General features: G+C 35.4%; 19 protein-coding genes, 2 long non-coding RNA genes, 2 other non-coding genes and 4 pseudogenes across 44 annotated transcripts; 16 read left to right on the plus strand and 11 right to left on the minus strand.

Annotated features, from left to right (window-relative positions):
* The first annotated feature begins 3,647 nt into the window (after positions 1-3,647).
* On the plus strand, positions 3,648-7,708 carry LOC104716423 (uncharacterized). Of its 2 annotated transcripts, XM_010433796.3 has the most exons (11): positions 3,648-4,185; positions 4,355-4,467; positions 4,966-5,073; positions 5,158-5,274; positions 5,379-5,951; positions 6,042-6,343; positions 6,438-6,537; positions 6,642-6,701; positions 6,785-6,868; positions 6,964-7,080; positions 7,193-7,708. In XM_010433796.3, the coding sequence occupies exons 2-11, from the start codon at positions 4,402-4,404 to the stop codon at positions 7,493-7,495; spliced, it is 1,830 nt and encodes a 609-aa protein (XP_010432098.1). In that variant the 5' UTR covers positions 3,648-4,185; positions 4,355-4,401; the 3' UTR covers positions 7,496-7,708. The 2 variants fall into 2 exon arrangements, with proteins under 2 accessions (XP_010432098.1, XP_010432099.1); XM_010433797.3 differs by lacking the exon at positions 4,355-4,467 and having other exon boundaries at positions 3,698-4,185.
* Positions 7,709-7,923: 215 nt separating this feature from the next.
* TRNAN-GUU (transfer RNA asparagine (anticodon GUU)) lies at positions 7,924-7,997 on the minus strand. Its single transcript has one exon. It is a non-coding gene; the product is annotated as a tRNA-Asn (tRNA).
* Positions 7,998-8,097: 100 nt separating this feature from the next.
* LOC104716424 (uncharacterized) lies at positions 8,098-9,653 on the plus strand. The gene is made up of 5 exons (XM_010433799.3): positions 8,098-8,302; positions 8,457-8,509; positions 8,892-9,083; positions 9,177-9,254; positions 9,340-9,653. The coding sequence occupies exons 1-5, from the start codon at positions 8,237-8,239 to the stop codon at positions 9,518-9,520; spliced, it is 570 nt and encodes a 189-aa protein (XP_010432101.1). The 5' UTR covers positions 8,098-8,236; the 3' UTR covers positions 9,521-9,653.
* A 230-nt stretch (positions 9,654-9,883) lies between these two features.
* On the minus strand, positions 9,884-13,767 carry LOC104716425 (uncharacterized). Its single transcript, XM_010433800.3, has one exon. The coding sequence runs from the start codon at positions 12,966-12,968 to the stop codon at positions 10,266-10,268; it is 2,703 nt and encodes a 900-aa protein (XP_010432102.2). The 5' UTR covers positions 12,969-13,767; the 3' UTR covers positions 9,884-10,265.
* A 3,643-nt stretch (positions 13,768-17,410) lies between these two features.
* On the plus strand, positions 17,411-19,759 carry LOC104716426 (uncharacterized). 2 transcript variants are annotated; one of them, XR_015568936.1, is made up of 9 exons: positions 17,411-17,640; positions 18,002-18,057; positions 18,173-18,245; positions 18,430-18,498; positions 18,626-18,687; positions 18,841-19,070; positions 19,155-19,255; positions 19,378-19,518; positions 19,608-19,759. It is a non-coding gene; the product is annotated as an uncharacterized LOC104716426 (long non-coding RNA). The 2 variants fall into 2 exon arrangements; XR_015568937.1 differs by lacking the exon at positions 19,608-19,759 and having other exon boundaries at positions 19,004-19,070; positions 19,378-19,501.
* A 714-nt stretch (positions 19,760-20,473) lies between these two features.
* On the plus strand, positions 20,474-25,853 carry LOC104716428 (uncharacterized). Of its 9 annotated transcripts, none has more exons than XM_087470052.1 (24): positions 20,474-21,064; positions 21,171-21,337; positions 21,696-21,759; positions 21,877-21,945; positions 22,067-22,136; positions 22,223-22,298; positions 22,527-22,587; positions 22,712-22,756; positions 22,891-22,965; positions 23,052-23,118; positions 23,273-23,344; positions 23,423-23,552; positions 23,646-23,723; positions 23,853-23,999; positions 24,084-24,169; positions 24,251-24,317; positions 24,421-24,656; positions 24,744-24,835; positions 24,934-25,020; positions 25,104-25,185; positions 25,327-25,359; positions 25,446-25,527; positions 25,630-25,651; positions 25,747-25,853. In XM_087470052.1, the coding sequence occupies exons 19-22, from the start codon at positions 24,959-24,961 to the stop codon at positions 25,506-25,508; spliced, it is 240 nt and encodes a 79-aa protein (XP_087326178.1). In that variant the 5' UTR covers positions 20,474-21,064; positions 21,171-21,337; positions 21,696-21,759; positions 21,877-21,945; positions 22,067-22,136; positions 22,223-22,298; positions 22,527-22,587; positions 22,712-22,756; positions 22,891-22,965; positions 23,052-23,118; positions 23,273-23,344; positions 23,423-23,552; positions 23,646-23,723; positions 23,853-23,999; positions 24,084-24,169; positions 24,251-24,317; positions 24,421-24,656; positions 24,744-24,835; positions 24,934-24,958; the 3' UTR covers positions 25,509-25,527; positions 25,630-25,651; positions 25,747-25,853. The 9 variants fall into 9 exon arrangements, with proteins under 9 accessions (XP_087326178.1, XP_087326180.1, XP_087326177.1 ...); XM_087470054.1 differs by having other exon boundaries at positions 25,750-25,853; XM_087470051.1 differs by having other exon boundaries at positions 25,753-25,853.
* Positions 25,854-27,512: 1,659 nt separating this feature from the next.
* On the plus strand, positions 27,513-29,658 carry LOC104719949 (uncharacterized; annotated as a pseudogene). The gene is made up of 9 exons (XR_015569049.1): positions 27,513-27,540; positions 27,829-27,920; positions 28,077-28,148; positions 28,267-28,383; positions 28,471-28,551; positions 28,593-28,665; positions 28,955-29,010; positions 29,098-29,225; positions 29,327-29,658. The product of XR_015569049.1 is annotated as an uncharacterized LOC104719949 (transcript).
* Positions 29,659-29,714: 56 nt separating this feature from the next.
* LOC104716430 (uncharacterized) lies at positions 29,715-31,954 on the minus strand. The gene is made up of 5 exons (XM_010433805.3): positions 31,505-31,954; positions 30,980-31,222; positions 30,805-30,891; positions 30,536-30,665; positions 29,715-30,431 (listed from the first exon to the last, which is right to left on the minus strand). Exons 1-5 carry the CDS (start codon positions 31,783-31,785, stop codon positions 29,943-29,945), a joined length of 1,230 nt encoding a protein of 409 aa, XP_010432107.1. The 5' UTR covers positions 31,786-31,954; the 3' UTR covers positions 29,715-29,942.
* A 1,499-nt stretch (positions 31,955-33,453) lies between these two features.
* LOC104719951 (pre-mRNA-splicing factor SLU7-B-like) lies at positions 33,454-35,564 on the plus strand (annotated as a pseudogene). The gene is made up of 4 exons (XR_015569107.1): positions 33,454-33,795; positions 33,914-34,981; positions 35,075-35,178; positions 35,292-35,564. The product of XR_015569107.1 is annotated as a pre-mRNA-splicing factor SLU7-B-like (transcript).
* A 178-nt stretch (positions 35,565-35,742) lies between these two features.
* On the plus strand, positions 35,743-38,281 carry LOC104716432 (nuclear pore complex protein NUP58). The gene is made up of 6 exons (XM_087470057.1): positions 35,743-36,173; positions 36,303-36,417; positions 36,514-36,990; positions 37,078-37,585; positions 37,734-37,774; positions 37,931-38,281. The coding sequence occupies exons 1-6, from the start codon at positions 35,854-35,856 to the stop codon at positions 37,967-37,969; spliced, it is 1,500 nt and encodes a 499-aa protein (XP_087326183.1). The 5' UTR covers positions 35,743-35,853; the 3' UTR covers positions 37,970-38,281.
* LOC104716431 (methylesterase 9) lies at positions 37,863-39,719 on the minus strand. The gene is made up of 3 exons (XM_010433806.3): positions 38,989-39,719; positions 38,654-38,791; positions 37,863-38,565 (listed from the first exon to the last, which is right to left on the minus strand). The coding sequence occupies exons 1-3, from the start codon at positions 39,340-39,342 to the stop codon at positions 38,284-38,286; spliced, it is 774 nt and encodes a 257-aa protein (XP_010432108.2). The 5' UTR covers positions 39,343-39,719; the 3' UTR covers positions 37,863-38,283.
* Positions 39,720-39,904: 185 nt separating this feature from the next.
* On the minus strand, positions 39,905-41,263 carry LOC104716433 (methylesterase 9). The gene is made up of 3 exons (XM_010433809.3): positions 40,606-41,263; positions 40,383-40,517; positions 39,905-40,249 (listed from the first exon to the last, which is right to left on the minus strand). The coding sequence occupies exons 1-3, from the start codon at positions 40,960-40,962 to the stop codon at positions 39,968-39,970; spliced, it is 774 nt and encodes a 257-aa protein (XP_010432111.1). The 5' UTR covers positions 40,963-41,263; the 3' UTR covers positions 39,905-39,967.
* A 200-nt stretch (positions 41,264-41,463) lies between these two features.
* On the minus strand, positions 41,464-44,050 carry LOC104719952 (L-ascorbate oxidase homolog). The gene is made up of 8 exons (XM_087470058.1): positions 43,791-44,050; positions 43,576-43,685; positions 43,220-43,490; positions 43,020-43,119; positions 42,560-42,905; positions 42,117-42,482; positions 41,956-42,034; positions 41,464-41,844 (listed from the first exon to the last, which is right to left on the minus strand). Exons 1-8 carry the CDS (start codon positions 43,938-43,940, stop codon positions 41,644-41,646), a joined length of 1,623 nt encoding a protein of 540 aa, XP_087326184.1. The 5' UTR covers positions 43,941-44,050; the 3' UTR covers positions 41,464-41,643.
* A 1,457-nt stretch (positions 44,051-45,507) lies between these two features.
* LOC104716434 (pentatricopeptide repeat-containing protein At4g37170 pseudogene) lies at positions 45,508-47,871 on the minus strand (annotated as a pseudogene). Its single transcript, XR_015568938.1, has one exon. The product of XR_015568938.1 is annotated as a pentatricopeptide repeat-containing protein At4g37170 pseudogene (transcript).
* A 69-nt stretch (positions 47,872-47,940) lies between these two features.
* TRNAE-UUC (transfer RNA glutamic acid (anticodon UUC)) lies at positions 47,941-48,012 on the minus strand. The gene has a single exon. It is a non-coding gene; the product is annotated as a tRNA-Glu (tRNA).
* Positions 48,013-50,859: 2,847 nt separating this feature from the next.
* On the plus strand, positions 50,860-52,907 carry LOC104716435 (transcription factor HHO5). 2 transcript variants are annotated; one of them, XM_010433811.2, is made up of 5 exons: positions 50,860-51,357; positions 51,461-51,621; positions 51,731-52,052; positions 52,170-52,246; positions 52,343-52,907. In XM_010433811.2, the coding sequence occupies exons 1-5, from the start codon at positions 51,132-51,134 to the stop codon at positions 52,634-52,636; spliced, it is 1,080 nt and encodes a 359-aa protein (XP_010432113.1). In that variant the 5' UTR covers positions 50,860-51,131; the 3' UTR covers positions 52,637-52,907. The 2 variants fall into 2 exon arrangements, 1 of the variants encoding a protein (XP_010432113.1); XR_015568939.1 differs by having other exon boundaries at positions 50,869-51,357; positions 52,166-52,246.
* An 820-nt stretch (positions 52,908-53,727) lies between these two features.
* LOC104716436 (uncharacterized) lies at positions 53,728-56,419 on the plus strand. The gene is made up of 6 exons (XM_010433812.2): positions 53,728-53,904; positions 54,053-54,154; positions 54,252-54,297; positions 54,539-54,617; positions 54,794-55,359; positions 55,465-56,419. The coding sequence occupies exons 1-6, from the start codon at positions 53,833-53,835 to the stop codon at positions 56,274-56,276; spliced, it is 1,677 nt and encodes a 558-aa protein (XP_010432114.2). The 5' UTR covers positions 53,728-53,832; the 3' UTR covers positions 56,277-56,419.
* On the minus strand, positions 56,386-58,175 carry LOC104716437 (thioredoxin-like protein HCF164, chloroplastic). Its single transcript, XM_010433813.3, has 4 exons — positions 57,814-58,175; positions 57,509-57,724; positions 57,307-57,410; positions 56,386-56,875 (listed from the first exon to the last, which is right to left on the minus strand). Exons 1-4 carry the CDS (start codon positions 57,967-57,969, stop codon positions 56,593-56,595), a joined length of 759 nt encoding a protein of 252 aa, XP_010432115.1. The 5' UTR covers positions 57,970-58,175; the 3' UTR covers positions 56,386-56,592.
* A 299-nt stretch (positions 58,176-58,474) lies between these two features.
* LOC104716438 (uncharacterized) lies at positions 58,475-61,117 on the plus strand. The gene is made up of 6 exons (XM_010433814.3): positions 58,475-59,072; positions 59,289-59,542; positions 59,716-59,922; positions 60,029-60,119; positions 60,212-60,491; positions 60,580-61,117. The coding sequence occupies exons 1-6, from the start codon at positions 58,738-58,740 to the stop codon at positions 60,937-60,939; spliced, it is 1,527 nt and encodes a 508-aa protein (XP_010432116.1). The 5' UTR covers positions 58,475-58,737; the 3' UTR covers positions 60,940-61,117.
* Positions 61,118-61,227: 110 nt separating this feature from the next.
* Positions 61,228-62,770, plus strand: LOC104716440 (cold-regulated 413 plasma membrane protein 4). The gene is made up of 4 exons (XM_010433815.3): positions 61,228-61,893; positions 61,981-62,088; positions 62,171-62,241; positions 62,333-62,770. The coding sequence occupies exons 1-4, from the start codon at positions 61,634-61,636 to the stop codon at positions 62,584-62,586; spliced, it is 693 nt and encodes a 230-aa protein (XP_010432117.2). The 5' UTR covers positions 61,228-61,633; the 3' UTR covers positions 62,587-62,770.
* A 1,667-nt stretch (positions 62,771-64,437) lies between these two features.
* LOC104716442 (oxygen-evolving enhancer protein 1, chloroplastic) lies at positions 64,438-66,103 on the plus strand. Its single transcript, XM_010433817.2, has 3 exons — positions 64,438-64,799; positions 65,097-65,390; positions 65,482-66,103. Exons 1-3 carry the CDS (start codon positions 64,557-64,559, stop codon positions 65,938-65,940), a joined length of 996 nt encoding a protein of 331 aa, XP_010432119.1. The 5' UTR covers positions 64,438-64,556; the 3' UTR covers positions 65,941-66,103.
* LOC104716441 (CASP-like protein 5C1) lies at positions 65,782-68,185 on the plus strand. The gene is made up of 4 exons (XM_010433816.3): positions 65,782-65,918; positions 66,360-66,561; positions 66,639-66,771; positions 67,820-68,185. The coding sequence occupies exons 2-4, from the start codon at positions 66,422-66,424 to the stop codon at positions 68,006-68,008; spliced, it is 462 nt and encodes a 153-aa protein (XP_010432118.1). The 5' UTR covers positions 65,782-65,918; positions 66,360-66,421; the 3' UTR covers positions 68,009-68,185.
* A 5,134-nt stretch (positions 68,186-73,319) lies between these two features.
* LOC104716443 (uncharacterized) lies at positions 73,320-74,028 on the plus strand. Its single transcript, XM_010433820.2, has one exon. It carries the CDS (start codon positions 73,431-73,433, stop codon positions 73,932-73,934), a length of 504 nt encoding a protein of 167 aa, XP_010432122.1. The 5' UTR covers positions 73,320-73,430; the 3' UTR covers positions 73,935-74,028.
* A 4,362-nt stretch (positions 74,029-78,390) lies between these two features.
* On the plus strand, positions 78,391-80,440 carry LOC147935716 (uncharacterized). Its single transcript, XR_015568940.1, has 2 exons — positions 78,391-78,921; positions 79,520-80,440. It is a non-coding gene; the product is annotated as an uncharacterized LOC147935716 (long non-coding RNA).
* On the minus strand, positions 80,438-82,534 carry LOC147935717 (uncharacterized; annotated as a pseudogene).
* Positions 82,535-85,081: 2,547 nt separating this feature from the next.
* LOC104716446 (BEL1-like homeodomain protein 2) lies at positions 85,082-90,340 on the minus strand. Of its 3 annotated transcripts, none has more exons than XM_087470059.1 (5): positions 90,044-90,340; positions 88,560-89,832; positions 87,333-87,724; positions 86,771-86,831; positions 85,082-85,914 (listed from the first exon to the last, which is right to left on the minus strand). In XM_087470059.1, exons 2-5 carry the CDS (start codon positions 89,757-89,759, stop codon positions 85,321-85,323), a joined length of 2,247 nt encoding a protein of 748 aa, XP_087326185.1. In that variant the 5' UTR covers positions 89,760-89,832; positions 90,044-90,340; the 3' UTR covers positions 85,082-85,320. The 3 variants fall into 3 exon arrangements, with proteins under 3 accessions (XP_087326185.1, XP_087326186.1, XP_087326187.1); XM_087470060.1 differs by having other exon boundaries at positions 89,973-90,337; XM_087470061.1 differs by lacking the exon at positions 90,044-90,340 and having other exon boundaries at positions 88,560-89,958.
* Positions 90,341-97,301: 6,961 nt separating this feature from the next.
* Positions 97,302-101,413, plus strand: LOC104716447 (protein DA1-related 1). Of its 6 annotated transcripts, none has more exons than XM_010433822.3 (13): positions 97,302-97,782; positions 97,879-97,982; positions 98,522-98,652; positions 98,747-98,852; positions 98,971-99,316; positions 99,436-99,556; positions 99,640-99,723; positions 99,834-99,953; positions 100,045-100,257; positions 100,355-100,417; positions 100,513-100,631; positions 100,721-100,779; positions 100,878-101,413. In XM_010433822.3, the coding sequence occupies exons 3-13, from the start codon at positions 98,542-98,544 to the stop codon at positions 101,201-101,203; spliced, it is 1,668 nt and encodes a 555-aa protein (XP_010432124.2). In that variant the 5' UTR covers positions 97,302-97,782; positions 97,879-97,982; positions 98,522-98,541; the 3' UTR covers positions 101,204-101,413. The 6 variants fall into 6 exon arrangements, 4 of the variants coding, with proteins under 4 accessions (XP_010432124.2, XP_087326190.1, XP_087326189.1 ...); XR_015568941.1 differs by having other exon boundaries at positions 97,626-97,782; positions 99,850-99,953; XR_015568942.1 differs by having other exon boundaries at positions 97,628-97,782; positions 98,507-98,652; positions 99,850-99,953.
* Positions 101,414-103,715: the final 2,302 nt, after the last annotated feature.

A 103,715-nucleotide genomic window follows, 5' to 3' on the forward strand; every position in this document is an offset into this window, starting at 1 on the left:
AATACAAAGAAAATACTTTTTTTTAAATACAAAATATGTGATAAAAAGAAAAACGATTTGTTTTGAATAGTAATATTGACAAATATACTAGACTACTAGTGTATATATAATATGGCGAAAGGTTTTGATATGTAATTTCACTTGCATGCGCTCATAAGTGATAGTGAACATGCGATGTACCACGTACGCTAGCCCTAAATGGACCCTATTCACTTGTCTTATTGGACCACGTTGGTTATCATCATAAGGAAGAAAAAATTGACTTATCATTGAAAAATTGGGGACCGATCGATGGATATGAGCTGATTTTATGTGCATAAATGTGGCAAATATATATACAGGGAAATGAAAGAAGGACGTAATGTATATTGCTCAAAAAAAAAATTATTTATTACTTTATATGAAATTACAAATTCACAAGTGCAAGTTTATGTTTTAATTGTTTTAGAGTAATATCTTCTCAGACGTCGTCATGGTTGTACGTTACTATCAGCACCACATAGGTCCATTAATGGCATGTGAAGGGGAAGTGGCTAGATGATCAGAGGCGACAATTATGTGTCATCTAATATATTTATTACATCTATCTATAGATAGAATATATGATCGTACAAGATTTTTTGAGAAATTATGAGATGATTTGGTATATTTAGAAATATATCTATACTACTATAATGTATAAAAGATGTTGATCAATCTATTGGTTTGAAGTGAAACTTGTGTTTTAGAAAAACGCACATTTTTGTTTTATAAAGTAAAACCAAAACATATTTGCGATAAATAATTTAAAATAATATTTGTGTTTGGTTCGTAAAAACAATTATGTAAAGACAAATAGATTTGTTTTTTTGGCTCTTTATGAGGTAATAGAAATACACTTGAAGCCGAGAAGTGAGAATGGTCCAACGTAGAAGGAAATTGACAAGAATCCTTTTTGTAAATGTTTATAAAAAGTTCCCAAAATTTTCTGATTGATATACATATTGGGAAATAAACGACGTCGACCTTTTGTGGTGTACTGGTTACATAATTTTTGAATGATTATTTAGGGAAAAATACATATACAAACAAAGTTGTGTCGCATATATCGTTTATTAGTTGATAATTGCTATTTTAAAAATTCGATTCGACTATAATTCGTGTTTTAACTCTTTAATCACCGGGTTAAGTCCAGGCCCAATACGGGCCTTTATGCGGGACCACAGTATCCGGGTCCAGCCCAAAAGTAGAGGAAAGTAAAAAACAAAAGCAAAAGGGAATTAATTAACTAAGTTGAGATTTGGACCATTTATTTATTTACTCTGTAATAAGTGAGTGAATGAAGTATATCTTCGTTTCTGTTTGTAGAAGAATTGAGAGATCCCATTATCTTGATTCTGCTATTAATTATTTGCACTTATATACGTACTGTACTCTATTTTGGATGGTAAGTTCAAATTTATGATTGACGCAATAAGATCATAGACTTTATTGTTATAAATGTTATAGTACAATAAATGTATCCTAAGTTTTCTGTAATACGATATTCTAATAATCGTGACGCAATTAAAAAATATATATATATATATAAAGAGGAAATAATGATTTGGATTCAGGATTCGCTTGCCTTACATTGTATTATTACTTTTAGGATTTAATTTGGTCCACGTTCGAAGTTTTTTTTTTTTTTTCTTAGTTATATGCGTATCTGCTAGCTACAAATATCTCAATTTGTTAGATTATGTAAATAGCAAATCCTATTTGTGATTATTGATTTGCATCATAAGTTATTACTTAAACGCGATTCATGGCTACCAAAAGAATGATATGTATAATTAAGTTTATTGTTATATTTAATGACGACCTCATTGTTAAGTTGACATAGGGATAAAATATTAGTAACATAGATTAACAGATTAAAGTACAGTTAAAATTACATATGCATGTCATACAAATTACTCATGTTTTCGTTTTGTTCTCATTTATATATAGTTTTATAAATAAGATATTTCATAATAATAAACAAAAAAAGTGGAATCACTAGAATGTAATGACATGGAAGAAAGGTGTATTCCGTAACTAAGTACTAAAAAAAATACTCCATATCATGAATACAAAAGAAAGAAGCATGATGGTCCACTAGAGAGAAATGGAAAGCATGAGTTAAAAAGCAAAGTTTTGTTAATAAAGGCAAAGCTTTGTCACGTGCTAATGCTTATTAGAATCTGCCAAAGTATCATTTTTTTCCCCATTAATTATTTATACCTAATCCACCATTTATTTAATTTATAATTTTATACTACTACTACTACTATTACTATATCCAGCCATGTTAGTTGATTAACTATGTGATCGTATAATATTACCACGCTTAGCCTCGGAAAATGGAAATCTCTATATATCAAAAATGGGGAGTCTATTGTTGAAATAATAATTGCAAATCACTTTTTTTTTCATAATACTTCCTTTTTCCGTGGTATGTCATTTCCACTTTTAATGAGTTTCCCTTTTTAATCTCAGGACCCAACATGTTCCATATAATTCTGGTTTATGATGATTTTGTTTTATGAGTTTTGTCTACACGGTTTATAAAAACTTAAATGTCATTAACTCTTCCATTGACAAAAAAACAAAACCAAAACCAAAAACAGAAATTCATCAAGTTGTTTATTTTTTTCAACACAAAAAGTTTTATCGATAATTTCAAGTAAATAGGAAAAACAGATCAATATTATTACCCTGATCGTCTTCAAATTTGCTTAATTACTTTCTATACTGTGTGAGTGTGTGGTGTGGTGGATCGTCCGATTTGACAGCAAAAAAGGAGAAATGAAATCAAATGTTAAAAAGGTTATAGAGAGACTAGTGAAATGTCAGCATCTTACAAGTTTCTTGCTTTTTTTTTTTTGGTTAGCATCATAATTAAGGAGCACGTTACCTTTGCTTTATCTAAAAGGTATCAGAATTTTAACTCTGCAAAAACAAACGCTTGTGTTTAAGTACAGCCTGCATAATTGATTACACAACAATTACTAAATACTATAAATCCCTAATCAGTTTGGTTATTAATTTATAAGCTCCTTTTAAACTAATCAATCAAACACGACGTAAGATTTACTTGATCCCTTTACCCAAAAAAAAAAAGGAAAAAAAAATATTTACTTGATTTGAGGTATCCTTCATGCAATTTTTTTTATAAGATTAAGAATTGCAATTGGAAAGTATTTATATAGAATAGTTGAATGACAGCTTTTAAACTGCTATTATTAGAGTAGACTAAACAGTAGTGATCATTGACAAAAATTAAAATAGCAGTGACCAATAATTTTTGGATTTTCCATCTAAATTATACGACAAATTATCACACACACTATGAGAAAAACTCGAAACAAAAAAGCTGTAAACCACAAAACTCCACTATCTTTTATATATTTCATATATATAAAACACGTTCAATTTTACTAACCATTCGAATGTTTTTTTTTATAATATAATCCTTTGATCAAAAAAAAAAAACCAGATCACATTGTCTTATAATTCGGTTTACATAGTTTTCATTATTTTAAAATTTAGAAATTTTGTTTTCTAATATTCAGAAAATGATAAATATAATTTAAAATTTGTTATTTTTTAACTATAAAAAAAATATGTAATATGAAGTGAAAGATAGAGATAGAAAACGAAAGCACTAAAGCCACTAAATACCAAAATTACAATTAATAAAAATGGGAGATAAAGTAAGATCTCTCTAGTTGCCCTCATCTCTCCACAATTCTCTCCACCAGCTCGAGCGCTCTCGTCACTCAGATCTCCCATCTTCTCCGATATATACACACCATTTACACAGTTTTCAGAAACCTCTAAACTATTTTTAAAAATCATTCTTTTTTTTTTTTGGTTTAAAAACAAAAATTGGCGATTATAAAAAAACATTGATCTGTCGTCATTTTCTGATACTTGTTCACATCCAATAAGAGGGATTCTGCTCTAGTCTTCTTTCTTCCATTGCTCTGTTCGAGATTATATAACTGACGAAATTAACTAGTAAATTGTAAAATAAATAAAAAAAGTGTGGATCTTTGGGAAACATAAGCTTGAGAATTATTAATACACATGCCAGCCTTTTTCTGCTTCTTCTTCTTGGTCGCTTTATCTTCAAGTTTTCCCGCTCTGTCTTGATAATAAAACTCTCAACTAAGCCTTAAGGTACTTCTTACTTCTTTAATTTGTCCTTTACCCTTTATACATTTTAACTCTTGTTTCTTTCTTTTTACTTCTGTTTTGTTTTCTCTGTCTCTTATTATGTTTTTTTTTTAATTATCTTGATGGGTCTTTCTCTCTCTGTCTCTCTCTCTTGGGTTTTTTATATCATCAGTTAAGAGTGGAGAGAAAGCAAAAGTTGAATAGAAAGAGAGAGAAGCGATGAACACTAGTGTTCGAGCTGCTCTTTCCTCCATGAAAGCTCCTTCAAAGCATGACACCAATCAAGTATCTTTCTTTTTCTTTTTTCTCTCTCTCTCTCTCTCTCTCTCTCTCTCTCTCTCTTATCACTTTTTGTTTGTGAACTCAATTTTGATTGCTTTTTCTCTTTTGGGTAATCTTTTTTTGGTGGATATGTTTTAGTCTCTGCGCAAAAAGTTTGTTCCTTTAGATGATAAAATCTTGATAATTTGGATTTCCAGATATTTTTCTCTTTAAGATTCTTGCCTTCTACATTGGACTATTTACCAATCGAACCTTTGCTTTTTTTTTTTTGTTCTTTCTAAAAAAAAATAGTTATTCGTAGTGATTTTACTGGTCACAGTGAAAGTGATCGATACTCTCAATTGCTTATCCTCCCATCTGGAAGTGTGTGTTGTTTCCCACTATCAAAGGCTCTCAGAGCAATAGTTTCTTCTTCTTTTTTTTTCTCTATTAGCTCCAGTGTGTTTCTTTTTTTGGTTCATATGAGTAATGATGTTTCGTGGTATTATGAAATCTGCGAAGGAGGACAAGAAGAAGATGGATAGTAATGGAGCTGTTGCTAATTCAGGCAAATCTCTGGTTAATAGGCGCCGAGCTAACAAAGAAAAGAAAATGGATTTGCTTCAAGATGTATGATGGAACTATTCTTTACAAAATTCACTTTCTTTGAGTTGATGAATTGTGAGTCTAAAGCATGTTCTTGTTTGTATTAAGGTTGATAAGCTAAAGAGGAAGCTGAGGCAGGAGGAGAATGTGCATAGAGCATTGGAGAGGGCTTTCACTAGACCTTTAGGAGCTTTACCTCGTCTTCCTTCTTACCTTCCTCGACATGTAAGAGAGACACCGAATGCTGGATTTTTGAATTATGTATCAAACTTGTTGTTCTTTGTGTTTGATTTTTGTATCTTTTTTCCCCCGGGGGGTTTTGATATAAGACATTGGAGCTTCTTGCTGAAGTAGCTGTTCTTGAAGAGGAAGTGGTTCGGTTAGAAGAGCAAGTTGTAAGCTTTAGACAAGGCTTATACCAAGAAGCTGTTTACATATCTTCAAAGAGGAATCTGGAGAGTCCTAATAATAACAACAATGGTTTGAACGAGAATTCGCCTGTTAGAAGCAGTAGTAGTAAACACCAGCGATCAAAATCCATGTCGCAACACGAGTTCAATTCTATGATCACTCCCCCTAAAAAGCATCAACAGGGTCATCATAGTCTTAGCAGAAGCATCTCAAGTAGGAAACTCTTCTCCTCTGATCAAACAGTTAATGACCGAAGTGGTGGTCAGAGAATGGTTAATGGCAAACAAGCGTCGCCTAAACCAAATATAAGCAGTGTTACTAAGCCAGTAGATGTGAGGGGGAAAGAGAACCAGACCTCTAGTAATGCTTCAAAAGACAAGAAGAATAAAGAATCACCTGAGAAGAAGATTGGCAGGTTCTTGACATCTGTGAAGAAGAAGAAACCTTTGATCAAACCGGAGGCAGCAGCTGATAAACACTCAGAATTGCAGGTAAGTAAAACGTTTACGCTTTCATTAATGTATGAATCTGTAGATTTCTTCTAAAAGTTTTCTCCTTTTTGTGTGTTTTCGGTTGTTCAGGTAGATGATAGATTTGCAGATCAAGACAAAGCACAGGAGAGTGTTTCAGGTTCATCTTCGGAAGACAAAACACTACAAAGTGGAAATGTAGCAAACAGAGTTTCAGAGGATTTACTGAAATGTCTGGTGACTATTATCTTGAGGATCAGCTCGTCGAAGGACATTGTCTTGGATCCATATAGTAACTGTTCGGAATGGAGAACAAGAGAACTTGGTGCATACAAGCATCTTTGCTCTGTTGATGCATCTTCAATTGATCTTGGAAGAAGAATCAATGCTTCATTTCTGATCCATCGTCTCAAGTAAGTTTCTTCTTTTTTACAAAAATGATATGAAAACTTCTACAATGATTGAATACTCTAGACTCATGTTTTGTGTAACTATATATTTCTACAGGTTCCTGCTTAATAAGCTTTCCATTGTAAATCTAGACGGACTTAGCCACCAGCAGAAGCTTGCATTCTGGATAAATACTTATAACTCATGTGTGATGAATGTGAGACTTCTATGCTTTCTTTGTATGATAGAGATAGAGAAATGTATGTAAAATATGGAATTAGCTGATGTCTTTTTTTTTTTTTTTCCAATTTACCTTGATAGGCATTCTTGGAGCATGGAATTCCGGGGACACCTGAAATGGTCGTAGCACTGATGCAGAAGGTTTTAGATTCAAACTCAAAATTGACATCATTGCGCGTTAACATTTTTATCACTTTATATTCATCTTCTCGTTGTTGTGTCAGGCAACCATAATTGTAGGAGGACACTCTCTCAATGCTATCACAATTGAACATTTTATCTTGAGACTTCCATACCACTTGAAATTTGTAAGTGTCCCTTTCTTTTCTTAAAACTGTGTACCATTGAATCAAAGCTTGGTTCTTATTTTTGTTTCATTTCTCTGCTTCTTCTTTTGGAAAAGACTTGTCCCAAAACTGCAACACATGAAGAGATGAGAGCTCATAGCACATTTGGATTGGAATGGTCAGAGCCTCTGGTCACATTTGCCTTGTCCTGTGGAAGCTGGTCCTCTCCTGCTGTAAGTTGTGCTTAAAATCATGAAGATTCAATTTGGCAAATATGAAACCTTTTCAAGTAATTTCAGACATGAGAGTTAACCTTTTTTTCTTACCTTTTTTAAAAAACTGAAGGTAAGGGTGTACACAGCAGCTAATGTAGAGGAAGAGCTAGAAACGGCAAAGAAAGATTATCTTCAAGCATCAGTTGGGATATCAAAGAACAACAAACTAATGCTTCCAAAGGTATTAGATTGGTATTTACTGGACTTTGCCAAGGATTTGGAATCATTGCTCGATTGGATATGCCTTCAGTTGCCTGACAAACTAAGAGAAGAAGCAAATAAGTGTATGGAGAGAAAGAACAAAGAATCACTAATGGAGTTGGTTCAAGTAGTACCATATGACTTCAGTTTCAGGTTGCTTTTGCATCAATGAAAAATGTGATATAAATATTTGTATAGATTTGGATTGAGAGGAGGGTAAAAGTAGAGCGCAAGAGTTAAAAATTTGATATTGGTTTTTGGTTGGCTGAGAGTATATATAGATATGGTTGTCTTCTTTACTTATTAAAATTAAACTATAAAAGTGATGTGATAATTGATTTAATTGATTTTTATCTGTAATGCAATAAATATTATGTGTACACCATTTTTTCTGTTTTGTTTTGTCTTATTTGTTTTTTCTTGTCTGTTACTATATTTATGGTCAGCATCCTTGTCTCGTACTCGTACCATACTCATTTTGGTCGGCTTCTTGATTTAGTATAGTATTTATTCCTTTGTCAACAATTTGTTTAGCTTTTGTTAAGATTTTATAATTGTTAAAAAAAAACTGAAAAGAAGCAAAAGTTACAAAAGAAAAAGCGCTAGAAGGAGGGTTCGAACCTCCGACCTTGTGGTTAACAGCCACACGCTCTAACCAGCTGAGCTATTCCAGCTTTTGTTAGATGTATAAAATATTAGATATAGATAGAAATGTTTTAGTTCCTTAGTTGATGGGCTTGGATAGAAAGGCGAACAAGAGCCCGAAAGAAGCCCATCAATAAAAGACAGAACACTGATTAGAAGAGTGCTGTAATCGTGGTGGTGGTGAGAATTGGGAATTTTGCAGAGCCGTTAAACCCTAAGAACGGAGAAGAAAACCCTAGACCGGCGAAGAAGATTCAATCAGATTCTCATGTCGGATAATAGTAAAGACCACGATTCCGATTCCGATGCACCTGAAGAATTCACCCAGGAGCAGGTAAATTTTACTCGTCTTCTACCTCCTTTCTAATCCTCTTCGTTGTTGTTCTTCTTCTTCCGTACCTTTACTCTTACTTGGATTTAGCTGAAACACCTCGATTCAAAATATTGCATTTTTCTTAGGCGTCTGTGGTGTTTTTGACCTGTTTCAGGCGAAGCTTGAGGATGCAGCGTTGAGGAAGATACAGAGAGAGAACAAGGCTAGGTTTGTTTTCTCACACATTGCTTCTCCCTCTTTCGCAAGCTCAGCTTTTTTTATGGTTTAGTTCATTAGTGATTCGTTTTCATTGTTTCAGAAGACTTGAAAAGTTGCTTTGATTGTGTTAGTTCTTAGCAAAAACTATGCAAGGGTTGCTAGTTATGTGTTGTGTAATCCTTCTTTGGCCTTGTAGAGAGTGGTGTTTTATTATTAGTCGATAGTTTATATATGTCACCAAGCTTAAATCTGTTTTGGGAATTAGTTGCCATTCTTTGGTCCTAAGCTTTGTTTGTGAACTTGTTAATCTCTAAAGGTTTTTTTTAGAGGGATATGACTATGAGTTGGGAATGTGTGGATTCTTTAATGAGGTTGCTTTCTCTATTGCTAGGATTTCTCGTGAAAAGAAAGAGAGGCGCAAGCATATGGCAGAGCAGATAACGCCTCGAAAATCTAAAAATATTGAAGCAGTAGAAGATGTTGTAGAAGAAGAGGCAGAAGAACCCGAGGATAACTCTGAAGCTCTTGCAAAGAAGGGATTCCTTTCCAAAGACATCATAGACTTTCTTGCAGAACGAGAGAAGTATATTTAAAACTTCATATCCTTGTTTCTTCATGATTAAACACGTTAAGCTAGAAAGAATGTCTAACATTGGCAGGTTCTTTCATTTCACAGACAAAAAGCCGGATCAGATTCTGAAGAAGAGGAAATCATAGACGAAGTCCCAAGAAAGAAAAAGCAAAAGAGCTCAGGGTATGATCATCTATTCTTGGCTTTAAATTTTGTTTAACATCACTCTCTGATTTGCTTTGATTAAGCGTCTTTCTGGTGTCTGCAGGGTCGAAACGGTTATTTACAAAGATATTCCACCTCCGGAATGCTTGAAAAGTGGGCTAGATTTCTTGAAAATGAGGAGAGCGCAAGTCCCAAGATCGTCTTCTGTTATCAAGAACTCTGGCCAAGCTCTCCGGCTTGCCACTGGTGCTGCTTCCGCCAAGAAGCAACGACAGAGGAAATGAAACTTAAGATGTAAAATTCCATAACATTTTTGTTTTAGTTAGCCTTTTTGGCTACTTCTACTACTGCTACATGTATCAGATGTTTTATTTGTTACTAATATTTGCTCAAACACTCCCAATACAATTCGCTTTATTCGTGTTTGTCCAAGCAAAGTCAAAAGTGAACCTCGTTCGTGTTAAATCGATTGAGATCCGGTTCGGTTTCTCCACGTTTTCCTGGTTCGATATAGATTGATTTAACCGTAAGGAAATAGACTAAAGAAAAGAATAGTTAAAGAACTGGAGGAACAGGTGACATAAGCAATCAACGTGAAGGCCAATAACATAAAGACTCTGAGATTATTTCTTGCTACAAGGACAATATAGAAGAATCTAAGTGTATATATTTGATCTAAATCAGTTTTGTAGCAACTTACAATAAATTCTACAAGTTTCTGAAAATTTTCAGAAACTGTATGTTCTCTCACAACATCACAAAAAAAAACAGAAACAGAAAGCCAAATTTACCAAAAGGTGGGAATCTTTGGGTCGATAAGTGCTGCCTTCATTCAGGTTACAAGCCATACCAAAAATCTCTCAAATTCACAGTTCTGTACCCTCATTCGATCTTCAGGGGAGCGATCAAACCGTGTAATGGTTCAGGCGTGTGAACCACATCGACTCCTTGATGATACAATCATTGGTTATGTCAGCCTCTCCGAGTCACCCTCTAAAAGTTGTGGCTTTGTGCTTTTCTACTACAAACTCACGTCTCTGAATCCTCTGCTTCTTCTTCTTCAACAGTAGGAAGCGAACCTTCTCTGCTGAAACCAGGGTTTAGGAACTTGGCCACAAAAGCCCACAACTTGTAAACATCTTCAAAGTTTGTCAAGAAGCTAAGAGAAGCTGTAACAACCTCAAATCTTATAAACCCGTTTTTCCCGGCTTCATTCTGCAAGTGCAAAGCACTATCTTCTTTAGTCCGAGCTCTATAGTTCCTCGGTTTATCATCCACTATGCGTATGTGACTCAATATACCAATGCCAAGAGATATACCTTCTCTTTCACCGAGTCTCTGAACAGTCTCGGGACTAACAAAACCTTTGCTTTTATCTCTCACATTGAATGCAACCGCTGCTCCTCTTTCGTATTTGATCTTTGGCCCATATATCTGCACAAGATTCATGTTTCTGCCTCCTGATTCAGGCACTTGTAGTTGCAGTAAAGATATCACAAGCCAGTTTATCAGAAACCTGAGTCTCGTTGTGGTTCTGTTAAGACCTAACATATTCACATGATCGATATGCCTGCAAACAATCTCGGTTTCAGTTTCTCTCCTATCCCATTCATCATCCGCACCCTCATCGTCTTCATTGTCAACATCACTCGTGTTATGGTGGTATTCTTCGTCATAGACACTAGCTAGAGAAGCTTCACCGGGCTCTACTATGCTATGACTAACACGTTCCATGTTAAACGAAACCCGTCTTCCTTTGCTCGGATGTTCATCTTCCACACCCAGTAGCCTGCTTCTACCACCATCTCTTCCTCCCAGTAACCTGAATTCTCCTTCTGTTTCTCGTCTAATAGCACTATCTTTGATTTCTGATGAAATGTTGGAAGATTTTGAGCCATTAGCCAAGCTATGGCCGTACTTTTCTTCTTGTATCTCTTGAACATGGAGATTACTACTAGAGCTTCTCCTATTCCGTGAAGGAGTCGAGTTTGTCCCGGGCTCTGTGACTGACATAACAGCAGCATCAAAGGAAAGGACGTCATTACCATCATACATTGGACTGCTGTAACTCTTCGGTATTAGTTTAGGTGAGTGTCGTTGTTTGTGGTTTCTCTTGTTGGTAAACCATATTGGTGGCAATGGAGAAGCAATTTTGTTATGCTGATCAGATCCAAGAGGACTTTGACCCAAATCAATCCAAAACGAATTGTCTGATGACTCATCTTCACTAAAAACAGGGCTTTTCATCAGTTCTCCAACTGAAACACTTTCGGTTTCTTCAAAAATTGTGGTGCTAGTAGTTCCATCTCTATCAGAGGAGATGTTATCTTCAAGGAGCTCTGTTTCAAACACATCCCTCACTTGTGCTGAAGTGTATGCACCAGAGAAAGCCGGCATTTGAGTTGCAGGACGATGAGCTTCTTTGATTATATCTTCATCATGATCTTCAAAACCAACCAATCCGTCAAGACCATCTACTGAATCGCTGAGATATAACGGATACTGAGGCGTGATCTTCACTATTCCTGACCCTGTTTTACCAGATTGACTCTGAAGGCTCCCCATAACTGATTTTTTAATCAACAGGCAACCAAATCCTGTCGGATCATGCCCAAACACCCGGTAAAACGAGGTAATGATAAACTCAGGCCGGAACAATGACAAACCAAGCGAATCCATATCTTTGGGACCTAAAGAACCAGCATCAAGCAACACATGCCAATGGTTCTGCTGAGCTAAAGCCATCCACTGGTAAGAATACTTAGCACCCGTAACACGAGACTGAGCAGGAAACACAAACAACCCAACCGCAGAATCCTTCTTCTTCCTCTTCTTATAAGACAAACGTTTCTTTAAATCAGTCGAACAAAGCTTCAAAGTAGGCCATTTGAACCAAGCGTTGTAAGCCTTTGCGCCTTTCTCTCTAGCGGTCTGTGCCATCCAATTCACAGACTGGCTCTCGTGATCGAACATTGTCAAAAGCCGCTTATTGGACTGGAAAGGATAAGATTCAGCTAACAATCTGAAAGCAGAGCCTCTGCTTACTGTGAAAACAAGACCATACTCATTCTCAGGGATGTTCAAATAGTCCATGATCCTAGTTTTGATATCATGTTCCACAGTTCCACTCTCAGCTCCACCGTAGAGCGCGTGGTTACTCAAATTCGCAGTAATCTCAGAGAGACTAAAGGTACAAGTATCCCAATAGTGGAGAGTCTGAACATAAGAGAAGAGACCAAATCCACAGTAATCAAGACATACCTTAGAACCCGATGATGATGATGATGATAAGTGACTGTACTCATCAGATCTTAACTGATCAATCTTCTCAGAAGCTTGATACTTTGGGTACATTTGAAGGAACTTGGTCAAAGCTTCACGGAGCTCAGGAAGAGAGTCTTCGGATTCTATAATCCGTTCAGCTGCTAAAGCAGTGGCGCGTAGGAACTCACGCTGGGCGTGGAGCCTAGCTAAGGATCTGGAACGACCCAAGCTTCCATCTCCGTTATCTTGGTCGTCAATGTCTTGGGATTTGAAGAGTGAGCCGTTCTCAGAAGCTTCCTCCAAAGCTTCCCTGAGCTTATCCTCATATAATTTCCGAAGCATTGCAGCTTTTTTCTTGACATTGACTGAGGAATCAGAACCATCTCTTCTTCTTCTTCTGCTCTTCTTACTCTTGTCTAAGATGAGAGACGCACAGTGATGAATTTGCTTCCACAGAGAGAAATGCATAGTTTCAAAAAGAGGAGATTTCAGCAAAAAGGGTTTGTCTTGTAGCTCATTATAAAACCCTAGAAGTAACGGAATTAGGAGGAGCAAACAAAAAAAAAAGATAAGAACTTTGAAACAGATCAAAGAAGAGAGACCTCAAAAATGGAAACTTTTTAGAAATTAGAGCGGTTTAGGCATTTCAAAGAGTGAGGAAACGAAATTGACGGAAGGAAGGAAGAAGAAGAAAGTGAAAAGGGAACACAAGTTGAACGAACAAAAGTACGAGAAAGAAGAAAACAACACATAAGGAGGAATCCAAGAAAGAGAGAAGAGAAGAGTCAAAAGCAGCTCAAACCCTAGGACCAGTCTAGTCTCTCTCAGGAGGAGAGAAAGGATGATTGGGTTATAAAAGCAAAAGAAAAAAAAAAAAGAAAAAAACAGATCCCAAAATTTTTGTATAGAAATTCAGAAACCCACTCTTCTTCTTCTTCTGAGCAATCAATTTTTTTTTTAAAGGAAGAATTTGTGGAGAAATCAATCTTTTCAACAGTAATTGAACTTAAAGGAACTGTCTTTGAAAACAAAAGCAAAGGTGACCCCTTTCACCACTAATCTCTCATTTCATTTACTACTGCAATGGCCTCTCTCTTCTCTCTCTATCTTCTTTACACACTGTTGAAGAAAAAGGCATTGACTTTCACAATACCCAGAAACAAAAGTGGGTGGTTCATGGAGTTTCTTAATACAATAATGTATGGTGGTGGTAATGTGTCTAGTGTTATTCAATTCCTCTAATCATATAATTCTTAATAAATGAATTTGATTTAAGGTTTTTTTCCAAGTCAAATAACACAGAAAGAAAAAGAAAAAAAAAAGACCTAGCAGAAATAATAATACTAATTCACAACTTTTTACTACTAATATACTTTTTTTTTTTTTGACAAACAACTACTAATATGCTTTTGTACAACATGTACTATATGAAATTGCATTGTGTAAGATGTTGGTTGAAACAGACGAAATATGTATCCGCCTATGATAAATGTAAGGTTGGGGTGTGGGGATGTTTTTGCCTACTTTGACTCCATACCATTTTTCAAAAAGACAATTAACATTATTTCTTGTCAAATATTATATATCATATGCTTTTGCCTTCTTTTGCTAGCAATTCTAATAAAGATACACTGGATCTCTTACTAATTAAGGCTTACATCTTTAACTAAGATGGTAATGGCCAATTAATATATCATGTTCCTATACCATCATAATATATATATATATATATATAGAAGTTTTTAACCATCTAGTATAATAAATCAATAAATAAAAAAGTAACAATTTTGCAGCAGAGCGGTAAGAGGTAAAACAACCTTCTTACTATAAATATAAAGAATATGTTGTGAAATTTAAAACAATAAAAACAGGTTTGGTAGTTGGTACACACCATTAGACTTATTGACCAACCACAACTTTTTTTTTTTTTGTCAAACAACTTGCATTTCATTACTCAACTGAGATAAAATTCATACAAACATAACTTAAAGTACAAGAAAAGAAGGCATTCCCCAATGCCAATACAACAACAAGAAAAGTAGATAAGGGTAGGATTAATCGACAAGAGGTTCTTGAGAGCTTTGAGCCAAATCCTTGAAGAAACTTGGTACATGTGAGGTCAAGATTGCCGACAAGCTCTTCCATGATTAAATCAATGGATGAGACAATAGCCACAGTCATAGGACGAGTTGGCGTTTTAAAAGGAGTCACAGCTGAAATTAAATCCGGTTGGAGAACACGGACCAGCAGCTTGACAATAGGTTTAGCAAGGTTGAAGGTGCTCAGAGGCTTGAAGATAGTTGCTATAGATATCGCAGGATGGAAGTTGGTTTTGATCATAACAGAGCCGTACTCAGAAAGGTCATTTGGATTCAGGATCCATATGCCAAAAAACTTCCCGCAAGAGGGTTCAAAAGACAATGCCAAAGGGGATACTAAAACCATGATTCGCAGGGAATTAATGTAAAGCCATAGCAACAATGATGCATTACTTCTCAAATGGAATCCATAGAATAAGTAATCTTGATCACACCATTGGCTAAAACATGGCTTCAACACATGGAACAAAGGATCATGTATGGCCTTACATGGGTTTGGAGATAGATCAGCCATTGCGTGGAAGTTTTCCCCGATGTTACAATATTGGACATGACGAGGTGCATTGGTCACGGGGCCTAGAAGCAGGGGATTGAAGGAGTATCGGTATCCACCGTTCAAAGAACACGAGTTCAAGATGCCGTTCCTCAATAGTACCCTGGAGTGGCTGGGCTCAAGAACTGTGGGCTTTACAATTGATACGCTTAATGGGCCAGTAGAAAGATCAAAGCCCACTCGAATAAACCCTAGTTTCACTATCGAAAACCAAAGAGGAGAAAGGTTATGGCGGCTGACCGGAAAAAACTGAGAGCGTTGCAGAGCAGTGAGCAACTCCGTTGAGTGATAGATCGGCAAGACTAGCAGGTGGTCATGGCTTGATTCGGGGTTGGAGACTAGGTCCACTGGGGAAAACCCTAAAGTCACAACCGTTTGCCTAATTGAGGACTGAAGAAGATGTCTGTCCGATCTTGGCAGAGGGATTAGCGGAGCAAGAATCCTCTTTGGTGCATGAAGGATCAGCGGAAGCAGACATTAGCCGTGAATTGAATCAATTTTGGAAGCTAGGTCCGCTGGGGAAAACCCTAGTTCTACATTAAATTGCCAAGTTGGAGGGGAGTTGTAGTAGCTACCCGAAATTTGCAGAGAGTTTTGCCGAGAAAGAACCCTCTCCGGTGAAAGGGAGACCAGCGGGAGCATATAGGGATTGAGTTTTTGTTCAGAGGTGAAGGGCAAAAGGGTTCTAAAGGGGTTAAATAAAGAGAAAAAATGGGGAAAAGAAAAACAAAAGCGAATACTAAACGAAACATATCGAAGACGAGTAGATGGTGAGGCAGGTAGATCTCGACGCCGGCGAGCAACAGCTCCGCCGGCGTCGGAAAACTTGGTTAAAAGGAGTTCTTTGGAATCGTGCCTGAGAGAGTTTATTTATCCCGCAATTATTAACCAACCACTATGGTTGAGAAGTTCTGCATAGAAGAAGAGTTGATGTACTAAATTGATTAATTTGCTTTTTTTTTTCCTTGAGTGCAGCAACTGAAATATTTATCCAATACGATAAAAGGTCTTTGTTAATTTAGTTCTAACACGGAATTAAGGTCCTTGCTAATATAGTGTTATAACATGGTTCATCGACAGAGTCAACCAAAAAAAAAAAAAAAAAAAAAAAGAAAAAAGGACAGAGACATTATTTAGTACTAGTGTACTACTATTGTTTATTATGCATGGAACACAATGTGTTATTGATGAAATAAAATGCCCTCTGTCTTTTCCTATTTCTTATAAAAGATTAAAAACTCGAATAATATATTTTTCCTTTTATTTTGTTACTGTTTTAGCTTAGTTTAGTTGTTTGCTTGGTTTCAAAATATTTGTACTTATCCATGAGACAAAATATGTGTAATGCTTTCATTCTCCATTTTTGTGTTTATTTGAATGATAAATTAGATATTTTATATTATGTTGTATTAATTCAAAGGTACTCTTAACTCCGAACGAATAATTTACTTTAAAATTTTAAAATAGAGAAAAATCTCAAAATTTGAGAACTCGAGAGTTACATCAATGTGGGAACGGTGGTACCGTACTACGGTACTAGTAATAAAGTTGTAGTTCCGAAAATTTCAAATTTAAATGGTGTAGTTTTAGTTAGACAATGATCACACTGACTGCTTTAGAATAATCCGAATGCAAAATTTAGTTTGCAAACGAAGCATTTGTGATTCCAGAAAGTGTAAAAGAGGAATCTTTGAAGCATTAATTACTTTGTCGTACTTGTACCTGAAGATTGATGGGGGGTTAATGATTAGTAACACAAAATTTGTAAAAACAAGTTTCTTTTTGGATTAGGCTAAAATAGTTTCTTTCTGGATTAGGCTAAGATAGGCCTTTTGGATATTAAAAAGATAAATAAACCCAAGTAACTGTTTGGGCTTTGCTCTGGTTTAAAATAATCTTACACACTGGACTGTCATCAGTTTTATTAAGGAAACAAACAAAATATAAGGCCAACAACAAAGGCCAATCTGAGTCCAATAAAGTTAATCGACGAGGAAGATATAAAACGTGTCAGCCTAAAGAACAGATAAATTTTGGTAAAAAGGAATTTTTGATGTCTTCTTCGATAACAAAAACAAATATAAAAAAAAGAAAATCTAGTCAGAAAATAAAATTAAAAAGGAAAAACTATAAGATATTTTTTTTTTTCATTATAAATGCAAAAGGAAATTTGGTCAAACAAAAATATTAGAAACGGGAAAATTTCCTTTTCCTATTTTTGTTTTCGTATAAAGAGAGACTCTCACTTGTCTTCTCACAAACAAAACGAAACAAAATACAAAAAAAAAAAAAAAATTACATCTCTCTTCTTCTCCTTCTTCGAATATGATAATGAGAGCAAACGATGATCGAGACGATGAAGTAAGCCAATCTCTCTCACTCAGAGCCTTGCTTGGTGAAACCCTAAAATCCGCAAGATTCTAAGATTTGATCGTCGGGAAGGAAGCGTAATTCTCGAACATGGTGGCTTCTCCGCCGTACTTCTCTGGTTAGTCCCCCTTCTTCTTCGGGTTCGATTTCCTCTCTCTCTCGTAGTCTCCTCTGTTTCTCTAACGTCAAGTATCCTCTGTTTCTCTCTCACACTCCACTATAGTCTTAGGCTTGTATTGTATCTGAATTTAGAAGAACACCACACTACAAGGTTTTTTGTTGTTGTTTCCCGGTCATCTGAGTTACATAGTTTACGTCTTGTCTTGGCCAGAGAAGTAAGCCGGAGATATGAAGCAAAGTCGAGTCATAGTAATAAGTCTCCGCCTGACTCTGTTTGGTATATATAAGTAAAGTAGCTTTTTATAGTATTGGCTTTGTATCTGATATGTTCTTCTTCGATTGTTTCATGTTTGTTGCAGATGTGTAACGCGGCGGATCCCCCTACAAGTTCCAACGGCCGAAGAACCCCCTTGAGGTATTGTTTCAATCATCTTGATAATCACCTACAAGAGGTCTGAATTTATAATCCATAATTATATATTTTGGTTTTGGTTCCCACTAAGTAATTAAGTTTATTGTTCGTCTTGCAGGTGGTGTGTTGGAAGTGAATCATGGAGGCTCCTCCCGCTTCTGAATTGTCACACCTCCTCCGCTCTTCCTACGGTTTGATTTTACTTACTTTGTCCTTGTGTTGTTGTTTGTAGATTCTGGTTGATGATGATGATCTCTCTCACTGATTTGTTCTCGCTTCTGAATTTTTACTTTTTTTTTTTTTTTTTTTTCTTTTCTTTCTAGTTACTTACTAATTACTTGGTTGTTTTTGTATTGCTTTGTTGTTTTGATGCAGATCGTCGTCACAGTACAGGCACTAGTATTGCTCTGTTGAATTGAACTTTATCTTCTCGTCTAGAATCAGGTAAGGTGCGGTGGTGTGTGACATTCTTCTACGGTATCTTTGTGTTGTTGTAGATTCTATTCTATGATGATGGATGATGCTATGGTCGATATCGCTGATTTGCTTCTTCTTTTCTAATGTCTATTAGGGTCTCTGCTACTAAGTATGGGCTCCTCTGATGCACAAGGCTGGACATGTGGTTTATTTCAGGTACTTCCTCCTCTTTCCCTTTGGTAAATTTCAGCTATCTTAACCGATTATTTTGTGTCTTTGTATATTAGTGAAAAATATACTTTGATGCAGACTGTTGAGTTTTTGCCATGTTATTGTATTGGTTTCTCATGGTTATATCTATTTTTGTAGTGTTTAATCATACTCTCGTATGCTTTGTGATGGTGGACTGTGCCACTGGGGAGTTTCTCTACTTAATTTTGCCATGTTATTGAAAGTTGTTTCAGGTTCAAAGTAAGAGTTGCTGATCTTCCTAGTGAGGCTAACTAATTGGTGTCTTCTTTTTTCCTTGTAGAGGTTCTATAAGAGAAAAGCTGCTAGCTAGCTCTACCAATATGATTCACACAAGTCATAGAAGAGAGGTACATGCTTCTAAATCTATGATTCGCTTTAAATCTACTGAGTTGTGGTGTGTGATCGGAAATTTCTTCTCTTCTAATTCTCAGAACGTTGAGCCATTATAATGGCGACAAGAGAGCAAACAAGTCAGAGAGCGAGAGGTATCCCAACAAGTTCGTGTTCTTCTATATCCTCTGCTTCATCATTTGTAAGTAAAAAGTCCGTGTTAGATTATTTCATTATAGGTAAAGAATTATCTTGTCTTCTAACACTCAGAATCTTTTGACTGATTTTTTTTTTTTTTGATACCATTGATGGTTTTGATTGCAGGTCTGAGTGATGAGTTAAGATATGAGTACTAAAGAATCATTTTTTGTTCCATTTGAGGTTGATTAAAAGTCGTCTGATACAGCTATGGCAAGAAAACTAGTCACACAGTTATCTCAAGCCAAAGGCAATCATCAAAAAAAGGTAGGTGACATTCTTAATAATACTACTTGATTTCATGCCTTCTTATATAAAACTAAAACGAAACCAATGCTTTCTGTTATTTACTGCAGCTGTTTGGCTGCTCCAGCTTTGCCTGCAGTGCACGGCGCCATCAAAGAAATTAAAAAGTAAAGTCTGCTTCTTAGAATTGAATATCAAAATTCTTCTGAAATTATAAATCAAACGAAATTAAATGGTTCGTAATAAGATACATTAATTTTTCGAAGAGTATAGGATAAAAAAGGCAGTCACTATTTTAGTCCAACAAAAATAAAATGAAGAAATTGAACGAAAATATTACACACGCACACGTCCGGGAAGAAACAACACACGGCAGTATAGAGAACTCACTCGTGTTCGTGTACACTAACTATATAGCAAGAAAAGTGAAACAGAGCAAAAGATACAACTGAGTATCACAAACGAAAACAAAACTACATACATTCAGATCACTATTAAAGTCAAGTACCAGCTGCGCTTGTCTAACGAACTGAACTGGATGACTCCATCACCGTATACAGATATTTTACAGTGCTGACGTGCTGCATTTTTTTTTTGGGTTTTCCCATTCTCTAACCTCTCTAGTCATACTTAGAGGTCCGTTAGTTCACTCTTCTCTTTATTTTGTGTTCTTTGGTAAACAACAAAACAGTTTCGTAACTTAAGCGAGAATAATACAAAAAGACTAGATTGTTCTTTTCGGATCCCTTGTTTGCTTTCTTATAAATAAAATGCACACACACGCATACAAATAGTGTGTTAATAATTCTCCACTTGCTTCCTCTAGAAGACCATAGATTAACTCTACTCTACACCCTAAGACTTACTTACATCAACCACTTGCTAGTAGCCACCCTACACTGCTTGCTACACACACATATTCAACAACTCTAACTAAAGGACTTATTAGTTTACTTTAGTTATCACAACCTCTTGTTGGACCTTAACGAAACAAACACAAAACACTACTTATTCATATGGACCTTATCAAAACCGATGGCTCTCAAGTTGACTCACAAAAAAAAACACAAACCCATATGGTTTGTTCTCCTCCTTTTGACTCCTCTCTTCTCCGACACTGACAACGTCTTCTTCTTCCTTTCTTCATCTTCTGATTCTTCACTGTTCCGTATTTTCTTTGTTGCCCGGATGATCTTGGTTCGTCCTCCGAATGCAGTGATTTTAAAGCATCGTCTCCTTCCTCCCCCCAGCTCCCCCTTGTCTGAAATCAAAACTGAACAGATGTTGTTGGTCAATGCGGTCGGGCTTTCTCTGATTGATTAGTGATTAATGATGAGTTGACGAAGATGATCGGTGTTAGCTTCAAACGACGTCGTCTAAAACAATTCTGGGAATTGGGCTTTTGGTGTTAGTTGGCCCACAACATTATTATGTAGGGTCCATTGGCATTAGTTGATGAGACGTCGTCGTTTTATAGAGCCCCTTTTGTCTGAAATCAAAACGGAAGAGAGGAGACTGAGATCATCTGAGGCAGCTGCTTTGGTGGTATTTGATAAATAAATTAGAGGTAACTCCTTCTTGGTCTAATTCTATGATATATAGTTTTGTATCTTTGATGGAATAAAACAGGTAATGTATGAGTTTGTATTTTGATTTTATGATTATGCCAATAGATTTATAAAGTTTGAGTTTTGGGGGAGAGTATGCTGAGAAGCAGGAGGCAGCTTTAGAGAGAGTGAGTGATGCAACAGATTATTGAGGAACACCACTCTCTCACCGTAGTTGAGAAGCTGGCACTGGCTTTTTGGGGGGTTTTGGAACAGTCGACCTTCGAAATCAGGTTAATAACATTTAACCCCTTTAAACAAATCCAATGCAGAAAGAGCCCTTATTCTTTTTCAATTGTGAAATCGACACCCTCAATTTGATTTGGGCCTCATGGGGCAAAATAATGTTTAAGTGTAGTTTCTTTAAATCATGGGCTTTTTATATTTTTCGAGCCTTATTAGATGATCCAAGAAGGAATAGCATAGCTATAAAAAAACGAAATAGGAAAAAAAAAAAGAAAATAGGAAAATAAAAATAAGAAAAGGAAATAGCTAAACCGACAACAATAGTTTTCATCTATAAAATAGTCACTCTCTCTCTCTTTATATCACATCGCATGGATCTTTCCTTATTTTTATTTTTCTCTGTAGAGTCTCTCCGAGAGCGTTACGGTGCTGGTGGTGTTCTAATCACATCACATTCCTCTAAATCTCGGTCTCTGGTTTTTCTTTTCTGACCCGATCATTGGAATGCTTTTTGTTTTTTTCTTTCTAGGGTTTGGTTTATGAATCGCTTCGGTTGCTTTATATATTGTTTGTTATGTTGTTTCAGGTTTTTGTTATCGATCAATGATGGCTTTGATGGAAGCGCTTCGTCTCCTCTGTTCTAACGTCTTCAGGGGTTTCGTTCTCACTCCTAACACTTCTTCTTAACCGATCATTGGGTTTTCACTTGTTTCTTTCTTTTCTAGGGTTTGGTTTCTAAACTCATACTATATTAACTTGTTGTTATGTTGTTTCAGGTTTTTGGATGCTTCTCTTAGTGATGGCTTTGATGGACACGCTTCTTCTTCTTTGCTAACGTCTTCTAGGGTTTTGTTCTTCCTCTTAACACCCCGTCTTTTTACTTGTTTTCTTGTTTTGTTTTGTTCCTTATGTTTCTGTCTTCTTGTTTGCAGGTCTTTTGGAAGCAACCCATGATCCAATCATCACGTATTCTCTAATCCATGCTATTGTCTTCAAGCCTTCTCACAGGTTCCTTGCTCTAAACTCATCTCTATTTGCTTCTGTATTTTGGTTCGGTGTTTTCTTTTTTTGATCGGTGGTTTGCTCGTTTGATTGTGTCGTTGTCTAGCGTGCGTCTTCTCTTTTTGTTTGGTAGGTTTTATCTTTGGATTTTTTTAATTCCCACAGTTCTTAAATTCCTATTTTTTGTTGTTGTATTATATAAGCTAACAAAAATATCTTCTCTCTTTGATGCAGATCGTGGTGGTGGTCCATGCACTGTGGGATTGCTCTTGTTGAATCTTATCTCCTCGTCTTGGTACGTTTCTTCTAATTGCTACATCTTCTAATGACTTTCTGAGATTTGCTATTGTGAGGTATGATTTGTTCGGTTTCCACATTCATATGATCATTCAATGTCTTTTTTTTAAAAAAAAAAATAGGTATGCTAAAGTCTGAGCTCCTCTCATGTGGTATAATCATTTCAGGTTTTGGGTTCCTCTTTCCCTTTCCCCTTTTTTCTTTGTATCTTTCATCGTGCACATATTTCTAGCGTTTGATGATCCTTGTTTGATCTTATTATGTTCAAGTCAAATTACATATCTCTATTTCTTTGATGCAGACCATCGAGACACCGAGATTAATGTATTGGAGGTTTTGAAGAGAATAAAAAACATAGTGGAAGTGAATGGTTTACGTATGATTTCTCGCGTTTCTTATTATGGTTTTTTAGATTCTCTTAATGTATTCACATTCAGATGATCATTCGATGACTTTTTATAGGTGGTATGCTTAAGTTTGTGCTCCTCTGATGCACATGGCTGGCTGGACATGTGGTTTAAATATTCAGGTTTGCGTTCCTCTTTCCCTTTAGTAATCCTTTCGTAACCTGATGCACAATGCCCGTCTCTCTCCCCTTTTTTCTCTGAATCTTTCATGCTGCACATATTTCTAGTGTTTGATCTTGTTCATCTGATTTTTACCTCTTCGATCTGTTATTTTAGATTGTGGAGGATGCTTTGCTCTGTGGGTGATGGTTCTAATGGATCGTTGTCTTCTCTGAGCTACATCTTCAGGTAGTCTTCTGCCTCTTAATCGTTTTTTTTTTTCTTTCTATATAAGTGACATTACATATCTCTGTTTCTTTGATGCAGACCATCGAGATTAATGTGTGTGAGGGTATGAAGAGAAGAAACAAACATTATGAAAGTGAATGGTTTGCGTATGAAGCTAGAACCATACAAGGAGATTGTGTCTGCTGCTTTGTTTGACATTATAGCTCAGGTTACAGTTTCAAACACTTGTCTTACCAGTTTGTGTTTCTCTATGTTCTGTAATTGTGGATTTACTTCAGATTTTTGTGTCCTTTGTCTTCAGGATGCAAGCAAGGTTATTGGTGGGATGAGAGGTATGACTGGATTGCTATGAGAAACCTCATTGCTTGATCCATATGAGGTACTGATAACTGATCTTTCTTTATAGTTATAATTTACTTGGTTAGATCCTATATTTTGAATATATCAAGTCCTCATTCCTCCGGTAAGTGTGTTGACTTGATACAACTATTTTTTTTCATGATTTCAGGGTATGCACTTTAAGGGGCTTGTCTCGTGTTTGATGCTAATAGATTGGTTATCTGATCTATGTAACCAGGGACAACAATCTTGCTCAGCAATTCAGATAGGCTTCAGATGCAGAGCTCTACCGACCTGGTATGCAGCAGTTCTCAAGGTTAGTCATTCCATCACTTATCGATTGGTGCTGATGATTTTCATATAATTTTGGTGAATTGGTTTTTCTTTTGTTGCCTTATAGTTCAATAAATGCCCTGAAACGAAGTGGAATTGATAATGGTGCTGATTGTTCCTGTTCTCCTAGTTTCACCCACCACATTTCTATAGGTATGTCTTATTTTATGATGTCAAACTATCTTCATAAAGTTGGTACCTTTATGTGTGTTTTTTGATTGCATACATTTACAGGCTGACATCATTGTTCGTGGTTATGTTGGTTGGAATTCTAGGTTTGCCTTGAAGGTCTTTCCCAAAGGTACACTCTGATATGATAAATCTTTCTTCTTGTCTGTCATCTTTTTATTATCTTCTTTATTACAATCATATAAGTTGTTAACCTTTGTTCTGTTATGTCTCAGTTTCTTGAAGGATGCCTTTGATCTGTCGTTGCTCCCTGTTGCCTCTTTGACAGTCTCCTCTTTACCTTTCTTATATTTATACTGTTCACAGATCAGCCAAGTCTTTATTTGCTTGTGTTAGATCGTGGAGGTTCAAGGCCTTGTTGGAGGGAAGAATGGTTTGCGTATAATTTCGAGTCTTCACATTTATACTACCTATTGTTTTTTTTGATTAACTAATGGCTATTGTTGGTGAGGTATGATTTGACCTTTTTGTTTGTCTTCCAAACAAGTTTGTTCTTCTAATGGCTAATGTTTTTCTTTGCTTGTGTTTGATCGTGGAGGTTTAAGGCCTTTTTGGAGGGAAGGATGGTTTTTGTGTAACTTCGAGACTTTTCTTTCGTGTGCTCTCAGTCTCAGGTGGTGCATTAAATGGGTAATTCCCTGTTTTAGACTCTCTATTTGTCTTTTTTAATATATATATATATATATATATATATATCTCAATGCTCGTTTTATCTTTTGCAATTGCAGCTTCAAGCTTATTTTCTCATGCTTGATGACATTATGGACAACTCTGTCACACAGTGTGCTCAGCCTTGCTGGTTCGGACCGCCAAAGGTTGGTATGATTGCTATTAATTAACGATGGGAGATTTAGAGAAAAGCCTTACTATGTTGACCTCATTGTTCGTGGTTATGCAGGTTTTCGAGGACACGTTTGGAAGACTCGATTTACAAGAATACCTCACAGCCTCCGTATCTTTTCCTGCCTGCCTTAGCTCAGGTTCTTTCTTACTTTGGTACTTCTTCAGATTTTAAGTGCAAGAATTAGTAGTTTGAAACGATTAGGATGAATATGATTGTGATGATGCAAACCTAATCCGTAAGAGGGATGATGCAAAGCCATGGTTCCTTATCTATCCAGAGTAATCTATCTATGGTCTCATTACTCGGCAAGGTTTGTTCTCAGACCTCTATTTTTACTATGCCAAATCCTCTTCTCTTCTCCATTGCCTATCCCCTGATGATTTTCTTCTCTCTCAGGTTCCGAGCCAGCCAAGCAATGGCCAAGGAGACGGCCTTGTTAGCCTTCAATCAGGTTCTTAAGCTCTCTAAACATGCAGAGGTTTGCTTTTTACATCTTCACATATCGTGTGTTTTAAAGGTCTTTCCGGTTCTTGGTGTGGGTTTAACGGGATCTTTGTTTGCCAACTTCTCTCGTCCAAAGCGTGGGTGGGGATCACAGACAGGTTATGCAACTTTTGCTTTTTAAGTTTTGTTTACAATTACAGTTTAGGGTTAATTATTTGTTAACCATGTTTCTTTTCATTTTTATATTGTGTAGCAGCAGATCCGAGATGGTTTTGAAGAATGGACAAGTTTCATTACCTTCAACAGACCATTAATCACAGGAGGAGGTGGTCTTATTTGCGCATTGCCAGACAGTTGCAGGTGAGTTCTCTTATTCGATTTCCACTACTCATTAATCAGGTAAGAAGAAGAACCCTTTGAGGTATTGTTTCAATCATCCTTCACTAATCACTAATTATATGAGTTCAACTACTTTGATTTTAACCGATTCTTGTTATTGCAGAATAAAAAGCAAGCCTCATGATATATCAAGTTACTCCTACCAAATCAACCACAGAGGTCAACTATTACAGTTTTTGGTTTAATTACAATTACTGTTTTCTAGTTTCACCTGATGTGATGTTGGTGGCTAACAGACTTTTCATGCGACTCTTTTATTCTATAATTTTTGTTTTGCAGACTCAAGGACATGAATCTATTGCAACCAAGCTTGTGGCAAATTTGATAACAACACAGTATTGTTCAGACCGTGTCCTTGCTTGTCATCTTTAACCCGGACACAGTCTATGGGCTACTTTGACATTTCATTCGATCATGTTTATGGCCAGGTATAAGTTTCTATCTTAAATTATTGAGTTCCCCTTTTTTCACAATGGATTTTCTTATGGCTAATTGTTTTTCTGCTTGATATTCATGAACAGCCTCTGATACTTGATTACCTAGCAAGTAAGGCCATATCCTCTGATGAATTGGTGGTAGTTTCATCTTATGTTGGTGGCGTTGCAAGGGCTCCTGCCCTAATCTTTCACCATGCTTCAGGTTTGCAACGTATTTTCTTATCGCTACTTCTTTTGGTTCACTTGTTAAATTTGTTTGGTTGATAAAAGGTCAGAGCTGGCTTGTGTACCCCTAGGCCAGTTGCATTAAAGCGTGCTGCTGATATGCCTCCTCTACTTACTGATCAGGTAATTACTCAATTTTTTTTTTTTTTTGACAACAGTAATAGTCAATTGAAGATGTGTGTTGTTGATTGCTTACTTTTCCTGTTGTCAGCGTGTCCTTGATGCCCTTTCCCCTTCTGTTCATGGCGGAACCTGTGCCATTCCTGGTGCTTCTGGCTGTGGGAAAATTGTGATCAGTTAGGCACTTTCCAAGGTAGGTTGTTACACTCTGGGTTTGTGCCACTTAATAACTGGATATTTTGAATTTCTAAAACTAATTTGTTCTTGAAATTTCATGTTAATTGTCACATATAGTTTCATATTCTCTTTTCGTTTTCAGGCTGTTGCGGTTGAAGGAATCATGCCAGCTAATGCAATGTTTTTCTAGCGAGATCCCGTACAAGTTCGACGGCCCAAACTCCTTCAGTTTCCATCTGCTTACAGGAGACACCATTCCCGCAAGTTTGTAAGAACACCACACCATTTGTACTTACTGGCATTGCTAATCCTGCCTTAGCTCAGGTTCTTTCTTACCTTCGTACTTCTTCCGTAGTTTGAAACGATTAGGAAAAAACTGATTTGTGATCTTGTCCTTGTTTATTCCATTGGATGTTTTTACTCTTGCTGTTTGGGAGAATCAAAGATTAAACGTTTTGCTGATGGTGACATCTATGTTCAGCTGCCAGAGAGTGTAAGGTGATGTGATTTGAGTTTGTCACTTGTTTCATTTCGGTGGCCCTATTTACTTTCTCGTTGATGGCTAACAGACTTTTCAATTTTTTTGCAGACTCAAGGACATGAATCTATTGCAGCCAAGCTTGTGGCATATTTGACTTAGCAGGTGAGTTAGAAGTCTGTAATGGTGGACGACATGATTGACACAGCAGGTGAGTTATAAGTATGTGCACATATTATATTTCCGTGTCCATGCATGTGATCATGTAGTTTTCAGCTTTTATTCATTTATGTCTCAAGCTAGATCAAAGTGCTTACTAAACTTGATATTTTGAATTTGATGTATGCATAGTAAAATTATTCTTGAAAGAATTTTTTTATTGTATTTTTTTTTCTTGAATTTGATGGTTTTGAAGAAGGGACAAGTTTTATTGCTTCACTGAATTTGTTAAGGCATTAATTGTATACTAAAATCGTCTTTTTGATCCTTATATATGTAGGGAACCCGGAGCATCTCCATCTTCAGCTTCAGTTTCCTCTACAACGTCAAGGTATAGAAGAAGTCCATCACATAAGACTCCAGCTCCAAGAGGTGGTGGCGTTGCAATGGCAAAGAACACTAAAATGCTGCTACAATCCCAAAACCTGTGAAATAATCTGGAAATGTCCACGGTCATAAACACAAACAATGGTGATGTAGGTGAGTGTTATTGTTATGCTTGTCATCTTGTTTCCCTTTTTGGTGCAGTATGTGGAAACACACTTATGCTTAATTATTGCAGCTGGACTTGATGGAGCTAAACAAGCTTTACTGGAGATGGTTATATTACCACCGGCAAAACGAAGAGATTGGGAGACCAGTGAAAGGTAAAATTTGTAAGTTTGGTTTTTTATTGATCTTCTCCAGTGTCATCTTTTGTAAAATTTCTTCATTTCAGGTCTGCTTCTCTTTAGGGCCACCTGGAAATGCAAAAACAATGCTTGCCAAGGCAGTAGCTGTTGAGTCAAATGCCACGTTTTTCAATGTCTCAGCATCTTCTTTGACTTCAAAATGGGTGTGTACTTCTCTCACTGTCTAAGGCTTGTTGAAATATTTTTTTACAATTCAAACTGACTAACTGATTTTGCTGTACTGATTCCAGGTGGGTGAGGCTGAAATGCTAGTTAAAAAGCTGTTTCAAATTGCAATATCCAGGCAACCTTCTGTGATATTTACGGATCAAGTATGTACTTTTTCCCCTTTCCTGTCTTCTAAGTTAATTAGGCAGGGAGGCCCTTCTTACCTGAGCTCTGGACAATAATACCATATAAGTTATATTTGACCGAAGTGTCACTTGGTGGGTAGAATATGTTTTACTCTGGTTCACAGAGAGAGAGTATAATGTTAACAAGGTCGATCAGTTAGAATGAAGCAAGCAGAAGGTTGAAATCAGAATTCCTTATCCAGTTTGATGGCGTGACTTCTAATCATGATGATTTGGTTATTGTCATTGATATGATTCCAACTAATTTAGTCTTTATCGAACCAAATGTTCACTCTATGTGCATCTCTGAGTATCAGTTGGGCTTATATATTCTGTTTTTCCTTGCCCTAATCATTTACTTGGATGTAATGTTTATTTGCAGGAGCTACTACTAACAAGCCACTGGAGTTGTTGGATGATGCAGTGCTTAGGAGTTTGGTAAGAACATTATCGTCACCAGGATTTTCATACCCACCAGTTGCTAAGGAAAGTATCTGATTATATCCATTTTTATCACTTTGTTAGGTGAAGAGAATGTATGTACCATTGCCGGATTCGAACGCGAGAAATTTGACTTTCTAAAACTAAACTGAAGAGGCAGCCTCACTCTTTATCCGGTAGCGACATTGATAAAATCGTCAGAGAAACCGAAGGCAAGTTCTGTATAAGAAACACAGATTAGTTATTACCAGTAGAAGTGTTACAGTTTCGAGTCAAGTAACTAATAAGCTTAGTAAACTTCCTTATTTTACAGGTTACTCAGGAAGTGATCTCCAAAGTCCAAGCATTGTGTGAAGAAGCTGCAATGATGCCTATCAGAGACTCAGTGCAGATATTCTTACCATCCAAGCAAATTTAGTATGAAACCACTAAGATATGATGGTTTTTGGAAATCGATGGCAGTGATTGAGGCTCAGCTTGAGTAAAAAGCAAACGGGAAGAGCTTGAACGTTGGAACTTAGAGTTTGGCTCTAATTAAGTTCGTTATTGGATTGTTTGTTTCTATATAAATGGTGGAAAGCTAAGAAACAGAACAAAATCAAATGTTTCGACTCTTCATCAAATAAGAAGACTGGTAGATATTAAGATGGGTCGGTAAGGGGATTCTCTAGTAGCACACGGGACACGGCCCTGTGGTACTGTGAGTGAAGCTTGTCTTTATAAACCATGCTACTTAACATCCATTACATGAGATCATCACCAACAGCAACAAAACACAAAATTTGACAAGCCGTCAAGTGCTTACATGATCCATGTTTACTCCGATAGAAAGTTAAAAAAAGAGCTTCAATTGTGATGAGCCTGATCATACAAAGACAGGTAAAAGCAGAGTTCCATCCATATAGTCTTCTCAAACTTCTCTCTTCCTTTCAAACTTGACTCTTACGACGCTGTCTCAGTCTTCCACCGATACTGTTCGGGTTTGGTTCAACAGCCAGTTTCCTCTTGCTTATGTTTTCTCGGTTCCCTTTACATTGAGCCTCAAGGTTGATGATCACAGGAGTTCCTGGATCCATCTCGTTCACATCCAATGCCTTGACACCACCGCCTAGCACTTGAACATCATTCACTGAAGTTTGATTGTCCCCAGAAGACAAGAAGCCCAATGACTTTCTAGCTGAATCCGGATTCTTGTTTGTGCCATCCTCATCATTATCAACGTCTCGAAGCCCATCAGTAATCGACAGAAGGAGATGATCGTCTTCCGCAGGTTCCTTTGCTTCTTTGAAAGAAAGCGATCTCTTTGCAGAAGCTTGATTATCTTCAGCGGCATCAGTTTCATCATCCTCACTTGTTTCAGACTGCTTGTTGGTTTGAATCAGATAATGTGCAACAGACTTGTACCCGAGTTTAAGTATCTGACAACAAAAAGAAGTCATGGGAAAAGCCATTAACTTTTGAATGTATCCAAGGAATCAAAATCAGATGTTGCACAATGGATAGAATCATCAAAATTTGCTACCTTCCTGTAAGCTGCACCAGTTGGGAGCCACCCTTTTTGTGTACGACATAAACTGCAGTTGCAGATCCCGCGACAGACTGGACAAATCCAATTCACGTTTTCCAGAGCTTCAAGAACATGTTCTCCATATCTGTTCAAACACCAAAACAGAAATTGCAAACATTCAGGACAAATCCTCGTTTTACTGAACAAAGCACGATACTCTCAATTGCTAACTAAATTCTCAACAAAAAAAACAGACAAGGTTGGTGCCATGAAGGCTACTGTACCTCATGTATAAACAATCTCCACAGAATTGACCTCGGACGGATGGATTACATTCGCTGCATTTGGTATGATAACCGAGGGTCTTCTGCCTGCAAAATCCGCAGGAACACAATTGCCTCAAATCTAACAGAATGAAGCTACATTTTTTTCAGAGTTAAAATAGCCAATTGCACAAACCTGCACTGGTGGCAAGTCTTTCCTCTAACAGGATCATAAATGCGTTTCCCATCTTTGTCGTAACCATCGACAAAAAGCTCCCAAGTTCGTTCAGTGTTACCTAGCAGTTTCTCATGTTCGTCAGTGTAGATCTCTGGCCTTACTCCTTCTCCTACCCACATAACAATCTCATCTTTAGAAGCTTTTTTACCCCTCTTCACTTCAGGTTCCTCAGCATAGGTAACTGACGTAGCATTCTTCAATCTGTGAAGACCACAAACAGTATATAAGTGGGATAAAAATCCCTAATTTCTACTGAAAAAAACCCTACTTTACTGTTGAACAATGAAAACAGAACACAGAGATTGAAAAACGAAGATATTAACTCGGGGACCTCAGAGTATGCTTCAATCTGACGAAACAATGACAAAATAACGAAATGATAAAGCCTGAATTCTACTCAAAAACCCTAAATTTCTCCAAAAAAAAACCCCAATTTCTGCAATGTGAATAAAGAAAAATCGAGAGAATTCATGAGATGATTACCTTGAGGATCGTCTGGTGGAGACTGAAGAAAGCTGAAGAGGAGGAGTGTCTCGGGGGGATTTACAACCGTAACGCCTTTTGGCTGGTCGGGTATCGGATTTGAGTTTGAGGGAGAGATCTACGATTCCGAGACTCTTCATCCTCTGAAGATTCTCCTTGATCCTGTCTTCTCTGCATTTCTCGTAGACGGAGGAGACATTTGGGTCTCCTCCTCCTCCGACGGTTGGATTAGGGTTTGTGGTGGGAATCGAACATTTAGCTCTCGTTCTCAACGTAGGCATTATGACCTGATTTGAACTGATTTTAGTTTCAAAGTTCTCTTCTTTCCTTCTCTGTATCTCTTTGGATCTCTAGAGAAGAAGAAGAAGAAGAAGAAGAAGAAATGGTTTTCCCAAGGTGAGATTTTTTTTTTTTTTTTATTTATTTACTTTAGTGAGTGACTGACTGACTGAAGAGGAACAGCAACGGTCGGGTTTATTTACTCTTTTCAAATTCAAATTTTTTTTTTTTACCTTTTTACTATTATATAGGTAATTGGAATATGGTAAATCAATTACCATAAATATTTATCATGCATAATTTCATACAGGCATACAGCTGTAAAATAGAACTAGGTATTAACCCGTACTATTTGCGGGAAAAATCGATTTAAATAAAATTTTATGAGTAAATTATTATTTGAGATTTAAGATTCGTTTGTATAAAATAAAATATGTAAGTAAAGTTATTTTCGTTTATTTAAATTTGTGTTTATTTTCTATAAAATACGTTTCACCCATGAAATAATTAAACTTGGAAAAGAATTTTGAGGTGGTGTAGAAAGTTTTGATGTCTTTTTCTATTTCTAAATATCAATTTCACGTACTTTTTGTTTCACATTATTATCTATATCACTATACCATTAAATAGATAAAACAATATTTTTAAACTAATTAATTTAATTTAAACTAATCCTAAGTTTAAAAATGCAATGAGAAAAACGATAAAAGTGATAAATAAATAAATAGTTTTTTCTCTTGTTTGTGAAATGTAATTTACTTTGAATAAGTAAATAAGTTATGAAAATAATAATTAAATATATTTTCGGATTTAATAGTTGATTAAATCTTTCATATTTAAAAACTAATAGAAAAAATATTGGCTCATAATATTCTAGTGACATGTTTATGTAAATAACAATGAAAAGTAAGGATATTTATTAAAAAGATTACATGAGTTCTGTGAGCGCTACACATCAGCTTTTTTTGTGAGAGTGTTTCTTTTTTAATATATAGGGGATTAGAATATGGTAAATTAATTAATTACCATATTTATCATCCAGCTGTAAATAGAATTGAAATATGGTAATTAATTACCTATAAATATTGTTTAATTATTACTAATATCATTATTTTTTAACCATGCATAAATGTGATTTTTGCCTAATTATCTTATAAATATGTATTTTGGTATTTTACATAATTTTGTTCTGTTGTAAAAAATAATAATTTACCCTTTTTCAAAAAAAAAAGTAAAATTAATAACTTTTTACACAAGATGATAGCAAGAGGTGTTATTTGGGGTCTTTGGGCTTTCAAAAAAAATGATGAGTTTTCTAAATAAATGGGCCTGTAAGAAACCAATAACGGCCCATAGTGATCAAATCCAAATTTGTGTAACGAAGGATTAGCCGCCATTCTTTTTTTTTTTTTTTTTCCACAGATTTCGCTTTTATATATAACGATCGCTGCTTCTTTCTTTCGTATTCTCTTCTTTTGATTGAGTCGAAGCTTGACGATCGTAATCACCATGGCTACAGCTTCAGGTACACCACGATTCCTTCAATTTTTTGTTCTACAAACCTAGTTCTTGATTTGGCTGTTAATATACGTTGGTGATCAAGAATCTGGATTCTATGAGCAAGTTAGGGTTTTGTTTTTACTGCTCTGGTGTTGATTAGATCCAGTTTTATGTCTCAATTAAACTTATGTTGGTGCTTTTGCTGGTTTTCGTCTATGTTTACAATTACAAGTTCCTTCGTTATTTCTTTTCAAGTAGTATTAGGGTTTTGTTATTGTTCTGTACTTAATTGTATTTTGTTCAGTTTTTGAATGTTTGCTGATGTATATGTTTCTATGGGATCTGCAGTTGCTTTCAAGTCTAGGGAAGATCATAGGAAGCAAATAGAATTAGAGGAAGCTCGTAAAGCCGGGCTTGCTCCCGCTGAGGTTGACGAGGATGGAAAAGAAATCAACCCTCACATTCCTCAGTATATGTCATCTGCTCCATGGTATCTCAAGTCTGAAAAACCCGTAAGTTCAGATTCTTCCATGTTTCTTTCATCACTTGCTTTCTCTCTGCATTGTCTCATGTTGTTGTGTTAGAACATGCATACTGAATACTCTGTTTTTCTCTCTGTTGTGTTTACAGAGTTTGAAGCATCAAAAGAATTGGAAAGTTGATTCCGTCGGTCGCAAAAAGATATGGTATGATAGAGGTGCAAAGATCCATCAAGCCGAGAAATACCGTAAGGGAGGGTGTAAAAACTGTGGCGCAATGACGCACGATGTAAAAGCATGTATGGATAGGCCTCGCAAGATTGGAGCAAAATACACAAACATGTACATTGCACCTGATGAGAAAATCGAGAGCTTTGAATTGGACTACGATGGGAAGAGGGACCGGTGGAATGGTTATGACCCTTCATCTTACCGTCATGTGGTGGCTAGTTATGAAGCAAAAGATGAGGCACGAAAGAAGTATCTCAAGGAGCAGAAACTTAAGAAACTAGAGGAAAAGCTTAACAAAAACGGTGGTGATGGTGCAACCAGTGATGGCGAGGAAGAAGATGACGAGTTAAGGCCAAGAGCTTGGCCACTATTTCATCAAAGTATGTATAAGGCCAAGAGCTTGGCCACTGTTTCTATAGTGATTATCTCCCTGAATCTTGTATAGTTGTGCCTTATCATGTATCCAGGGAGATAATCACTATAGAAACAGTGGCCAAGCTCTAGATTTCAAACAGCTAAACGTTCATTCATGGGAAGCATTTGACAAGGGACAGGACATGCATATGCAAGTGGCTCCATCCCAAGCTGAATTGCTCTACAGGAACTTTAAGGCTGGAAAGGACAAACTCAAGTCTCAGACAAAGCAAACAATCATGGAAAAGTATGGGGATGCAGCTACAAGAGATGAAATTCCTATGGAGCTTTTTCTTGGCCAAAGCGAAAGACAAGTTGAGTATGACAGAGCAGGGAGGGTTATAAAAGGCCAAGAGGTGGTAATAATTCCCAAAAGTAAATATGAAGAAGATGTTCATACTAACAATCACACAAGTGTTTGGGGTTCTTGGTGGAAAGATCACCAATGGGGGATACAAGTGTTGCCAGCAAACCATTCGCAACAGCTATTGCACTGGTTCTGCTGGAATCGAAGCTGCAGAGGCGTCCCTTGATCTGATGAAGGCTAACATTGCTCGCAAAGAAGCTTCTGAAGGTTTGTGTTGTTGACTTTGCATTTTTTCCTTCTATTCTCTTACTCTGTTATTGCTTTTTGTTTTGTAACGCCATTGACATTTTTGGTTATCAGAGAGCCCAAAGAAGGTTGAAGAGAAGAGAATGGCCACATGGGGAACCGATACTTCTGAAGATTTGGAATTGAACGAGGAGGCACTAGCTAATGCTCTTAGAAAGGTGAAAATAGATGCCATAGTTTCAGTTCATATTTTTCTCTCTTTACCCAAGACGTATACGGCAATCTTGGCCCTGCAAGATTTATATCTGACGTATTGTTTGTTTGTGTGCAGGAGGATTTGAGTAGGAAGGAAGAGAAAAACGAGAGGAAGCGCAAATACAATGTGGAATACACCAACGATGTGACTCCAGAAGAGATGGAAGCTTACAGGATGAAGAGAGTTCACCACGAGGATCCAAGGAAAGATTTCCTCGGCTGATCCCTTTTTCACCATATAACCTGAAGAAACCTTTGTTACGTTTTCATTGTTAACAACAATTACTATTCCTCTCTGGCCACACAAAGATTCATCAGTATACAAACATAGGACAAATTATGATTTAACAACACGTATAAAAGAAACTACAGATAAAATTAAACTTTTTTTTTTTTTCATCAAGTTGTGTTTATAAACTAATCTGCATAAACTAGTAAATGTTTCCTTTTTTACAAAAGAACCCTCCAAGTTTGTTAAAAAGTGGAATTAAGACTATTAATTTATCAATTTTCTATCCCGTCACCACTTAAGTTTTTAACGAGAGAGGGGGGGGGGTTTTGAATCTTTTGCGCAACTCCAAATCGTCGCCGGCGAATAGAAACCCTAGATTTGATTCGCCGTCGGTTTTATCAAAGCAATGTCGTTCGGTAATATGTTCTCTACCCCACAGCAACAGCAGACGCCTCAGCCGCTGTTTCAAACTCCGCAACAGACGTTTCAGCCGCAGCAGAGCGGTTCCTTCTTCTCGCAACCCCAGCAGCAGCAACAACCGCAGCAAACGTCGTTGATTCAGCCGCAACAGTTCCAGCAGCAGCAACAACAACAACTACAGAATCAGCAACAGCAGCAGCAAGTGCAGCAGCTGTATCTCTTCACCAACGATAAAGCTCCGGCCAATTACAGTACCAAGTGGGCCGATCTTCATCCCGATTCTCAGAAACTCCTGCTTCAGATTGAGTACGCTTCTCTCTTTTTCTTATTAGGATTTGCTTTAGAGCTTAATTGTTACAGTTCTTGTTCAAATCTTGAAGAACATGATGTTGTTAGAGTCTTTTGATGCCATGGCTATTGAATCTTTATCTGTAGAGAGAAGATATTGGAGCATAGAAGTGAAAGTCAGAGATTAGATCAGTGTAGTCGACTTTATGATTCTTCTGTATCCAGTGAAGGGTTCGAGTTTGATGCTAGCCGCATTGTTCAGGTTTGTGGATTATTCAAGTTTTTATTGCTTGCTTCCCATGTTCTTCTAGTTAGCTCAAGGTTTGTATTAGAGCTTTTGTGTGTTTAACTTTTGTAGGAGCTTGGTGGGATTAATACTGCCATGGACAGACAAAAAGCTGTTCTTCATGAGCTTATGATTGTTGCCAAAGATATGTTGCGTAATGCAGAGATTGCAGTTCGTTCTTTTATGATGCAACAGCCAAGATTCCCTCATTGGAAGCAAGGAGGAGGAGTTGTTACTGTTGGTTCTCAAACATCTCAGGCGCAGGGAACAAATCCAGCTCCTGCTTCCGCTGGTCAACAACAAGCAGTTACTACAACGGTTCAAGTTTCTGATTTTTACCGTGGGATTCCGAAGAAACCAACTGTTTTCCTACAGCAAACTGTTGTTAGGTTTGAGAAGTATCTAAACGAGTGCCGGCAGTGGGTTGAAGAGCTGGAGCAATTGCTCGCCTTGGATTCTGACAAGTATAGTAGACATGCTTCCCTTTTAGAATCTCTTCCAAAAGTCATGTCTAATGTTCATGACTTCTTTGTTCATGTCGCTGCTAAGGTAAACTGCTAAACCAAACCTCTAGTGTAGAAACCCTTTTTGAAATCTGTTTAACCTTTTTATTGGTTTGAAATTTGTTTTGTTCAGGTAGAGAGTTTTCACCAATATATTGAATCAATGAGAACATCGTATCTTGCTGACCAGCGCCGAAGAGGAGAATGCCATGATCCGTTTCTTGAGGCTGATCGAAGGGAAACAGCAAAACAGGAAGCTGCTGCCAAAAGGGTCCACCCAACTCTGCATCTACCTGCTTCTACTGCAAGTATACAACCCTCAACACAGGTTGCTGGGTTGATTACGAGTTCAGCAACTCCTGGGGCTTCAAATGCTCCACAGCCATCTGCAGCTGTTACAACATCAAACCCTTCTTCAGGAGCTGGTTTTTCGTTTCCCAACACACCTGCTTCTGCACCTTCGTCTTCTCTCTTTGCTACACCATCTTCTGCTGCTCCTGTCTCGTCTTTGTTTGGACCATCCCCTACTCCCGCACAGACGCCAGTATTTGGCTCTTCCCCAGCTTCTACATTTGGTTCCGCTCCATCTTTGTTTAGCCAGACAACTCCATCACTTGGTGCTATGCCTTCACAATTTGCAGGTACATATGCAGTGTCTATTTCCCTAATTCTCATTTGATATAGGTAGAGTTGGTATCAGGATTTGTTCTTGTCAGAATATTATCGAGTCTTGTTATTTGTTGATTTGTTCTTGTCGTAATTTCAAGTTCTGTTATTTGGTCCCCGTAGGTACTACAACAGGATCAGGAGCCAGCTTTAATTCTATGACAGTAAGTACAATTTTCGGTTTTAAAACTCTCAGTTTCATCTGATATATTTTGCTATATCATTATGCCTCGATTTAACAACTGCATTCATTGTGCTTCGTTCAGTCACGTCCTTGGAATATTGTCTAAAACTGAACTTCTTTTTCTCTCCCATTGCAGAAATCTTCAAGGCCAAAATCTCGAACTACACGTCGTTAGACATGGGATGTCTCAAAGTTCCATCCCTCAGCCTGTGACAACAAATCCTTTACATGGCTTGAATTCATCATCTTCACTTGGTGAAGTCGAGCTTGGTGCAAGTCGAAGCAGATCCGCATTCTCTTATGCACCAGTTTGTATTTGTGGCGTTATTCATTGGATTGATGATTGAATGCTCTCAAAAGCACTATCTTAATACATCATCTTGACAATGCTATTGTTGTAGAAATGAGTTTTTTTGTTTTCAGGAATCTTATTCATATAAATAGTCATACACATAAGTTTGCTACTAATATTTCACTGATGACCTCATATTACGCGTATTTATCAGCAATCTTTAGCAGACGATCACACAGTTCGAGTGGCTTGGAGAACATTGGCATATGATCTGCATCTTTGATCTCTATCACTTCTTCAACAGGGAAGTTATCGATTATCCATCGCTGGAGCTCTTCGGTTAATCCCTTGCCCTCTTGGCATACAATGTACACACGAGTAACTGAACCATATCCTTCCTCCGTGAAGCTTCCTGTACCCGTCAGGTTTCTGGTAACCGCCGGTCCAACTCTCACCAATGTTTTGGCCAATTCAAAATCCTAACTTAATCAACAAAAGATTCATCAAAAACGTCCCTTGTAGGATTTTGAACCGGAAAAAAAAAACAGAGTATTTTTTGAGTCTTACTTCGACTGGAGAAAGTTGATACATCTTCTTGGCTAAGTACTTAGTTCCAAGAAGAATAGTGGTTAGAGGACGATCATTTGTCCTATATGTCCCAAACTCCATATTCATCCGGTCTTCTTCCAAAACACTTCCGAGATACTGCCATAGTATAGTTGCACCAGGTTAATTATTAGTTCAATCCTCCTTTATATTATGGCTAGTATTTACTAAACCATATTATAAACAAAATACAGAGAGAATAATATTGTTCTGTTCCAATAAAGTGATGACAATACATAAGCAATTCCCAAGTTAACCATTTCGAAATCAATATAATTAATCGGTTTCTGATGTACCTTTTCGAAAACGTAAGAAGGTGGATTCGTTGTGTCGGGCATGAAAGAGGTAATGAAGACAGCAACAGAGATCTTACTAGGAAACATGTCCGCTGCAAGAGCAACCGATATCCCTCCAAGGCTATGCGCGACCAGGACAACCTTTTCATCCGAATCAAGCGAATCAAGAACCTCAAGCAATGGTTTAGTGTAATCCTCCAAAGTCTGAATTTCTTCCAGTTTGCTCATGTTCAAACCAGAAGCCGTTAGATCAACAAGGGTCACACAGTGGCCTGAATCTTCCAGCACCGGCTTGACCTTGTACCAGCACCACGCGCCGTGGCAACCGCCGTGAACAAGAATATAGTGCTTCATGTTCTCTTCCTTACTGATTGCTTCTTTGTTTGCTTTCTTCTATTATTGTGGTTGTGTTTGTGGTTCTGCATTTATGGTTGGGGACAACAATTTCAAATGTCACTTTCCAATAATGGTTGGAATAGTTAATTTTTTGGACTCGTTAGATATAAATATAACAACCTCGTGCCTAAATTCAAAGTTTTTTTTCACTAGGAGCAAAAAGAAGTCGTTGTGTCCTTTTTACATTACAACGACTAGGAGCTGATATAGTGTTAAACCAGCACAGGGTTATGTTTGTTTAGTGTAGGTGTTGTGTTCTTGAGTTCCACCAAAGATAAAAAGCCAAATCCTATTTACAATTATTTTGTTTTGGTTGAACTTGAATGATGGAATGTGATAGTATCGTAATGGAATTGTGTTACTATTTTCTTCAGTTACGTGTTGAATTGGTTTGATTAAATTTTCAATGCTTCGTCTACTCATCTGGACATTAGGTGTTATTCTTATAAAATCTTCTTTTTTTTTTTTTAATTCTCAAAAATCTTATTTCATATTCCATATAGGATATACATACTGTATATTCTTTAAAAGACGATCAGTCCATTTCATAGTCCATACAGGATATACATATAGATTCTTTGTTTTAGGCATATTTATCAGCAATCTTAAGAAGACAATCACACAGTTCAAGTGGCTTGGAGAACATTGGCATATGATCTGCATCTTTGATTTCCATCACTTCCTTAACCGGAAAGTTTTCGATAATCCACCGTTGATAATCCACACTTAAACCCTTATCTTCTCCGCAGACAATATACACACGATTGATCGATCCATATCCTTGCTCCGTTAAGCTCTTTGTCCCCGTCAGATTACTGGTTATAGCCGGTGTAACTCTCACCAACGCTTTGGCCAATTCGAAATCCTAACAATCAACACAAAAACAAAAAAAAGATTCTTCAAGAAAAAGTAAGGTCACCAATTGGGTCAATACAAAATCGGATAAATTCTTTTGTTTTTTGTTTTAGTAAGAAACAGAGCATTTTCTTGAGTCTTACTTCGATAGGAGAGAGCAAATACATTTTCTCCAAGTACTTAGGTCCAAGAAGAACAGTCATTAGAGGACGATCATTTGTTCCGTAGCTCCCAAACTCCAAATTCATCCGTTCTTTTTCTGAAATGGTCCCAACATGCTGCGTTTCCAACCACATCTTAAAGTTTAAACGTGACAAATAAAAAAAAAAAAAAATCGTTTCTATGTGAATATTGTATCCTATGTACCTTTTCGAACACGTATGAAGGTGGATTCTTAGTGTCGGGCATAAAAGAAGTTACGAAGACAGCCGCAGAGATTTTACTAGCAAACATGTCGGCTGCAAGAGCAGCTGGTATACCTCCGAGGCTATGCGCGACGAGGATTACTTTATCATCGGAGCCAAACGAGTCAAGAACATTGAGCAAAGGCTTAGCGAGATCCTCCAAAGTCTGAATCTCTTCTACTCTGCTCACGTTCACACCAGAAGCCGTCAGATCAACAACCGTGACACGGTGGCCCGAACGTTCCAGCAAAGGCTTCACCTTGTACCAGCACCAAGCGCCGTGGCAGCCTCCGTGAACAAGCACATACTGCTTCATCATCTTTTTTCCTTCTTTAGTGAGTGTCTCTTTTTTTTCACTTTTTGGAGTGTGTGTGTGTGGCTGAAGTGATGATTTATCCTATTTATAAATAGTAAGACTTGTCGACATTATCGATGTCTTTGTATTACAAATCAACCACTCTTGTGTTTTGTGGTGTATAAAATTAAACGTCGTTTCCAACCACATCTTAGCTATACGAAACGTCTTTGTCAGGTGTCAAAATAAGGAAAAGAAAACTTTTTTTTTTCTTTTTTGTCAAATAGGAAAAGAAAACTCAAATCCATATATTGTTCAGTGAGATAAAGTGGAATTCTCATTGAACCACAGAGTGAAATGTTAAGTAACAAATCCAAAGAGTGCATTTTTAAGTAACAAACCCAAAGAGTGCATTTTTTAAGTAACAAACCCAAAGAGTGCATTATTAAGAAACAAACCCAATGACTGCATTTTTAAGTAACAAATCCAAAGACTAGAGATGAGAGTTTGGAAGAAACAAATCACTAGACAAAATAAATTAACTTTTTCCTTAATTTCTTATTTGGTCTGTTTACTGGAAATGTCAATGAGCTTTTTTTTTCCGTTTGGACTACGTTTTGTATATTCCACTCCACTTAATCGTAGTTGTGACCTAATTCAATAGTAGAAAAGATAACAATAACAAATGTGAAAATTTTAAAAAATCTAAATGGGGCGTTTCGCTTTGCCGCAATAAAGAACGTTAAGAGGCGGTTCAGCTTCAGTGTAGAGAGACTTCTCATCGTTCCAAACACGAACGTACAGCTCTTGTCCTAAATACCTCCTTGACCATATCTGTGACCTTAGATTCCACATCCCTTTGTTATCCAATGACACCAATATGCTCGTCCACGATAACGGATACACCTACACACACCCAACCGCATGATCAACCAAGTTGTAACGCTTCTACTCCAAGTTATTTAATAAGATTTTAATCATTCAACTTGTTACTGACAAAGACTATATATTACGTACCTGGAAAGTGTGTCTTGGAACAGCATCAACCAAGTTATAACGCTTCCTCATGGTCACGTTCCATGTCCCTGACCCGTATCTGACAAATAACGTTCGAATTATAATTATGAATAACCGGAACCGGTTTAGATAACAGAGGGCAAGGTAAGGTGCTTGCTTACCCAACCGGATATGCGCTAGTGCCGTCCATGTGCCAAGACTGAATTGATCTTTCGTCGTTTTGGAAAACGATTTCAACGAACTCATGAAGCTCAACGTCGATAACCGATGTACCAAAGTGAGCTGGTCCGATCGTAGGAGTGCTAAGGATTGTCTTGAAATCGAACACGCCCGAGATGTTGTACCAATCGGCAAGTTTCAACGGTGTTGTTGGGTTGATGTACGATATCCGGTTTACTGTGTACCGAAGCTTCCCATTGATCATCGTGGCCGCATTGGCTAGGACTAGAGTTCGGTTTATTGGTATCGTACCGTAATGAAATGATCCTTGTGGGTTTGGCCTTGCAGCATTTGCCGTCAAATTCATCCTAATAATATTCAGCAAATTAAAATTAGAGAAAATCCACAAAAGATTATCCGGTTCGGTTATGTCCGGTTTAAATACCTGATGGTTCTTGCTTGTTTCATGGACCAATGGATATGGTAAGTAGGACCAATGGGGAGGGGACCATATGCAGCGTTTTGGGAGCCTAGGTAACGGAGACTCGCGGTTGTGGTTAGTACTGGTTTTGTAAACCGGGTTGATGCCACCATGAAATAGTCCCTCACAGAAGCTTTTAAAGTGACCAAAACGGTCAAGGACTGGCCAACGTGGACGTCAAGCGACTCATAGCTCTCCTGAAGAGTGTGAGCACCTTCTACTTCAATGAGGCTCATTGTGTGATTTTGAATCCTAAAATTTATCGATGTCGCTATACCGACATTCGATATTCGGAACTTGTATGTTTTACCTGAAGATATACAAATGAAAAAATATACAAATAAATACATATCAGAGACTAATGCAAGACCATATGGAGAATGTAAAAAAAAAACATCTTGATGGATTTATTTGATGACGTTACCTTGTTGTCCGGTAAATACTAGACCTTTAGAAGCACCATTGATGAGAAGAGCATCAGGAAGAGGAAGAGCATAGCCTGCATCAAGACGCTTTCGCAAGTCCTAGTGATCACAATAATTAATAGTTAAATGGTATATAAATCAAAACTTTACGTTGACCTTCAAGTAGTCTGAAATGTTTTTGTGTGGGTATATATATTACCTTGTGGCTCATTTTAAACCAGTCAGAGACGAGGAGGGTGAAATCGCCATCTGGTGTAGCGTAAGGAGTGGTAATGACGGCTCTCTGGTTAACGTTGAGAGCACCAAAAGCACCCCTGGCTCGGTGCATCGACGTGGAAGCGAAGTAAGTGTAAGTTCCGATCTGATCTTTAAGTTGAAACTGGTAAGTCCAGTTCGAGTTTGGTTGGATAGGACAGTTTGTTCCCAATACTCCATCTTGCCACGATGTCCTCCTCTGCTTCACTCCGTTCCTACACTTATTACAAACCGGTGTTAAAGATTTCATATTCGTCTAAACCGCAATTAGCTCAATCGGTTATATAGTAACATGTATACCAAGTGATGAGGAATGGCTCGTCAAGCTTGTTGATGAGGTTAACAACAACATTGTTGTTTGTAACAGCTTCAATCGGAGGACCAGGGAACTGTCCATTGATAAGAATGACCTACACGTACATCATACCAAAATATAGAAAAATTACACTAATGAATATTAGTTTCTCATATATGTATAAATTTAACTTATGCAAAATAATGGTTTATATTGATACCTGTTGAGGAACACCAAGAGGAGATCTTGTTCCATAAGTGACAGTCCAAGTGTAGAACATATATGGGTCTTCCCCATTAACCAAAACAGAGCCCAACAAAAACAAGGCTCCTATGAATAATTTACATAGCAAGAGATTGGTCTGTTTCATTTTTGTAAGAAGAATAGAATGTGGTCCTGATCTCTCTCTCCCTCTGCGAGATTCAAGATCAAGAATTGGTTTTTCGTTTGTTTGTGAGTATATGCTTTGGGGTTCCACCAAAGGACAATCTTATATACACGAGGGAGTAAGTAAATGTTTGTATTTTATTAAGTTTTGTCAACGAGGACGACGTGAATCCCCATGCATCACACAAAAGCCTCAATTGCTCTTTTGCGGCGTACTTCATGCAAAATATGCTTGCCCTTGACAACTTTTTTATTTAAAATTTACGCGATATAGATATGAGATTTGTAACTATCATAGATATGTGTACTACTAGAATTACTTCAATCACCAAGTTTTCTTTGTCGGCAAGAGAAGTATAACCATTTTTAGATTGAGTAAAAAGAAGAAATTGAACCAAAAAAGTGTTCTATATTGGCCCCGTTAATTTCGAGTGAGCTGGTTCAGTGACCAAATATTAGTCTAAGATCTGAAAGATCTATAACTTGAAAAATGGTTTGCATTTGGAACTATTGACTATTGTATCTTAAACCGGTAAGGATATTACGGAGTACAAACAAATATAGTTTGATGTCAAAAAAAGTTGTGAGAATTTCAACGTGAAAGTCTTATAAGCTGCTTTAGCCTTATATTATCAAAGACAAAAAAATGATGAAGAACCTACACTAGTGAGTGTCGGTCACAATTGTATAAACAAAACGTTAAGTCAAAATGAAGAAAGAATACACCAATGCAACCCAAAATGCATTCACCAAATAAACACAATAATGTTCGTTGTATACAATAGTTGATATTATACACTAATACTTAATGCAGTTCAAGTTTTATAAAACTTTTAATTAAAATTACGGGGTGCCTTTCTAAAGTAGCCAATGACTTGGTACGAGTGCATACAAATTTTCATGGAAACTTTTTAGGAAATACAATTTTTTTGGAGTAAGAAAAGCGTGTTTTGAGACGAGATTTGACTTAGGAAGTTATGAATTATACAAATAGAATACATTAGATAACAGAGTCTGGGAAAGTAGATCTTGATCTATAATTAAAAATTTTGTTCCCTCATACGTAAATTAGTTTAAATAAGTAGGTTGACTTTTTGATTTAGATGTATGGACAATAGAATCTATAATTAAGAAAACCAACGAATCACAGAACACATAATTAATTTCTCAAAGTAATCGAAACATAAAGAGTGTGCGTCTATCTCACGAGATTCCAGTTAGCACATTACTTTACTAAAACTAAAATGATGAAGTCAAACCAAATGCTAAGGTAAAAGACTTGGTGATGTATCCCTAGAAGAGATCACATATTGGGAAAGAGAAAGAAACTCTAATTAATCACACATGAATTCCTTACCACTAAGCTCGCTTGTACCATGTGAGTACACTATATCCTTATGTATTTATACCACATAATATGTATATATATATGCAATGTGTACTTCACATTAATAAATGCATGTCTATATGCATGCTTCCTCTCTTCCTCATCTTACGAAACTTGTCTTGAGACTAGCAAATCGATTATAGAGCCATTAGTGGATTCATCCTTTTATTTGGGAATTTAGGAAGTTTCATGCCTTTGTTCCTTAATCCCTGCATTGTTGATCGTATGTACATTGTACATTAAGGTTGTACTTACCATTAACCTTTAAACAATGTAAAATTTCTATGACTCACTGACTAATTTGCCATTGTAGTACAAATCAATCATAGTGGCTTAAAATGGATGTGTCAAAATTTGTTTTTTTTTTCGTTACCAATAATCTCGACATGAACATTGTCCATTCTCAAAGCAATGAAACCGAGTCGAGTCCCTTACGGTTATCTTCCTCTTTGTGATCTTCGATATGAACTTAATAGCACTGTGACAATCCACACAAGACCTCAAATTCTTAAACACCTTAATCGCTGTCCCTTCTTGTGTCGATAAAATTGCAAACGCAACTGCAAGTTTCTCGCTATGATGCACAAGATTATCTTCTTTCTGTTCATCTTCTACATCGTGCAATACAAGACTAGTAGCAGGAACATATCCTTCTTCTTTCATCTTCTTCCTCAATTCACACAAGAACTCAATTATTTGGTTATACATTGGATGCGAAGTATCTGCTGCTATGAATACATGACGCTTCCGTTTTATCTCAGTCCAGCTTGAACCGGGTCTTTTGGTGACTCCGTTTTCTTGCATTCTCTTTCTCATTTTCCCTTCTTCCTCCCATTTTCCTGCTGCAGCATAGATATTAGCCATTGTAACATAAGTAACAGGATTTTCCGGTTCTATTTTGAACAGTTCTTGAGCCGCTTCCTCTGCTAGGTCAATGTTCCCGTAAGTGCTACACCCACCAAGCACCGAAGCCCATAGAAACCTACTCGGTTTCATCGGCATTTCCCTAATAATGCTCTTTAACTGTTCGAATCTTCCAGACCGAGCTAATAGATCAACAAGACAAGTGTAATGATCAGAAGTATGCGATAACCCGTGTTTCTCTGTTATCGAGTGAAAGTATTCAAGTCCTTTTTCGACCAACCCGGCATGAGTACAAGCAGAGAGGACGTTTACAAAGGTAACATGATCAGGCTTCGTGCCAGATTTGAGGAGCAAATCGAAATACTTCAAAGCTTCATCAGGCTGCCCATTCTGAGCATAGCCACCAATCAAAGAAGTCCAAGAAACCAAATCAGGTTTAGGACATCCATCAACAACATGTTTTGCACTTTCAATGTTTCCACATTTCGTGTACATATCTACAAGAGAGCTTGACGCAAAAGAGTAAGGATCAAACCCAATTCTTGTCATGTATCCATGAACTTGCTTCCCTAGCTCTTCTTTCGTGAGATCAGCACAAGCGTTCAAAACTCCAGCAAAAGTGTACTCATTGGGTCGTTCACAAGAAGAACCTACCAACTCAGAAAACAGAGAAAACCCTTGTCGCCATCTACGGGACTTGAAATATCTATCTATCATTGATGACCACGAGACAACATCTTTGTCAACAATCTTATCAAAGATGTTTCCTGCTTCATCAATGCAGCCACATTTTCCATACATATCCATCAACGAACTCCAGAGCACCTCATCTGAATCCAATCCAGCTCGAAAGATATGCCCATGAAGTTCTTTCCCTCTACGTATACATGGAATCGCCGCAGCAGCAGCCACCGCACTAGAAACTGTAAAAATATTAGGTCTTGAATCCAGTACCTTTTGCATCAAACTATACAACACCAATGCCTCTTCAGGCTGATCCTTCTTAACATATCCCGTAACCATACCCGTCCATGAATAACTATCTCTCTCAGGCATTTCATCAAACAACTTCCTCGCTTCATCAACCAACCCAACTTCCGCATACCCATTAACCATTAGATTCCAGGAACACACATCTCTCTTAGGCATATCGTCGAACACCTTACGTGCATCAACCAAACTACCACATTTCGCATACATACCCAAAAGACGGTTCCATATAACGATCCCAGGTACAAACCCAGAAGTCCTAATGTGTTCATGAACCTTCTTACCTTCTTCAAGAGCGCGTGTCTGGCTACAGACTTGGATGAGATTACAATAAGTAGAAGCAGGTTGCTTCTTTGCTCGACCCAGAAGCTGAACAGCTTCTCGTAATAGCTTCTGTCCGCATAAAACATCAATGGCTTCACCAAATCTGTTAGCTTTACATAATCGCTCCACAACACCAACATCGTCATTGTTCGAATTAAAGAACTTTTTATCTGAAAACCTCTTCAGTGATGCGAAAGCAGAGGAGGATTGGTTTCTTTTGAATATTAATCCATGAAAAGTACTTAACTTTCTCACATTTGAATGATTCATCTTTACCAAATCAAAAAGTTTTCAAATTCAAAGATCTCGTCGCCGGCAACATTTAAGTGATCCTTCCTCCGATTGTTTTTATTTCAAGAATTAAGAAACCTTCTGACTTAGAAGGTTTCATTATCTTATTCAAAATTAAAACAAAAAGCTCCCATGCCGGGAATCGAACCCGGGTCTCCTGGGTGAAAGCCAGATATCCTAACCGCTGGACGACATCGGATTTATTGTTGTAAGTATTTAAAATAATCCCATAAATCCTAATTATGTTTTATTTTCCCGAATCAATTTGCTTTTTTTTTTTTTTTTTTTTTTTTTTTTGGTTGATTGATAAAATGGGGGAATCAGTCTTTGTTCCTTGTTTGTCACAAAGAAAACAGCATCTTATTGGATGGATTATTCATCTTTACAAGGTAGAACTAAGACCATCCAAAACATTCAGCTTTTTAGTTGTAGAGAATGAAAGAATCTTTGAAACTAATATTAAGCATCCATTGTTGTTTTGCCCATTACCAATAAATATCTTAAAGAAGAATTTATTGGATTATAGTATAAGGATAATAATTCACAAAATTCTGATTGGATGTTTTCTATAAAGTTAATGAAAAGAGTTTTGATTAGGTCGAAACCCATACCCATACATCTACCATTGGACACTAAGTGTGTTTCTTCTTCAAGTAAAAGTCGAGTTATGGGATTCAAAGTTGCATGTAAATGTCTGATTTCTTTGCCACTACATTTGGTTAAGTTTGGATGTTAGTGTCATAGTGTGTATATATTGTGTTCAACAATTGACGAAAACTATTTGAAATACGAAAATTCTGAAAGATTGTTGACTTGATTGCCAAACAAGCCATGGGATTCTTACTTATAAACCAAAGATATCTCATTGGATTCTCGCAGATAGAAACGATGAACCTTATCCTCAAAATTTAGATTAGACAGAGCAAAAGCTATCGTTTGTTAGAACTTTTGTAAGAGGAAAAATAATAATACAAAAAGGTTAGCGTTACGTGTCGTGAACCCACTACAAGAGAATCTAATCAATCAATCAACGGTATCAAAAATCTCGACGTCGTTATTACAAGCTCGAGACGTTTCAGTTCTTCTCCTTCATAAAAAGGAAATAAAAACGATTCCAGTGAAAGTAAAAAATCAAGATTAGTTGGATACGTGTCATGGTCTTGTTGGCTTATAGTTAGCCGTTTCTTTTTGTCCGTCTGTTTAGATTCCCTTGTGGTCTTTATTGTTTATAGGTCTTCGACATTTTTTTATATGCTAGGGTGTTTCGGAAAGTTTTTGTTGTTTTTTTCACAAAAGGAATCAAATGTTATTTCGAAAAGGTTTTTAGTTTTTTTTTTGTATTTGGCTACAAGGAAAAAAAAAAGCGACGAATAAAGTTGCTTTGCGTCGTGGGATCTTTTACATTGGATTATGCGAAAGATCCTTTTTGCTCATTACTAGTGTTCTAGATTTTTAAATTATTTCATGGGGTTTTTATTTTTTATTTTTTTAAACCACGAAGAATATTAAAATAGAATGAATTTACCATCTTATAATTGATCTGATTGGTAACTATCTAAAACTGTAAAGAACAACTAAAGCTAGAGCTAAAAACTGTTACAGAAAAGTATAACTTCGTAAGAAAAAGTTGTACATAAAAATTATACAAAAAACTAAAAGTAGAGTTTTGAATAAAGCTTTTGTGATTAGTAAAAATTTAAAGCTATACCACTTTTACCATTTTATTTTTGTTCACCAATCACACCCAATGTAAGTTTGATTACTAGCAAAATTGATATCAATGCTTAGCGAAAAAACTCCCAAGAAATAATGGCTGTTAGCTATATAATTCAACCTAGTTTTTTTGGTAAATAATTAAATATCCACGTTGAAATGAATAGGTATTTCATAATACATACGAATTACATTAACAAAAAAAACAAAAAAAAAACATGAAAAAGGGAACTATAGTTAAACACAATGGTTCCGTGGTTCTTTAAACTAATGCTCAATGTGAGTGTAAATGGACGTACCCGAGTTCTTTTGACCACTTCACTCTTTTACATACAACCAATATGTTGTTGATATATGTCGATGGCTACTAATACAGTTGTGTTAGCAAAAGCTAATGTAATTCCCTGTTCAACTAAAGAAACTAACGACTTCATATAAAGTAAAGCGAACGTGTCGTAGTCCTAGACTAGAAAAGATGAGTTTCTAATTCTGTGTACTAATTTAGTCTAGTTATATGATAGTAGTACAAACTAAAAAAGTACGAATTTATGTGTTGTACGTCTTATATACACTTACAAGTACTGATTATTAATCGAGTGGTTCCGCTGGAACTTGGATTGTTTTGTTTTCATATCTTTTTTTTTTAATTTAAATATTGTCAATGTTTAATCTCGTATGGTGTTGACTATAATTTTATAACCTTAAAGTTCATAACATTTCGATTAATTATAAAAAGTCAATATTAGTTGTAATGTAGATTTTCATTATTTAAAAGTATATTTTCACATTCCTTAAAACAACAACGAAAATATCTTTGTTGAATTGTAGAATATGTGTTTGCAATTTGTGATTGACTAAAGCCAAAATAAAGAAATGTTATATTTCCATTTAGCTTTTACACTACTTACCAAGCAAAATCAAAGAGATTTAACAAATGATATTGTAAATGTTAAAGTAAGGAAAGAAAAGTTTCATGTATTGTATGATCATGGAAGCAAATATTAAATATGATTTCCTTTATTTCAAAAGTTAGAAAAATGTTAATTTTGGGGGATTATCTAAAAATGAAAACAGGATATATTTAGTGGGATTTAATTTGCACAGTCTGAACCACTTTGGTTATGCATAAAATCAAGTGTTGGAAACTATTAAAACACAGGAGGATAACAAGAAAATACGAGAATCTTGAATGGGGGAAGCACTATTTAGAAAACAAAATAAATGACAAGTTTCCCAAAACTGAAAATAGTGAATTAATTGTTATTAGCCTAATAAATAGGAGGAGGAAAATAAAAAATCCGAATAAATATTTTACAAGTGAGTGTAACGATTCGCCGCGTGTGTACGGGGCATCACAAAAAGATTCTTTGTTTCCCATTTAAAGATAAAATCTAATTTATCAATTTACAAAAACACCCTCGACTCTCCACTTATTTACAGCGGCTACGGTTCACCGCGTCCTTCATCTTCTTTCCCCTCTAATCCCTTTCTTTTTTGTTTCTCATTTCTTCTTCTTTGTAACCTTCTTCTTGTTCGTCTATATATACGTACGTGTGTCTTGAAGCTTCTCTTTGTCTTTTATCTTTGTCCGTTTTTGTTTTCTCGATGGTTCAAACAGAAACAGATCAAAGGATGGGTCTTAATCTGAATTTGTCTATCTACTCTTTACCAAAACCCTTATCTCAATTCCTCGACGAAGTGTCGAGGATCGATGACAATAAATCGAAACTGTCTGAAATCGATGGTTATGTCGGGAGATTAGAGGAAGAGAGGAAAAAAATCGATGTTTTTAAACGAGAACTACCTTTGTGCATGCTCTTATTGAACGAAGGTATCTTTAAAAAGTCTCTCCTTTTTTTTTTTTTTTTTTTTCATAAATCGAATTGTGTTTTGTGATTTGATGAGATTGTTTTTGTTTCTGTATCTCTGTTTAGCGATTGGGGCGTTGCAGGCAGAGGCTAGAAAAGGGTCATCAGTGATGGCATCAAATGGGAAATTCAAAGATGGTGAAGGGGCAAAACTGGAAACTGATAAGAAGAGCTGGATGAGCTCTGCCCAGTTATGGATCTCTAACCCTAATTCACAATTCCAATCGGTAATTAATATATGATGAATCCACAATTCAATACAAAGATCAATCCTTTTTATGTTGTGTTGTGTGATGGATTCCCCAGTTTGGTCTGATGATGTTTTGTTTTTAACAGACAAACGAAAAAGATGATCGGTGTGTGACTCAGAACCCATTTCAGACGTGTAATTACCCTAATCAAGGAGGGGCATTTCTGCCATTTAACCGTCCTCCTCCTCCACCACCACCGGCTCCTCTGTCTCTCATGACTCCAACATCAGACATGATGATGGATTGTAGCAGAATTGAGCAGAATCATCATCATCATCATCATCAGTTCAACAAACCTTCACAGTTGCAGAGTCATCACATTCAGAAGAAAGAGCAGAGACGTAGGTGGTCACAGGATCTTCACCGTAAATTTGTTGATGCTCTTCATAGGCTTGGAGGGCCACAAGGTTAGTCCTTAACCACAGAAACTAATTAAAGGAACCAACTTTGCATAAAAAAATTTGATTGATGAGTTGATTATACTGAGATTGTGTTATGTTGTTGTTGTTTTTGTTGTGAGACAGTGGCTACACCAAAGCAGATTAGAGATTTGATGAAAGTTGATGGTTTAACCAATGATGAAGTGAAGAGCCATTTACAAGTAAGACTTCTCATCTTTTTAGAATAGCATAAACTTTTGATGTTTGAATGAACGAATGATTGTGACAGTGTGGGTGAAATGAATTATGTATTGCAGAAATATAGAATGCATATCCGTAAGCACCCGCTACATCCGTCAAAGACTTTGTCATCCTCGGATCAACCTGGTGTGTTAGAGAGAGAATCACAGAGCTTAATAAGTTTGTCGAGGTCGGATTCTCCACAAAGCCCACTTGTTGCGAGAGGGTTGTTTAGTAGTAATAATGGTGGTCATAGCTCAGAGGAAGCAGAGGTAGACGATGATGAGGAGGAGGAGGAGGAGAAATCTGATGGACGTAGCTGTAGAAATGAAACAAAGAAGAAGAGACAAGTGTTGGATCTTGAGCTTTGAAACTATACATAGTGATGATGAGATCATCTTTACCAGCTTATGTTACTTATATATATGCTCAAAAAAAACTTTGAGTTTGTTCCGGAGTTTTTGTAGATGTAAACATGAGAGGGGAAGAAATAAGCTAAGGATTTTGAGCAAAAAGATAGGTTTTTTTTTTGCCAGAGGATATAGATTAGCAAAGAGAGTGAGTGATCAAAATCCTCAGGTTTGTGGTTCTTTTATTTTGTTTTGTTTTACTTCAATAGAAAGGTAAAACTCAGATATCAAAGATTTTGTTTTTTTTTGCTTGTTGAAAGAGTCATCATATGATTAGTTTTTTTACCAACTCGGTAAATCGAATTCGAGACTCGTACTAAATTAGTTTTACCTTCGAAAACAGAGGATGAAGAAAGTCACAATCTTTGTCTGTCTCTGTAAGACATCGTTGTCTTCAATCTACCTACTCTGAAAATAAAATAAAAATCTTTTATTGCATAAAATCGTACGAAAAGATAAGATTTTTTTTTTATCGTCTTAAATACGACAAGATAACGAATTTAAGATTTTCACTATTGAGATATTGAAAACTTGACTAATCACTGATTTGATGTAGTTTAATTCCACGAGATTCGCATGTTTGGTACATAGAGCTAATAGTGATGGTATTTTGTCGGTACATAGAGCTAATAGTGATGGTATTTTGTCTTCGAAATAATAATCTTTTCAATTTGATAATTTTCATTGAAATTTAAATATTCCTTGGGATTTTCACCATTAGCCTAGGCCCCCCTATGTTACAAACACGTTTAGCGGATGTTTTTTTACTTTTTAACGCTAGATTTTGTTTTTTAATTAATAACAATACGTTTGTTGACACAACCATAACACTTTCTTGTTAAAAGCACTAAACCAATCGAATATTATAGTTCAAATTTGATTCAGTCGGTTCAATTTCTAACCACAACCGGTTTAGCTACCCGGTTTCCGCCATTCGGGTCTGGGCCTCACGGGACACGGGCCACATCTCCACACCCCTTCATCATAATTCACTTTTTTTTTTTTTTTTTTTTTTTTACAAACGCTTTTCGAATCAAAAGGGTCGGCGACATTGAAGTGAAGGGTTTAAGCAATCGCCGGAGCTCTTACGCCGGCCCTGAGCTAAGAATCGACCTTTTTTGTTAGTTTCTTTCGAAGTCTTCCCAATTTAAAAAACCATGAGAGAAATCGTTACGATTCAAGTTGGTGAATTCGCAAACTTCGTCGGCTCCCACTTTTGGAATTCCCAGGTTAGAAGCAAACACCGAACAATGATTCTCTCTCTGCTCGGATTTAGTTTAAATGGGTTTCTGGGTTTTGTTTTTTTCTCTGATTTTCATTACAAAAGTCTTGGGTCTTTTTCTGCTAAAGTTGAGGACTTTATGCTTGAAAATGTAGGATGAACTGCTCGGATTGGCGAGTGACCCAGAAAGCGATCCAATCTTTCGGAACCATAATCTCAACATGGACGTTCTCTACCGCTCCGGTGAGACCCATCAGGTCAGAGAGATTTGAGATTTCGTTTTGACTTTGGTCAAACTCACTTGTTTTCTGTAAATCTCAACCATTTCATTTGTGTGGTGGAATTTTTATACAGGGGGTTGCTACATACACTCCTCGTCTGGTTTCAGTCAACTTAAAAGGTATTAGTCTTAGCTTTATCTTTCCAATTAGAAGATTTTGCTTTGGCAAAGACTTTAATGTGTTTCCAGTTTCAGACTAGCTTGAGATAAGATAAGATAATAAAGTATAACTTAAAGATATAGAATTTGGTTTTCTCTTGGTTATTGTACTCCAATGAACTTAGAACAAGCAAGATTCTGGTTTTGAAATATACATAATGGTGGTTATATGTTTACATCTGAATTTTTTTCGTCTTTTTAGGGTCACTTGGCACCATGAGCTCACGTGGTACCCTCTACAACGAAGGTTCATCATCAAGATCAGTTTCTTCAACAACCTGGTCAGAATTGCTAAAATGTTTCTGCATTGGTAGATATTTCCTGAACAGGATGTTTAGGGAAATTGAATCTTAGTGCTGTTTAATTGAGTTAGAGTAAAAGGCTTGTTCTCTCACTTGGGTGATATGATCGAATCTCCAAGTTTGCATAAGTTGAATATCCATTGTGTATCTTGTAGGTTTGGAGATGTTGATACTCAGAGATCAGAACCTCGAAAGAGGAACTTGTTCCTGCAAAGTTTGTATGAGGAAGAACAGAAAGTAGGGAAAGAGATTGAGGACAAAGATATTGTTGGATCCTTAGATGAGGACGTTGAATGTTGGACTGACTTCTCCAAATCCCATTATCATCCTCAAAGTCTATACGAGTTGAACGGTTTATGGATGGACTCTAAGGATTTCAACAACTATGGAATTGGTAAAGACGTTTTCTCTGAGGCTTCACGAGGAGAGGAAATATGCGACAGGCTCCGTTTTTTCGTTGAAGAGTGTGATCATATTCAGGGTATTAAGTTCCTTGTGGATGATTCAGGAGGATTTTCAGCTGTAGCAGCAGATTTCCTCGAAAACATGGCTGATGAGTACACGAACGTACCTGTATTGTTATATTCCGTAAGGAGTCCAATGTCACAGATGAGCCCCAAAAAGACAGTTTCAAACAAGCTTCACGATGCGATATCGTTATCTCGACTCTCATCCTTATGTAAACTCTTCACTCCAATCGGATTACCATCCTTGACAGGAAGTACGCAACATCCTAACTCTCATTGAAACATAAATCTTTTGATTTTCTCCCAATGCAACTACTGATTTGGTTTGTCTTGTTTATCTTTTGTGTTGATTTTTAAAGGTAAAGCATCAAAATATCTTAATCTCGGTGATGAGAAACCTTATCGAAGCAGTGCAGTGTACGCCGCTGCTCTACATGCAAGCACAATCCCTTTCCGAATGCAACCCACTAGCTCAGATTCAAGTGAAGTGTCAACTTCTATGGATGTTAATACACTTGTACAGCTTTTAACGGGACGTGGTAGACAAAACATAGTGACGATTTTAGATTCTGCAATGCCAGCTCCTACATTAGCAGGGAAGCAATTAGAGAATACTCTTTTAACGAACTTGCAGTCGTTAACACCGGAAGTAAATGAAGATGTAGAAGACAATCAAGCAGTTGAGTCAATGTGTATACTTGGAGCTCTTAGATCAGAGGATAAAGAAGCATTGGTTTCAGAAGTGAAGAATGCGGTTGATGCATCTTACGAGCAGGCAATAACCAAAACAAAGCCGTTGTTTTGCAATCTATCTGTCTCACGTTGTCCTCTTCCAGTACCATTACCGTTTCCTTCTATATTTGGAAACCTTGTTGGGATAAAAGGTGAGATATTGAGCAGTCCGGTGTCGGATTCTCTGTACAGAGGCTCACTGGATGTTCACTCCATACCAGTAGCAACAAGGTGGAGATCCTCGAGTGCGATATTGCCCTTTTTGGAGAGTAGAATGGGGAATTTAGAGAAACTTGGGATCCAATGGGGAGCCATGGGATCAGATGTGGTTAGGTCATGGGGATTTGGGAGAGAAGAGTTGCAGGAAATGAGGGAGAATCTGTCAAAAATGGTGTCTGAGCTCAATCCTCAGTTTTTCGAATCTTCGGATTCAGATTAGATATTGAAGGAACTGTGTGTCTTCAAAACGAATCTGTTGTATTATCTCTAAAGATTTATTCATGTTGTTTGAACTTTTAATTTATGTACTTCGTGTGAGCAGCTTGAGGTGAGAGAGAAATTGAAACAATAGAATTGAGTTGATATAGGTGGCATAAGAGACAAGCAATGTCAAACCAGGATAAACCGATATCAACATTTATAGTTCCAGTGGGATTCTTCTGATCAATCTGAAACATTGCTACTTTTCCAATTTCCCCATCCTGTCTACTTCTTTTGTGCACTACAGAGTTAGAAACAACAACTATCACGCTTCTCTATCCATGGCTTAAGGGATCAGTAACCTGATGAACCTTACGAGCCTCAGCGCTTGAGTACTGTCCCACGGCTCTGGCATGAGGAATGGATTGCTTGCCAGCTGCAAGCGCATTCACATTCTCAACTAAATACTGTCTTGGGAGCCTCCCGACCACATTACCTTCCTCGTTCCCTTTTCTATCGAGAAAGGCGAAATGAGGAATACCCTCAACACCAAACTCATCCAACTCTTGCTCCCATTTCGTATTGTCCACATTAAGCATCACAAAGTTAACTTTGTCCCTTCAAACCACAACACCACAAGTAAAGTTGACATTAACACACAAAAGAAAAAACTTAGTGGGGAAATATCCCTATATTCCATTAATGATTGAACAAACATGAGATTAATGGTTTGCTTCTGTAACTAGAATCTTGAAAGCTCTAGTTTGTTCATTACCATCTATCTACATAGCCAATCCAATCCTTAAGAAGTTCCTTAATCCATTAAACCAACACAAGATTAGGTTTCTTCCACAACAACTAGCTTGTTCATTAGCTTCTACATATATCAAAGATCTAGCTTGCTCATCTTAAGTTCTCCAACTAATAAACTAACACAAGATTAATGGATCCATTCTGCAACTAGAAATCTCTAGCTTGTCTTTCAGCTATATGTAAAACCTTCAATATAAAAGAAATTGCGATGAAAAACAGACATAAAAGACCAATACTTGTATTGCTGCTCGATTTTGTAAACATCAGGGGCTAGTTCTCGACAAACCTCACACCAATCTGCATAGAACTCTACTACAGTCGGCTTCCCATTCGACAAAGCCTACCAATATCCATTTCACAAAAACCATATAAGCATGCTTATAAAGTCATTCTATGAGATGAAAAACATAGATGAAGAATCCAAAACGAAAAAAGAACCTCCTCGTAAGGCAACGCTGAAGCGGTTAAATCCTTCAAAGAAATCCCAAAATCGAGCCTTGTGGATACAAATAAAGACAAAGCCGCGATAACAGTAACAGCCGCGACTCTTCTATTGATATCCTTATTGGGTGTTTCAGGGAACCCCGAAGAAGAAGATGGTTCTACTTCTTTCGACGCAGCAGAGTTTTCACCATTATCCACTACCAATTTCTCCTGAATCAGGAAAAAAAAGCTAAGACCTTTAGATAATTCGTGGTCGACCCATTTGAAAAAGGATAAAACAAAAAAATCGACAATTGAACCTGGGTTTCGGAAGAATCTGGGTTTGGTTGGCATCGAAGAGCACGAAATCGTGGAGGTCGTGTTTGGGTAAGGAATAAAGATGGATGATTTCGAGGACTGAGATTGAATCCACCATGACTAGATGGAAGGTTTAATGAAAAGGCTAAGCGAGCCATCGTCGCACGAGAGAGAGAGAGATCAAAGCTGTTCAATATCAGAATACAAAAGTAATCATCAGATCGTTATTAACTTTTTTTTTTTTTTTTTTTTTTGACGATCCAGATCGTTATTAACTTATTGTCGCAGTAGTTGTAGCTTCTTCGTCTAGCTAAGCTACTAGAACCACACGTTTTTATTGATTCAAGTTATTTATTTCGCGGACAAAATCAAAGATCTTAAGATTTGAAATTAAATACGACCAATGGTTACAATTTAAATTTATTAACCTTATAATTAACATAGGGAAATCAAAATTATTAACAAAACAAAAAAAAAGAAAAAAAGAAAAAGGAAATTAAGAAAGCAACAAACCTCGTGTGATTGGGAGACTTTGCTTATGGACCGTTGTTTACTAACAGCCCATTGGTTGTTTTCGGAAGCCCATATATTCTTCTTTTACTTGGGCTTAAACGCCAGAAAACACCAGATAATATTTAGTTATTTACGATTTAGGCTGAAAATATGGAAATTGATATCACAACCTGGCCGGTGCAGGTTAGCTAGACTTCACGTTGTTAAGATAATATACGCCTTTTTAACCAAACATAATAAAAATTAATTTTGTATTGGCAAAGTAATTTTGTGTTTTTGTTTTTGAGGTTTACCATTTTGCTCAAGTCCGCCAAAAAGCGAAGAGAGGGTTCTTGCGATACAACAAATTTGGGCGTTTTTTTTTTTTTTTTTTTTTTTTTGTTTCTTCCAATTCGAATCTTATAATTCTAGCCATGGTTGAAGAAGCAGCTTCAGCATCGGAAGCTTCGGTGACGGAGGTTGTACAAACAACCCTAACCGAGCCTCCGATCCAACAAACCCTAGAACGTAACCAAGCCTCAATCGAAGCCACTCTTGAATCTTCTGTTCAGGGAGGCGGCACTGATTCTACCTGCAACAACAACAACAACAATAACGCCGCCGATAGTGCTGCTACTGATGTTTGCGATGAGGACCGTGAGAAGACGCTTGAGTTCGCCGACGAATTGACGGAGCAAGCCTCTGCGTTTTTGAAAGACCAAGATTTCGGAGAAGCCGTCGATTGCTTCAGCCGCGCCCTCGAGATCAGGTTTGCATTTTCACGAAACTCAATCGAGGGTTTAGGGTTTCATATGTTTCCGATTCACACATCTGGGATTTACAGAACGATCTAATCATGGTTCTGGGGTTTTTGGTAGAGATTTCAATTGTGTATCTCCTCCTGGACTGAGTTTTCTAAGATTTGTTGCTCTTCTTTGGATTTAGGATCTAATGAAAACTTTGTTGCAATTGTTGGTTTGTTTAGGGTTGCACACTATGGTGAACTTGATGCTGAGTGTATAAACGCATACTATCGATATGGATCAGCTCTCCTGGAAAAGGCTCAAGCTGAAGCTGATCCACTTGGTAACATGCCTAAGAAAGAAGGTGAAGCTCAGCAAGAGTCCAGCAACAAAGATGATTCTGTGAAGAACACCACTGCGAATGGTGAATCTTTGGCTGCTGCATCTGTTGTTTCGAGTGACCCAGAGAGACAAGGGAGTTCAAGTGGGCAAGAAGGTAATGGATAAATTTGGGGATTGTCCTCATTTAACCTTATGGGGTGTAGATGCTACTGCTTATTCGTTTCTTAGTGCTCCGTTTAATCGTATTTTCTTGTGTCTTTCAAAAACCTGTATACAAAATGATTGTGGATGTGCAAGTTTCTGACCTTTGCTCCCCCTCATGCATAGGTTCTGGTGGGAAAGACCAAGTAGAGGATGGTGAAGATTGTCATGATGATGACCTATCTGATGCAGATGGTGATGAGGATGACTCTGATTTGGATATGGCCTGGAAAATGTTGGATATTGCAAGGGCTATTACTGACAAACAGTCTACTGAGACAATGGTAAAAGTGGATATACTCTGTGCGCTTGCTGAAATTTCCTTGGAGAGAGGTATACCGTATATCTTTCTTGTATCAACTTTATTATGCTCTATTTCCCCATATTCAGTTTTCTCTATTACGAGTGGTCAATTTTGAGTTGTTGATTTATTATGCAGAGGACATCGAGTCTTCCCTGAGTGACTATAAGAAAGCGTTGTCCATTGTAGAGCGTTTGGTTGAACCTGACAGTCGACACACAGCCGAATTGTATCCTTTTGATTTCTTAATTTGTATTTCATTTTTTCGTTTCTGTCAATGGAAGTGTTGGTTTATATATAAACTTAACTTGAACGTTTCAGAAACTTCCGTATATGCATCTGTCTAGAGACTGGATGTCAGCCTAAGGAAGCAATGCCATATTGTCAGAAGGCTATATTAATTTGCAAAGCACGGATGGAGAGGCTCAGTAATGAGATCAAATCTGCTTCTGGATCAGCAACTTCCTCAACCGTCTCTGAAATAGATGAAGGCATCCAACAATCATCTAATGTTCCCTACATTGATAAATCAGCTTCAGACAAAGACAAAGAAGCTGAGATCGAAGTCATGGCTGGTCTCGCTGAAGATTTAGAAAAGAAGGCAAGTTCACTAAGTCTTCATTCATTAGAAAAAAAAAAAAAAAAAGAACTCCAAACCCATACTAATGTCCAACATTTGTTTTATGCAGCTTGAGGATTTGAAACAACAAGCAGAGAACCCAAAGCAAGTTCTTGCTGAGCTAATGGGCATGTCATCGGCAAAGGCAAATGCTAGTGAAAAGGTTGTTCCTGCTGCTGCTGAAATGAGCTCTTCTAGGATGGGAACTGCGAATACCAATTTCGGGAAAGATTTAGAATCGCCTACAGTCTCAACCGCTCATACCGGTGCAGCAGCAGCAGGAGTAGGAGCATCGTCAGGTGTAACTCATTTGGGTGTAGTTGGAAGAGGAGTGAAGAGAGTCTTGATGAATGCAACCTCCATAGAATCAAGTGCATCAAAGAGACCAGCTACTGAGCCTTCAGACAAAGCCGATGGCAACTCTTCTTGAAGGTGAAAAGGAAAGAGGTATAGAAATTTCTAGTACTGCTGAAGTTGTTAACCGAGGAAAACTGAGAAAAACATTTTGGTATCTTATGAATCTTCCAAGACTAGTTTCAAGTTCTTGTATTGTAATGGGGTCCGTCGTACTTGCCACTTTTTAATCGCTGAGAGCTTCGATTTTCGTACTTCTTGTCTAGCTTCTTGTTAACCGGTATTACTTTTATGTGCTTTCTAGTTTACTGACAACATCTTATTAGCACAATATATCTGGTAATCATCGCTCAGGTGTCTTTATAACTTCACTGGATTAGTTTATTTCTAACTAAGAAGAGATAAGAGGATAATCTTTCCTACCAAATGTGGGGGTTACTTGTAGAATCAAAATCTGAGATTTTATATGATTAGTAGAAAGTTTCGTTATATATTAGGGAGATACGATGAGCTGTATACGAAAAGAGAGACCTCTTTCGGGGAGCCACGTGTTAACTCTGTCAGTGTCACCCCAGCAAAGCCTACGTGGCGAGCAGCTCTATATATATCAAAACTCGAGAACAGTTGTCACAAATTGAAATATAACTAAAAATACATACACTCGAAGTCGACGATTAAGTATCATTATATTAATTTCATTAATTAACTAACAGTCACATTTTGATTCTTTTATTATTCATATTTGAAAGTTTCAAAGGTTAGCAGCGAAGATGTTATGTGATTGGTTTATAAATACTCTGCTATGTGAGAGAGAGAGTTTACTTGCTACATTCACAAATAAAACTTGCAAAATGGGAAGGGTTGAGTATTTGGCCATGAAGACTTCGGAGGAGACGACTGCGAACCTGATCAATTCCGATCTGAATGAGTTCGTCGCCGCCACAAAGAAGCTCGTGAAAGACGTAAGGCTGCTCGGCGGGTTAGGCTTCGGCACGTCTTTCCTCCAATGGGCTGCTTCAATTTCCGCCATGTGAGCAAAAAAGATGAAACCAAATAACTTTTTTTTGTGTGCTTTTGTTTGGATCATTGTGATGATTCTTATTGTTTGTTTTGACAGCTATCTATTGATATTGGATCGGACCAACTGGAGAACCAAAATGTTGACTAGCCTTTTAGTGCCATACATCTTTTTCACACTTCCTACGGTTATCTTCCACTTCTTTAGGTAATCAAGAACAAGTCCTCTTTAAAATGGTCACTTGGAGTTCTTTCTGTAAATGTAACTAATATTAGATTTAATTTCACAGCGGAGATTTTGGGAAATGGATTGCTCTCATCGCGATCACAATAAGGCTTTTCTTCCCTAAAGAGTTTCCAGGTCAGATTACTAGACATTTGTTTGAATTTCGAACCTAATAATCACGAAACTTTTATCTTAAAACTTTGTTTGTTTTCATATTTTCATTTAGAGTGGCTAGAGATCCCGGCAGCATTGATTCTTCTTCTGGTGGTTGCGCCGAGACTCATTGCTGAGACACTAAGAGAAAATTGGGTTGGAGCAGTAATATGTCTTGCAATAGCATGTTACCTTTTCCATGAACACGTTAAAGCTTCTGGTGGATTCAAAAAATGTTTTACCGAGAAGCATGGAATTTCCAATACCCTTGGGATCGTTGCCCTCCTCGTTTACCCGATTTGGACCATATTTTTCCACATCTTCTAAGTCCACTCCAACACCCATTGGCTTGTATTGTAGTCTTGAATTAAGATTCAAAGTTTAAATTGCATAATGTCTTTATAAGAAGCATTTCAGTTGTGCTGACTTGTAAGTTCTTTTATCTTGTATGTATTTGCCTTGTAAGAAATGTGAGTTTTTTTTTTTTTATATTGGTTGGTGTGTTGAAAAAGATCTTGAATATTCTAGACTATTTATTCAGTTGACAATGACTAATAGTTGTTTTATACAAAGAAAAATATATTATAAAATTTTAATGGATATTCTATAGCATGGATTTTTATCTATTTACTAGGTTTTGAACCTACGCTACGCGTGGGTATATTTGATATATTTTGATGAAAACTATATATGATTGATGACGGTAGTAAAATATTATCTTATAAAAAAATTTAAATTAGTATTAAGGAAAAAGTTAAATTTCAGATACACAATTTTTTGAAATATAAAAATCAGTTGTGTTATAAAATCAAATCTGATAAAAAAAATCAATGAATTTAACTCGACATCCAGGCGAGGCGAATTAAACTGATGACATCACATATCCTAAACCATTTTTTTGACCACCAGAAAAACAAAACAATTTTATCATTATGAATTTAACTCGTTTTCATATTTAATTGATCGCTACCACCTATGTTTTCGTGTTTTTTATTCAATGTTTTCTTATTCTTCATATTCTTTATTGTCATTTCTATTGTCAAATTTTGTGGTAATCGTCATCGTTACTTTTACCGTCTGCTTCTTCGCTATACTCTTTTTCTTCTTCATCCTCGTCAAATTCTTCACTTTCTTCCACTAAAAAACTTTTGTTTAGACTACCACACAACTTGTTAATCCATCAAACTCCAATAACAAAATCATTTATTTTCTCATAAAAAAAAATAAGATAAAAAATAAAAAATTAATGAAAAAATATCAACTTATCTATAAAATCATACACAAAAATATGTTTTACAGCTCATAAGAAATAAAAAGCACAAACGTATATAAATAAGATAATTTATTTTACATAAATATTTATAATATTTTAAACTTTTAAAAGGTTTCGAAATTTGAAAGGGTTCGAAATATAAATTTTGAACCTTTTAAAAAGTTTCAATATTTATAATATTTTAAATTTTTAAAATTTAAAAGTTATAATATTTAAAAACTTTTTAAAAGCTAAGAACTTTTAAAAGTTTCAATATTTATAATATTAAAACTTTTAAAATTTTTAAATATTATAATTTATTTTTTTGAAACTTTTTAAAGTTTTAATTTGATCAAATAAATAACCGGATCAAACCGAATATACTTTTAATTTAAACTTGGACGCGAAGCTTTGCTGCTCATTCGTTGTTGGAAACATATTAATCTTATTTATAATGGTTCTGAACTATTGTCTAAAAAATTTCTAGCCGATGTAGGATATTGTGCATAGTTCTTTTATTTCGATAAATTTAAAATTTTTCTTTTTCTAAAAAATTCTAGAAATTTAAAAAATGTTAATGAATGACATGTCAAATACTGATTGATTGTTTAAAATAATTCTTAATATAGAAAATACTAGAAATTTTTAAAAAATATTAATTAATGAAGTGTCTAATCATAATTAGAGGTTTAAAATCCTATGTAGACGCGCTTATAGCTCATATTTTTTATTAGTATAGATTTTTTAGTTAAATTTTGCTTGATTAGTTTTAAACTTTTAATTGGTTAGTTAATCTCCTTACAATGAAATACGTGCCGTTGTTCATATCTAAACATGTAATGCACGACGTTTTTTAATTAATAGCGTATATTACTAGAATCAATCAAGATGTGGAATCTTTGATGACAAACAATAAGCAGCCACGTGGCATAGCACAGAACCTGATACTGTAATCCCTTTACACTTCAAATTTCACAAAAGAGACACATCAGATCATCAGAGAGAGCTTTTTGGTCTGATCAGAGGAGTGACTCTGTGGCGGACTATGGCCGCTTTCTTACAAGCCGCCGTTACCCCCGTGCAATCCACTAGGCTGGTTACGCCCACCAGCTCCGCCGCAAAGCTCCGGACTTCTTCTCAGAGTGTCTCTAAATGCTTTGGCGTCAACACGGTGGCGAGCCGTGTCTCTTGCTCCCTCCACAACGATCTCAAGAACTTAAGTCAGAGTTGTGTTGACGCTACTAAGATCGCCGGTTTTGCACTCGCCACCTCTGCTCTTCTCGTCTCGGTACGTTTCTAGCTTTTCGGCAAGTTGCAAGTTTTGATGCTAAAGACTCAAACCTTTTATAGTCCTAGTTGCTCCTATGATCGCTAAATTAGGGTTTAAGAAATTGAGGAACATGTACACCGATTTATATATTAGGGTTTCGTCCTCTTCACTGAATTTCAATTTCTAACACTAAAGACTCAGCCTTTTAGTTAGTTTACTTCTGATGATCTTAATTTTAGAATCTGATCGATTCATAGATAAAGATAAATGGTATGTTGATGATGATCCATGTAACATGTTTTTGTGTATATACAGGGGGCAAACGCAGAAGGAGTGCCAAAGAGGCTAACTTATAAAGAGATTCAGAGCAAGACTTACATGGAAGTGAAAGGAACAGGGACTGCAAATCAATGTCCAACCATTGAAGGTGGTGTGGACTCATTCTCCATAAAGCCAGGCAAATACTACGCCAGGAAGTTTTGCTTAGAGCCAACTTCATTCACCGTCAAAGCAGAAGGAGTTAGCAAGAACTCCACGCCTGATTTCCAAAACACAAAGCTCATGACTCGTCTTACCTACACACTCGATGAAATCGAAGGCCCTTTCGAAGTAAAATCTCGCTGCTAAAAACCTTTCCATACATTGGCATTCGAACAGTCCATACAAAATCTTAACTTTGGTATTTGATTCAATTCAATAGGTAGCTTCTGATGGAAAGGTGAAGTTTATAGAGAAAGACGGTATTGATTACGCTGCAGTGACTGTACAACTTCCCGGTGGGGAGCGTGTACCGTTCTTGTTCACGATCAAGCAGCTCGTGGCGTCGGGTAGACCAGAGAGCTTTGGAGGAGATTTCTTGGTGCCATCTTATAGAGGCTCGTCTTTCTTGGATCCTAAAGGCCGTGGTGGCTCTACTGGATACGACAATGCGGTTGCATTACCTGCTAGAGGAGACGACGAGGAGCTATCTAAGGAGAACAACAAAGACACAACTGCTTCACTTGGTAAGATCACATTTAGTGTCACAAAGAGTAATCCCAAGACCCGTGAAGTGATCGGTGTTTTCGAGAGTATTCAGCCTTCGGATACCGATTTGGGTGCCAAGAATCCTAAGGATGTCAAGATTCAAGGAATCTGGTATGCCCAACTTGAGGAATAAAAACATAGATTATCTAGAGAATCTGTTTGTCTGTAAATGTTATGATTAAAGATTATTGATTCCAGTTCATAAGCACATGTTGAACTCCATTAGGTAAACACTATACTATAATTTAGCTGTTGCACTTTTGGCTTTAATCAGAAACTAATTATTGTGATGAAAAGAGACTAATCATTACGGATTAAGATATCATATTTGTAGATCTGGATAATTGCTTGGTAACAGCAATATGATTTCTGGTTAAGAAGTAAGAACATATTCATAACTAAGCAAAACCACTTTGTCGTCACATCTCACATCCACTTTGTGTTTTTTTTTTGTTTTCACCTCCCCTGTCTTAAAAACAGAGGACCCTTTGCTCTGTTTCTTGGTTCTGTCTTCTCTCCTACTCAAAGTTACAAATCTTTTGGACAACACAGTGATGGAAGATCGAAGAAGGTGACAATGACGAGTAAGAGAGACGATAACAAGGACTCCGTTCATGGAGATGGTTAGAACAGCTTCGTTTGGAACCAGCTCAAGTTTTGTTCTTCGTATCGGGCAAACTCTCTTTTCTTCTGCTTCGCTTCTTTTTATGTGCTTTAACGATGACGAAGATTTATACGCTTACACTGCCTTCTGGTAATAAACCAAATCTTTCTTTCAAAATTAGAAATCAAGTTTCGAAATATCAGATAATTATAAATGGTGTGGAACAGTTATTTAGTTACAGTCATGGGTTTAGTGACACCATGGAGCGTGACATTAGCCCTAATGGACGCTTACTCCATCATCATCCAAAGCCTTCCTATGCAAGCAACAGTTATATCAGTCATCGTCGCTGGAGATTTTGTAAGTTATCTTTGTGTTTGAAACCTTCCTAGCTATATTCATCTACTTTAGAAAATGTGTGCTACCAAATGAGCTGATTGTGACTAGTAATAGACATAGACATAGTGGAGATAGATTATATTTTTAATTGGTTCCTATCAAAAATACAATCCAAGTAGTATTCAAATTGTAATACATTCCACAACTTTATAATTAGCTTTCTGCTATATATCCTTTCCCACTATAATATCTGTAGTGGACCATATCTTATGAGAAAAGATTGATAGATATCCAAATCACATAAGCCATTAATGGATAAAAGGTTTTAGGCTATACACCAACTTATAGTTATCTAATAATGGTTTCCACTGTAATGAATGGTCCATGGTGTTCTCAATTTCGGGTCAACTAATCTGTAACAATATTATGCAAAAAGTTGTTCGTACCTTTTGTTTCTTGTTTAACTTAGACTCCACTATCATCTTTGGTAATTCAGTGTGTGGTAGAATGAATCTCAAACTTATAACGTTATAGTTATAGAAGTTGTAGTAGGCCAAGTCTTTGCAGCTGACCGGTCCAATCATCTGTCAAAGTTAGGTCTAAAATAATTTCAGGCGGTTAACTACAATTTAAACCGGAAAATAACACTAGCTCATGTCGAATCTGAAAATGATCATGATTGATATTGAACTGACGACTCATGTAAAACGAGTCATATCAAAACCAGAATAAGCTGATGATGACCCATCAGACTCTGTTATAACATTTCAATACAACATAATCATCATCGTCATCTGAAAATACCTGTTTGCAATAAGCAGAGGAATATGGATCACTGATCTTTGCTTGTTGTAATCAAGATTGCGAAATCACTAGAGTACTTCAACTTGTATACTTTTGTTGTTTGGTGGTACTAGACTATGTGAATTCTTTTATGGCTCTTTCAAGGACTCGAATTCTATTTTTAAAAATTATATATAATAAATAATAAACAGGAAAAGGTGTAATTAATTAACCGAAATATTTTAATGATTGATTTACTAATAATAAAAGATATGGATTTCTTCAGGTTCTGTCATTTTTGTCGCTGGGAGGTGCATGCTCGACGGCGAGCGTGGCCGTACTTTTGATCGGAGCCGGAGAGAAGCAGTGTGATCGGTATAAGTTATCGGCGACAATGGCGTTTTTGTCTTCGTTTCTTTCTTTTGCTTCCACTTTCTTTAACTTTCGTCTTCTTCCTTCTCTAATGTCTCACTAATTAGATTTCTTTTCACCAGTTTAATCTTTATATTATATTCTCCTTTTGCATTTGTATAATTTTCATGTACGTACATAAAAATATCTACACAAAAATTATTGTGTCTCAAAATGCATAAATAATCATGTATGTACATGTCTTCTATATATATGTTAAAATTTGAATAGTAAATGGTCATATCGGATGTCCCATTAGAACACTGTATTTATAGGAAACCTTTGTAATCATTTGACTGTAACAATTTTGACCTTTAATAAAGTACATCTTGTAATTTGTAAGGCTTGTTGCAGCATTGCACATGGGCCTATACAAAAACTTGAAAACTATGCTCTACAGCAATATCACTAATCAAAAGCTCAGTCTACATAGTAGGAGGAAGGTTGAATACAATTATGAGAAAGTACCAAACTGAATAGAAATTAATTACAAAATCTTTAGTTACTGTATTCATTTTCTCAAATATCAACTGTATACACTGATATATTTAACTTAAACCAATATAATAAATATAAATCATGATGTCGACGGCAGACAACAGATTTTTTGTCAATTGTACAAAAATATGTACAAAAATTATTCAAACCTTAAAAAACATTTGTCAATTGCATAAATATATCAAAATTTAGTTAGATGCTATCAATAAGAATGAACTCATTTGTTAAATTACCATTTTATTATATATATAGGTTAATCTGTTCATAGTGTTATATAATGTAATATATGGGAGACATGAAGATCTAAAGTGTCCAATCTCATTTGATTTGCAAATGTCTGGATTTAGATAAGTATTTATCTGTATTAGCATACATACAGATGAATCAAATTAATTAATATATATATAATAGATTATTATTTCATTGCTTATAAATGAGAATCGACTTATGGGTTTTTAAAATGTTCTTGTTTATTTAAGGCACCGGCTTGTTCAAGTGCATGCACATACACATTCATGTGTTCCGTACGTAAGTTTCTATAGATTTTCTTCGATACCCAAATCACATAGACAAAACTTTATGATGTTATAAAACTAAACCCAAATGGTCAAATTACATATAAACAAAATTTCACAACCATTTAGACTATATATAGAAAACCTTATATAGTTTAAACAATAAAATTATATATAGAAAACCTTTTAAACAATAAAATTATATATTATCCTGAACTTTATATATAAGGACTGTGAATCATGTGCATATATAGACGGTTCCACAAAAACAAGACCAACATAATAATAATTTATACTTTTATGAACCATAATTAGGAATGATTCTTAAGCGTTCAGAAGTAATTAAAGTTAAAGGGGACCCAAGACAACCTTGCATGATGATGGAAACTTTTGATTCTAAATTTATATGAAAGTTCAAAGACGGGAAGTTTCATGGCAATGACAAGTGTGAGCTTTTTTCAATGAATCTAAAGAACAAAACAAGATATTATTGGACAAAAAGAAGGAGTCCCACTATCGTATAAAAACAAGCATATAAATATAATACAAAACCATGAAAATCAATATATTCCATATATCGTGTGAACCATATCTTTTAATTACATAAATTAATTAAATTTTCTAGCATATGGATATTTTCCCATTCAAATTATTATTTTAAAATATAGTTTTGTAAATAATGTATATGTATGTTTAGAATTTTTTTTTTGTTACATGTATGTGTAGAATGCATACTATGCTGATGGACGTATAAAATGACCGTATTAAAAAAAAAAAGATGGAACATGCATGGACGCGCCATTGGTGTCATTTATTTTTGACTAATTTCTTAAGATTTATCACTAAGACATGATCACATGAATACAAATTGGGGAAATTAAAGATTGTAATCTTCGTTCATTTTTTTTTTTTTTTTTTTTTGGCAAACTATAATCTTCGTTCATATGCACATGTTAAACGAGAAAATTTCACCTCCGCAACACACCAAAAAAGAAACACAATCATAACTAAATAAGAAACCCAAATAAATTGAATTTAAACAATTTTATTGTAACGTAGCTAAGAAATTATAACAAATATTTGCACGTGATTATGTAACTAAGCTATAAAGAAAAACGATAAATAATATGTAACGGTTATATGGAAACCAACAAAAAACAGACCATCTCAATTCAAAACTGATTGGTAACACCTACAGCTAAACCAAACAGAGACTATTGTTTTTTTTATTGAAATATGTGTATTATGGTCGGGATTTTTTAGCCTCGTCGGTTTAATTTACCTGATGAAAACAATATTATAAGATAAAGTTTTTGGAAGTCGAATAAATTAAGCATTCTTTTCTGGTGAGTCAAAGAGGTTAATTATTGGTTCAATCTTCACATTTGTGGGGTGAGACCGTTAGAGGGAGCATCCATGAAGCTTCTTCATACCAAAGCATGGAGCATGTGACGCTCTCTTTCTTCTTCTACATGTACAAAATCTTTCTAATAAATTACAAAAGAAAAAGTCCAATTAATAAACAATCATACGTTATTACGACACAAGTATCTATAACAGAAAAGAGACATTATTTTGTTTAACAAAATTAAAACATACAGATTATGATTGTATTACAACTAACAAGCATTACTTCGACAGTCGAGCTTTAAACAAATCTCTAATTGTTATCATTTTTTTAGAAATTGGTACTCTATATCTCCTCTAATTTATCCGTGTCTTTGAAATACTCATCTATAAATTATATCGTGAAATAAAAAACCATATGTCCTATCAACATATAAAGCAGAAAGCTGGATATCTCATATTATCCACCATTGATTCTTTGGAATAAAAGATATAACTAAGTAAATGGAAAAGTAGCATATGAAAGGGTTATGTTAATATATAGTGAAACAACATGAGATAACACAATGGTACGTATACGGTGGATTTTTTTCCTATAAAATTAAGAGTGTTGACTGTTGCGACAAGCATATATGTATATGGCAACTTGTCCAATAACACATATTGATGAACATAATGTTATATAGATTATACAAATTGAGGGAGTTTACAACTTTACATGATTGGTTTCAGCGTGTAAACGATCGATTATTAGTCCATATTAATCAGTAATTATTACTAAACATAGAGCGGTCGATCGTTTGACCATGAAAATAATATCAATACTATTAGCTAAACACCACAGCGCCACTTCATTTCTGGTTGGCATAATCGTTCAGCTGATAGTTGACAAATTTACCACACATTGACCCATCATCATTCCCATTCCTAAATTTGACTACTACGCATTATTCTGAACCATAGATACATTATTTATAACTATTTCCGAAGAAGCAAGAACAATATCGAGATGTCACCGGGCAAGAACGGACTAAAACGAGTTTACGCCATCACCTATGAAAATTGTCGGATTCTCGTGGGACCCATGTAAAGGTACGTGTCATCTCACGGCTCGAAGACACGTGACTGCGTCATTTTAAGACACGTCGCCCTCCCCTGCCACTCCCTTCTCTTACTATTTTCCTATACTCTGGTTTTGTTCCGTGGACTCTCAGCGCTAAGGCCACATCTATTGTTACGTTTTTTATTTTATTTTTTTTGTTCTAAGCAAGTATTTCGAAAGTTTACGGTACTATTAAAAAAACAATTTAGGAATTATGACGTAGTTTAACCTAACCTAGGTAATGGCTAGTAGTTTCAATTAAGGGCACAAGATTTTAAGCTCAGTAGATGCGCAGTGGTAGTGATGATGGTCGAACGATTACTGAAATACTACTTTCTCTATCTTAATTACTAAGATATGCCATTCTTTCCTTCTTTTTTTCTCCCACCTTCCCTATAGATTGGGTGACTGCCTCTACACTCATAAGTAGAAAGATAAAGTAGTAGTCCTCTACGCAACTTGGTGAACCGAAACCGCAACAAAATATACATGCAAAGAAGTAGTAGTAAAACCATGGTCGCCAACTATAATATGCCTACTCTATTTAGCTTAAGTCATTGTCATTATTAAATTCTTTACCACCAATCAAAATTCATTGTATTTTAGGATGTTCAATGTTGACATCAACGTCTCAACGGAAGCAAATTAAACTCTGGCTTCTTTCTACGATGAGTTTGACTGGTAGATTTTTATAATTGTGATTTAACTAACCTTTTTTGCTTATCTACTAACCAAACAAGTAATTAGATTGGATAGTAGACCATCGATCGGAATCCATAATAGACACTGTGAAAAACATAATCCACCTTAAAAATTACGCCTTTTACAAATTTAAAATTCTAACCATTTTTCAATAAACTTATTTCTATAGTTTAAATGAAAAAAAAAATAGCTAATATAGATTACTACAAGTAGTCATTATATACTAAAACTAAACGGCATTGTTTTGTACTAGCTAGATAGATTTACACAACACTAACTACTTGGTATCTTTACCAATATGCATTTCTTACCAACCAAACCAAATACGACAACTAATACTCGTAAAATCATAAATGAAGTATAATTACTGCAACAAAAAATAAATTAGTACTGTAGTAGAAAATAGAGAAACACATGCCGGATGCAATAAAAATAAATGTAAACAAAAACACAAAAATAAGCAATGAATTTATATTACATTAAAGGATCCGACAACTTCCTGACCAATCAAAATCATAGATTCAAAAGTGACAAGAAATATCCATATATAATACAAAAATGGGAACGATTATAGCGTTTAAATTTGTAACCTAGCTATTGTTATAAAGGGGGCAGCAATAGTTGTTTGAATTTCAGGAATTCAATTTTAGATCTTTCAACTTTAAATACGTAAACCTACCGCTCCCAACCCCACACGAGCTTTATAATAAAATCTTATTAAGTCAATAATTTACCTCTTCACAATCACAAATAACCAAAATGTGTTTCATAATGGACTCATAATAAAAACAAGCTATTCCATGCTTGTAGAGTGGGTAGCTTCACGTCTTTTTTAATACAGTACTACTACAGTATAGGTTTTTTTTGTCTTATTTCACTGAATTTTGTAACAAGTTCATATTAACTCATCATGCAAATCACCTTTGACATTTTTTAAAACACGTAAACGAAAAATAAACAAAGCTCAGTAGGCTACTCCCCTGACATGGTGGTAATTATAGGTAACAAACAATAAACAAAGGGTTAAAAAAAAATATGAAACGCAAACACACAAAAAAAGCTGTCTTCCTCCCCCCACCACTTTATACAGCCTGTCATCACTTCTATTGGTCCACAACACGACAAAAATCCTACGTGGCATCCATTTTTATTATTTTTCTGTAAATTTTTCTCTATTTATACACAAACTCTGCTTCTTCTTTCTCTTCCCATAATAATAATTATTCTTCATCTCACCGGGAAAAATAAAAACTGAGTCAACTCAGACCGAGTTACCAAGAACCATTATTATTAACACACTGAATATATATACACATACGCAAATGGGTATATGCAGCTCGAGCGAGTCGACTCAAGTCGCCACGGCGAAGGTGATCTTACAAGATGGGAGGATGATGGAGTTTGCGAACCCCGTTAAAGTCGGATACGTATTGCTCAAGTATCCCATGTGTTTTATTTGCAACTCCGACGATATGGATTTCGACGACGCCGTTTCCGCCATCAGCGCCGACGAGGAGCTTCAGCTTGGTCAGATATACTTTGCTCTTCCTCTTTCTTGGCTTCGTCAGCCACTTAAAGCGGATGAGATGGCTGCATTGGCCGTTAAAGCTAGCTCTGCGCTCATGCGAGGTAGTGGAGGTTGCCGTCGGAAACTCGTTGATCCTATTGTTTCTGATAAGTTTCGAACGAGAGTTGGATCCGGTGATGATACTGTTGGTTCCGGCTCCGGAAGAAGGAAAGGGAGGAACGTTGACGGTGGCGGTAGTGTTAGTAGTAGCCGGAGGAGGAAAAGTTACGCGGCGGAGTTGAGTACGATAGATGAGTGAAGGGTAGTTTTGGAATTTTGATTAAAATTTGTGGATAGTGTAAATTATGTTGGGGGGCCTATTTAGTCATTTAATGAAGATGCAATTTGCAGCATATTGGCAAAAAGTTCTTATTTGGTATTTTAGTACTTAGCACCAAATTACAGTTATATCCTTACATTACACATTTTTTTTGTTAATCATACTTATTAGATTTGACATACACATAACTAAAAGTATTAATTTCATTATTGATATAAAAACTAGTATAAAGGAGATAAGAAAGGAACATGTGACTGGTTCCAAAGATCTCGTAACGCGGTATTTGGATTGATTGCATGATGAATTAAAAATACAAAGGTTACGCAATAATAGTCAAATAAATATATACACTCATACACACAGTTCGATCGACCCCAACACAAAAAAAAATAGTATAGTTATTTGGAAAAGATTATATAATAGTTGATTTTTAAGTGATAAATTTGTCAATAAAATATCCTTAGCGTAACTGTTATCAATAATCTTTTAGTACCAAATTATGAACTACATACATAATGCGTAAATATGATCAAAATAAAATTTGGATATTCGTTTTTAAAATATATGACTAGAAAAATGGAGTTAAATATATGTTGGCGTGACGTATATAACTTGGGACCAGTTGATTCGCTTTTTGCCTCCCTTAATAATTGATAACTTAATAGTAGTAGTAATAGATATGTGTATATATTTCTTACAACTAAAATATTAAATAGTATACTTCATAGGAGTGTATGTTTTTGACAAAGAATAATGAGTTTGGAACTTTTTATATGAATCAAATTTTAAAGGTGACCTTGATATTAGAGCACTTTCCGGAAATTATATTTAAGAGTCTCTTGGTTCCAAAAGTCCAGCTGTTTTGATCAAAGCTTCCAGTGATCAAGGATGTAGTCATTGGCCAATCTATTTATGATTCATATGAAAGCTTTTTTGGTTATTAATGCGACTGTCCATAACATTCATTACTACTAAATTAGATTAGGTTGACAAAACAAAAATGCCCAGCTGTGTTCGAATTGAGTATGATTGTTTCCCATCTTTTCAAGAAAGAATTTAAGCTTTCTGTACTACTCCATTGTTTTCTTGTCTTTTTATCCGTTAACCTATTTGCATTAAAAAAAAAAAAAAATCTTCAGCTCAAAGCTTTTCACAGGATCTAAGAACTAGTTTTAAAGTAATGTTATACTATACGTGTACACATATCACTGATATTTAATTCATTATTCCAAATAGTATAGTGTGTATACTCGTTTTTAAGATCCGACATAACTGACGCAATTGATATTTAGTCGGTTCAACTAACTATATGTCGACATAGTTTTCATTCATTGTTTTTTAATGATTAATTTGTTGATATTTTCATGTTGTAAAATGATATTTTTCCTTCTATTTTTTTTCATTTAAATTATAATATATAAGCTTGTCTCAGTAAGATATATATAGCGAAGATACAACATAGTTTTACATTACAAAACGTTTGATCAATATATACCAACTCGGATGAAAAATTAATGTGCATTCAGGAACAGAAAACAGCATTTTCTAACATATGATCAAGATTCACGACTGAATCCATTACTATTCATTCCATAAGTTTGTTAACATACTTTACATACATAATGCATGGTCCAATTTGAACAACGTAGAGTAGGGTTGTAACCAAATTATGTCCTACACGAGCCCTCGACACAATCATTTTGCTTTGCTAATATCTCTTACACAAAATCACATATAAACAAAACCAAAAAAGGGAAAGAAAAACAAAACAGAGAAGAAGACACTAAGGTAAATCAAATCTATTATACAGACATAAAGTTTTCTACCAAAGTTTCGTTTAAGTAAATCATATATATAAAAATATCCCACTTTTTTCCAAAAGAAAAGCTTTTCGTAATACAAGTGTGTTTATTATGTACTCTTACTAATTTCCTTTTACTATTTTGTTTTAATTCACTATTTTATCGTTTGTGAATACATCAAACACTCCAACCAAATTTCCCATGAGATGATGTATTTACCAATAATATTCTTTGTGATATTGTGGAGGACAGTGATTGTTACATTCTTTTTGTCCACATATATCTATCGCTGGCTGATACAATGAGCTTAACGAGCTAATTTATATATTCTTTACATCATTCCGCCATATTCAGCAATTTCTATAGTAAATTCATTATAATAGTAAAGTTTACTCCGGGTCAGTTAAATGCACTTTATTTAGTGATATATCTTAACTACTGTGATTTGATATTCATAACTCGTCAAAATTGAATATCTCGGCAATATTATTCGTTTACCCTATCTAAAAACTTTTTACTGCCTACTCGAACAATGACGTAGTCACTATTCTTCTGCAACAAACATTTCAGAACATCATCCCAATACAGAGTGAAAAAACGGAACGCAGTTTTAATATGTGACACTTAGATATCATCGAGATGTACGGTCCACTTGGTTTCCAATTCTTCATCAAAAAGCAGAGTTTTTCTTGAAGCTCCCACAACTTGCTTGTCGAAGAAAGGAACCGAGTGTCAGCAAGTTTGCAGTACACGTAGTCGACAGATATATATTATCATCATCCCCTCTGATGGAGTCATTATAGGTATGGGATCGTATAATGATATCCGAGTGCCAATACTTGATCTGTTCTTTATATACTGCTTCGTGAAGTAACCAAAACAAGAAAAGTTACAAAACGACAGTGCCATTATGGCACTACAAAAGATAGAAACCATACTTACTTCCTTTATGGAGTCTTCTGGTGGAGAAATTATGTTACTGAAAGTGGACCGCTGGTTAAGCAAAGATTGGCATCGAAAAAGGTTGTGAGAGAAGTTTAACTATCAAACCTTTTGTTTACAACATTAATAGGCGATAAAAGTAAACATGAATATCCAATCCAAAACCAATTGGCCATGAGTTGAGTGCCCACAAATCTTATTTCTCTCGATGTGGGATATTGTCTAATAGGCGATAGTTTCTTCTCCGGTTTCGACAAAGCCATTACTAAGTGTTAAACAACTTATGTGATCATCCTCAACTCTTTTGCTTCCACCTGGATAACTGCAGCCAAAGAATCAATCAGCAGCACATTTAAGAATAGAAACATTGACATGAAATTTAATCACAGTAAAAAAATTACAACAAACTTAACTAGTTGTATCAAACCGACCGACATGAGCTAGTAATGAAACCAAGGAGGTTTAACAACAGAGAAAAGTTTGTGAGGGAATATTCCAAGAAGAGACACTTTTCTAACATATTTAATTGGGAGTTGAAAACTCTACATTTCTAACATAGGCTCTTTTGAAATCATTTTGATGTATAGACAAACACTAAAGAAGTATTAGAGAAGAGTTTTGTCATGCCACTACTGTTTCTTGTGCTGACATTTATTCACCATTGCTTCTTGATAAAGCAATTCTGTAAAAAATGTAGTAAAGCAATGCCCATACATAAACAGAAAACAGAGTAAGCAAGGGAAATCTGTGTCTTTGTTTTACACCTAAGGCTGAAATGTTGAAGCCTCAGCCCAAAGCCAAGTTGGAATATATGATACTTTGATCGTAATCAAGTTTGTACGGCCCCTCCTTGTTGATTATAAAGTTGGTCGTCAAAAGCATAGTTTTCCCTGAAGCTTGCACAGTCCAACACACAAACTTAGCTTGCAACCACAAACTCAGCTTGTCTCTAGTCTTTGAGAATCCTAATCTCCATGTAACAAAATTCTTAGTATCACCAAAAAAAAAACAAAGAACTGTTAAGTAAACACACATGTTTGGAACCAAAAGGCAGTTTCTTCTCAGAACCACACTATGACACTAGAGATGCATGCGCTTTTAAAATATATTTTTTTTTAAAAAAGGAGAAATTTTTTAAATACCACTAAATTTTTTTTTTTCCAAAAATACCACATTTTAGTTTTTTTTTCCAAAAATACCACAAAAGTTTTTTTTTTCCAAAATAATCACAAACACAAAAATTAATTTTTAAAGATGTAAATTTTTTTTTTTAGGTTTGGATTGACAAATTTAGTTTTAGGATATAATTTTTATGGGTAGAGTTTAGTATTTAGAATTTAGGGATTAGTTTTTAGTATTAGAACTTTAATTCAATTATGTAGTATTTTTGGAAAAAAGTTACATATTAGTGGTATTTTTGGAAAAAAAAACTAAATTGTGGTATTTTTGGAAAAAAAAATCAATTTAGTGGTATTTATGATAATTGTCCTTTAAAATTTTTAAAAGAAAAAGGAAATTTGATTATTATTACCCGAGCCTGTGTTCTCTCAGGTTCGGTTTTGGTCTTAACTTTCTCCTAACCTGATTAAGTGAAGAAAAAAGGAAGTTTGTTGAGTCCGTCATTAATAAGTAACCGTCACGAAAACTTGAGTCCCAAACAGTTATAAATAGACTCGGACCAAAAACACAGAGAAACATAGAAGCAGAGAGAGAGAGAGAGAGAGAGAGAGAGAGAGAGAGAGAAAGTTAGAATAAGAGAGAAAGATGCGATTTCATTGCTCTGATTTTACCATTCTCATCTTCGATTTCTTCGTCCTTCACTTGGATTTCATCTTTGAATTTCATAGTTTTGCCCTAAATCTTTCGGCGCTCCCACTTGTTCAACGCTTGGGGTTGTTGGATCTGCCCTATTTCTCTTCTTCACCAAGCATGCAATACAAGAGACGAGACGGTGATGGAAGATGATGATGATGCTTTGATTCTTCTTCTTCTGCTTTCATTTACAAAGAATTAAGCTAGTGATTCGGCTTCGGCTTTGTCTGTAGCACGAAAAATAAGACCAAGTCTAGCGAGAGATCTCACACACGCAAGCCTCACATTTTGAGCGGAGATGGTGACAGAGAGGGAGCGAATGGATCGGAGATCGAGATGCAAGAATAGCTTTAGGACTGGACTCTCATCTTTAGGCCCATTAAGCAAAAAGTTTTTCAGCCCAAAATAAGGTCTATTTCTATCTCTTTTTTTTTTTTTTTTTTTTTTTTTTTAAAAAATTATATGCAAATTATTTTTTTTGGATGCTAAATTTACTAAATGGTGTGATTACTAATCGGATTTTGGATCCAGTCTTTTGATCGTTAGAGATTCTATAAATCCAACTTGTTTTTGCACCATTATGTAAATTTAACCTTCACGATTGAATTCAATTATTAAGATAGTTTTTTTTTTCTTTTTTTTTAGACTATCATAGGATTTTTTTTTAATGCTACATTTTAAACATAGTGTGATTATTAACCATATAATTGGATCAGGTTTTGATCATTAGATATTTTTTCCCATCATTATGTAGATTAGCATTCAAAGTTTTAATTCAATTTTAAAAAATAGTTTTGAAACTTATGGTTTTTTCTTTCTTTACTTTTGGATTTTTAAAAAGTATTTGTGGTTTTTTCTTTTTCTTAAAGATAGGTTTTAGAAACTGAAGATTTAGCATTAGATATAGTCAGTCTCAAAGAGAGAGAGAGAAGGGAGTTCATTTCTCTCTTCCAAATTGTTTTATTCTCTACCTCTAGTGACTCTAATCTAGATTCTGTCCAAAAACAGATCTCTCGGTTCAAACGGTTAATGATGGTACATTAGTAGGATTACATATTGATTGAGGATGACGGACTAATATATGGGATTACATACTGATTGGTTATGTCTCATGTATTACAATACAAAGTATAACAGAGTCTTGGGAAGTACATCATTTGATGAGTTCTTTAGCTATCAGATACCGGTACCCGAAATTGTGTGGGATCCATTCTATGATACTCTTTCGAGATCTTTTTATGTTGAGTTTCGTAATTGTATACCACATGGGTTCCGGGAGACATTCTTGGATCACCTCCATCAATGCCGCTTGATTCAGACCCAAGTCTTTGCTGAAAGACTCTATCATCCTTGGTAAGATTAGTTTCTGGTCATTTCTGAACCCAATGTTTGCGCGGATGTACTCTTCTTTTGCGGTTTCCAGCTCTAGGTATATACTCTCGGCCGTATATACTCGAATCTATGACCCAAAAGATGTAAAATTAGTCCAGTAAGGGTATTAAATGTATGGATATAGATATATGTAGAGAGGATGATCGCCAAAAAAAAAAAAAAAAAGATATATGTAGAGAGGATGTGACGATGTACCGCGGGATCAGAGTGATTTCCGGAACAGAGAGCAAAGTACAACAGAGGCTCTGGATGCTCAAGGGAGTATTCTTGGTAGTTATCTCTGGTTCTGAGTTTTTTTGAGGTGAGTAACAACCGCAACCACTGTAAGCAGGGAGAGAATAAGCTTCTTCACTAGACGGATCACATTGTGATAAAATTGTAAGGATTTTGGTAGCTAAAGTAGTGACCTGTTGGGGACAAGGCATTCGGCTTAGAAGAATAGAGTTTTGCAATATATCTATGCTCATCACACGACCTCCTATGTTGTAAGCTGGCTGCAAAATTTAGCCATTGAACCTCAAGCAATTTCTTACCTTAGAGTTTCTGGTTTTTTGAATCTTTTAATTTTCTTACCTTAGAGAATAGTAAGAATCTCTTTCCGTTGTTCTTTGGAATCCCATTAACTAAAAATGCCTGGCAGAAACATAAAAAAGAGTTTTTAAGTTCAATGAAATTCACAAATTAGAAAGATAAAAAAAGAAGAGCGACAAAAAAAAAAACCTTACGTGCATCACAAGTGAGTTATAAACATTAATCCAGAACGCAAGTTTCTCTCGATGCGTCAACTTTCTCAGATCAACATCTTCCAATTGTTTAGTAAGGAGTCTGTGTAATTTATAATAAACCAATATCTATAAACAGAACACTAAGTGAAGAAAGCAATATCTGTGTGTGTGTGTGTTTTTTTTACCTGAATTGTTGAAGCATCAACTCAAAGTTATGTCCTTTCCTTTTAATATGTGACACTTCGATCATCGAGCTGTACGGTCTACATGATTCGAATTGGTCCTCGAAAGCAGAGCTTTTCCTGAAGCTCCACAACCTTCTTGTCGAAGAAAGAAACCGAGTGTCTGCATATTTGCAGTACATAGTCGACACATACTTTATCATCTCTTCTGATAACTTGTTTGGAGTCATTATAGGTATGTGATCTGACATCCGAATTCCAATACTTGATCCTCCGTTTGCTATATACTGCTTTGAAATGTAAACAAAGCAAATAAGTTATATAATGCCATTTACAAGATAAAGAAACCATGTTGCAGAGACTTACTTCTTTTATGGACTCTTGTGGTGAGGATACTCTGTTGCTGAAAGTGGACCGTTGATTAAGCAAGGATTGGCATCGGCGAACATTAGAATTATATATGTCACTCTCGGTTGAACATCTATTTTCAAAGGAGAAACAGCGATATTCAATTCCTTGATTCTCATGTTCTCTTGAGAAGTCTGCACATTTACTTGTAAGAGTTGATTTTGGTGAAACTGAGCTCTGCTTTTTGGATGATGGAGATATATGTACTGATGCTTCTTGACCAAAAGCTTTTCGATATAGCCATAAAAGGTACTGTTCTAAACTCGAAACTTCTAATTCGAGTGTCGTAATTTCCTTTATCAATTCTGAAGTAGGCTGCATAACATCCAACATTGAGTTATTTGTCAAAACAGATTTAATAACTACAATAAGAAAAATGTGGAAATTGATCTGAGGTTAATGAACAAAAGAGCCATCATCTCAAAGAGCTAGAGAAGTGTTTAGAATGACACAGTGAAAGGGGGAAAAGGACCAAAATTGACTTGTTGCTCAGGAGATCTGACTAGTAGTAAGTACCTTGGGAGTGAAGATACTGTCGTCTTGAGAAGTTTCTCTATAACCCAATGCCATTTCTAAATCGTTACGAACATCCAACTGAGTCTGTAATATTTTCTCAAGATCTGTAATCTGCATGCATAATCAAAAAGGACGACCAAAGTGAGTGGATTAGAGCATGTGATCTAAAAACGGTTGTGAGAAAAGTTTACATATTTAAAACCTCATGTTTAAGGGAGTTTTGAACTTTCACAACATTAGGTGATAGTTTCTCCTTTGGTTTGAGGAAACCATTATTGAGTGACAAACGACTTATGTGATCATCTTCAACTCTTTTGTTTCCTGGATAACTGCAGCCAATGTTTCAATCAATACATTTAAGATCAGAAATATTGATAAAGAAATTTATATCATAATCAAATACACAGAAAAGAAAAAACAATTAATGATTCTTTTTAATCCTAAAACATTTTGATAGCCTATCTAAGTCAACATTAAAACAGAAGAAAATGGCAACCTCTTTGAACGTTTGTGATTTTGTCTCTGTATTGTTCTGTCTTTGAATCCTATCATCCTGAAACAAAATAATCATATTTTGTATGTTTTAGTCAAACCTAAGATAAAGCATGGAGCTTGGGAACTAAAATGATTTATATATCAAGTTAGAGCTAAGTAGCCAAGCTTACGTGTTTATGCTGCTCATCTGAACACACTCGAACCAGAATCTCTAGAGTGGTTTTGTTTAGAGGGATACTCAAAGTTTGTTCAAAATAACTATATATAGCAGAACAACGTACAAACTACCTTCCAAAATCACCCATTTTATCTTCCTTAATCTTTCACCCACCAACCTTTTTTTTGTTAAATCTTCAGCTACCATTGAAGCAAATTGAATTTTTCTGAAAGTGATCGTTTCTTATTGATACATGTACAAAACAAGGAGCATAAATGCAGTCAAGACAAGATGTTTTTTTATTCTATAAGCATAAAACATATTGGAAACTATTCATAGAGTAAGACTGCAACATATATCTATTAAAAAGGGAATATTTATTTGTTTATACTAGAGATGGATCCCAGAACTTACAGAGATTTTGTGAATCATTTGTGAATTATTAGTAGGGTTCATATATGAGCGTGAGCTCATCTGCTCATGATACATTATTACTAGAGATGGACAAGAACTTACAGAGATTTTGTAAATCATTTGTTAATTATTAATAGGGTTCATATATATATGAACGTGAACTCATGATACATTTTATTACATACCGTCGACATATCATTTGAGAAGTACTTTTAGTAGAAAATAATGTGTGTCGCATGCAACAAGGTAGATTCTCAAGTATTTATGACTACAGTATATCAGTTTCCATTTTTCTCATTTCTCAAGATGATGGTACTTTGGCCGACTGAGTTAGTAATAGTTGTTTAGTGAGGACTACTAAACCACTACCCAGTAATTCAACAGACCTATTATCGAAATGTTTGTAAAAAGTATCATATGAATGTCATAACTTGTGTTTCAAAAGAATGTCATAACTCATTCCTCAAATTATTCATGCAACCAATAACAGGTCCCAATTCCGCTAAGCATGGAAGATAGATATACATGCATTTGACTTATCCACACGGTGTTATATACACTTATATGTCAACGTATGCTTCTCCCTCCTAGGTAGTAGGTACCGGTCTTTTTATTTCCTCTTATCTTTTTTCCTAATACATTAATGGATCCGACAAAATGAAATGAACGTAAAAAAAAAAAAAAGTAATACATAAAAAAATGAGTGGGAGGTTCTAGCGAGTGTTGTATTATTATTCACCTCAAAGACAACATCTGTTTTTCTTCTTGTTTTTATTTGCTATTATATATATATCAACTCAGAGATAAAACAAAAATAAAGAAGGTTTAGGCCGCATATACATAAATTTATTTTAGCCATATCTTGAATTGTCGAAGTTTTATAAATAATTTCATGTACATATATATACTATATACCATGATGTTTTACAAAACTAGGGTCATATATATAATGTCACATTCAAAAAATAACATCCCATATGTTGGATGTGTATTTTTATGTATGTATTTTAATATCAGGATAATTTGAAAGAAGAAGAAAAAATCTCATTATTTGTATTACTGAAAAAAAAAATCTGTTGCTATATATTTGATGTCATAAATCATAATAACCTGTTACTTATTATTAAAAGTGGTTTTATTATTTTTCGATTTATGATCCTTTGGCCGGATTCCCACTTATTTCATTGCTATAAACTAAACACTTCTCTATTACTTTTTTTCTTCTCATAATATACAGAATTCTCATATATATCTCTCTTTGGCTTCTACTGGTAACCATTAGAGGAACAAAAGAAAAATGAATAAAAAGAACAATGAGGAACAGAATAAACAATTTTTGAGAAATGAAAGGAAAAGATGCAGACAAAAAACAAAATAATGACTGGTAACCAAATAATAACAATATTTTTAAAAATAGATTAAATATTAAATCAATCAATGAATAAAAATACTAATACTACTTTTAATGTATATAAAATAAATTTTACATTTGATTTTAAAATAAAATTTGTGAATTAAATTTTAGAGACATCATATTAAATACTAATAGTTAATATTAACCTACAATAAAATTTAATTTAAAATATTATTTAGTTTTTATTTATGATATACACATTTTTTAAATTTAATTTACTATTCATACAATTTCCAAATAAAGCTTTCAAATTAATTTAACATGAAATTTTGTATCAAAGATACTTTTCTGCCAATATACTGTGAAAAATATGAATATTATTGTATTATAAAATTAAAATATTATTAATAAACATATTTTTATTTATTTATTTTAAAATAAAAAACGAATTTTAATATTAATTCTTTTTGTGTTCCATTTGTTCCTCATCAATTTTGGGGAGAAACATTTTTGGTCTAGTGTTTTTCATTTTATGAAAAATGTAGAAAAATGATGAGAAAATAATATTCTTTATAAATAGTAAAAATTTTGAGAAATAAAGAAGAATATTATATTTTTCCTCCTTCTTTTCCTAAATTTTGGTTAGGAGTTTGAGCCTTTGATAGAAAACTTCTATTATCTTTCTATAGAATAAAAACAGATACGCCGAACCGCAATAAAAGACCTTTGGGCCAATCACTTTTCTTATTAAAGGCCCAAAACTTGCGTTACCTCGACAAGCTTGTACCATGGTAAGTGAATCTATGTGATTGTGTAATTTAATTTGTAAATCAGTGATTTCGAACGATTTGGGTTTGTATCACTATATCAGTGCAGTATGCATGAGAGAAAATAATCAAACAAAAATTTAAAACAATTAATGAAATCTTGAGAAACTATTTAAATAAATAAGGATAAAAAAAAATCTATGTGAACAAAATGTTGTACAATTGTAATTTGAGAAGGGATTTACAAATAGTTAACGAGATAGAGAAAATAAAAATAAAGGCTAAACTAAAAGTACAGTATTAATCTTTTAAAAAGGCTAAATAGAATTTTCATTTAAAAAGGTGAAAATGAAAAATGGAGACTATAATTAATTAAATGGAGTTAAGAAAAAGAGCAAACTAAAAACCCCCAAAGTCTCTAACGCAAAAAGAAGGGTCCTTATCAGGCATGTTCCCAGCGTGGCGTAAACCAAGCGTGAGTGACACGTCACCGGTAGGGTTTGTCCCAAACCTTATAACGTTAACACCACCCATGTCAGCATCATCATCGAACCCGCCAACACCTTGTTGACAGGTGGCAACCGCGGAAAACGCGGCTGAACCACCGTAACGAGAACCCAAGTCGGCAGACGAAGCGGCGGCGTTGGAATAAGAGGAAGGGAGTAGAAGTGATGAAGGGTCGTTTTCGTAAGCATTAATGTCGGATCTTAGACGGTGGCCTGTCGCTACTGCTACTGCCGCGTCTGCGTCTGCATCTGATACGTCTGGTGCGGTTATTATTGGAGTTTGTGAAGTGGTCCGAGAGGCAGTGAAGTTGCTTTCATTGTTGTTGGATTTCGTGCTCTTGTCGTTGTTGCCGTTTTTTGTATCTTGATCTTCTTCGTTAACTTCTAATTCCTCTTCTCTTTCTCTTTCTTTTGATTCTTGTTGATACATTTCTTCCACCATTGGTTTCCATAAACGAACCCTAGCATTAATGAACCAATTTGACACCTGAATAGAAAAGACAAAAAAAAAATTACTAATTGAGTAAATCTAATTACAATACCCAAATAAATTGCGGGCTCCTTTGTCATGTGGTTATTTAATGTAGGGGGGATACAAGAAATTGAGGGTCTCTTTAGGGATAGTTGAAAGCTGCAAACTTTGATGTACTTGAGGAAAATGGTCCCTTTTGAGTCTTTAATGTCGATCTCTTTCTCTCTCTCCTATGTTTGTGTGGGTGTGTGTACATATATATAACTTTAAACGAATCCCAAGAAAAGCTAATAGTGAGTGGAAGGCAAAACACATGGTGTTCCTCAGTCATATCAAACCAAACAAAGGAAAGAAACAAAAGCCATGCAATAGAGTCATCTCTAGCTAGTTACTAGTTAGTGTACCTCATCAAATAATGTTGGTTCATTGGTACTCGTCTTCAATTCAATGATAGCTCCTATTTATCAATTATTCATATATATATGCTTCAAATTTTACATGGATATATAGGTGACTTGGGTGATAGTTGCCAAACAAATGTAATCTATCATGCACCCAAGTTATTATCGTAGTGATAAATATAAAACCATTAAAAAATAAGTTAGAGTATGATCATTTTAAACGCAAATCTTGATTGTGACTGGTTTATAATCAATACATTTAGTTTATGCGCGTAAATGTATGCGGCTATTTTCTATATGAAAATTTGGACTAATTTAAGACATGTCACCACAAGGTTAAGATTCAACTCAACGTTAACAACTTGGTTAACTAGAGGCAAGGTATTTGATTCATGGAGATTTTTTGTATATTTATATTGTATTGATGGCTGTGGAAATATATATATATATATGTATATTTATAGACTGACCTGATTTCTGGATAAACCGGTCTGTCGAGCCAAGAGGTGTTTATCTGCATCGCTTGGATACCTGAGAAAGAGACCAGAAAATGACATCACTCTATCTTTGCCCTAAACTCAATTATCTAATTTTCTTTTCTTTATATATATTTTCACTATATACGATACAATCAAGTAGACGCAAGAAAAAGTACAGACTTTTTCCTAACAAGGGCGTGAGAATCTAACAGACAAAAGAAAAGCTGATGATTACATATCATAGATCCAGTTTTTTTTTTTTTTTTTAACTTCATTTTTTTGGTTTTGTTTTTACTCATAAAGCAATTGTCAGAGAGGTGAAAAATAGTACAAAAACACTACTCTTTTGCTTTATTTCCATTTTTTCGTTAACTTTCACTAACAATAAAATAGCAAAATTCTACAGACACAGAACTAAAGAACTTAGTGGTGAAATAACGAGAAAAGAAGTACTCTTTCCTCAGCTTTTTTCAGAATTTAATTCTTTCAGACGTAATTGATTTATAATAATGAATAATGAGAAACCAAAAAAAAAAAAAAAAAATTGACTTACGGGTGAAGAAAATGCTCGAAGAGCCAAGCTCTAAGGATATTAACGGAGCGTTCAGGCAGACCGCGTTGTGGCCGCCACGCTTCTTGTTCCATCATACCCATTTGGTGAAACGCACGTTGCTGACGTAAACTCTGTTCTAGTAAACGCAACCGCGGAGTTTCGCCTTTAGTTAATCCGGAAGAAGACATTCCCGCTCCATCTTTGTCCCCAAGAAGTTCACAACTCTGCTTAAGCTGAGCTGCGACCGCATCTTTAAGACATCGAAAATGCCTGGACATAGCTTTTTGAGCCAATGCGGTGTATGGTAACGCTGCACCTTGGCCCATTATTATGTCAAAAGAGTTCACAACCATCTGCATTTGCTCGCAGTAATGGTTGTACCGTCGGTCCACCTGCCAACAAAACAAAACTATACATCATACAATCCAAAATTATTTAATATTTGTTTTCTCTTTTAGTTAATGTTATGGTTAACTCGTGTGTGTTTTATATTCACGTGATTAAATCTCTTTTGTTCGAGTTCCATCAAATAAATAAACAAATGAGATTAACCAGCTACGTTCAAACGAGACAGTATTATATAGACAAATTAAGGACTATAGAATATACTTCAATGTTTTCGTAATCCTACCAACAGCATATTTTAACGTATAGCATAAAATAAAATATATCTTTTTAGTGAGAAAAACAAAACAAGTCAGCTAAAAAATAGAATAATTCAATTATGGGTAAACAAATAAGTAACGTCAAGGGTTAGCTTTAAGACGTAAGGGGAGTAGCTTATATGGAGAAGGAAACGCCAATTTTGATTAATCGTAAATTAGTAATTATTTAATGCATTTTTCTTTGATTAATCGATTCCACCAAACGCTAAGCATCAAAAAATTCAATGCACCTTCTCTAATACGACCGTCACACGAGCAAAAATTGATGAAAACTTTTAATATTAAAGTAAAGATGGTAGGATTGCGTAATCAGACTCTCTACCAAAACAATCAAATAATAAGTAGTTAATCGCGAAAACAAAAGACCAATTCAGTCATATCATGTCTCTTATTTCGTTGTATACTAATTTTTGGTTCAATTTGACTATATAGCAACATATTAGAGAATTTTATGGAAATTTCATGAAAAAAAAAAAATTACGTAAAATGTGTGAATAAATATCACTAACGACAAAGTCAAAATCAAGATTGGAAAGTAAAGGATAATTAATTATGAACTTACCTCTTCAAGCATGGTGAGTAGCTTCACTTTCCTTCTTTGATGCTCAATCCGATCAGACGCCGATAAAGGAGGATGATCCTTGATTACTCCGGCAGACGAAGGAGAGCTGCCACCACCACCGCCGTCGCCACCGCTAGTATTAGGGTTTGAGCTGTTCTTAAGTTTGTTCTTCTTCAAAAATCCTCTTCCAACACTACAAAACTCTTCCAACAACTCTTGCGCGGGGGTTGTGTACCTCGAGTGTCTTAAGATATTGACGGCTCCGATGGAAGAGGAAGGAGCCGTCGCAGCGCTCGGAGATGATCGGAATTGGTTTAATACTTGGTGATGCTGTGAAGAATTAGCAAGAAGAGTCTTGAATTGATTGTATTGATGATGTGATGATGCGTTAGAAGAGTTGGATCCGTAGTAAAGGTTTCTATACTCTTCCGCTTTTGCAGCAGCCTCTAGAGACGATGAAAGAGATAAGGACAAGCCTCGTCCACCGCTGTTTTCCACGTGGATGGTCCCGATCTCGGTTTGGTTGTTGTGATGATGAGGATGATGATCGGAGGAAGAAGACTGCCACGTCATCTGTTGGTGATGATGGTGATGTGGAAGCTGATGCATAGACATATTATTATTATGATCGTAGCTCTGATGATGATCAGTTGTGTTGGTGGATGGATTTGGAAGTAGCATGTGAAGAGTTGAAGAATTGTGGTGGCTTCTTGTGGTACTTGTGGATGACGGAGACGTCGGTGGTTGTTGCTGTGGTGGCGGTGGATTCATCAAAAACAACTGCATGGCGGCGGCAGCTGTGGCGGTGGCAGAATCCGTAGCATTCATGGCCGGAATATTCTGATGTTGCTCATCAAGCAACTGCCTATTTGACCGGAAAGATTGGCCGTGGTCGAGATCTCTTCCTCCGCGGCTGCTTCCGGGGAAATTAAACATCTCGGATAACATTCCGGCAGTTTCATAGACCGGAATCCCGCTTCCTCCGGCGACTGAGAATTCCTCGTCCATCTCCTCTACCCTTTGATGTTCTTGCTTCTGCTGAGCAATCAGATTAGGAGAATCTGATCGGTCGAATCCATTAGAGAAGCTGAAGATTCCTCCTTGGTGTTGATGATGATGATGGTAATCTTGGGACATAGAATTATTGTGAAGAGTCTTCAAAAGAATTGTAGTAGTAGAAGAAGCTTTAACTATTCCCATATCAATACTTCAATCTTCTTCTTCATGATATGTTTATAATAAGTATCTTCTCAACGCTCTCTCTTCTCGGATCCTGTAATGATTCAGACAAAGAATTTAAAACATATATAACTCATCAGAAAGAGAGTCAACTTAGGTCTTATACTGTTTTTTCTTTTCATCTACATCATCTATATACTGATGAACAACACACATAGAGAGAGATGTACGTACATATGTAGCTTAGCTATATATATGTATGTATGTATGTATGCAAAGAGAGAGCAGAAGAAGAAGAGAATCACCTTTGGGAGTTTGTTGCAGAGAAGATAATTGAGTTTAGGTATCGTTTTCTTTCTCTCTCTCTCGCTTTCTCTTTTCTGGACTCTCCTTTTCTTTGTTACTAGGAGTTTATTCAGGATTTCACAAAATATAATAATAACCAAAGATATATATATTAGAAAGAAAAAAAATCTGATAAATGTACACCAAAGCCAAAAGAAGCGAAAGGAAAAAATATGATAGAGAGAGAGAGAGAGAGAGAGAGAGAGAGGTCAATCTTCTTTCTTCTTCGCCACCCTTTTTAAGCCCACCGATCTTCTTTATTAAATATAGTTGGTTTCTTATTTAAACAAAAAAAAACAGCTGTTCGTGCAAAAACAAATTCCAGTGATTTTTTTTTTTTAACTGTGGTTTCTTTGAAATAATTTAGTTTTGCAAAAGCTCAATATAGGATTGTAGGATAAGAATTACTATAAGATATATATTTTTTTTCACGAAATGTCGGCTGCCATTAACTGTTTGAAGATGTTCATTTTCGAAACTAATTATCAAAAAAAGTGGTACAAGGTCACATATCTCAATGATACGAACCACCACCATAAATATTTAATAGTAATACTGTCGTGACAAAAAATGAGAAATATAGTATATATTAAGATACTGTCATAATCATATTTCCCATAATACCCTCCACTGTCAACTTTCTGATTACACTGGATAACTCGCAGAGAGGGTCAATTAAGTCTATTTATACATAAACTGGTTATTGTTGGTGCGTAGCTTCATAGTCCTCATGCATTGCATAGGCTAGACATTTAGTATCAATCAGCAATATAATTTAAAGTCTACAATTTTATTTTAAAATGTAGCTTACAATATACATATAGGATCTTAAATAACTTGAAATGCCATAAATTTCATCGTATATCAGTCAGTATTCAGTCATAGGAAACAGTATTTACCTAGTCGTGTGTTTAAACTAGACTGTTTGTTGTCTATATTAATTTTAAAATAACTTTCCTTACAACGAGAATATGACTCTCTTCAAAAAGTCCGTACGAGTGTCGTAATCACTATACCAAAACAAATGAGTGTCATGTAATCAATTGATTCTAAGTTCTAACTACAAATTAATCATGACTTAGAATCGACTTTTCAATGAAATTAAATGACATATTAGTTAGCACTTTCTAATGATCACATATATAACCTCCCACGTACATATATACCAATACTATGTTAAATAAAATGTAAGATGTAAATTTTGACAATTAGCTCTACATGGGATTATGTGATCATTATAACATATATTACATTTTAATCTTACATATGCAAAAGTTTTAAGTACTCATGCAAAAGTTACACAATCGATATATATATATATATATATATATATATCCAAACTATTTTTCTGACCATCGCTCTTGTAAGCATATATATTATTACTAGATGAGGTTCGAGTACGATGTAAGTAGGAATGGCTTGGATCGGAGGATAAATGTAATGAATTTTCGTCTATGTATTTTTTGTTTTGTTTTCGGCGTATAAAATAAACAATATAAGATGAGAGGTCGCACGAGCGGGACGTGATGTTTGGCACGTGTGAAAGGTAGGAGGAAGGATCAGAAGTCAAGTGCTCACAATGTTAATTAGGTTTGTGTGAGGGGATAATCTATGAAAACCGATGAAATCGACACATAACCGTTTTTTGGGTTCAACAGCTTTGAGATCGATCGAGTACTTGAGTTTCTTTTTCCGGTTAATACGAATATCAGGGATTTCTTTCTTAAACTGACGACATATTTCGTATCACGTCTGTCTTACTAAAAAAATAGCATTCCCAAAATTCGAGTTGTCTTGCATATTCCTATCCCACAAACGGTTAGAGACATATTGGATTTTGCACCGTAGGTTTTAAGTCCATAATGGGATAAATAATAAATGTAAACATCGAAAGCAAAAGCGTTAGTCCACTTATATAACATATACATCGAGCTTTTGTTTATTGTGTGACACCATGTGGGAATCTATCATGTCAAATTAATCATATCATTTTTATTTTTGCCGTAGTTACTTCAGGTTGGGGTAATTAATAAAAACTAGTAAAAGATAAATCCGAATGGCTTCTCGTCGGTACAAAAAGATATTACGAAGAATGAAGAAACGTAAAAATTCATAAAATACGTTTATGGTTTTATTTTAAATCTTAGCTCCAAATTTTTTTAAGTTCCAACTACAAACCTGGAATGGAAATTGACAGCTCAACCTTCTACCCTCTCCTACCGATATTTTTTTCGATTTTATTTTGCTTTTCTAATTTATATAAATGGTTCTCTTTTACCAAAAAATATATGATCGGGTACGTGAATCTCTCACGTGAATCCCATCCTCCGTTCGCACGTATGCACCACCATCCGTTACGTGCCGAACCTTCCTTTTTGCGTACGTGTGGTGAGGATCTCCTTCTTTAGGCATTTATACTCTTACCCACCAAAGCCAACTTGTAATGGATCCTTTTGCTCGGCTTTTATCATAATATCTCCAATGGTGTCAAATTTGTCTAATCTTCAACGTATTTATTAGTGTTTTTCATTTTTATTTCGACACGTTTTTCATTTCTCCACCTCACATGAACTTTCATCATAATCTCGTATATTATTTTCATTGATTTCTTACGCATCTTGGAAACCAAAGAGCACTTATCTATGTAATGTGTTTATTGTTATTGATATATGTTTATGTTTTTGAGCAACCTCGTGCGCTGGTAGTTTTACAGGTGTGTTTTGGGTTCGAGTCATGCGTCCATTACTCCAAAAAGAATATGGACGATCGAAAAGCCCGTAGGCCGTAACTCTTCAATTAGAAGAAGGAAATGTTTGCTATCAAAACTCACGAATTTATATTTAAGGGAATATTTGAACAGTTTTTTTAAATCGACAACCAAGAGATATTATGAGTAATCATGTAGAATCGATAAAAGTAGAGTACACTATAGGTTTTATTTGATTATATGTGGTTAGAAGATAACAGTCACCACTTTTCTAAAGGAAAAAAAAAAAAAAAGAAGCTTTGATTAGATAAAGGCTTTTACAAGGACTCATATATAGGATCTTAGCCACGTAGGGTTTGATTTATTGTCTTGTCAATATATCATATACTGTAGTTTCATATCCATTAATCGTCGTCAAATGAAATTCTGGACCTTATGCCTAATGGATTTGAAAGTCGTCCGAATTACATTCTTTTCACCTAAATATTCTTGGGTTCAATTTAGTGTTTGCAAATAGTGATTTCAGATAATGAAATGAAAATAAATTCCATTCCGCCAATAAATACCATTATCATTTACTTATAACAATTTTAAACTAAATTTTATACAAGAACGAAAATCAGCAGAATATTAAACTCCCTTTGCATTGCTCCAATATAGATGGACTATCGCCACCATTTTAGTATGAAGACTAAAATTAGCGTACACATAATAATAACTTTCATAGGTAACTAAATCATGTCATGATTGGGAATGGACAGGATAAAAAGAGGAAACTAGATGAAATTTGTTTTTGTTTCATTCTTAGCTCTATGCGTCTATTTGCTACGAAGTTTTCTTATATAAAAAACTATTAAAGTCGATGAGAAAGACACAAACTAAATTGAGTTTTGTTTACATGAGTAATGGGAGAGTGAGACCACAAAGGAAGTTGTGAAAATGGCAGTGATGGTCCCTTCTTATTCCATTTCTTGTCCTTTTGGTGTCAATCAAATTGTTCCTTTAGTCTTTATTTTTTATTTTATTTAAGAAAATGGTTTATAATATTTTCAACTCTTTTTCTCTGTTTTTTACTTTTACAATCGCTTTTTAGGCACTGTTATTTTACAAAGTGTTTTTTTGTTTAATGGTGCGACCAAACAAGCTGATTACTCTCTTTCAGATTTGCCTTTGAGAAATTGCGCATTTGTTTGTGTTTTTATAATACAAACATATATATACATATGTAACGTGTGTGCATGAAAACTATAAAAATTTAATAGGAATCATGACATTTAAAAAAAAATCGTACACTGTTACTATCTCAGTGTATTTAACTTGTCTTTTCAAATTTAACTTGTCTTTTCAAAGTTCGAATAATGTTACTTCCCGTGAGTTATTTCTTATTTGCGAAAACTTCGGTGTAGATATCACCATGAAGATAAAAAGTTAAAAACAATGAATCTGAACGAGGTGACTAGTTATTAAAGATGTAAACGTAATCAGACGAATTTCAGTTTAATGATCAAATTAACACTGAGTCTTAAAGAAACTACAATTATGCACTAATAAATTTCAGTTTAATTTGGGAAATCCTCACCTAATGATGTTAACATCTAACCGTTCATATTTTCTCTGCGAGCAAACCACAAATACTTCATGTGTGTCCAAAAGACCAAAATCATCACGCGTTAATGGGAAAAAGTAGGGGAAAGGAATGAAGATTTTTTTTTTTTTTTTTTTCATTCTGATTATATATATAGAAAATCCCAACATCTCAGCGAGTTATATTGATGTGCCACACATGACTATGACTAATAATAGACTAATAGTACATGTAACTATGACTATACAGTCTGTAACTACGCAAGAGAGTACGTAGAAAATGACCATAGACTTGCCCAAATAGAAAACTATTTATATCAAACGAAAGAGATTAAATTGACGATTCCTATGAGAGAATTCAAGAATATGCAGTGCGAGCCTTTATCTTTAAAGGTTTAAGGCTTTTAGCTCGATGTTATATTTGGTTATCACAATTTTTTTATTAACAAAAATAATAATAATCAGAATTCAATTGTATATATCAAAACTCGTACTAGTTGTTCTTTTGCGCATGAATTAAGACTATGGACCTCGAGCCAACAGATCTTTCATCCAATTTTTATTTCTCAATATATAGGTACAAATGTACTATAGAAAATATAAATATATGAACCCATATTAGAAATTACCATATACAAGCTAGTGTCTGTCTCATTGGACATATAGAGATGGTTAAATAAAGCAAAATATGGCATCAAATGAAGAAAAACAAAAGAAGCAAAATGTTTTTATGTGCGAAGGTCCAAGGGACCAACATTCTCATGGTCTACTGGCACCACATTTTTTCAATATTTATCTTTGCAAATTCATTTATTTATTAACCAAACTCATATCATTTATTTCCTTGTCTAGATTCATATAACACCAATAATTAGCCAGGACCATTTTGTTATAGCTACTTTTTTGGATATCTTGACCATTTTATTATAATGTTTTCATATATATAAATAGGGTAAATATATGGGAAAATATTATACTAAACACTTAATTTAGTTCTTTATGTAGTAGGGTCATAATATATATATATATATATGTATATATATATATATAATCGTATAAGTCGGATAGATGAGTACAAAAGTAACAGTTTAAAAAATAATAATAAACATGTGTAGGATATATCTAAACTTATACTTGGCAAATTGAATTATGATGAAATGAGTTTATAGGTAATGAACGTTTTCGGACAAAAGTCCCATGGGAGAAAAAAAACTAAAAAAGGTGAAATCAATCACACCGTCGTTGTTACCTACAACGAACAAATGATTGGTTTTATATTTCATAATATATTTTTTTCTCATCAGATTATTTATTTTATAAATGAAAATAAATAGGAAAATAAATGACTAAAGGATTTAACAATTCACATCTAAAAAAAAAGTGGTCCTAATAAGAAACACAAAAGACATATAAGTGACAAGTGTTGATTGGTCCACCTGGAAACCGGCAAGGGGGGGGGGCCATGGCCACGTGAGATTTGTGGTCCATGTTGGGATCAACGTTTCTCATTCTGCCACGTGTTTTGATCAACAAGCGTGACAGCCTGTTTCTCATCTTCAAAATCTTTTTTTTTTTTCCTTAAAATGTTTAAAATTTATTTAGGAAAATAATATGGTCGACGAGAGAGAATTAATAAAATATATTGGTAGGAAAGAAAAAAAAAGAGAGAATTAATTAATCAAACACGATTTTTCAATATACAGAAACATTTTATTTCCTAAATAAGACTTGTTCTTTTTGTCAATTACTAGTATTTAGCTGTTCTCTTTTCACACACATGATAACTCAATATACTAGAAAAAAAAAAAAAAAAAAAAAAAAAAACATACATAATGTCTTGTGTGTCTGAACTGAACTCTGAAGATTGAATTGTTTTTCAGACCAAAAAGAAAATATCCAAGCCCACAGGCCACAAATGATCTGTGAAGAAAAATTATTATTTTCTACTACAATGGGTTTGGTTCTTCAGCCCAATTTTACCATATGGGCCTTAAGAAGAATAGTTAGTTTTTTTTCTCATTAGTAAGCGATATTGTATACATGGTTCGTCGGCCCAACTTTTCAAAATGGGCCTTAAGAAATTTAGTTGTATTTCTGGCGGTTAGGTATGAAATTATCATAATATTAGTATACAATAAAACTACAAACTAATTTAGGGTCAACGATTTATAGATATGTGAATTTTCTTGGAAGCCAATTTGATAACTTTGATGACCGATTTTTAACAAATAAGTTTGTCTGTTTTTCAGTACTTCTTTAATTCATTGCTGGCGTAAGAAGTAAGTAGCACTATATCAATGAACGTCACTTGGTTCAACTACTACTAAAACAATCAAAAAGGGAAAACAACAAATCAAATACTTTTAACCAAACCTTATTTTGATAAATTGCGGTGGCATAGTAAAAATTTGGCACCTAAACAACTAATTGATTGGGTGTAAGCACGTTTTTTTTCTTTTCCCACATATATGATTCTTGATTGAACCTACCGAGGAATCTCTTTGATTGACCCTTATAACGAAATTATAAATCACAATTATTCACAACCACAAGGAGACTGCAATGTTACAAATTCATTAATCTATTATTTAGCTGAAATTATCCATATATGTAATATTATTTGTCTATTTTCATTTGGTCGTACTTGTATGTAATAATAATGCATTAGGTTGAGCTAAACAAAATTATTAGATGACCTTTACCTACTAAAACAATCTTCAAGTTGTGTAAGTTAGAGGGAGAGTCAAAGATTGTGTGTGTCACTCACTAGTGGTAATTGCTTGTAAACATCAACTCTTTAAATTTGTTTTTTCAGACATTTTGATTTCTAAGTTTTTTTCTTCCGCAAAATAATGTGATTAATTGTTTTTTTTTTTTTTGTGTACAAGTGCCCCACTTGCTTGACCTTCCCAACAAAAAAAAAAAACGTAATTTGTAACCATTCCCATTCCCATTCCCATCATCTTCTCCATAAAGTTGTTACCTTTAAGTGTGTTCTAAGACCATGATTACTGGGAGTAACTCTCTCAGATACTCTTATTAGAAAATAATAAAAGGAAGAGAGAGAAGGAAAAAAAGAAAGGAATCGTTTCTTTCCCAAGTCACTTGAGAATCGATTCTCAGAACAAGTGTGACATGTGTCACTTGTTAAGTGAAACAGCAATGAGGAAATAAATAAATAATAATAATTTATAAAAAAAATATTTTTTTTGGTTTTTTTGAGAAACGTTGAGTCGTTCTCGATTAATGATGCTCTAATGGAGATTTATTCTCTTCTACTCATATAGTGAGCTTTTTTTCCTTCTTCTCTCTCTCTCTCTCTCTCACTCTATCTTGTTTCATTTATTAAGCTTTTTCTTCTTCACGCTTTTTAAGATAATTAACAGTCACGGGTCCTTAAAATAAAAGGTAAAGTGTTTTGCTTCGAATTCAAGTGTTCTCTTTCTCTCTCTATTTCTCCTCTGTTTTTTGCTGTCAAATTACTAATAAAGTTCGGATTTTTAGGTTGATCGAGAGAAGTTGAAGAAGCATGACTATTGTGTTTTCGTTTTTGATCCAAAGGGTCATCTAATTTTGCCAATTTTGTTTGTTCTTTCTTTTTTTTCCAGGTAATTTTCGATTTCTCTATTACTCTGTTTATGACTTGTCTACTTAGATTCTTTTTCTCTAACAGTAGTAGACTTAAAAGAGTCTGTCTTTAGAAGCTTCATAAAGATTCATTTTTTTTTCTCCTGGGTGGGTGGGTATTTAGAATGTATCTTACTTTCTTATGAGCTTCAACAAATTTGTTTAGCTTAGGTTGATTGGAAAATTTGGATGAGAACCATAGCTTATTTCTATCTCTTTCTAAAAAATCTGGAAATTATCAAAAGTATCTGTCTTGGGATTGTTTGTAATAAGCTCCCTACTTTGGTTCCTTATTTTCAATTCAATATTCATTATTTGGTAACCCTTTTATCTGATGCAATCAATCTCTATAATACCTTTCTTTAATTGCTCTCTGTTTCGTTTGCTTACTCCTTATGTCTTTGCATATTCTTCAGCTGTCTTAATGCTTGACTAAAGAAAAGAAAAAAGTGATAGGATTTGAAATCTATGGAGTTCCTTCCCTTATTTGGATACCTTGAAACAGTGTTCCTCTTTGCAGGTAAGGCATTATTGTTGCCAATGGGTTGGCTAACTAAAATCCTTAAGGGTTCTAGCCATAAATTCTCAGATGGACAATGTAACGGAAGATATAGAGAGGATAGAAACTTGGACCGTCCTCGTTATTCCGCGGTAAAGGACATGTTTTTTCTTTCTTCATCATTTCGTATTTGGAGTGTTATCGAACAAGTGAAGATAAAAAGGTTTTCTTGGAATTCTGATTCAGGATGGATCTGATTTTGACAAAGAAGAAATTGAATGTGCTATTGCACTCTCTCTTTCTGAACAAGATCATGTCATTCCACAAGATGACAAAGGAAAGAAAATAATTGGTAAGGTTGTTTAATCGTGGTTGGTATGCATAGAGAGAAACAAACACAGGAAGAGAAGAAAGAAAGTTGTGTGAAACTGTAGCTTGCTAAGCTGTTTTCTTAATCTCTTATTTTGTAGAATACAAATCTGAAACCGAAGAAGATGAAGATGACGATGAGGATGAGGATGAAGAATACATGAGAGCTCAGCTAGAAGCAGCAGAAGAAGAGGAAAGACGGGTAGCTCAAGCTCAAATCGAGGAAGAGGAGAAAAGGAGAGCTGAAGTTCAACTAGAAGAAACAGAGAAACAATTAGCAAAAGCTCGACTAGAAGAGGAAGAAACGAGGCGTGCTAAAGCTCAACTGGAGGAAGACGAGCAACTTGCCAAGGCCATTCAAGAAAGTATGAATGTTGGATCTCCTCCTCGATATGATCCGGGAAGTATATTTCAACCATATCCCTTCCTCATGCCATCTAATCACAGGTAAATGGTTCAAAAGTATATTTCTTAGATTCAAAGACACTATCATCCTCTAGGTAGATGATTCATAATCGCATATGCTGCAATGAGTAATTTTTGTTTCTTTGTTAATCTTCTTGGAGGATATGCGCCGGTTGCCAAGCTGAGATTGGACATGGAAGGTTTCTGAGTTGCATGGGTGGCGTTTGGCATCCTGAATGTTTCTGCTGCCATGCATGTGATAAGCCCATCATAGATTATGAGGTCCTAATACATTTCGTTTCTGAGTATTATCACATTGTTCTTGAATGGAGTGAAGCTTAACCAGTTAGAGCGTTGTTTTACAGTTCTCAATGTCAGGAAATCGGCCTTATCACAAATTATGTTACAAGGAGCAGCATCATCCTAAATGTGATGTTTGTCATAACTTTGTGAGTGATTTCCAACTTTTATAGATCTCTATATTTCAGTTTAAGTTTACATAAAATTTGTTCTAGGTTATACAAAACTTAATGTGTATGCTTAATTTTAACGCCTCTAGATTCCGACAAATCCAGCTGGTCTTATTGAGTATAGGGCACACCCCTTCTGGATGCAAAAGTATTGTCCTTCACATGAGCGTGATGGAACTCCTCGGTGTTGCAGTTGTGAGCGAATGGAGGTCAGTTGTTCGTTATATCGGGTCTACTAATAGGAAAGAAGATGTTTCTAAAATTTGATGTTGTTCTGTTTTTTTTGCTCATGGGTTTCAGCCTAAAGATACAAAATATCTCATTCTTGACGATGGTCGAAAACTGTGTCTTGAATGTCTCGACTCAGCCATTATGGACACTCATGAATGCCAACCACTGTACATTGATATACGTGAATTTTACGAAGGCTTACACATGAAAGTGGAACAGCAAATTCCTATGCTCTTGGTGGAGAGATCAGCTCTAAACGAAGCTATGGAAGGAGAGAAACACGTAAAAACTGCTATTTTACTGATACTACGTTGTTTATACTCTCTTCTTTCGTTCTTGCTCATTCATTTCAACTTACTTTTATATAATATTGCTGCAGGGACATCATCATTTACCTGAAACTAGAGGACTTTGTTTGTCTGAAGAACAAACTGTGACCACGGTATTCAGTTCACTCTTCCAGTTTCTAAAGCAGTAACATCTTATTTAATTTCTTTCCATCGGAAATTGTGTTTAAATCAGTAATATTTCATCTAGGTGTTAAGGAGACCAAGAATTGGGGCAGGCTACAAGTTAATAGACATGATAACGGAGCCTTGCAGGCTTATACGCCGTTGTGAAGTCACTGCAATTCTCATTTTATATGGACTTCCTCGGTAAAAAAAAACACACTTCTCAACTCACCCTTCAACCAAAGTTTCTTCTTTATGAGATATCTAAAAGTTTGTAGATTGCACTTGTACAGTTTGTTAACTGGGTCAATCCTTGCTCATGAGATGATGCATGCATGGCTTCGACTAAATGGTAATTTGAAGAACTCTCCCTTTTCATTAAGGTGAGCACTTGAACCTAGGGAAATATCGATTAATGATTGCTCTTTGCTGTTTTGTTTCTCTGAGTAGGGTATCCAAATCTTAGACCAGAAGTGGAAGAAGGGATATGTCAGGTTTTAGCTCACATGTGGTTGGACTCTGAGACTTATGCTGGCTCCACATTAATAGATATCGCATCTTCCTCTTCTTCAACATCATCCGCTGTGATTGCATCATCCAAGAAAGGTGAGAGGTCTGAGTTTGAGAAGAAACTTGGTGAGTTTTTCAAGCACCAAATCGAGTCAGATTCTTCATCGGCATATGGGGATGGGTTCAGGCAAGGTAACGCGGCAGTTCTTAAGCATGGTCTGAGGCGAACCCTCGACCATATACGCTTGACGGGTACATTTCCTTAAATGAGATATATAAACTTCAAAGAGAGAAGAAAAAAGCAGCTTTGTTTTAGTTTTTTTACTTTTTAGAGTATACTGAAAAGAAAAAGAAGCAAAATGTATAGGTTCAATACACACATTTTAAGAGTCATAAATTTTCCACTCTTTTAAGTAAAATTTACATGCATATTATATGGGTAATAATACGTCCATGAACTTTCGCATGGTTCCAAATTCTATAAATTGGATGCTGGTTGCACAATTCTTTTTCATTTTTTCTTATGGAATATGTCAATATGAAGTAAGGTTGTGTAGGACTAGAACATGTGGATAAGTAAATTATGTAGTCGAATAGTCAAAAACTCCCCGATTTCTCTATTTGCAAAGATGTATGTGTGTAGAAGAAGCTTATGCTCAATACAAACATTGCTTCAGCTTTGAGAATTTACAAAACGTCATGGGGTTTTCATTTTGTTGGGTCCATTAGGCTTTTTATTTTATTTTAAATCGTTTCTGTGGTAGGGCTTGTATGAAAATTTAGGTTTTTCATCTAAATTTCTTCGTTCACTAGTTTGAATTTGTCATATCTAAACCAAATGGATAAAAAGAAAATGGATAGACTTATCTACATTATATATATATATATATAGTAATATATAATATGTGTGTCTGTATGAGTACATATCAAAATTCTAAATATATATGGCTCTTCTATACGCTGAGAGGACGAAGGTCAAAAACTTGGAATGTATAACTATAGTCATATTGACCTCTCTAACAAAATTATTAAGATATGCATGCTAGCCATCTGATAAAAATATAAACTTTTGTGTGGAAAAAAGTTACATTTTGTGAAGGGAATAAAAACTAGATGCTCTCTCCTTTTCTATCTTTTATACTGGTCTTTCGTTAATGGTCTTTACAATCGTATCATCCAGTATCCAAGTATATATCTACTTAATTCCCGACATATGAACAAATACTTCTAAGCTCAAACTTTATATCCTAGAATACGGTTTTAGGTGTATAAGATATTAAACCTTCAGTCTATATATGCAAAGTATTATAAACGATGATTCGGAAATTTCGTTTATTGTTTGCTATTCATGTTGTTCAGTGTTGTCATACATTTCATCCATTGTATGTGATTATATTGTTTTATGTACGTTCAAAAATCATTAGTATAATATTGAAGATGAGCTCTCGATGTAGGAGTTCTAGTTCTAGAGGATAAAAATCGTAAACGTCTCTCGTCAATTCTCAATCATTAGTTTTCAAATATAAAATATTAGACATTATCAACAAATGATAGAGATACAAACAACAATATGAAGATGTGTATGAGGATAGATACAAGAGATATAGTGATATGATCACACGTGTTTCCCACTTCCTCCACCAACTTGTCGCGGCACCTCGTCGCCGTTTCTTTCTTTCCTTTTGTCCTATCAGCAAAGCTCTCTTCTTTTCTTATAACCATTATTACTCTATCAAACGTTGATGTTTTCGAAATATTTTATTTGAGATATTATATATATATATATATTTTTACCATAGTATTTATTTATTACCATATCAAACTTTATTTATCCGAGAGATATATAGGATTTTTCTATTTGTAAAAGTTGCAAAGGATTTCTTAAAAAAAAAAAAATCTGAGCATATTCACGTTGGAGAGAGACCTAACGGATTCTTGATTCTTTTTTTTTACCATCGATTAAACTGATTAACTGAAAATGTTGTTTCATAATGAACATGATCTATTTCTTTGGCATGATACATTTAAAAAATCGATGTTTTTTTTTTTGGCAGCGAAAACAATCAATGGCTAAAATTCAACTTTTCTAATTTAATGTAGTCATTAAACATTATACCGTATGATGTTAACGAAATTAGTGGTTGGAGAGTGCTCGGCATTCAGAATTATTGTTACTGGATTGATCGTTCACAATGTCTTGTCGAGGAGAAGGACGTAACGTGGCAACGTATTAAATTTTGTTACTGTTATTTAATTTTTATAATTATACGGCAAATTAAATGGGACCATTTAAGTGTTATGTCAAAATTCAAGAACCATTACATAATCCGCAACTAAATTTGAAATTATTCAACTGACGACACTTTAGTCTTTAAAGAGTAAAAAGTCAAGAACCCGTTTCATGAAGATATCATTAATGTCGGTTCATGAAAGATGTCATCATCCTCTCGTAACATGATGCCACCACGATATCTATTTGGCACCTTCGTATATTGTTAAATATTTAATTCCTGGTTCAGTAAAAAATTGTGGACCGTTGTTTTGCGTCAGCCAATCGCGACACAAAAGTACAAAATTTTACAACCTTGTCGGGCTTTTCCAAAAATGAGTTACCAATAGGCAAAAAAAGTAGTACTAATTATTTTGATCTAATGTTTGCTTTGTAAATAGGAGAGAAGTTTGGGAAATATCTAAAGTTTTGAATTTGATACGACAAAATGCAAGTTGCTTAGATAATAATGAGGTATGAAAATTACAGCATCTTTTACACTATTACAG

The sequence above is a fragment of the Camelina sativa genome, chromosome 10 (genome assembly GCF_030686135.1).
Source record: "Camelina sativa cultivar CO46 ecotype springtype chromosome 10, ASM3068613v1".
In the NCBI taxonomy this organism is placed as follows: domain Eukaryota; kingdom Viridiplantae; phylum Streptophyta; class Magnoliopsida; order Brassicales; family Brassicaceae; genus Camelina; species Camelina sativa.

Excerpts from the sequence above, each read along its gene's own strand:
- LOC104716435 (XM_010433811.2), top strand. The coding sequence starts at position 51,132 with ATGGTTCAAACAGAAACAGATCAAAGGATGGGTCTTAATCTGAATTTG. Across the intron at positions 51,358-51,460 it reads CATGCTCTTATTGAACGAAG|CGATTGGGGCGTTGCAGGCA; the intron begins GTATCTTTAAAA and ends ATCTCTGTTTAG. Across the intron at positions 52,053-52,169 it reads TAGGCTTGGAGGGCCACAAG|TGGCTACACCAAAGCAGATT; the intron begins GTTAGTCCTTAA and ends GTTGTGAGACAG.
- LOC104716438 (XM_010433814.3), top strand. The coding sequence starts at position 58,738 with ATGGTTGAAGAAGCAGCTTCAGCATCGGAAGCTTCGGTGACGGAGGTT. Across the intron at positions 59,543-59,715 it reads GAGTTCAAGTGGGCAAGAAG|GTTCTGGTGGGAAAGACCAA; the intron begins GTAATGGATAAA and ends CCTCATGCATAG. Across the intron at positions 59,923-60,028 it reads TGAAATTTCCTTGGAGAGAG|AGGACATCGAGTCTTCCCTG; the intron begins GTATACCGTATA and ends TTTATTATGCAG.
- LOC104716423 (XM_010433796.3), top strand. The coding sequence starts at position 4,402 with ATGAACACTAGTGTTCGAGCTGCTCTTTCCTCCATGAAAGCTCCTTCA. Across the intron at positions 5,275-5,378 it reads CTTCTTACCTTCCTCGACAT|ACATTGGAGCTTCTTGCTGA; the intron begins GTAAGAGAGACA and ends TTTTGATATAAG. Across the intron at positions 6,702-6,784 it reads TCGTAGCACTGATGCAGAAG|GCAACCATAATTGTAGGAGG; the intron begins GTTTTAGATTCA and ends TTGTTGTGTCAG.
- LOC104716440 (XM_010433815.3), top strand. The coding sequence starts at position 61,634 with ATGTTATGTGATTGGTTTATAAATACTCTGCTATGTGAGAGAGAGAGT. Across the intron at positions 62,089-62,170 it reads GTTATCTTCCACTTCTTTAG|CGGAGATTTTGGGAAATGGA; the intron begins GTAATCAAGAAC and ends TTAATTTCACAG. Across the intron at positions 62,242-62,332 it reads CTTCCCTAAAGAGTTTCCAG|AGTGGCTAGAGATCCCGGCA; the intron begins GTCAGATTACTA and ends ATTTTCATTTAG.
- LOC104716425 (XM_010433800.3), bottom strand. The coding sequence starts at position 12,968 with ATGCATTTCTCTCTGTGGAAGCAAATTCATCACTGTGCGTCTCTCATC.
- LOC104716436 (XM_010433812.2), top strand. The coding sequence starts at position 53,833 with ATGAGAGAAATCGTTACGATTCAAGTTGGTGAATTCGCAAACTTCGTC. Across the intron at positions 53,905-54,052 it reads CCCACTTTTGGAATTCCCAG|GATGAACTGCTCGGATTGGC; the intron begins GTTAGAAGCAAA and ends TTGAAAATGTAG. Across the intron at positions 54,618-54,793 it reads TCAGTTTCTTCAACAACCTG|GTTTGGAGATGTTGATACTC; the intron begins GTCAGAATTGCT and ends TGTATCTTGTAG.
- LOC104719952 (XM_087470058.1), bottom strand. The coding sequence starts at position 43,940 with ATGAAACAGACCAATCTCTTGCTATGTAAATTATTCATAGGAGCCTTG. Across the intron at positions 42,483-42,559 it reads AAACAAGCAAGAACCATCAG|GATGAATTTGACGGCAAATG; the intron begins GTATTTAAACCG and ends GAATATTATTAG. Across the intron at positions 42,035-42,116 it reads ACTAGCGCATATCCGGTTGG|ATACGGGTCAGGGACATGGA; the intron begins GTAAGCAAGCAC and ends GTTATTTGTCAG.
- LOC104716431 (XM_010433806.3), bottom strand. The coding sequence starts at position 39,342 with ATGAAGCACTATATTCTTGTTCACGGCGGTTGCCACGGCGCGTGGTGC. Across the intron at positions 38,792-38,988 it reads CTTCTTACGTTTTCGAAAAG|TATCTCGGAAGTGTTTTGGA; the intron begins GTACATCAGAAA and ends ATACTATGGCAG. Across the intron at positions 38,566-38,653 it reads ATCAACTTTCTCCAGTCGAA|GATTTTGAATTGGCCAAAAC; the intron begins GTAAGACTCAAA and ends TGATTAAGTTAG.
- LOC104716446 (XM_087470059.1), bottom strand. The coding sequence starts at position 89,759 with ATGGGAATAGTTAAAGCTTCTTCTACTACTACAATTCTTTTGAAGACT. Across the intron at positions 87,725-88,559 it reads TACTCACCATGCTTGAAGAG|GTGGACCGACGGTACAACCA; the intron begins GTAAGTTCATAA and ends TTTTGTTGGCAG. Across the intron at positions 85,915-86,770 it reads CCGGTTTATCCAGAAATCAG|GTGTCAAATTGGTTCATTAA; the intron begins GTCAGTCTATAA and ends TTTTCTATTCAG.
- LOC104716428 (XM_087470047.1), top strand. The coding sequence starts at position 24,959 with ATGACATTATGGACAACTCTGTCACACAGTGTGCTCAGCCTTGCTGGT. Across the intron at positions 25,021-25,103 it reads GCTGGTTCGGACCGCCAAAG|GTTTTCGAGGACACGTTTGG; the intron begins GTTGGTATGATT and ends GTGGTTATGCAG. Across the intron at positions 25,186-25,326 it reads TCCTGCCTGCCTTAGCTCAG|AGTAATCTATCTATGGTCTC; the intron begins GTTCTTTCTTAC and ends TTATCTATCCAG.
- LOC104716437 (XM_010433813.3), bottom strand. The coding sequence starts at position 57,969 with ATGGCTCGCTTAGCCTTTTCATTAAACCTTCCATCTAGTCATGGTGGA. Across the intron at positions 57,411-57,508 it reads CAGCGTTGCCTTACGAGGAG|GCTTTGTCGAATGGGAAGCC; the intron begins GTTCTTTTTTCG and ends GGATATTGGTAG. Across the intron at positions 56,876-57,306 it reads AAAATCGAGCAGCAATACAA|GGACAAAGTTAACTTTGTGA; the intron begins GTATTGGTCTTT and ends TGTGGTTTGAAG.
- LOC104716433 (XM_010433809.3), bottom strand. The coding sequence starts at position 40,962 with ATGATGAAGCAGTATGTGCTTGTTCACGGAGGCTGCCACGGCGCTTGG. Across the intron at positions 40,518-40,605 it reads CTTCATACGTGTTCGAAAAG|CATGTTGGGACCATTTCAGA; the intron begins GTACATAGGATA and ends TTGGAAACGCAG. Across the intron at positions 40,250-40,382 it reads ATTTGCTCTCTCCTATCGAA|GATTTCGAATTGGCCAAAGC; the intron begins GTAAGACTCAAG and ends GTTGATTGTTAG.
- LOC104716447 (XM_010433822.3), top strand. The coding sequence starts at position 98,542 with ATGGGTTGGCTAACTAAAATCCTTAAGGGTTCTAGCCATAAATTCTCA. Across the intron at positions 98,653-98,746 it reads ACCGTCCTCGTTATTCCGCG|GATGGATCTGATTTTGACAA; the intron begins GTAAAGGACATG and ends ATTCTGATTCAG. Across the intron at positions 100,632-100,720 it reads ATTTTATATGGACTTCCTCG|TTTGTTAACTGGGTCAATCC; the intron begins GTAAAAAAAAAC and ends GCACTTGTACAG.
- LOC104716442 (XM_010433817.2), top strand. The coding sequence starts at position 64,557 with ATGGCCGCTTTCTTACAAGCCGCCGTTACCCCCGTGCAATCCACTAGG. Across the intron at positions 64,800-65,096 it reads CCTCTGCTCTTCTCGTCTCG|GGGGCAAACGCAGAAGGAGT; the intron begins GTACGTTTCTAG and ends GTGTATATACAG. Across the intron at positions 65,391-65,481 it reads AAATCGAAGGCCCTTTCGAA|GTAGCTTCTGATGGAAAGGT; the intron begins GTAAAATCTCGC and ends TCAATTCAATAG.
- LOC104716443 (XM_010433820.2), top strand. The coding sequence starts at position 73,431 with ATGGGTATATGCAGCTCGAGCGAGTCGACTCAAGTCGCCACGGCGAAG.
- LOC104716430 (XM_010433805.3), bottom strand. The coding sequence starts at position 31,785 with ATGCCTACGTTGAGAACGAGAGCTAAATGTTCGATTCCCACCACAAAC. Across the intron at positions 31,223-31,504 it reads TCCACCAGACGATCCTCAAG|ATTGAAGAATGCTACGTCAG; the intron begins GTAATCATCTCA and ends TGGTCTTCACAG. Across the intron at positions 30,892-30,979 it reads AAGACTTGCCACCAGTGCAG|GCAGAAGACCCTCGGTTATC; the intron begins GTTTGTGCAATT and ends CGGATTTTGCAG.
- LOC104716432 (XM_087470057.1), top strand. The coding sequence starts at position 35,854 with ATGTCGTTCGGTAATATGTTCTCTACCCCACAGCAACAGCAGACGCCT. Across the intron at positions 36,991-37,077 it reads TTGTTCATGTCGCTGCTAAG|GTAGAGAGTTTTCACCAATA; the intron begins GTAAACTGCTAA and ends TGTTTTGTTCAG. Across the intron at positions 37,586-37,733 it reads TATGCCTTCACAATTTGCAG|GTACTACAACAGGATCAGGA; the intron begins GTACATATGCAG and ends TGGTCCCCGTAG.
- LOC104716441 (XM_010433816.3), top strand. The coding sequence starts at position 66,422 with ATGGAGATGGTTAGAACAGCTTCGTTTGGAACCAGCTCAAGTTTTGTT. Across the intron at positions 66,562-66,638 it reads TACGCTTACACTGCCTTCTG|TTATTTAGTTACAGTCATGG; the intron begins GTAATAAACCAA and ends GGTGTGGAACAG. Across the intron at positions 66,772-67,819 it reads TCATCGTCGCTGGAGATTTT|GTTCTGTCATTTTTGTCGCT; the intron begins GTAAGTTATCTT and ends GGATTTCTTCAG.
- LOC104716424 (XM_010433799.3), top strand. The coding sequence starts at position 8,237 with ATGTCGGATAATAGTAAAGACCACGATTCCGATTCCGATGCACCTGAA. Across the intron at positions 9,084-9,176 it reads TTTCTTGCAGAACGAGAGAA|ACAAAAAGCCGGATCAGATT; the intron begins GTATATTTAAAA and ends TTCATTTCACAG. Across the intron at positions 9,255-9,339 it reads AAAAAGCAAAAGAGCTCAGG|GGTCGAAACGGTTATTTACA; the intron begins GTATGATCATCT and ends TGGTGTCTGCAG.